General features: G+C 44.0%; 4 protein-coding genes across 5 annotated transcripts in view; 2 read left to right on the top strand and 2 right to left on the bottom strand.

Annotated features, from left to right (window-relative positions):
* Positions 1-1,517: 1,517 nt before the first annotated feature.
* On the bottom strand, positions 1,518-62,533 carry LOC129704915 (uncharacterized). Its single transcript, XM_055648325.1, has 25 exons — positions 62,341-62,533; positions 50,595-50,662; positions 46,612-46,710; positions 45,700-45,775; positions 43,409-43,538; positions 42,345-42,405; positions 41,635-41,759; positions 41,246-41,308; positions 39,912-39,991; positions 38,077-38,169; positions 36,384-36,489; positions 34,684-34,791; positions 32,877-33,014; positions 31,113-31,143; positions 23,889-23,993; positions 21,380-21,458; positions 19,765-19,894; positions 17,770-17,830; positions 16,024-16,148; positions 13,065-13,127; positions 11,101-11,186; positions 10,005-10,097; positions 7,014-7,119; positions 5,433-5,540; positions 1,518-2,437 (listed from the first exon to the last, which is right to left on the bottom strand). Exons 1-25 carry the CDS (start codon positions 62,361-62,363, stop codon positions 2,300-2,302), a joined length of 2,295 nt encoding a protein of 764 aa, XP_055504300.1. The 5' UTR covers positions 62,364-62,533; the 3' UTR covers positions 1,518-2,299.
* A 2,802-nt stretch (positions 62,534-65,335) lies between these two features.
* Positions 65,336-79,585, top strand: cav4a (caveolin 4a). Its single transcript, XM_055647765.1, has 3 exons — positions 65,336-65,639; positions 74,985-75,172; positions 79,114-79,585. The coding sequence occupies exons 1-3, from the start codon at positions 65,496-65,498 to the stop codon at positions 79,262-79,264; spliced, it is 483 nt and encodes a 160-aa protein (XP_055503740.1). The 5' UTR covers positions 65,336-65,495; the 3' UTR covers positions 79,265-79,585.
* A 17,926-nt stretch (positions 79,586-97,511) lies between these two features.
* Positions 97,512-106,204, top strand: cav3 (caveolin 3). Its single transcript, XM_055647764.1, has 2 exons — positions 97,512-97,967; positions 105,664-106,204. The coding sequence occupies exons 1-2, from the start codon at positions 97,857-97,859 to the stop codon at positions 106,003-106,005; spliced, it is 453 nt and encodes a 150-aa protein (XP_055503739.1). The 5' UTR covers positions 97,512-97,856; the 3' UTR covers positions 106,006-106,204.
* Positions 106,205-115,319: 9,115 nt separating this feature from the next.
* The window catches only part of oxtra (oxytocin receptor a), an 18,818-nt gene continuing 12,241 nt past the window's right edge, over positions 115,320-121,896 (bottom strand). For both annotated transcript variants that reach the window (XM_055647762.1, XM_055647763.1), the window contains one exon: positions 115,320-115,706. In XM_055647762.1, coding sequence (XP_055503737.1) covers positions 115,444-115,706 — 263 coding nt within the window. In that variant the 3' untranslated portion in view covers positions 115,320-115,443. The remainder of the gene's footprint in view (positions 115,707-121,896) is intronic.

The following is a 121,896-nucleotide window of genomic DNA, read 5'->3' as shown; positions in this document are numbered from 1 at the left end:
TCTGAAGATATATCATTGATCCATGTTCTTCAGATATGCTGCCTGTGACCCACTGAGTTACTTCAGCACTTATGATTTTGACCCCTTGTTTGGTAATGATTGCCCCTTTCTGTTTATAACAAGACCCCCCCCCCCAATCTTCTAAATTCTAGTGAGTACAAGCCCCCAGTCTTTCCCCTGACATCCCAGGAATCTCATGACCAATCTACTTCACTTTAGTACATAGAAGAATAGAAACATAGAAACATAGAAATTAGGTGCAGGAGTAGGCCATTCGGCCCTTCGAGCCTGCACCGCCATTCAATATGATCATGGCTGATCATCCAACTCAGTATCCCGTACCTGCCTTCTCTCCATACCCCCTGATCCCTTTAGCTACAAGGGCCACATCTAACTCCCTCTTAAATATAGCCAATGAACTGGCCTTGACTACCTTCTGTGGCAGAAAATTCCAGAGATTCACCACTCTCTGTGTGAAAAATGTTTTCCTCATCTCGGTCCTAAAAGATTTCCCCCTTATCCTTAAACTGTGACCCCTTGTTCTGGACTTTCCCAACATTGTCACTTTCCCAACATCGGGAACAATCTTCCTGCATGTCCAACCCCTTAAGAATTTTGTAAGTTTCTATAAGATCCCACCTCAATCTTCTAAATTCTAGCGAGTACAAGCCGAGTCTATCCAGTCTTTCTTCATATGAAAGTCCTGACATCCCAGGAATCAGTCTGGTACTCTGGTCTCTGTACTCCCTCTATGACAAGTCTTAACCTAAGTCATCTAGTTATTCCATGCTACTATAGAAACAACTAGATCTTCAGATTGCTGTTGAGGCCGTGGATTGCTGGGCAATGTGGTAAGAGGAGATGATTCTATTCTCACCACAATCAGATTGTGAGTTGTTTTGCTTTCAGTTTGCTCTTTGAGACCTTGAGTCTTAATAAAACAATTTAACTTTGTAATTCATCATTGTATTTTGTGAAGCTGAGAAGATGTTACATGGACTATTGTTCTTATCTCATGCTGGTTGAGTTCACCATGCAATAAATACATGCTGCACATTCATTTCTACAATTAAGAAGATACAAGCAAGGAACGACACAAAGTGCTGAGTAACTCAGCAAGGCAGACAGCATCTCTGTAGAACATGTACAGGTGACATTTTGGGCGTGGGCCCTAAGATAGACTGGAGAGGGACCCGACCCAAAGTACTTCTTGCACTTTCGACATTCCATAAAACTAAGTGTGAACATTAATTAAATAGTTGGCTCGATGCATTTCTCACTTTACCAGACATCCATAACCTGCTGTCATAGGAAAATATATTCCATTCATCCTTGGCTGGGTATCATGGCCCTTCCCATGGATAAAGTAAGGATCTTCTTTCTTTTCTGCAGGAAGTTATGATATAGTGGTGCAGGATATAATTTCTAATCACTTGTTCCTGCAATACGATACATGCTTAACTTATTACAATCAGCATATCGCCAATGTACACAACAAACATAATTCAGAATGAAAAAAATATATTTTATTGATTAGTATCAAAAAAGGTACTTGCTCATTGAATAACTAAAAACAATAATGAAGAAAATTTATACAGAGATTGTACTATTAATCATAGAACTACATGCATTTAGAGTGAGGTTAAGGAATATTGAAAATAAAGCTAATAAGGCATACAATTGATTGGAAACAAAATTACAGAATAACCCACGTCAATAAAAATTAAAAGCTGTTTACATGGTTCAAAACAAGTTAGTTTGATTATTTGTCTTATTCCCATGACATATTTTAGCTGACGCCTAAACATATGCTTTTTGTCTGCCTCCATCAGTACATAGTTTATTATAAAGTCATGTGATAGGAGCTGAATTAGGCCATTCAGCCCATCAAGTCTGCTCCACAATTCAATCATGGCTAATCTACCTCTCCTTCCTAATCCCATTCTCCTGCCTTCTCCCCACAACACCTGACACCCCTACTAAGAATCAAGAATCTATCTATCTCTGCCATATTTTTTGTTTCAATTTCTACATATTCAATTGCTGAAATTACATGTGTGAAATAATGAAAGATTGCTAGAAAAGAGGAAAAATGTAATTCCTTAATAAAGGCCAATCTCTTTGCCAACCGTGCCTAGTGCCAGGGCTGGCCTTAGGAGGTGCGGGGCCCAATTGGGAGCAACGGTCCAATCGTCTTAAGGCCGGCCCTGCCTAGTACTTCCAACAACTTTCGCTTTTATTTCAAATCTAATTTCAATTGCAGTGTTTTTGCATCTGGAGGACTCTCAGATGAATGACTTCACATTATGGTGCATTTCTTGCCAGGATACTCTGGAGCATGCACTTTACTTTCGGTGCCAAACACAAAGTAGCTGTTCTCTTTGTTTTTCCACTGGAAATGCACTTTGGTGACTGGGATGAGCTCAACTGTATGGCGCTGCCAAGACAGGGAGGGAAAAAAGCAACATAGTTAGAGAGGGATGCGGTGCGCACAAAATGGCCACAATGGAGATTGATAGTTAATCAAGACAAAAAAGAGACTCGATCCATTTAAACAAATCAGCAAAATCACCAGGAGAAAGTGAATTCTCTGAATAATTCTCTGAACCGCCTCTGACACTGAACAATACGCCGATACAAATTAGTTATGAGGAAATCATTACATTAACTCTCAACGTTCTGGTGCTTCGATACAGGACTTAATACAGCAGTGAACCACTAAAAGGAATTGTATTTAGAATGGCAACTTTATAACACCAAGGTGTTCCAAAGTTCGTTACAGATCATATTATTACAACATGGCCCCTTTGTCCAACTGGTCCATGCCAAGAAAACCCCATTTGATATCCTTCGAAACATTCTCTGTCTGATACATGTCTGAATATAGCCAATTAAATGGGTTTGAAGTGTAATTAAGGACAAATGGCAGGCTATTTGCATGAGGTTTAACAATGATACACTATTCATGTTACCTTAATTGAGGGATCAGTATTAAGCCCAATACTTACTGCTGTTCTTAAAAATACTTGTAATTGGAAGAGCAGGTAAGGCCACAGTTGAATGTCTCAACTGAAGGACAGGACGGCACACCCAGAATGGCAATGTTCATTCAGTGTTATAGTGTCCACATTTTTCCAACCAAGGCTTTGGTGTGGAATTTAAACCCACAAATGCACCTGTAAAGCTGCAGCAAGTAAGACTTGATCCACCTACATTTCATGCTGCCTCGGGAGAGTGGACAACGTAATCAAAGACCTTTCCCATCAGGAACATTGCGCGTGTCGGAAGGAACTGCAGATGCTGGTTTACACCGGAGATATAGACACAAAACGCTGGAGTAACTCAGCGGGTCAGACAACATCTCTGGAGAAAAGGAAGAGGTGACGTTTCGGGTCGAGATCCTTCTTCAGACTGAGACCAATTCCTTTTCTCCAGAGATGCTGCCTGATCCGCTGTGTTATTCCAGCATTTTGTGTCTATCTGAGGAACATTGTGAGTTCTGTCTGAACCTGTCTGGCAATGCATCAGCTACACTCAAATAGAGCAGCAAAAGGAATTTCAAAATCAACATCGTTCAAGGAAAGAAATGGGAGTGCAGTAGGTGGTGCAGAGGTAAAAATAAAACGATTCTCTGCTCGCATGGGAAATATATCCCGCGAAGATCCTCGGGGAATTGTGTTTTGTTGAATAATGAAAACATCTAAAGTAAATGGATTACACAGACAACATTTGAGCCTTTGCCAATATTATAAGCTCCATATAACAAAATTGACTTGTGGAATTATTCCATAGCATGTCAGTGATCTAAGAGGAGCAACAAGGAGATAGGAAAATCAATAGAAGGAAATGAGTTCCATAATGAGATACTTCCCAATCACATTGAGAGCAGGCTTTTCAGAAATATGAGGAGATCCATGAGCTTGGTACTGATGGGAGGCAATGTTGAACCAAGCTATTAATCCAGATTCAAATTATACTTTGAGTAGGAGTCATTTAATCAACCTTTTTCTTGTGTGGGAAGAAACTGCAGATGCTGGTTTAAACCGAAGATAGACACAAAATGCTGGAGTAACTCAGCGGGAGAGACATCGCTGGAGAGAAGGACTGGGAAATATCACGCATTCCTTCTCACCAGAGATGCTGCCCGTCCCGCTGAGTTACTCCAGCATTTTGTGTCAACCTTTTTCTTGTGCTGATTTTGTGGACACTAAGGGCACAGTTACTTCAATTTTACCAACCCCCCTCCTTTACCCTACCCCCAATGGGTGGGAGAAAGGAGAAGGAGTGGGGACAGTTGGGGACTGATTAGCTTAATCCTATTTACAGGCACCAGTATAGTAATGAATCAGGTGAGCCTTATATTGAAGGAGGTGGTTTTAGAGGATGGGGAAGGGCAAACAGAATGCACAGAACTCTTGATCGGATGTCTTTGGCACTGCATTTTCAATGTAACCAGAGAGCGAGAACAGGAAGCATCAGTACAATGATGAATCAGGTGATGACCGGCAGCAGAGGCAGGTGGTTGGTCTGTGGACTGTGTTGATTAATTTAACTCAAGCTGTGGTATTCAGACCAGTAAATGTTCCACACCCCGAGAGCATACTTTGTTCATGGCCTGCCTCTCGGCTCAGCATTCAGCAATTGTACTTCAAAAGCTGCTGATGGCTCTGCTGTATGTTTACAAAAAATAATATTGCTTTGTAACCTGATCAAGGTTCATTGGGATTTTAATCAGAAGATGCAATGCATCAGTTCTTGGCAATGTAGATTAGAATTATGATATAGGACAAGAACTGCATTATTTCTACATAAATAGCAAAACATCTGTTGGTGGCCAGGCTGCCAATGATACCTTTATGTGTTTATGAAAACCCCCTGCCACGGCATTCATTCTAGCTTCATGTAGTGATGCCATTACTACATATGCATATTGGTTAAAATGTCATGGTTGGTCTACATATATTGATAGATGGCAAGGTGCAACCTATACCTTTAGAACCACCGACTGCACTGGCCACAGCCAAGTGCATGAGAGTGACATTGTTTGCTTGCTCTACCAAGACTGAAGCTGTGATGCCAAATATTTTTGACTTTAAACTTTAGAGATACAGCACAGAAACAAGCCTTTGGCCCATCGGGTCCACACTAAACAGCGATCACCCTATGCATTAACACCATCTTACACACTAGGGACAATTTACAATTTTACTGAAGCCAATTAACCTACAAACCTGTGGTCTTTGGAATGTGGGTGCAAACCGGAGCACCTGGAGAAAACCCACGCGGTCACAGGGAGAATATACAAACGCCGTACAGACAGCATCCGTAGTCAGAATTGAAACCGGGTATCTGGTGCTGAAAGGTGGCAACTCTACTTCTGCACCACGGCGTTGCCCCAGCACACTGGCTGGGTAATTCCGTTTCATTCTCACCTGTTGAATTATACGAGAGGTTTTTCCAAACTGAGTCCAATGCTCCTGGAGCCCCTGCTGGGAGACCTGGTTAATCCTGGGTTCTGGGAAGCCCACAATAGGGTACACCTAAGAAGGAGGAAATAACTGACACTGAGATGTGACATGAACCCCAGAATGTAAGCATTCAGTTGCATCTTCAGAAGCAAGTAAAATTGCTGAAGGAATGTGAAGGGTTCTACAAACTATGCAGATAATTACAGACGCTCATCGACTTACTACGCGTCGGAAATGGAAGTTCTACTCTGACGAGGGGGACCACGTGAGAGCTCCTAAGCAGAGACCACAGGGGAGCTCTGATGTGGGGCAGCACGGGGGGAGCTCTGATACAGAGACCATGAGGCTCTACCACACAGGTGCTCTGACACGGGGCAGCTCCGACACAGGGGGACCATGGTGGAGCTCCAATGCGGAGACCATGAAGGAGCTCTACCACAGGAGAGTTCTGACGCGGGGCACCACGGGGGGAGCTCTGATGCAGAGGGGACCATGGGGGGAGCTCCGATGCGGAGACCAGGGTGGAGCTCTGACATGGGGCACCATGAGGCTGCTCTGACGTGGGACACCATGGAGCAGCTCCGATGTTGGGGAGCATGAACGAGAACAGCTGACTGGTTTGTGGAAACAACCGCATGCATTGGCAGTAGCGCACTGGTACTGAGACAAACAACTCAAAAATAAAGCAGTGGGCTAAAAGAATTGCTTATGCAAGTCACCTATTACTTTAGTCGGGGAGTGCTTGTAAAGGTTTGATAACAAAATTTTTCAATGTAACATGTATAGGACGGAACTGCAGATACTTGTTTAAACCAAAGAAAGGCACAAAATGCTGGAGTGACTCAGCGGGACAGGCAGCATCTTTGGAGAGACGGAATGGGCCTGTCCCTCTAAGGTACTCCAGCAATTTGTGCCAATTGTCAATGTAACAAATTTATATCAATGGATAGATTATAAATGGGTCCATTCCAACGGAAAAAGTCCAGGACACAGTACGGTGTCTGACAGGGGTTGGCAGAAGGGGAAGAGACCCTTAGATTTATGGGTGAATTGTCTGTTTCCACACCAAAGTAGTCCTCCTGTTCTGAGGCTGGGGCCTGTAGACTGGCTGAGAAGCCACAAAGTGTCTGACGCACATCCTGCAGAAGGTCACTGGTTTAACTGCTTCAGCTCAAGCCAAGGCATGCGTTGGAGGGTTACCCTGTTATCCTGGATGGTAACATTATTTTTGTAAGCCTCAGTGGAGTAGTTACACTCTCCAGGTCACAGAAGTATTTAATTCCATGATCACTTAATCAAGAGCTGGGCCAGTATGATAAGCACAGGATTGGACCAGACTTGACCTAAATTGCCAACTACCTCAATTATGTCAGATGACTCCAATATCCACATCTTACCCAAAGCAAGCAGGGTATACTGACATGAACCAAGTCCTTCAGTGGTAAGTATACCAACAACGTTTTGTGGCTGTTAACCCTCAAAGGCAAAGGTAATGAAAATCAACCCTCTACCTTGTTCCTCAGTCTCGATACCCAATCTCTTTACCTGAAAACGTTGATCACTGAAGAGCTCTTTCCCAGTAACTTTATTAAGTTTCTGAATGGGAAAATCACACTGTTGATCAATAACCTGTTCAAATTTGTTGTTTTCCCTATTAATAAATGAGAAAGAAATGATAAACCATCAATAGTTTGTAGCACGTTTAAAGAGAAACAAAGAACTGCAGATACTGCTTAATCTACAAAAGGGCACAAAGTGCTGGAGTAACTCAGCAGGTCAGGCAGCATTCCTGGAGAACATGGATAGGTAACGTTTTGGGTCGAGATCCTTCTTAAGTCTGTTTCTAGGGGACATGCAGGACCCACGGCGCAGGTAATAGGTCAACAAAGATGAAGGAGCCCCCCATCCCCCCCCCCCCCCCCCCCTTGCCCCAAATTTCAGGCACATTGTGTAGAATAGATCTTGCCCCTTTTAAATTTCACTTAAAAATATCCACTCCACACCTCAGTAAATTTATTCACAGTATTATTCTAACTAAATAGCTGCCTATTTACAAATTGAAAGCAAAAGTCAATTTCTAACAAGGAATCGGATCCCATTGTGTTAAAAAAAAATTGCCTTGTATTTCTGTAGAATGGCTGCATTTTGGAAGTTAAGTCTTGCAATACAATCTTATAAATGTCTATTAAATCAAACTCAGTTTAAAGTGTCACACAAAGATAATGTGTCATGTTTTCACCTGAATGGCTGCTAATTTGTGGAATAACTTGACCAATCCCTAACCAAAGGGCGCAGAGAAGATTTACAAGGATGTGTAGGAAGGAACTGCAGATGCTGGTTTACACTGAAGATAGACGTAAAATGCTGGAATAACTCGGCATCATCTCTGGGTCTCGACCCGAAATGTTACCCACTCCTTCTCTCCAGATTTACAAGGTGTTGTCTTCTCTATCTTCTGCCCGACAGGAGCAGGGAGTAGGAGGAATGACCGGGGTGGGGAAGGTATTTGATTATGCTGGCTGTTTGTAATGTTGAAGTATAAAAGAGTCAATGGTGGGGAGTCTGGTCTGTGTGATGGACTGGCCCACATTCACCTCTCTGCAATTTCCTGGTCTTCGGCAGAGCTGCTCCCAAACTAAATAGTGATGCAATCCAACTGTAGGCTTTCTCTAGTCCAATTGTAGTTGTTTGTGAGAGTCTTTGGAGACATGGCACATTTTCTCAGTTTCCTGAAGAAGTCAAGGCGTTGGTGAGCCTTCTTGGCTGCCGCTTCAATGTGGATGGTCACGACAGATCATTGGTAATAGTTACACAAGGAACTTGAGAGCTTCCATTTCCACTTGATGTTGATTGGGGCATGTACTCCACAATGCTTCCTGATAACAGCACCTGTACCTTGCTGATATCGAGGGAGATGTTGTAGTCCTGACACCATGTTACTAAATTCTCTATCTTCTTCCAGTACTCTCATGTCCTTGTTCCAGGCCATTGTCCATGTTCCAGGCCACCACAGTGCCATCTGCAAACTTGTAGATGGTGTTAGAGCCGAATTTGGCCACACGTTCATGAATGTTCATGGAATAGTATAGTGGACTGGGAACACATCCTGGCAAGACACTGATATTGAGAATTAGTGGAGGAGATCTTGTCACCTATCCTCACTAACTGTGGTCAGAAAATTACACAAATCTCATTGTATATTCCCCTCATACCTAACAATCCCACCAGATTCTATGACTCGCGTACAGGAGGGGCAATTTACAATGGCCTATTAACCTACCAACACTCACATCCTTGGGATGATGGACAGAATTGAAGAATATGGAGGAAACCTATATGGTCACTGGGAGAATATGCAGACTCCACATACACATCAAGGTCAGGACTGAAGTTAGATGCTGGAGTTGTTAAGAAACAGCTCTACTAGTTGTGCCTGCAATCAGAATAAGCCCTGTCCCATTTATACTTCCCAAGAAGATATTATGATCCATGTGCATCCATCACAATTCTAAACGTCCAAGTACTTTCAAAACATTTAAGTAGTATCTGGATGAGCAGTTAAATTGTATTGTATTGTATTGTATTGTATTGTATTCAAATTTATTGTCATTGTCTCATTTGAGACAACGAAATGAATTTTCCTTACAGGCAGTATCATTAAAAAATCACAAAGAAATAATAAAAATAAATAATAAATAAATAATAAAACATATTAAAAATAAAATTGAAATTGAATTAAAATTTAAAAAAAAACACAAACACAGAAAGTCCACAACACAACATAACATATATGGCACCAAGGTGAGGAAGGCACCATAGTCCAGCCAGCCTCCCCTCCATGTTCATCCGTGGTCGGGGCCTTCAATGCCAAAGCATTGAAAGCTCAAGGAACAAGTGCTGTTAAGTGGGAGGGAGACACAAAATGTTAGAGTAACACAGTGGGTCAGGCAGCATCTCAGAAGAAAAGGAATAGGTGACGTTTCAGGTAGGAACCATTCTTCAGACTAAAAGGTGGGGGAGGGGGATGACTGGAGGCAAAAAGAGGCCAGAGCAAGGCAGGGTCAGCAACATATGACCTCTGGAAGGGCGGAGTCAATTATGGCTCATTGTTGGCTGGGGAAGATGTGCTAACGACTGGGATAACAAGGATGCTAACAATAGATCTAGTAGGACCTCTAGGGTGGGGGAGGGGTTGGAGAGGGGGGGGGCGGAGGGGTGGTAAATGGGATTAAGTTAGATGGCTATTTTATGGTTGGCATGGACAAAGTGGGGTCGAAGGGTCTGTTCCTGTATTGTATGTTTCCATGTGTTTTACTTGATCAGCTGTTTATCACATGGTAATTCCAAGGAAAACAACATAGGTTTTATGTAACATTACAAATACACACGCAGTTTCATTTACTTCTGGATAAAATCCTGTCAAACTTAATCGGGTAAAACTATTTAAACCTGAAGTGACATTTTGCAAATGTAGCCGACTATCCCCTTATCCAAATAATTCAGCCGACTTCACTTGTAGGTGAAAACAAAACTCACCATTTTACTGTCAACTGAATGTAGAAAAACAATTGACATTTGCCTTGACACACATTGCACTTCTGCTGCCCATATCCACTGCACGATTTACAACTGTGGGGAAACGGGAAAAGTGATATACAGTAGTCTGTAGAAAGGTTTAAAATGAGGGTGATTATGCCATCTAGTGGACAATATCTCTAAAAAAACATGCAACGATGAATTCGTATTTAATCCTTCATAAAAACATAAATCAAGTGAATAATTTCTGGTACAGTGTTATATCGCGTTATATCCAATTAGTATTATGGAAATGTGTTATAGCTGAATTACCTGCACTTTCCAACTTATGGCTCAGCGTCCCACACAGTTAATGTGCAGCACAATAAAACCTAATTCTTGGGGGACTCACAGACTGATTTCAATCAGGTCCTTGCACCAAGTTTGCGCTTAAGAGTGAAGTGCACGTGGTAGATGTTATTCTCTGGTTTAGAAATACTGCAGGCTATTACTTGCAGGGTCAAGGACATCCCCGCATTTGTAAAATGGGTGTATGAATGCACAGATAGGGTGATTAACGAGGTCCTCAAAACGTCTGAGCTGTTAGTGGCCAAACTGAAAACCAGATCATCTGGGCCTTCACCCGAGTACGTGCAAATTGTCACAAGACAAACGGAAGGTTAATTGTGTGGTCGATAGAACGGTGGCCAGTGGTAGCACTGGTACCTGTTCAGAGGAAGTTGAGAGCGATTTATTTGGGACAGCGGGGCCTGTATCCTGGTGAATCCAACAAGTGGAATGGTGGATGGAGCATTGAAACAACTGTGAGGAAGATGGGAGAATTCAAAAACATTTTTTAAAGTATTCAAGACTGTACGGCAGAGTAACAATTTAGGTGAATGGAATCTGAGTTGGTCCGGCAGGGACAGTGATAGGAAATCATCCCATGTTTCTGATGGTCCCAGGGGAAATCATCCCATGTTTCTGATTGTCCCAGGGTAAACAGCAGAGTTAGCAATCAAGAGCACAGTACATACATAAGTGAAGTATTCACAGCTACTTTGACTCCTTCATGAGGAGGTGGGTAATTCAGGCCTCAGTCACAAGCTCACCTTACCTTTCTATCCCATTACCCATACAATGATTGCATCTGCTGTCATCGCCAAACAGAGATCCTTTCCCATCACACATCCTGCATTTCACCTGTAGGTGGAAATTATTCAATGTCACCTCAACATATTTCACAAAATCACTGCCCTTTATGACAACTGTTGGTGGATGGCTTAGTGACTTAGCTTCAGTGCATCTCTTTCTCTTTTGTGAGGAGAATGTTAGCCCTTGCACTGAATTCAATGGAGTCAGTTGTGACCACGTGCCCTGGAAGAGATTGAGGTGGCCAGCCATCCATTCCTCGACCAGCCCAAGAATCTCAGCTTGTACTTGCCGCATGGCTTTGGCATCAAACATGAGCCAAAGCCAGATTAGCTGGGAATGTGGGTCACAAAGAAATATGCTGGGTTCACGTCCTAATTTCAATACTTAGAGGACCCTATTGAAATAGATACTTTTAATGAGCGGCTTTGATACCAACCCTGTTTTGAAATTGTTCCTGTTCCATTGGGTATGGCCTTTTTAGGGAGAATTGATGGGGTCAGGTTATTAAAAAAGGTTGTAACTGCTGGAGAACATGTCTGCTAAACACAGTGACAAAGAGTAGCTGTGAGCTCAAGGTTGGCACTGCTAAGGTGCTTGGTACATCCTAATCACCCTATGTAGATAAGGAAGCATGTTTTTCAGCAGTGTGCTCTGTGTGGAAGTGTTAGTTGAATATATTGTGTCTTTTGTTGTTAGTCATGTTCAGTCTTTAGTCTTTCAGCTGCAATTCCATAGTTTCTTTGTTTTGTTAGTTATGATATCATCAGTTTTTAGTTAAGGTCTGCAGATATTTGAATGCTTTGCTCTGATGCCATATAACCATGAATGAATGAATGAATGAATCTCTTTATTGTCATTGCAAATGGTACAACAAAATTTAAAAGTCAATCCCACGGTGCGATTCACAAGAGCAATTTTAAATATATAAGAAAAGGTAAAAATATATACATATAAAAGAAATAAAAAAATTACAGATAAATAACAATAGCAGCTGAGGTAGAACCATTCAGTTGAATGTGAGTGTTATTTCTTATTTTGCATTGTTAAGTTCACGTATGGCTATGGGGTAGCTGTCTCTGAGTCTGTTTGTGGGAGTTTTGAAAGACCCTGTACCGTCTGCCAGAGGGCAGCAGGTGGAACAGGTTGTGTCCAGGGTGGGAAACATAGAAACATAGAAAATAGGTGCAGGAGTAGGCCATTCGGCCCTTCGAGCCTGCACCGCCATTCAATATGATCATGGCTGATCATCCAACTTAGTATCCTGTACCTGCCTTCTCTCCATACCCCCTGATCCCTTTAGCCACAGGGCCACATCTAACTCCCTCTTAAATATAGCCAATGAACTGGCCTCAACTACCTTCTGCGGGAGAGAATTCCAGAGATTCACCACTCTCTGTGTGAAAAAGTTTTCCTCATCTCGGTCCTAAAAGATTTCCCCCTCATCCTTAAACTGTGACCCCTTGTTCTGGACTTCCCCAACATCGGGAACAATCTTCCTGCATCTAGTCTGTCCAACCCCTTAAGAATTTTGTAAGTTTCTATAAGATCCCCCCTCAATCTTCTAAATTCTAGGAAGGGTCCTTCAGGATGTTGGCTGCCCTGCCAAGGCAGCGAGAGCTGAAGATTGCACCCGAATCAAAGGTTTTAAACGCTACTACTGGAGTCGGCAAATCATTGAGAATTCAGTGATGCTCTAGAGATGTTGAACAGCCTGATCCAACCGTAGTGGCCAAAAATTTCTCATCGCACTTCTTCAAGATGCCTTTGAGATTTCTGGGGTTGGCAGGGATGAAATAGAAGCCTGCGTTTATCTACACAATGGTGACCACATTTCATAAGGTAATTCCTTGCCCGTGAAGGGCATCGACAGTCCCGGAGAAGTTACAAGGTTCTTTATAACTGAGAGAGTATTCTCTGTTAACTTACCCTCCCTGTTTGAAGGCATTTATCACAAGGGATTTTACCCATTGCCATACATCTGTGGCACCCCTGCAAATAGAGCAGATGGAACACATAAAGTCAGTACTGCCTCCCAGATCGCCACCTGGTCAGGATACTTTCAAATATTAATGCAATGCAATGGGATAACTGTATTCTTAAAATGTTTTAACCTTTGCCTTCAGCAACTGAAAGCATTTGTTATATGCATTGGTTTATTATTGTCACGTGTACCGAGATATAGTGAAAAACGTTGATAGGCACGTTATCCAGGCAAATCACACTATACACGAGTACAATCACATTATACACAAGTACACAGTTTGTGCAAAAAGAGAAAGAAAACAGAGGGTGGGATATAGTGCTAAAAGAGAAAGTGTTGTTAAAGAAAAGAGCCACAACAGGGTAGATTGGGAGATCGGGAATACATCCTTGGCTTGTGAAACATCTGGCCAATAATCTGATAACAGTGGGGAAGAAGGTGTCCTTGAATCTGGTAGTATGAGTTTTCAAACTGTGGTATCTACCCGACAGGAGAGGGGAGATGAGGGACTGACTGATGTGTGAATAGCCCTTCATTATGTTTGCCAATTTCTCATGGTCATGCGAAGGGTACGCACAAATGGGATCTTCATTCCTCATCATGTGGATATGGAGAAGCATTGTTACTGGTGCTCATGAAAGCCCTGCATGAGTCAGTACCAAGGAGTGAGGACTGGAGGTGGAGGAATAAAAGGAAAAGCTGGCTAGAAGTAATATAAAGCACTGAACAGAATCTCCAAATAAGGAATGTGTAGGAAGGAACTGCAGATGCTGGTTTAAACCGAAGATAGACACAAAATGCTGGAGTAACTCAGTGGGACAGGCAGCATCTCTGAAGCGAAGGAATGGGTGACGTTTCGGGTTGAGACCCTTCTTCAGACTTCTTCATACATATATGCACACACGCACACACACATATATATATATTATATATACTGTATATATATGAAGAAGAGTCTCAACCCGAAATGTCACTCAGAGATGGTACCTGTCCCGCTGAATGACTCCAGCATTTTGTGTCTATCTCCAAATAAGGGAGTGATTAACTACTTGACTTTACCCCCAGTCCAGGTGGGTGGGAGAATTGGGGGCATTGATGGACAAGTGAGAGAGAATGGATTGCAGGGAGATCATTTCAATGGGGGGTGAATAGAATCGCTTGGAGGCCTGGCATTGACTCAAAGGGCTGACTGGTCTTCTATGTTGTAACATAATATGTGAAATGAAAACTTTGGCAACAGTGATAAAGATTGGAATGCAATTTTAAAAACAGCACAATGGGCTTTTGATTCAGACTCTGGTCTTGGTTGTAACTATGATTATGTGGAAAATGAATTCAGTTGTTTTGCAAGCACAGATCTAAGCCAGCAATCTGTAATCATTCTAAAACGTCGGCCAGCTGACTCAAAATAAGCACAGTTAGACTGAGAGGGAAATGGAAAATTGTCCCACTGTTGCTGTAGAACTACACTGCTGGTGTCTTGTTGGAGCAGTATAAGGGGGTGATTTATTCTCTATGTAACAGCACTGGATATAATATGGAGAGCTTCATGCTCACCCAGGTCACCGGAAATATGAAATTATCTCTTCTCCATTATTAACACTTATCAGATCGAACGTAATCAAGGACCTTTTTCATCCCAGTTATTCTCTTCTCCCGTCTCCATTGGGAGAAGACACTAAAGCTTGAAAGCATGTCAACCTTGATTCAGGAACAGCTTCTATTCCCCCTGTTATTGGACTAGTTAAGGAACCTCCCATAAACTAGGGTGCAATCCCGATCTTCCAACCAACCCGATTGGAGACTTTGGTCTTCATCTCTATAACTATGACTTTTTAACTCTGCAACACTATATTTATTCTGCAATGTTTATTTTTCTCTTTACGCTACCTGTTGTGCTGGTGAATGGCTTGCTTGTTCTGGTGTATGGAATGATTTGATTCGACAGCATGCAAACAAAGCTTTTCACTAAATCTCGGGACATGTGACAATACTAAACCAATAACAATAAATGTGACCTTGAACACACTTCAAACCCTTTAAAATAAGGCCAGCCCCACCTCTAGGGGTTGCAGCTCCTAGCTGACTGTAACAATCACTATGCCAACCTGGTAACTGTTCTGATCAATTTGCGTGTGGTCTCACTCTGACAATGGAGGAGGTCCAGGACAGAAAGCTCGGCATGGGAATGGGAAGGGAATTTAAAATGCTTGGCAACCAAACGCAAATTGGAGGAACAGCACCTCGTATTTTGCTTGGACAGCTTACAATCCAGTGGTATGAATATTGATTTCTCTCACTTCAAGTAACCCATGCATCCCCTCTCTCTCTGTCCCTCTCCCACCCGTCCTGTTGCATTTCACTGTCTGTATAACTTGTTATCCCCTGGCACACAGGCAACAATGGACCATTCTGGGCTCCACCTTTTCTTGATCATTGTTACTTTCTGCATATATTTTGTTCATTTCTTCTATATCACTGTCTATATTTCTCATTTCCCTTTCCCCTGACTCTGAGTCTGAAGAAAGGTCTCAACCCAAAACGTCACCTATTCCTTTTTTTCCAGAGTTGCTGTCAGACCCGTTGAGTTACTCCCAGCTTTTTGTGTCTACCTTCATTTGAAACCAGCCTCTGCAATTCCTTCCTACACATTTTGTGAATGTCCCCCGGCAGTTCATTCCATATACCTACCACCCTTAGTGTAAAAAGTTGCCCCTCAGGTTCCTATTAAATCTTTCCCCCCTCACCTTAAACCTATGTCCACTGTTTTGATTCCTCTACTCTGCATAAAAGACTGTGCATTTGTCCTGGGTATTCCTCAATGATCGTATACACCTCATTAAGATCATCCTAATTCTCCTGTCTGCCATTAGTTGGCTCTGACCTTGGGTCTGGTCGCCATACCTTGACAGATGCAGTATTAGGCACCTGGACCCTTTTCTTATTTTTCTCAAACATTTCCGGAACATCTACTGGCACTTCCCAAGGTGGGGGAGGGGCACCAAAGCCAGAGCTCTCGATCGTCTGACCTGAGGGGAAAGGCAGAATGAGAAAAATCTGTTAAATTTATATTCCACTGATAATTAATGAAAATCTGTTCTCATGAAGAGTCTTTGACCTGAAACATTGACCTGGTTTCTCTTCCCGCAGATTCGGCCTGACCTGTTCTGTGTTTCCAGCATTTTCTGTATATAAAGAGCTGTTGCCTATTGTCTTCATATTCCGTTGCTTCCGTTTCGGGTTCATGAGACCGGCTCACTGCTGTCAACTCCCTGTACTAAACCTAGCTTTCTTTTGAAGTGGTAAATTGTAGCCAATTTACTGTTATTTTATACATAAGAATTACAGAAACACAATCATGGCATGTGGATGCTGCAAGTTCTCTAACGGACATTAGATTCCAGGAATCTAATTTATTTGTTATATAACTTTTGGTGTCTGTGCATCGCTGGCATTTGGTGACATTACCGGTCGAGACCCTTCTTCGAAGAAGGGTCTCAACCCAAAATGTCACCCATTCCTTCTACCTGTCCCGCTGTGTTACTCCAGCATTTTGTGTCTATCTTCCATTTAAACCAGCATCTAACCTCGTTAGACCTCATTTAGACTACGCAGTTGCAGCATGGGACTCGTACAAAAATAAAAACATTTCTTCCATCGAATGTGTCCAATGACAGGCAGCTCGATTTGTTACTAACACCTATGAGAGAGAAGCGAGTGTCACCAAACTTCTGAATTCGCTGGGGTGGAACCCTCTCCAAGACAGACATGAAGCTCACCGTTTGACCTGTTTTTACAAAATGTTAAATGGTCAGCTCGACATAGACTACAAGACCTACACCAAACCCAAACCAATTAGGAGCAGACGAGGGCATTCGATCCAATTTGTGATCCCAGCTACAAAGGCAGATGTATACAGCAATTCGTTCTTCCCCCGCACAATTAAAGCATGGAATAATCTCCACCCAACTATAGTTAACCAACCAGATGCAATTGAATTTAAAGTAGCTCTTTCTTCCCAATAACCCTTTCTGGCTTAAGCCCTCCCTTCACCACCTCCAGTTTAAATTCCATTTGGAATATTTCGGAGGACCAAGAAACCAAGAACCAAGAATCTGCAGTTCTTCCAACACGTGAATACACTTGAGCATGTTATGATGAGAACTCAACAGTATGCTCACCGCCACTTGAATATGCAGCATTAAGTAAGTAAATCTGAGGTATGCATAAGTTTCCCTCTCAAGTCTTTTTCGACTTTGGATGCTCACCGTTACTTTATTCAGACGTCCATCATTTATGATATTGAAGCTCTTTCAGGAAAACAGTTCACTGGCATGTTGATAATCAACAACACGAGGCGACATGACCAGAGCGGACTCCTCCATCAACTTTCCGCTCTTGACACAGGTGCTTGATCGAACACAACACTCCAATTACATGAACCAATTCCGAAAATGCTGAAGATTCTGTCCAAGATTGAGATCCTCATTGAGTAAACGTTAAAGTACCCAAGTGGTAACTTAATATAAGGCTGAATTGGATTCCAGCTACATTTACAAAAGTTCTGGATTGTGTTGTTGTGGATGGAGTTCACTGTTGCTGCAAATATCCAGTTTAAGTAGAGATTAGAATTGAATGTGACAAACTCACCATAATAAGGTTCACTTTTCCATTCAGGCGACCGGGACTCGGTGAAGCTCTGAAGGCGATACTGGAATATAAAGTTAAATGAAGCATCAAATCCTTTCTCTGCATTTATAATCTTTGTTACATCAGAGAGTGCTGTGTGTCGAGAGTCAAGAAATATGGCAAGTTAGTGCTTTTAATATTTTGTTCTGGGATTGTAGAGGGCCTCACCTACAATCTCGATAAAAAAGCCTGGAACAAAATAGAGAATGCTGGAAATATTCAGTAGTTCAGGCAGCACTGATGGTGAAAGAAACGCCGTAATGGCCTACAAAGAAAATTGACTGACCTGTAGTGATAACAGTGTTTTGCTCCAGATACTTCCTTACTTGCTGTCTATTCCAACACTTTCTGTGATACAGTATATTCCTTTTTCATATTCTGCAGTAGTTTGCTTTTTAACATCCCCCCAACCCCCCAAAGAAAGCGAGGTTGGTAAATTCAATAGTAACTCGGCTCTGAGTCATAAAGGGACACAGCAACAGCACTGAAACAGGCCCTTCAGTGACTGAGTCCGCACTGTCCAACAACGACCCATTTATACTAATCCCATTTGTTATTTTCCCCACATTATCATCAACTCCCCCACCCCCCTCCACATGATTTGCTCGGCTTTGTCCCATCCCCTCCTCTTTTCCAACTATTCCAATTATCACCCCCCGCTACAATTAGTCTGGACATGGGTCCTGACTCAAAACGTCATCTAACCATATCTTACAGAGATGCTGCCTGACCCGATGCTTCAGCATTTCCCCCAGCACTTTGTTTTGTTTTTGTAAACCAGCATCTGCAGTTCCTTGCGTCTTTAGGATGTGCAGGGCAACTTGATCATCCAGTAAAAACCCATGTGATGGAATGTGGAAACTCCACACAGACAGCACCAGAGATTAGGATTGAACTCAGATTAGTTTAGGAAATGGAAACAAGTCATTTTGAACCACACTGACCACAGGTTACCCACTCACACTAATTATATGTTACCCCACTTTTGCATTCTCTACCTACACACGAGGGGCAATTTACAGAGGTGAATTAATTTACAAACCCGCAGATCTTTGCGATGTGGGAAGGAACCGGTGCACCTGGAGGAAACCCATGTGGTCCCAGGGAGATGGTGCAAACTCAGCACAGACGTGCAGCACCCGAGGTGAGGATCAAACCCCAGTGTCTGGCGCTGTGAGGCAGTGGCTCTACCATCCGCACTATCCTGCCACCTATCAAAGTTTGAGTTAATAACCATTTAGGCAAAGACAAAGCTGAACAATGAGGTCTCAGACGCTTTCAGAATTTTCTTTCTTCTACCATCTATTATTTTACTTCATTCAGCACAAAAAATCCACCTCCTGCTAAAACTCTCCTTCAAATTGGTACACTCGCCATGAAGTAAAGGCAGTTGGTGCAATGACTCCATCGCCTAGTCACGTCTACCTAGACTGGGCAACATCTTCCTTCAATGGTATTTGATTTCAAGGGTTTCATTTCCCATAAGCAATGACTGTAAGCTCTGCAATAGTTTAGTTTAGTTTAGAGATACAATGCAGAAACAGGTCCTTCGGCCCACCGAGTCTGTGCCGACCAGCGAAACCCGCACACTATCCTACACACCTGTATGTCGTTGGAGTGTGAGAGGAAACCGGAGCACCTGGGGAAAACCCACGCGGTCACAGGGAGAACGTACAAACACCTTACAGACTGCACCCGTAGTCAGGATCAAACCCGGGTCTCTGGCACTGTAAGGCAGCAGCTCTACCGCTGCGCCACCGTGCTGCCCTGGTTCAAGAAGATCGCTCACGACTATCTTTTTCATGTGCTATGAGTGATGGACAATAAATACTAACCTTTCAGGAGATGCCTGCACCCATCTCTCCCACAAAGCTAAAGGAAAAAAGACGCTAAGTGGAACAAACAAACAAAAAGCCGAGAGAAATCTCAAACCCACATAAGGAGATGAGCACATACCCGATACATGTTGTAGGGTATTAGCTCCTTGAAGACCATTTCCTCAGCAGGACGTTTGCTGTAGGTGACATGTTCGGCTGCGTACTTGATCAATGCTCGTCTCGCTGCATCCTCACTGATGGAAGGGATGCTGGGAGAGGGGAAACAAACAGCACTATCCTTTATTTCTTTCATTTGCCGATGTCTTAGTGACCCATGCAAATAATCATTGACCAAATGGGAACATACGGACACCATGCAATAGAGTGGGGTTTAAAATAGAGTGGAGTTTAATGGGAAGATTTAAAAAAAAAAGTCGAATGAAGCATTTCTGTTACACTCCTGTACAAAGGAACATAGGAGCATCCTCACAACATATTTGATTTTTAAACCCCTTACAAATAGTATGATAATAGTAGAAGTAAAACTGAAACAGTTCTTGTGAGGAAGGCGCACCATTGAAAGTGAAAATAGGAAAGAAAGGCAGGTCTGGATTTTCCCTTTTGATAAAAACCACAGCCAATAGTTTGTTCTAAGGGCTTTCATGCAGTTCAATGTAAGATCAGCTGATGCCCATATCTTGATGGTCACACAAAACGTTTGGTAGATCTTCAGCATGAAATGTGGCAGGTCACTGTCCAATCTGTATATAATGTCGTGGAAGGCACTATTGGTGGTACTGTCTAGCGACACTTATTCACTATGGTCCTGCTCACTGAAGCCTAGTTTGAATCTCATCAGGGAACTCCATAGCATACCGCTCGAGAACCTTGGACCCAGTAACCATACAAAATTATTGCTCGTGACATCTTTCTAGCATTTAAGTGGGTGCAGCACGATGGAGCCCTGGTGAAACTGAAGTCAATGAGCGTCATAGGGAAACACTCCAGTAGTCAGAGTGTGTACAAAGAAAAATGTTTGTGCTTGTGGAGGTCAAACATCACAGCCCAGGTCATCACTGCAGTGGCTTCTCAGTGTGCCAGGCCCAACCATCTTTAGCTGGTTCATTAATGATCTCTTTATCACAAGGTCAGATGTAGGGACCACGGGAGTATCTTCAACAGAAGGTTCACCAGCAACTTCTCAAGAGTAATTAACAGCAGCCAAAAGATGCTGGCCTTGCCCCTTGACGTGGTTGAAGTGAATCAATGAGATTCTCAATGAATTCTCAATCATCCTTCTCAATGAAAGGTGGCCTGTTGTGGAAGGATATACTAATGAAAGCGAGAGGGGAAGGCTTGGGTAGGACATACCTATGTAACCCATTTAGGTTTAGTCTGCAAATTCTATGTGAGCTACCTCTAAAGCACAAACACACTCTGATTGACCTGAACTGCTGAGGATGATCTTCCGCTGGCTCAGTGACCGCCAGGGTGCCTTGGACCAACCAGTTTCCAGTGTAGTGGTGCTTCAATGCAGACCAGTGCAACTTTGGGCTTCTCCCAGATAAAGTGACAGGTGCACTCCTAGGATGGTTTTGACAAGGTCCTCTACCCAGCACATTGGTGAACTGTCATATGTGCTGCAATGAGGAAACTTTGCCCCATCAGCTGTTTCCATCTGCATACCTGCTGCCTGACTTGCTACGTATTGCAAGCATTGTCTGCCTTTAGTTACATAGATGTACAGATCTCACCTCCATTGCTGGTTAGGCTGTGGTTGGCTACCCTCTGCGTTGTATGGTGGTTGAACCGGGGGAGGTAGATATCTTTCCTCTGAGAAAAAGAGGAACATTTCCACTTTTAAATTATATCACCACTTGCTAACTTTACAATCAGTGAACATGCAGGCAATGTTAAAGTAAAACTACTCTGAGAAGCCCTGATGAATCATTTCAGAACTTTGTTTGCAATGAAACGAGATTCCTGTTCACATTGATTCATAGATTTACCCTTCACTGTCAAAAACACATAATATGGACCAGAGGAAATGGCTCATCCAAAGCTTTCTCAAAGAAAAGCCTTTCTCAGAGAAGACCAACGACAGTTTAAAAAAATCAAGCTTCTGGAGTAACTCAGCAGGTTGGGCAGCATTTGTAAAAGGAAGAGACAGATGATGATTTGGATCGGAACCCTACCTCAGACCCTCCTTCTTCTTTTTTACTAATGGTGATGTCCTTTGGACTTCTCTTTAAAAGAAGTGAGAATTTGTTTCTGTTTTGTTTAGAGCAGTGTACAATGTTTCATTTTTATGCTGGGCAAGGATCGATTGCAATGATGTTGCAAGATGTTAATTAATTGCTAGGCAACAATTTAATGGAGCGAGATCTCTGGATAGGGAAGGGAAGGTTTAGAGGGATATGGGTCAAATGCGGGTAGATGGGATGAGCACAGATGTAGATCTTGGTTAGCATGGACAAGTTGGGCTGAAGGGCCCGTTTCTCTGCTATACTACGACAATTAATCAGGTGTTGACTTTATAAATCACATCCCAGGACTCTCTCATCTCATAATCAGGAAAGTCATTTGACTAATGTGTTGCAGGTCTTGCATGAAGTATCTAATAGAGTGGAAAAGGGGCACTTAAGGGGTTGGACAGGCTAGATGCAGGAAGATTGTTCCCGATGTTGGGGAAGTCCAGGACAAGGGGTCACAGCTTAAGGATAAGGGGGAAATCCTTTAAAACCGAGATGAGAAGAACTTTTTTCACACAGAGAGTGGTGAATCTCTGGAACTCTCTGCCACAGAGGGTAGTTGAGGCCAGTTCATTGGCTATATTTAAGAGGGAGTTAGATGTGGCCCTTGTGGCTAAGGGGATCAGGGGGTATGGGGAGAAGGCAGGTACGGGATACTGAGTTGGATGATCAGCCATGATCATATTGAATGGGGGTGCAGGCTCGAAGGGCCGAATGGCCTACTCCTGCACCTATTTTCTATGTTTCTATTTTTCTATGTGCTAAAGTGGGGGTTGGTTGGCCAATGGTTGTTCAAAGGCCAGAGATGAAAAGTGTGAGAAAGGATAGAAGTTGTGATAAATATGAAGTCAGAGGAAGGAATATAGGTGGAAAGACATTAGACAATACGTGCAGGAGTAGGTCATTCGGCCCTTCAAGTCAGCACCGCCATTCAATGTGATCATGGCTGATCATCCCCAATCAGTACCCCGTTCCTGCCTTCTCCCCATATCCCCTGACTCTGCTATATTTAAGAGCCCTATCTAACTCCCTCTTGAAAGTATCCAGAAAACCGGCCTCCACCGCCCTCTGAGGCAGAGAATTCCATGGACTCACACAGAGACATAGGGGAAGGAGAAAGGGAAAAATGAGAGCACATACGGGCAGGGCACAGGGAAGAGAGGGTGAGGGGCAAGGAGGGTCTTTGTTGTTAGTTACCTAAAATTGGAGAATTCAATGTTCGTACCCTTAGGTTGTAAGCTGCCTGTGGAATATGAGGTGATTTTCCTTCAGTTTGTGTTTGACCTCATTCTGCCTATGGAGGAGGCCCAGGTCAGAAAAGTCAGTAAGAGAATGGGAAGGGGAGTTAAAATAGGTAGCAACCGGGAGATCCAGCAGGCCTTGACAGACCGTGCGCACGAGTTTGGTAAATGGTGACCTAGTCTACATCTGGTCTCGCCGATGGAAAGGAGGTCACATCATGAGCACCAAATGTAGTGGATGAGGTTTGAGAAGAAGGACTGTCTCACCTGGAAGGACCGCTGGATCCCTGGGTGTATAACGACAAGTGTTACATCTCCAGCAGTTGCAAGGAAAAGTTTACCATTTCTCTGGAGATTCTGTCTGATCCACTGAGTCACACCAGCACTTTGTGTCCTTTTGTAAACTACGATCTGAAGTTTGTTGTGCCTACTCTTCCCTTTAACACCCTCTATTTTGTTTCCCCAGATTCCCTCTAAACTTACCAGCAGCTAATGTCTTGTGCTCCCTCTAAACTTTCCAGCCTAACTGGAAAAAATATTATAGCATCATGTTACATCTTTAAACAAAAAGTGAATGAGTAGTGTGTTGGTGTATGAATAACACTCAATAATCTAGCAACTCTGCCAGTCTGACACCGAAGTCTCGAGTGTGCCAGATGAGTTGTCAGTACAGAGAAACCATGTGGATGTGAATTGATACAATACTCCAGGCTTACATTACAGCACATAACTGATCTCCATTCATGCTTCACCAGCTGCTGCTCACTTACCTCCACCTGCGTCTATAGATTCGTAGCCAGCCAGTTTATCCAGCATGTTTGCCGGCGGTACAGTTTGACCCGCAGAAACCATTGGAAGATCTCCAGATGCTCCATCTGTGAAGAGTAGATCAACTTTATCTTAAAGTCATTGAAGTTGTACGTTCCAAATCATGCTTGATATGGCGTGTGATGAGGCAGCCAATTTAAACAGAGCATCTTACCCTCGGGAACCTGTTCAAAATGCAATATAACAAGGGATGGAGATAAACTTTGATCCTGCTGGTGGACAACCAATCACACTACCCTCCCTTCACTCAGCCACTGCCATTTAAAGTATTGGGACAGCTCCAAGGGAACTAATTAATGGTGCCTAAGAAATACATAAAATGCTGGAGTAACTCAGCGGGTCAGGCAGCATCTCTGGAGAAAAGGAATAGGTGACATTTTGGATGACTGAGTCAGTCTGAAGAAGGGTCTCAAACCAAAATGCCACCTATTCCTTTTCTCCAGACTGAAGAAGGGGCTCTATTCGTTTTCTCCAACGATGCTGCCTGACTCGCTGAGTTACTCCAGTATTTTGTGTCTATTTTCGATGTAAACCAGCATCTTCAGTTCCTTCCTGCATAATTACCAGTGTCTATTGTTCAAGACTCTGAATTCGTACTGAATTCGTACTGGTGCCATCCAATCTGATGCCATCTCCATTTGGAAAGAGGAGCTAATGCTCACACTAATCCTCTGTGAAGGTGTCCAAAGCATTCCTCCATCTGTATCTGCAGGTATGAGGGATCTCATGGGAGGATTCAGCACCAATACATACAGTGATTGTGACGAAGATGACAGAGGAACATTTACCACAAACTCTGTACTGGACTGATAATCAAGGGTCAATCAATCAAATAAAACCCTGCACGCACTGGGAATCTGAACTAAAAACAGAAAATACTGGAAACCTTAGCAGGTCAGGCAGCATCAATGGAATGACGAGCAGTTAATATTTCACGGCTGAGATTCTTCACCTGTGAAGAAACTTAACGTCTGAGAACTCTGACCTCCACAGATATTGTCTGATCTGCTGAGTGTGGCAAACATTTTCTAGTTTTATTCATGATGATCTAGGAGATAAAAATTTAGATTGCAATGTAACAAATCCTTTAATTAATTAATCTGCAATAGATAGAAATATTAGTAATGATTACCATAAAGGTACTAGTTTATGTCAAAAACAAACCTGTTCTTTGGAGATTGGATATAACCATAGCCCATGCATTCAAAAAGCAGCATCATTGCAGAAGCAGTGGAAGAACGACTACCTAACATCTAAGTAAAAGGGAATTGATGAATAGAGTTGAGAGTCTATACTTGAGAGGCCTGGATGGAGAACCCTGAGTCTACAGTTTAAATCATACCATAGCAGCTGTAGAATTTAACCCTTAATTTAAAAAAAATTAGCAACAATGAGCACAAAACGACCGCAATTGTTCCCTGGTAATTAGTATTTATTATCACAGTAAAAGAAAATGGGAGTGGACGACATCCTGGCTGTAGCATTGAAGGCGTGGGAGTAGTCTCACCACTACGTAGCTTATTCCTGTACAGATACAGCACTGGCATTCCATGCGACAATGTGGAGAATATTGCAGGCATGTCCTGTTTACAACAAGCAGGAACAACCCAAGGTTACACAAAAAAAAAAGCTGGAGAAACTCAGCGGGTGCAGCAGCATCTATGGAGCGAAGGAAATAGGCAACGTTTCGGGCCGAAACCCTTCTTCAGACTGATCGGGGGCGGGGGTGGGTGGGGACAAGAAAGGGAAAAGGAGGAGTAGCCAGAAGGCTGGGGGATGGGAGGAGACAGCAGGGGGGCTGAGGAAGGGGAGGAGACAGCAAGGACTAACAAAATTGGGAGAATTCGATGTTCATGCCCCCGGGGTGCAGACTCCCCAAACGGAATATGAGGTGCTGTTCCTCCAATTTCCGGTGCTGCTCGCTGTGGCCATGGAGGAGACCCAGGACAGAGAGGTCGGCGACGGAGTGGCAGGGAGTTGAAGTGCTGAGCCACCGGGAGGTCAGCTTGGTTATTGCGGACCGAGCGGAGGTGTTCGGCGAAACGATCGCCCAACCTCCGCTTGGTCTCACCGATATAGATCTGCTGACATCTAGAGCAGCGGACGCAATAGATGAGGTTGGAAGAGATGCAGGTAAACCTCTGTCGCACCAGGAACAACCAATCTGGCTAATTACACATCGGCCTACTCTCAATGATCAGCACAGTGAGAGAAGATGCATCAAGTCTCACTTCCTCCCCATAATCACTCAGCTCCACACCTCATCACAATCATGGATAAAACAGTTGACAGAGGGAAGGTGAGAGTCACAGCTCTTAAAATCAATCAGCATTTGGACAGCAGGACCGGTAGTAAATCTAAAGTTGATGGGCAGCGAGAGGAAAAGACTCTAGTAAAGGAAACAAAGCCTGCATAAAGACTTTCAGTGCTTCTTACAAACAATTCAAACGATTAAAGTTTTTAATTTATTTAAAAAAATGATTGATGAAAATCGTCCCCTTAAACTTGCACTGGTATTTTTCCCCATGATCAATATAATCTCTTTCCATCATCTATAGAGTTCGTAAAGCAAGTCCGAACTTGATTAGTTCTGACATTTCACATGGAAAACAATGATAAATCGTTACTTTGCAAGTGGGAAGTTTACCAGTCCCACAACAGGAACTATAACCACCAAACAATAGTAGAATATTGTAGTAATTCAGAACTAGCCATTAAAAGGGAAAGGGAAAAGATTTAAAGCATTGTGCCTCAAAAATGACTAAATTAAAACGGAAAATTTAGAACGAATACATTGGTAAGCTCAGATCTGTTACTGCTCTTGGTCCTCTGGTCGGAATTCTCACAGGTACACACTACCTGTTACTTTATTAAGCATGTCCACTCAGTCCAGGCTAACTGTGAGAGTGGATCAGGGTGGGTGGGCAGCTGCTCAGTGGTAAGATGTGCGGGCTGGAGCTTCACCCTGACAGGCCCGATGGGTGTAGCCATTTTCGGGGATTGGTAGCACCAGCTCTATGTACAGTTGGAGTGCCCGGTCTCTCTCTTCACCAGTGGAGGAAGGAACTGGAGATGCTGGTTTACACCGAAGATAGACACAAGATGCTGGAGTAACTCAGCAGGTCAGGCAGCATCTCTGGATAGAAGGAATGGGTGACGTTTCGGGTTGAGACCCTTCTTCAGACCCAAAACACCACTCATTCTTTCTATCCAGAGAGGCTGCCTGACCCGCTGAGTTACTCCCGTATTTTGTAACTCTCACTCATCACCTCCTGTTAGTGTAAACTGCCATCCCTCCTCTATCTAATAGGGTAATATTAATGGGATATTCTAACCTCCCTTACATTGACTGGGTCTCTCATAGTGTAAAGAGCTTGGACGGGGTGAGAGGTATTAAATGTGTCCACAAAATCTTCTTTAAATCGATAAACAGCGACCCCTACTCGAGAGGGTGCAACACTGGACCTATTTTTAGAGAATGAGGTTGGACAAGTGACTGAAGTGTCAGAGGGGGAGCACTTTTGGACCAGTGACCATAATTCTATTAGTTTCAAGTAGATATGAAGAGGACCTAAATTTGGGCAGGGTGTTTTTGTAGACATTAGGCAGGAACTTGCAGAGAGGTTAATTGTTGGCAGGAAGGGATGGCTGGCATGTGGCAGGCTTCGAAAAGTAAGTTTGCAAAAGTATAGGGCCAGCCTATTCCTATTAAGGTGAAGAGCAAGGCTGGCAAGTTTAGGGAACCCTTGTTGACGAGATGTTGAGGATCTGGACAGGAAAAAAGAACAGCACACACAGACAACCCCTCTACATGGTGATTCATTGTCAGATTTTCACCATTTCCCAACACAGAGGTGCTATGGGTAATGCGTCAATATATAATGACTGAGCACTGATCCCATTAGCACCCCAGGTAACGTACACGGGTACTCGAATACATTATTTCTGTATCTTCTCTAGTCCTCAGCAGGTATCCATCCATCTATCTCATTTTGGTTCAAAATAAACCAATCGTCTTAATATTGCCGTTGCTTTGTTTTTCAGTTTTGTGTTTAAGGTTTGTTTACTTTCAGCTTGTGATCCAAGTTTATTAGCATACCAAGCTGCAGGGAAACACAAGCTGCTGCTTCAGGCTCGGGACCTGCTAGTGATTATTACTGTTTTGCACTAAAGCTGAACAATGATTGGAGATGGTTGAGCTCCTTATTGACGTGAGCCAGATGGTCAGCATTAACTCGAAACACATGTGCGAGTCTGGCTGAGGAGAATTCAAACATTCTGCAAGGCACAAATGCACAATTGGATGTTTTTTTTTAACTTCTAGATTGATACTAGAAGAGATTTAAGAGAACATTCCCTTTTCAGAGCTTCCATGATCAATAATTCTTTACAAGTAGATCTCCCCATCACTGCCTTTTACAGGGAATTCCAATGATGGTGCTTTCTTACAGATTCACCGTATCGCTACATCTCCATGGAATGTGGAACAATCAATTCTCCCTTCCAGAGAACTAGTTTAGTTTAGTTCTGTTTATTATTGTCACATGAACCGAGGTGTGGTGAAAAGCTTTTGTTTGCATGCTATCCAGTTAGAGAAAAGACTATACAGGATTACAATCAAGCCGTCCACAATGCACAGATGAAAGTTCAAGTTCAAGTTTACATTTATTGTCACTGTACCAATTGGGTACAGTGAGATTTGGGTTGCCATACAGCCATACAAATAAAAAGAACACAACACACGATAGGATTTAACATGAACAGTGGAATCAATGTTCCCCACTGTGAGGGAAGGCAATAAAAGTTCAGTCATCTTCCTCTATGTTCACCCGTTTAGTGTAAGATAAAATCTGATTAAAGGTAGTTCAAAGGTCTCCAATGAGGTAGATGGGAGGTCAGGACAGCATTCTAGCTGATGCGAGGCCGTTGCCTGATAACTGCTGGGAAGAGGAGAGGAGAGGAGAGGAGAGGAGAGGAGAGGAGAGGGAGAGGAGAAGAAGAGGGATTGACCGGCATAAGACTGGTCCTTGATTATGCTGGTGGACTTGCCTATGCAGCTTGAAGTGTTGATAAATTCAATAGAAGGCAGGTTGGTTTACGTGAGGGTCTGGGCTATGTCTGCAATTTCTTGCGGTCTCTGATGGAGCTGTTCCTAAACCAGGCTGTGATGCATCCTGATAATATGCTTTCTACGACTCATCTATAGGAGTTGATGAGGGTTGTTGGGGACATGCTGAACTTCCTAAGCCTTCTAAGGGAGTAGAGACTTTGGTTTGCTTTCATGGCCAAAGCTCGCTGTGGCTGGTCCAGGACAAATTGCTGGCGATATTTATTCCTAAGAACTTAAAGCTTTCGACCATATCTCTACATCGGCACCATCAATGTATGCCCTGCTTCGCTTCCTGAAGTCAATCACAATCTCCTTTGTCTTGTTGATGTTAAGGGAGAGGATGCTGTCTTTGCACAGTTACAACCTTCTCAATCTCTTTCCTGCACTCTGTCTCGACATTATTTGATATCCAACTTCTACAGGAGCACAGTAGAGAGCATGCTGGCCGGTTGCATCATGGCTTGGTTCGGCAATTTGAGCGCCCTGGAGAGGAAAAGACTACAAAAAGTAGTAAACACTGCCCAGTCCATCATCAGCTCTGACTTTCCTTCCATCGAGGGGATTTATCGCAGTCGCTGCCTCAAAAAGGCTGGCAGTATCATCAAAGACCCACACCATCCCAGCCACACACTCATCTCCCTGCTACCTTCAGGTAGAAGGTACAGGAGCCTGAAGACTACAACAACCAGGTTCAGGAATAGCTACTTCCCCACAGCCATCAGGCTATTAAACTTGGCTCGGACAAAACTCTGATTATTAATAACCCATTATCTGTTATTTGCACTTTATCAGTTTATTTATTCATGTGTGTATATATTTATATTATGGTATATGGACACACTTATCTGTTTTGTAGTAAATGCCTACTATGTCCTGTATGCTGAAGCAAAGCAAGAATTGCATTGTCCTATACAGGGACACATGACAATAAATTCACTTGAACTTGAACTATGATCTGGACTGTGCGGTCTGTGAACTTGTAGATTGTGTTGGATTGTTATTTGGCTGCACAGTCATGAGTGTACAAGGAGTGTAGAAGCGGGCTGAGACCACATCCTTGTGGCGCACCAGTGTTGGGAATGTCTGTGGGTCAGAAAATGAAGGGTGCAAATGGGAGTACTGACTCCGGGTTCCATGAATACAGCAACCTATTACCCCAAGGTAGAGAAACTCAGCGGGTGCAGCAGCATCTATGGAGTGAAGGAAATAGGCAACGTTTCGGGCCGAAACCCTTCTTCAGACTGTCTACCTTCGATTTTCCAGCGTCTGCAGTTCCTTCTTAACCAATTAACCCAACGCCTTCGGGATGTGGGAGGAAACTGGAGCGCCGGGGGACACACAACACACACACACACACACACAGATACAGGGAGAAGGTGCAAACTGCACACATACATCACCCCGATGTCGGCATCGAACTTCGGAGAGGCAGTGAGGCTAAACTAACCAGCTACCGTGTCTTCACTGGAATAGCCCCCACCCCCTCATCCACCTTTGAAGGTTGTGAAGATTTGTATTTTGGTGACATTTCGGGTCGAGACCCTTCTTCAGACTCAGCGGGAGAGGGAGACACAGAAATAAGGGAAGTTTAAGCAAGGAACTGCAGATGTTGGTTTAAATCGAAGATGGACACAAAATGCTGGAGTAACTCAGCGCAACAGACATCATCGATGCTGCCTGAACCTCTGAGTTACTCCGGTATTATGTGTGTATAAGGGAGGTTTATGTTTCGTTTAGTTCATAGTCACGATATTCCCGTTGTATTCATACCTTAGGGGCAGGGCAGGGAACATACCCTGACCCGCTCGTCCCCGGGCTGGTACCGCAGCCCTGTGCCAATTGATCGGTCTAAAGAAGGGTCTCGACCCGAAGCATCGCCTGCCCGTTCCCTGCACCGCTCCGCTGCCTCCCTCCTCCAGCCCCCATCCCGCTGTGCCTTGTCCCGACAGCGCTGCCATTACTTCCCCACCCGCCTGCTCCTCCCGAACAGTCCCAATCATCCCACACGCTTCCCGACCCAAATTGCACATTTATCAAAGCGCCACCCCAAACTTACAGTACGGTTGTGTTTGCTGTGGCTCCATTGTTTACAGCTCAGAACTTCAACTCCTCGCAACCAGCCGCCCAGCCCCGCATACACGACCAACGCCTCTCCCGCTTCCTGTTCCGCACAACACAGAGGGATGGTCGCGCCGGGATCGACTCTCCGTTAGAAACAACATTGGCCAGGTGCTCGCTGCAGTGCACACGAACGCATCGCGGAGCCCCCGTTACATAGACAGGCAAATATAAAGGTGAGGGGTGCCAGGTTCCGAGTCTCCAACCCATCCCTCTATCCCCAGCTCCATTCACATTCCCCTCTATCCCGCGTCCTCTCTAGTCAGATTGGGGGCTACGGGTAGGGAACGGGTGCGTTGGGGGAGCAGCACTTGGTCTAGTATAACATAAAAGTGAGTTTGTGTCAAGTTTGAATTTTGAAATAATCAATAGAAAAGAATCGATCCACGATTTCTCTGTACACATGACGTCTGCATAGGATTGACTCCCACAAACGAATGGAAGTGTGCACATGCACAAGAAGATAACTGACTGATCATCTATTGTATTCATAAGTAAGCCTACAAGTTAAGCCTATAAGCTGATTATTATTGTTTTTTTTTGTTTGAGTTGTGAGTTGGGCTGAAGGGCTTGTTCTGGTGCTGTATGATGCTTTGACGCTATGGGGGAAGTTACATTAGAATGCTGATTAAGCTGCAGAAACCAGAGATGTGAAAAACATGGTAGCGATGATTATGATTCCAAAAACAGTCAGAAACAATATCAGAAAACTATTTTAATAAAGTTGATCCCTCTCACCAATTATCAGATACATAAATCTGGGTAAATTGAAACAAAAGTGATAATTCTTTAAAAAGATGCACCAATAAACGTTTGTTTAAAAACAGTGTCTCATATTAGAAAATATAAAGTCAATCTGACCCATTCTTTACAATTACAAAAGAACCCCATCAATTATAACAATGCGTCCGAGATAACATGGAGTAAATAAAATCCTGTTTATAAGCTCAAAGGATTTATACCAATTACATTATTACTGATGATCTTTTGGGGATATTGGTATCAAAAGGCTACTTTAAAGAGTTGACCAGTCAATCTGCTTCTCAGTACATTGATTTCCAATCCTACCATTGCCCCCTGTAGGGCCGTTAAAAGTCTTCACTCCCAGTCAACTTGAACAGTACAGGGGGATTGAAAATCAATGTACTGAGAAGCACATTTACTGGTCAACTCTTTAAAGTGGTCTTTTGATACCAATATCCCCAAAAAACCACCAGTAATGTTAGTGGACAGTACAGGTTGAACATGTTGAAAGATTTAGAGGGATATGAATGCGGGAAATAGGACTCACTGAGTGGCCTCTTAAATGGCGTAGACAGTTGGGCCAAAGGGCCTGTTTCTCGGGTTGTCTGCTGGTGTCTCTCTTTCAATCTCTTTGTTCATGTGTGTTTCTCCGCCTCTCCCTCTGCCCATGTCAGTCTCTCCCCTCTGCCATATCCCAGTCACTCCCTATCCCTTTACCCTAACCTCATTGTGGTGTCCATTCCATCAGTGGCTGATCAAGGATTGAACCAGGACTAATCCTAATCTAGAACTCAATCGAGTGGGTAATCAATGTGATAATTGTTGGCATTTTCTTATCCTTTGATAAGGGACAGCTGAGCCAATTTTAGTGGCGTTAACTCAACAGGAAAGTGCAGAGTTGGGCTAAGATGGTGCATCATGGACCTTGGGTGAGCAGAGTTGATGGAATGACAGCTTATAGAATGGTGCAGCAACACTTGGCGGGGTAGTCCGGAGCATGCACGTTGTTGTCAATGCCGCATGTGAAGTAATGGTATTCTTTTCCTTTCCACTCGTAGTATACCTGAGTGACTGGAATGAACTCAATTGTTTGACGCTGCCAGAAAAGAAAGAAAATTCAATTTAGTCAAACTTTAAGGCAATATTTAGTCTGGGTTTGGTTTATTATTCTTCAGACAGTCTGACGAAGCATCCGACCCAGACAGTCCATGTTGTCCAGAGATGCTGCCTGATCTGCTACGTTACTCCAGCACAGTATTTTATTTTGTAACCCAGCATTTATTGTCCCTTGTGTCTCTACTGAACAGAATCAAGGTGCATTTAACAGCAACTTACTCATGCAGGGCCTTTAATATTGCAAAATATCCCGTTGTGTCAGCAGGTACAGTAAACAATATTAACACCCTGAACGGCAACATGAGGACAGTGGAAAGTGGACCAATTTTAAGGGTAGCTTCAAGGGAGAGGGTGGTGGTGAGATTTAGAGCGGGACTGTCTGTGTTTAGGGCCTGGTTGCATCGACTATTATTGCAACAATTAAAACTGCTTGTAAGGACTTTGTTCAGTACAAATCATGGATAACATACTTATTGTACTGAGCCAAAGAAAAGGTGAAGGTTCCAGAGAGGGTGCAGAAATGATTCACTTGAATTGCTTCAGAGTTGGGCGGCACAGTGGCGCAACGGTAGAGCTAGAGTGCTAGAGACACAGGTTTGATCCTGACAGCGGATGCTTGTCTGTACGGAGTTTACACATACTCATCGTGACCCGCATGGGTTTTCTCCGAGATCTTCGGTTTCCTCCCACACTCCAAAGACTTACAGGTTTGGAGGTTAATTGGCTTGATATAAAATGTAAAATTATCCCTTGTGTGTGTAAAGTAGTGGTAATGTGCAGGAATCGCTGGTCGGTGAAAACTCGGTGGGCCGAAGGGCCTGTTTCCATGCTGTCTCTCTAAACTCAACTAAATGAGGGACCTTCTGCTGCAAGGTTAGACTGGAGAAGCTGAGGCCACCATTCTTGGAGCAAGGAAAGCCCAGAGGAGATATGACAGAGATGTGATTAAGATAGGGTCAGTAGAGGGGAATTGTTACCATATAAATTTGTTTCAAAGATCAGGGAACAGAGATTTAAGACAAAAGAGGGATGTTTTAATGCAGTGACTGTGATTTGGTGCTCTCTGGCTGTAAGGGGGGAAGAAATGAAATATTTTTAGGCTTTGAAAGGGGAACTGGCAGTGCCTTACAACACTTGCAGCGCCGGAGACCCGGGTTCGATCCTGGCCACGGGTGCTGTCTGTACGGAGTTTGTACATTCTCCCTGTGACTGCGTGGGTTTTCTCTGAGATCTTCGGTTTCCTCCCACACTCCAAAAATGTCCAGGTTTGAGGGTTAATTGGGTTGGGTTTATATACTTGGTATAAGTATAAATTGTCCCTAGTTGCGTGTAGGCTTGTGTTAATGTTTGGGGATAGCTGGTCTTGTGCGGACTTGGTGGGCCGAAGGGCCTGTTTTCGCACTGTATTTCTAAACTAAACTAAACTGAGCAGATGCTTGATGTGTAGGACTACAGAGAAAGGGCAGAGACGGCAAATGGCTGGATTGAAGAGCTATAAATTATTCCATGAAGCTTTGAAGCTATGGCAGATTACCGAAAACTGGGCAACTCATCATAAAACTCAAATGCCATCTTCAGATCTGCAAACAAATGTGCCCGTCGAACATACGAAGAGTTACTGCAGGTTCCAGTCCTGACCAGACACTCACCTGCTGGATGATGAGGGAAGTTCTTGTCAGCTGCTGTCGGTGCTCCTGGATGATCTTGTGGGAGGCCTGACTGATCTGAATTTCTGGAAACGCCAAGATAGGCCAGACCTATGGCACAATCACAAAGCATTAAAACCCATGTCAGTGCAGAATGTGAAACATAATTCAAAATCAGAATGTGTAGTCTACCACGGACACATTCACTGCCCAATTGTGAACTTAACTCCCTCAAGATTTGACCCAATTTTACAATGATCAAATTCACTTTGATGATCTATCAGTTTTGCTTTGAAAACAAGTCCCCCTTAAGAAAAAAGAGATATGAAATGTCAAAAGGTAAGGAAACATTTATCTGTCTCCCTCCCCCCGCCCGTGAGTTTAGACTTTAGATATACAGTGCACAGTCCCTTTGGCCCACCGAGTCCGCACCAACCAGCAAACCAGTACACTACCAGCACTATCCTACACACTAGGAACAATTTACAATTTTACCGAAGCCAATTAACCTACAAACCTGTATGTCTTTCGAGTGGGCGAGGAAAACCGAACACCTGGCGAAAACCCACACAGACACAGAGAGAAGGTACAAATTCTGTACAGATAGAACCCATAGTCAGAATTGAACCTGGGTTTCTGGCGCTGTAAGGCAGCAACTCGACCGTTGTACCACTGTGCCGCCCACTGTGATCCACAGATTATTTTTTACATTTTCTTTTTATACACAATGGCTTGTAGATATGTGGAATGAGCTGCCGGAGAAAGTAGTTGAGGCAGGTACTATCACAATGTTTAAATAGGCTGCCCAAGCGAAATATGAGGTGCTGTTTCTCCAATCTGTCAGAGTGAGGCTAAACTCAAATTGGAGGAACAGCACCTCATATTTCGCTGTTCCAAAAGGTCTCTCCATTAATCTGCCCCCCCCCCCCCCATGGCCTTCAGTCGCAGGTCCACTAACTGATGCATTGTTACGCATGGATCACCCAATCCATGTTTCAAAGTAGTTTTAAAGAAGACTAGATCAAGTGGGACCCATTGGATCCCGTACCCTCAACGCGCGGTTGCCGGGGGAGGTGGTGGCCTGCGGCGTCACACTAACCATCCCCCCCACACACTAACCACCCCCATTGATATTATATTAATATTATTCATTCACTCCTTTTACCCCACCCCCGCCCTATCCACTCACGCATAGCCCCCAACTCGCAGGCGCGGCTAGAGAGGGAGGGGGATAGAGAGAGAAGGACACAGCGGCACAGAGAGGGAAGGGACACAGAGGGGGACACAGAGGCACAGAGGGGGGCAGAGGCACAGAGGGTGACACAGAGAGGGAGGGGGGAGGGGGGAGAGGGAAGGAGGCAGGGAGGATTTTGGGGGGGGGCGAGGGGAGCGTGAGGGGGACAGAGAGAGAGCGGGGGAGGGGGGTGGGGTTGAGGGGGCGTCGTCAGAGATAAGGGCTGGTTCCTGAATAATCCCTAGCTTCCGGCTGCAAAACACACCCGTCCCTTACCCGTTGCGGGGGTGTGGGGGGGAACAGAGAGGGAGCGCGAGGGGATTTTTGACTTCACCGGATAAATCTCTATAGGAATATGTAAACATTTTATCGTTAGGGCGTCGTTTTTTCGAGCAGTATGATTATACACATACACACACACACACATCCAAGATCAGAGTTTTAAAAGTATAGAGATTCTCTTTCTTACCATGGGCTGTTCATCGGTAAAGATGTTCTGCCCAGTCATTTTCTTATACAGTTCTAAAGAAAGTCCGATATGTCGGTCAGCAACGTATTCATTAACGTTATTTTTCCTGATCAAGGAAGAGAGAAAAAAATCAAATTACAAATTCTTTTGATGCATAATTGGGTAAGCTCCGTTTTTACAAATCGATTTGAAATGGAGCTCACAACACACCGAGTGCTTAATGCACCAATAATAAATCCTATCCTTAAACGAGCCTGCATTACAATAGAGTTATACTCCTGTATATCATCAAGCCATGACAGGATGTTAAACTCATATCAAGGTTCAATGTTTGTGTACAAAAGGCAAACTGCTGAAGAAATGTAGCGAGTTTTTTTGTTTTAAGTTTTCACAACTTTTTTTTCCTTTCCAGAAGGAATGGCCGAGAAGTATGAGCATATTCTGCAAACCGAATCACAGGAGCCAGAACATAAAGTGTAGGTTCCATTGTATTGCAGAATACAAAATGATTAGAAAGGTGAAAGTTTTTCAAGTGCATATGGAACGTAGAACTGTGCAGCACAAGAACAGACCCTTCAGCCCACAATGTCTGTGCCAAACATGATGCCACAAACATCCCTTATCTACCTGAACACAAACTACATCCCTCCATTCCTTGTGTATCCATATGCTTATCTAAACGATTCTTAAATGCCACTATTGATCTGCCTCAACCACCACGCCCCACACATCTTCTTTAAACTTTGCCCCTCTCTCCTTAAAGCTATGCCTCTAGTATTTGATTTTTCTACGCTGGGAAAAAGGTTATGACTGTCTATCCTATCTATGCCTCTCAGAGTTTCATATACTTTTATCTGCTCTCCCATCAACCTCTGGCCTCATTCCATCCTCATTCCCATCAACTCCCCCGAGATTCTACCACTCACCAACACAGTATATGGTACAAGTTGCCCGAGGAGGTGATTGTGCCAAGCACTATAACGGCATTCAAAAGACATTTGGACATGGATTGGAGAGGTTTAGAGGGATATGGGCCAAATGGGACTAGCTCAGATCGGGGCATCTTGGTTGTGATGGATGAGTTGGGGCAAAGGGCCTGTTTTCGTGCTGCATTACTCTATGAACGTTCGAGAGATAAGCTACAGTGGCTAATTAACCAGCCAACCCGTACGTCTATGGGATGTGGGGGGGGGGAGGGGGACTGAAACGTTTCTATTACAAGGAGAACATGCAAATTCCACACAGACAGCATTGGAAATCAGAATTGTACCTGGGACTCTGCAGCCAAGGGGCAGTGGCTGTACTCGCTGTAGTACTCTTCCATTTGATCTCTTTTAAGTTTCAAACATTTCTATGGCAACCATTGCCCACCCCACTCTACTCGATGATTTCACCAGACATACCACCAACAAACTCCTCTCTCTATACCTCCCATCTTTCACATTAACTTTTTTCTCCACAATCCTCTCCCCATCTCCTCGATTACCTAAATTCTCACCATGATTATCACTACCATGGTGGGAAAGTATATTGAACAATTGTGCACACATGGACAATTCTGTCACAAACCATGGTCTGGGCACTGTGTATGGAGAGATACAGCATCCACATGGCAGAAACAGCAGTAAGTGTCCCAGGCTCCCATCCAATATTACCATCTAACTGCGCAGTACATTATGAAGGCTGAGCTTACCACTTGACTGTTAGCTGGATGTACATCATGAGCTGTCCGCTTTGTTCACATGTCTCACAGGGTTTTGTACCACATCCGGAACACGAAGTACAGCTGAGGACCAACAAGAGCCAGCATCAAAACGGAAACAAAGGAGACTGAAGATGCTGGAGTGAATAGTAATCTGCTGCGAGAACTCAAGAAGTCAGGCAGCATCTGTGGAGGGAAATGGATAGATCACATTTTGGGTTTGGGCCCTTCTTTGGACTGATGGAAAGTGGAGATAGCTGGGAGAGGGAGGTGACAGGAAGGGACGGGGGAAAGAACTATCGTGGTAGTTGGAACCAGGCGAGGAGAGGTTCATTGGCAGATGAATCAGGCGGGAGGGATTGGTGAAGATTATAACCAAGGCAGGAGATGACAAATGAAGGAGACAAGAGATCTCCTCCCCTCTACTCCAGTGTGATGAAGGGTCACAACCCAAAAGTGTTACCTTCCATTTCCTTCCACAGATTCTGCCTGAATAACTGTGTTCTTCCAGCAGTTTCCTTTTTAGTCAAGAAGCCAGGATCAATTACACTGCATCCATCAATAACTCCTGTTCATTTCCCAGTGAATGCTGTGTAAATACATTAAGGCAGGACCAACATAGTCACCGACATTCACCAGAACGGGTCACACCGTGATTAAAAGAATGTTAATGAAGGTGATTCAGCTTCACAGCCTTAAACTTTAACTGAAGTGAAAGTAAATTGGACCAAATTCTCAAAAGGAAAAAGAAATATCCCACAACTGTCTATTAAAAAATGCTCTCATTGAAGAGCTGGGAAAACGGGTTCATGGCACATCCATCAGGCCTATAACTCCAACTTGTTATGCATTGCCCAGAACAATAACTACAATGGAGTAGGTAATTTAACAATAATTAACTTTGCCAGCGTCCTACTTGCGTGCATGGGCTGACGTTAACTCTTCAGGTCACTACTCATTTCCAAATACAATCACCACCATTGAGTGTTTTCTGTTTCTGAGTGTGAAAGACCCTATGAGTACAAGTAACCCACTTTGCTGCTCGAGGGCACTGCATTGAAGACATCCCGGCATTCACCACTGATATGTGATGAATGAGTTACTTGAACACAAATGTATTAATGGCGAGCTATAGGGACTGAGCTACAAGGAGAGGTTGAGTAGGCTAGGACTCTATTCCTTGGAGTGTAAGAGGTTAAGGGATGATCTTACAGAGGTGAACAAAATCATGAGTGGTATAGATCAGGTAGACGCCCAGAGTAGGGAAGTCGAGAACTAGATCCTTGTGATTACGGTGAGGGGGATAGATTTAATGGGAACCCGAGGGGTAACCTTTTCCACACAAAGCGTGGTGGAACGAGCTGCCGGAGGAGATAGTCGAGGCAGATACTACTGCAATGGAAACATTTTGTGAATGGATGGAACAGGTTTAGAGGGATAACGGCCAAATGCAGGCAGATGGGACTGGTGTAAATGGGATATGTTGGTTGGTGTGTTCAAGTTGGGCTGAAGGTTCTGTTTCCACGCTGTATGACTATCAAACTACTGGAGATAGGGGGGGAGGTGGTGGCGTAGAGAAATAACATGGTTCCTGGTCTCGGCATCCTTTTAATGTTGCTCGCACTGCTTCCCCAACCACCAAATACAATTATCTCAGATACCCCACACTGAGGCAGATTATACTGTGTTTTATGGATATGATTCTGATGATGGGTCTTCAAATCTGTTTCTCTTTCCTCAGAAGCTTCCTTGACTTGCCAAGTGTTTCCATCATTTACGGTTTCGATCTCCTTGATTCAGCACCGCATCTGATCAAATATGCTTACCCTCTAAGCCCAGTACCGTGGCAGGGATGGCATCTGTCATCAAGTATGTATCCACGACCGCTGCAAATATGGCATCTCACCTGCATTCACAAAACAGTGTCAGTCTCAAATGCAGCAATCTATTGAACAAGAGACGGTAGCCCATCACAGGTCCCCTACAGATGGTAAGGTATATCACTGGTATGTCGACAAACAAGCAACAGAAGCACCATAGCTTATCCCTTTATAGACCAAACCTTCCATTTCTCTAACTTTCAATCTCTTCCCCACGAGGTCATACAGGTTAGAGCATCTCCTGTTTTTTTTTTCCCCCGCAGGTCTGTTTTGAGCAATCAAAATATGGAAGTGGAATAAGGGGAGCAACTTCTCAGAGGCTTTTCCTGGCGTAATGAAATAACTTTGACAAGAGTTTGTAATATTTTTAATGCCATTGAAGTGGTGGAGCAAGAGGAGGCCCAACAGGAGATGTCCACCATAGACAGTGCATCCAACAGTTACATCAAGGGTAGAGGAGTCAGTAAGGTGTGTACACATCCATCCACACACAGGCATGGCATACAATCATGCCTCTTCAGTTTTGGGACTAGAATTTTGGAAACTTTGTACTGCAATACAGTCGCCAATAATGTCAACTTTGGTTGCATTCCTACTTCCAATACCCCTCAGCTCCAGACACCAAATTCCAAGATGTTCTGGGACGAAGGCGGTGAAAGTGGGGGTGAGAAACGTAAGAGGGGATTAAGCAGGTTATCATTTTGCCTCCATGCTTTGCCCTTAATGTTTCTATGATTTGATAATCTGAAAAACCCCTTCATGGAACAGAGACATACAAATACAAGCTCAGGAAGTCTTATTCAAACACAGTGCACGAACAAATGATAATATGGGTGGCAGGTATGGTTTTAACGCTTAAGAATCTAGGACCCATGCTTCCAATGAGTGAAGCACAACTTAAAGTCTTGTCAAATTTACAGTCACCTGGCATGGATACAGGCCCTTCGTGCTGGCTACTAAGCAATCAGCTATACCAATACCATTTCATTCACTTAAACTAGCGTCCTTGCCCACCACTCCCCGTCGCCCACCCTCCGATTCCACTACCCACCGACACAAAAGGGGCAATTTACAGTGACCAATTCTCCCAGGCTACCAAGTCTTTGGGATGGGGGTGGATACTGGAGCACTCGGAGGAATCCCACACAGGATAAATGTTCAAACACCACCCAGTCAGCATTGGAGGCAAGGATTGAACCCAAGTCACTGGAGCTGTAAGGTGGAAACTCTATTAACCCAATGGGGGATGTATAATTGAAAAACTGGTGTTTATTGCTCACCCGTCCAGTTGCAGTGCATTTGGTACATGCCACTTTACCCATCGCCATGCATGCGTGACATCCCTGAGAAAAGAGAAACATGATTACTCTTCACTCTATCCCACATCTCACAAAGTCAGGAGGCTCTCGGTATTTTGATTTATGGAAGAGATTGGATTTATGGTTAGATTTCAACTTCAACAATAGCCCTCTGTTTCAAGCAGGCATTCCCAATGATATATTTGATAAGGCCACCAAAATTATCATCATGGTGGTCTAACACATCAACTCCAAACATGTTACAATCTTCATTTTTGGGGAAATTGGAATGTTCCATGGCAAAATGAGGGAGTTGTGAAGTTGGTGACCGAGCATATGTTTTTCCAGCATGTAGTTTAGAGGAAACATACCTTAATGGATGAAGTGTGTGGCACTGGGACATTCTTGATGTCGTCCTGAAACATTTGTGGTATTTCCATTAAAATATCCCAGGGAAGGGGGGCGGGCCCATAAGTGCAGCTGTCCACAAACTGACCTAGAACAGCAAGAGACAGTTGACAGGCTCCAAACGACTTAAACAAACTGCTGGCAAAAGAAACATTCACCTGTATCCACCTATCACTTACTTGCCGTATGTGTAGAAACTGCAGATGCTGGTTTACACCAAAGACACAAAGTCAAGTGATAGACACAAAATGCTGGAGTAACTCAGCGGGTCAGGCAGCATCTCTGAAGAAAAGGAATAGACGATGTTTCCGGATGAGGCCCTTCTTCAGACCCTGGTCGCAAGAAGGGTTTCGACCCGGAACGTCAATTATTCCTTTTCTCCAGTGATGCTGCCTGACCTGCTGAGTTTACTCCAGCATTTTGTATCTATCACTTGACTGGTTTAGTCCTGCCCCCACCTCTCTCCCCCTACATGTAAAATCAGTCTAAAGAAGTCCTAACCCAATGCATCATCTGTCCATTCCCTCCACAGATGCTGCCTGACCCGCTGAGGTCCTACAACACATCGTGTTTTGTTCATTGCAATAATATATCTAATAGCATTTACAGTCCGTGCCAGTTGTTCCTGGTGTAATTCTTTGTCTTCTGCTCAATTTGTTTGTCTCATGCTCACCTTTATAAGGCATTGATGTCCACTCAGTCGATCTGGATTCAGTGAAGCTTTCCAGGCGATACTGAAGTAAAATGAACTTTGTTTAGCGATGGTGCACAGCTTGCAAGATCATGGTATATAACTAATTGCTATGGCATTTGCAGAGCTTGACATCCGAGCACATTACTTGGTTTTATCTGCATTGGGTTAAAGATGTCATTGCTAAGGTTGCTTCCCCCATTTCTTTTTACTCTGACCATTGTCATTCAGGTTCAGATTTACAAATCCCTTGTCGCACTCTTTGTGATCTTTCTCATTCACTTCCTCACGTTCTTTAGCTCTCTCATGCTCTCCCCTACAAAGGTCGATGGAAGGCTGCCCTAGCTGAGGTATTCTCAGTCTTCACTTGCCCCAAGATGAAGCCACCTGACAGAGGTCTGGCTGTTGAGACACACTTGGTCTCGCACTCTACAGCACGATGGGCATTAATATAAATTCAGAATTGTCGTCCAACCTTTCCATCGACTTGGAAGTTCCATTCAGCGCAAGTTAACATGTAATTACAAATTACTTTTATAAAGCACCTTTACAGCAACATAGATTCCGTGCACATGTTAACTGTTGCTCAGTTCCTATTTGGAAATGGATCTGGAAGGACTGAAGGTTTAAGTCATACCATATATCTTTAAAAAGTAGAGCTATTTGCACAAAGAGCAGATGGAACTGATGAAAGAGGTTCTCAAAATAAAACTGACTTCAAATTATCAGCTAAGTAATGTATGAACCCAGTGGGCATTCAAACGGAAATTTGACAGACCACTAGACGTTGGCTGTCCAATTATGTTGCTGACAAACTTTAATCTAATGCTTCACTGGTGGTACAACCATTGATAATCTTTACATCGGTGTCAAGATATATATTGGAAGTTATTTTACATTCATATGAGGAACCAGGCTTAATAAAAAGCACTGAGAACTGCACAAGAAAATGAACTTATCTGTAGCCCTGGAGATCTTTCTTGGAAATGCAATAAGACATTAAATTAATGCAGTTGATTTTTTTCTCCAAAAAGGTCATCACTTACTCTAAAGGCGTTACACGGTTTTAAATCTAGAAAGACCATTTCTTTGGCAGGCTTGGAACTGTAGCAACAGGCGCTGGATGCATACTGAATAAACGCCTCTCTGGCCGTCTCCTCAGTGATGGATGGAATACTGCGGAGAAAGGAATGAGGTGATATGGACATGGAGCCAAGCGAGTTGCTGGAGATATAGAATCAGCCATGAGTCAATTGACAGGTCGAACGGTTTCAAGATGTAGAGCATTCTCTGATTCCTCGTATTTAATGCTGTCATCACCCCCCCCCCCCCCCCCCCCCCCCCTGTAAGTGTAACAACAGGCCTTCATAGTCAGGCCAAAAACCCTACACTCACAACAACTGGGACTTGAAAAAGGGGCCAAAAAGCTGGCAACTCTGTATACTGTCACAGTGTACTACTGCTGTACACATGTACTGTATTGGAGATGCTTATCTAAAAGCTACCTGGGTGCTTATGTATAGTGGTACTTGTACTGTACTATATACAAATTTCACTGTACCTCAGCACATGTAACAATAAAGTACCCTTGAACCATTGACCACGTCCAACCAGCAGAAATTGTTTCATTTCATCCATCCTACATATTCCTTCATTTATTTTAAAACAAATCAACCCTTTATCTAAGTCGCAGGGCATGTAATTGTAATTTAATAATTGAGCACCTAAAGTTCAGGTTATTAGTCTGATAAACCTAGACTACACTCGTACCCAGGACAATATCCTCCCAAGGCATTGAATTGCACACAGTACTTTAGGTCTGGTGGGAGGATTTGTTACACCTAAAATATACCACGTCAAATACAGACATATTATCAGTATTAAATATCCGCATTAGTATTTTGCCCCATTCCACAGATTAAATAACATAATTCAATCCAGTGCTAAGTGCTGCGGGTCAGTATCACGATCATGCAAATAGCCATTGTATCAAGGCCTTATTTGCCTGCTCAGGTGAACACAGAAGTTCCCTCCATGCTTTTCCAAGAACAAGTGAGATCTCTGGCCAATGTTTATCACCTTCAATTTCCTCTGAATCCATGCTTGTGCCAACCCTTAAAACCAACTCTCTAATGTTCTCTAAATATGGCACAGATTGTATTTTAGTCACAAAAGTTTGGGTAGCTGTTCATAAATGCCTCAATGCTTCCCCCTGGTGGAAGGGAGGAGGCCTGCAAGTAAAATTGTTGCTTCTCTGTTCGATCTACTTTCCCTTGGTTATCAGACTTCTGAATGGTCCTACAATAAAGTAAGTTACTGTCCGATTCACCTCTACCCCATGGTGGACATTGGACATTGTCAACGGAACTGATACACTACAATGCTGATAACTATATTCTGCACTCTGTATCTTCCCCTTTATCTATTGTATTGGAGTATGACTTGATTGTACTTGTGTATGGTATATCTGATCTGTTTGGATAGTATGTAAAACAAAGCTTTTCACTGTACCTCAGTACATATGACAATAATAAATCTAAGTCGACTAAAGATAATGTTGTCATTTTCTACTTGTGAGATCTCGCCGCATGCAATTTGGCAGCTGAGTTTATCAGACGACACTTTAAAACAATTGCTGCAGTGGCTGAGATGCTTTTGGGAATGTGAAAGGTGCCTCTCTCACTCGTTCCTAACGTGTGACATCGATGACACCGGGCCAAGCAGAGAGAAGCCGGTGCATTTACCAGACACTAACTAACATGATCTGGCCGCATGGCAGATGCTGGCAAATGGCAGCTGTGTGGCTGAAGCAAAGTTCCGTGCTTTGGAGATTCAGCGTGGAAACAAGCCCTTCAGCCCACTGAGTCCGTGCAAACCAGTGATCACCCTTATGCTACCACTATCCTTTACACCAGGAATGATTCACAATTTTTATTAAAGCTAAGTAACCTACAAACCTATACGAGTGTGGGAGGAACCCGAAGCACCCAGAGAAAGCCGGCACATGGAGAACGTATAAACTCCATACACTCAGCACCCAGAGTCAGGATCGAACCTGGGTCTCTGCCGCTGTGAGGCGGCAACTCTACCACTAGGCCACCGTGTCGACACACCACTGTCCTCCTGCTCATTGGTTTGCCCTGCCTGAAAACCGAACAGCACATTGAATTGCTCAAGGCTCCCATTTGCACAACACAGATTTCTCAACAGTCGTATTTGTCATGTTTCATTTCCCATTGCTCCAGGAGTGCTCTCAGATTCCGGAATTCCCGCATGGTAGTGGGGTCCAGCCCAGAATCTGGACTCAGGTGCTGCAGGACTGAGTGTGGTAGCTCACCTCCACGCCCTCTGTGGATGAGGCTCATCTCTCCTTGCTGCTGCCTCCGAGAAAACAGGCGGGGGAACAAACCTCTCTGTGGATTACAAACACTTTGTTAGATTTTCCACTGGAGGATTCCATCTTTCCCCCTCCCCTGTCGTCATCAGGGTGAGACAGTGAATAACTATCCACCATCAGCTATCACTATCTGCCATCAGCATTAAGACCCCCTTATTAGTCCTCTCTGTTCTTCACAGCAGGAGTACCAGAAGTCGATTCCATGTCTCTGGGCTTTGTGGAAAGGGGAGAGGGGTGTAGAGGGGATGAATGAGAGTGGCTTGGGCCCCACTTGCTTATATCAGGTAGTTGGATTATTGGATGTGAAAGGAATACGTTTCAGAGGCCGTTCACTCCAACCGAGATTGAGTGGTGCCATCTGCATTGTGCAGTTTTGCTCAAGGGCAAGCTGGGCTGATGAGCAATGTTTTTGCGTGTTAAAGTGAAAGTTAGAATGATTTTGCAATTACATAAAAATATGCCCATTTACTGCAAGGTTAGCAATTTTGTTGTCAGAGTGTGCCCGCAAAATGCAAATCATTGCTCTGCTCTTCCCCCCTACTCCATGCTCTCTTCCCCATTCGATGCCCTTCCCCCACTCGACGCTCTCCCACCACTCGATGCCCTTCCGCCACTTCCCCAAACGAGCAGTGCACCTGCAGTGATTCAGCCGAGGCTCGTGGTTCTGCTGCCGTTTAATCTTCAACACGACACAAGTGCCAGGAGGCAGGAATGAGAACGCTGCAGTTTGTGGGACTGGGATGGAGACACGGGGGGCGGGGGGTTGTCAAACCTGTTGTGTTTGGGATGGTGTACGTGCTGCCACGCTCTGCACTGACCCACAAAGCCACTGAGCCAACACCTCGTACTCACCCCCGTCTGCTGTGGTCCCCTCGTATCCAGTCACGTTATCCAGCAGGTGAACTGACGGAGCGGAGGCAAATCCCTCGGCTCCTGAAGCTTCGGGGTAAGCTGCAACAAAAACGATACATGCTTCCATTGACAAACCATTCCAACACATGTGCTAACCTTTAAAACTAATTTGTTAAGTTTAGACATACAGCACGGAAACAGGCCTTCAGCCTACGGTGTCCATGCCAACCATTAATCACACGTGAACATTAGTTCTATCTTATTCCACTTTCTCATCCAATCCCTGCATAATAGGAGTAATTTTACAGAGGTCAATTAATCTACAAACCTGTATGAATGTGGGTGGAAACGGGGCCACCCAGAGGAAACAGATGAACCACTGTCTCTGTTAGATAGGTTGATGAGGAAGTAGTCAGGTAGTTGTCCTTGGGTTGGTCTTCTCACTATGTCCCGCAGATCCATTTTTGCAGTAATGTCCTTCAAGTCCCCCACCCTGAGTACATTCGGTGCCCTTGCTACTTCCAATGCTTCTTCCTGCAGTGGGTCAACCTGGTGGATTCATCAGCTGAAAGGCGGGTGGTAAACAGGGACTCATCATTGACCACAAGCTCAACTGTCCTGCCTCAAAAACACGTGACTACCAAAAGCAGGTTGGAGGTGGGTATGCGGTAACTTCTGACATACAGAGCCGTTCCATCATCTACACAGCACAGGCCGAGAAAACAATGGAATACTATCCACTTGTGGAGGGAAATGGACAGATGACATTTTAGATCAGGATCTTTCTTAAGGAACTCAGCTGCCTGTTTTTTTTTGTAGAAGATGGATACAAAGTGCAGGAGTAACTCATCAGGTCAGGCAGCGTCTCTGGAGAAAAAGGATGGGTGACGTTTTGGGTCGGGACCTTTCTTCCAAGTCTGAAGGTTCTCGACCCGAAACGTCACCCATCCTTTTCCTCCAGAGACGCTGCCTGACCCGCTGAGTTATTCCAGCACTTTGTGTCTATCTTTGGTATATACCAGCATCTGCAGTTCCTCGTTTCTACACAGCCTGTTTTTTTTGTTCAGGGTTCCAGCATTTGCAGTTTTGTGGCTCCAGATTTCAGAAGATTCAAATCTTAAGCCGGGTGGAGAAGTGGGGCAATGATATCAGTACCCTCTATCTGGCTCTGGTCACCATGAGCAGGAAGAGTTAGTTTGCAGTGTTTCCCCCACATTTCTTTGACATCCAGGGCCCGCCCTGAGGGAGAAACACGGTCAACAAACTGCTTGCTCGAGGGATTGTGATGAACATGATTCACCATCACGCTAATGAAACACTTCCTGGCTCAGTAGCTGGTTCTTCACATACACAACCAAACGGGAAACTCCGTTTGCCAACAACCATGAAATGCAACCTGCTGAAGTCTGGGCTGCGAGCTTGGTTCGTATTTACTTAAAACAGTTTCCTGGGTTTATCTGAATCACCGAAATTCTGGAAACAGGCATTGCCTAAAATCCATTACTCTTGCTGTGCCGTAGAACGTATTGTAATGCAAGTTGGATCTTCCTGTCTCTGAAATTAACAGAAGACACTTTCTATATTTTAGGGATTCCTGAACTATTTTTTCAAAAAGTCCAAGATAAAACGAGTAATGGACTAAAGGAAGTCAGAGAGGGACAAGTGCATTCTGTTATGTGCTGCTCCTCAAATAGTCGCAACCTTTGGGAACATGTTGATGCAGGTGGCAGAGTTTAGCAGCTGCCTTTGAGCCAATCTTTCCATTTTATTCTGTGCCAAAACTATGTACCAAAGGTCAGCGCAGCTTTACAAAACTACCCACACATTGCAACTTCGTTCCAGCACATTACTGGGTTTGCTGAAGGGATCTCAGGCAACTAAATGAGATGAGCTCACTTGGTTCATGGCTATCTTTCCCACTAATGTTTCACAAGGATGAGGATCTTGTTGACTTAGCACATCAGGGAGAACTAGTTCTGCCAAATCACTAATCAACGTGAACACATACAGCTACACATTGAAACATGACTTATCATCACTTGTGGTGGGCAATAGTGCAATTAAATTATTGGAATGTCTCTACAGATGCTTGGACTGCAATCCATTGCTCTGTTCAAAACCACTCAGAGTAGTTCTGATAAGTAAGACAAGTTATTAGGAATGGCTAAAAAAAAAAACCTCATTGGATTAGCCTTAACATCCCATCTCATATACTAATTGTCCACAGGGAAGGTAATCTATCTTAACCCACCCAGTCTGGACCCCTGATCAAGGTGGGTGACTCCTAAGTGCCCTCTGAAATGGCTGAGAAAGGCATTCAATTCATGGGCAATTAGGGAATCAAGCAATAAAAGAGGTCCATGCAAACAAAAGCTTGATCCTGAATATGAACATATTTGTTTCTTATAAAGCTATGGGATTATTTAGGGAAAATACAGGCAGTTCTGCTTTCTCAGCAGTAAACAGCCGACTTCATGTTTGTCCAACACTGGCACTGAGACAAGCCCATAGCCCATCTTGGTTTAGCTCCTTTTGAAGGAGCTAAACTATCCACCCAATTACACCGAGATATCTTCCTCCAGCCTCCAATGAAGCCCAACATAAGCTCAAGAAGCAGTTTGTCATATTTTCTCCAGGCACACTATCGCTCTCGGGATCCATCACTGCATTAAGCATTTTCAGAAAACAATCTTTCTACGTCAGAAACGGTCAGTTCTGATGAAGGGTCATCAACTGCAACATTAATTCATTTTTCTCACTCCATTGTCACTTGCTGGTTGGCTGAATATTTTCAACAGTTCCAGGTCCAAATCTCTGCTTACACCTCCCCCATATAAATCAGAATGGAACTACGAAGCCTCCAACACCCTCACTGAGAAAGGGCCAGCGGCATGTGTCACCCAAGGTCCCTTGGTCTCCACTATATTAGACATTCCATTTGTTCTCTTCAGCCCTTCCACCTTCTGTCGCTTAAAACAAACTTAATTTCCCACTTTTTCCTACTCTGATGAAGGTCGTCGACCTGAAATATTAAGTCTGTCTCCTCAGATGCCGCCTGACCTGCTGAGTATCTCCAGCACTTTCTCTTTTCATTGCATCATTGTGCTATTTCTGTGTTATTTCATGATATAATGTGTGGGTTGTGTTTAGTTATCATAAACAAACATTGCCTGTTAACTTTTTGAGTTCTGTCTGCCTAAATGTGCATGATTTTGCTGTAAATGTTTATAGAAATGTAAACTTTATGAGAATGAAGGGTGTTCTTATTGAAACATGCATGATCTTTGGAGGGCATAACAGGGGAGATGTTGAGATGTTTTCAGTTTGTGGGAGAGTCTCCAAAGAAGGGACTTCAATTCAAGATACGGTCCTGTACTTTGTGGCTTTCTCTTGATGACGATGTTCTTCTAAGTCAGGCTCGCAATTGAAACACAAGAGACTGCAGATGTTGCAATCTTGTGTAACAAAAACCAAGTGCCAGAGGAACTCAATGGGCCAGGCAGAAGGTGTGGAGGAAGATGGGCAGACGACATTTGGATTGGGGCCAGCTGTTTTTGTACTGTACTAACTGGGGTGATTGTGCTTAATTACAGGGATAGTCTTAATGAGCTGTATGCAAAAAAAGGTTTTTCACTGAACCTGGTAAACAATAAATAAACCATCGACCAATAACCGATTGAGATGCTGCCTGACCCACTGAGTTTCTCCAGCATGTAGATTTTTTAGGCAGTCAGCTGCTGAACTGGTTATGTTCATGCCCCAACATGCTGAAGCAGCATGTCTGTCGCAATCCCCTGCAGTAAACTGGGTTAAGTAGTAACTGGAAGTACCCTTGCATTCTGAGTTGTCAGGCAATGTACAGAGATGAGTTGCACAATCCAGGAGTTTCAGCAATGAGCGGCAGGCACAGGAAGTGACACATGATCTCCAAAGATGGGTTTCTAACCAGCACCACTTCCACTTATCACTCGTCTAGGTTTTACCTTGAGCTGCAGCCACAGCTAATAGCTTGGGATCCAGGGGCTGACATGGTTGGTCGGCTTCAAGGTTTCTGTAACAAAAATACATGCTATGATCTTGTGAGTTGAAAGCAATTATTACACACATAACATGTAGATGCACTGGTTTTCATGTACTGGGAATATCCAAATGAGAGCAGGTCCATTATCATAAATACACTATCACCTATTAATACAAAAGGTAAATAACAATAACAGGACAGCAGGGGAAGGAGGAAAATCACTCATTGTGGCCCCAACATATAGCCCAACAATGACATTCACTTCTTTGATACTAGTTCGAGCTTGCTTTGAACAAAATGGCTGCCACATCACCTACATTAGACCAGCAAATCCATTTTAAAAATTGTGACTTGTATCTTCAAATGGCCTAGACAATATAAAATAGTTATCATAAAGGGGTCTTATCAACTTGATGAGTTACAGCGATCAGTACAGGAATCTCAACTTGTTACAATTTTCATAAATTACATGGATGATTTGGTATGGCAGGTAAAGTTGTTGATATCACATAAGTAGTAGGAAAATAGGCTGTGAAGAGAACTGATCAAGGATACATCAGGGACCCTTGCGTTCCCTCTCTCTCCATCCCTCCCCCACACAAGTCGTAGCAGCTGCAGTCGTCTTGCTGAGTCTCACTGTCTGTAACTTGTTCTCACCTAGCACACAGCTAACAATGGCCTGCTTCCTTTATCATGTTACTATTTTGCACATCTTTCATTCATTTGTGCTATATCTCTCTACATCACTGTCTATATCTCTTCTTTTTCCTTTCCCCTGACTCTCAGTCGGAAGAAGGGTCTCGACCCGAAACGTCACCTATTCCTTTTCCCCAGAGATGCTGTCTGACCTGCTGAGTTATTCCAGCTTTTTGTGTCTATCTTCAGTTTCATAATCATAATAATTATGATCATATTTTATTAGCCAAGTATGTTTTGTAACATGCCATACCAATAAAAAGCAACAGAACGCTAAAAATACATTTTAACATAAACATCCACCACAGTGACTCCTCCGCATTCCTCACTGTGATGGAAGGCGCGAAAAAGTTCAATCTCTCTCTTCTTTGTCCTCCAGCGTTCGTGGACCTCTAACCTCATGTTGATGGGGCAATCTTGGTTCCCGTAGCCTGTTGTGGGCCTCCTCGTCAGGGCGATCAAGCTCCTGCATCGGGGGGGAATCTCAGCTCCTTCGTGCCGGGCGATCTACCCCGGGTCAGGGCTAGTCGCACGTCATTCGGCTTTTGGAGCTTCCCGACGTCGGTCTCAACCCAAGACTGCGAGCTCCTTGATGTGATGGTAAGTCCACGCCCCGTGGTGGGGCTCAAAGTCAGTGCCGAGCAAGGCCTCCAGCTCCACGATGTTAGGCCGCAGAGCGACCGGAGATACGACACGGAAAACAATCGCATCTCCGGCAAGGTAAGAGATTGAAATTTTTTTACCCCCCCACCCCCCCCACATAAAACAAACCAGGGTATATTAACATATACTTTTTAAACACACTAAAAATAACACAAAATAAGACGGCACAGACTGTAGGCGAGGCTGCCATCAAAGCGCCATCCGGTGGAATTATGAATTTAAAGCAACATCTGCAGTTCCTTCCTACACAGATCAAGGATACATGGTGATTGCAGGTTAGGTGAGGGGTAGACGATAAGACAAATTAGTAGAATGAGAGATAGTGTTAATTTTTTTTTTTTTGCTGTCAAAATGGACCATTTACTAAATTGCGAGAGAAATTATGGCACATATAAATGCAGGATCTATAGAGGACAAGAATGTTTGAAGAATTATACTTAATCTCAATAGCCTTTTCAAAGCCAGTCCACAAAGTAGCCTTTAGTGCAGCATTTCTCAACCTTTTTACCCTCGCGGAACACTTGAAATAATTTTCATGTCTCAGGCAACCCCTACATAAAAGTAAATATATATCTTTATTAATCAGTTTCTTTCTCTTCCATAAACTTCAAGTTCATCAGGCAAAACAAGTTCACATATATACAAAACAAGTTCACATTAGACATATAGCGCCATATAGACATTGCTAAATATATTTTGCATAAGCATTCAGAGTGGCGAGTTCCTGGAATACACTGCCAGAGAGTGTGATGGAAGCAGATGCTGACAACATTTAGGAAGTGTCTGGACAAACACTGTATGCCAAGTTATAGAGGGCTTATGTACAACGTGCTAAAATATGAGATTAACACAGATGGATGGTCACTGATCGGTATGGACATGGTAGGGCCAGAAAGAGTTTGGCACCACTCAGTTACATGTCCCAGGACCAGACGGAATGCATCTTAGATTGTGAGAAAAAAGTAGAGTTAAAGGCAATTCTGGCACAGGTTTTCAATTATTCTTGAATGTAAGAATGGAATTAGGGAAGCATGGATTAATAAGAGCCTGCCAACTTGGATGTGTTCAACGCAAATAGAAACCTGTTGAAAACTCACTAACAAAGTAAGAGAGGTACTTGCAGATAATGCAGTGGATGCGATTTACAGTGGCTTGCAAAAGTATTCATACCCCTTGAACTTTTCCACATTTTGTCACGTTACAACCACAAACGTAAATGTATTTTATTGGGATTTTATGTGATAGACCAACACAAAATGGCGCATAATTGTGAAGTGGAAGGAAAATGATACATGGTTTTCAAATAATTATTACAAATAAAAAACTGAAAAGTGTGGCGTGCAAAAGTATTCAGCCCCCTTTACTCTGATACCCCTAAATAAAATCCAGTGTAACCAATTGCCTTCAGAACTCACCTAATTAGTAAATAGAGTCCACTTGTGTGTAATCTAATCTCAGTATAAATGCAGCTGTTCTGTGAAGGCCTCAGAGGTTTGTTAGAGAACATTCGTGAACAAACAGCATCATGAAGCCCAAGGAACACACCAGACAGGTCAGGGATAAAGTTGTGGAGCAGTTTAAAGCAGGGTTAGGTTATAAAAAATATCCCAAGCTTTGAACATCTCATGGAGCACTTCAATCCATCATCCGAAAACAATGAGGGATTATGTGAAGAGCCCGCTCAGCACGCATGCGTGACATCCTTCAAAGCAGCGATGTGGAATCATAGATAGACACAGTTATTGAAATAAACATAGTAAAGAAAAGGAGACCTCAGTTATCAGTTTGACCCATATTATTGAGGGTGGGAGTGGAGGGCACGTAATCCCTCATCGTAACTCCTCATAAAATACAAATCAAACTTCAAACTGGTAAGTTCTCATTTAATCTTACTATTTTACTTCGGAGTCACATGAGTGACTACGTGAAGATTTTAAAGCTCTGTGATTTCAAACCGTGTAACAGTTCTTACTTCACTCACTGCTGAAGTCCTTGAGGGAGGAAGTGTGTTATCGTAATCAACCAATGAATCTGTAGGTAAAAACAACAACGGTATTTATTAACAATAACCACAAATAAATTAAATTGCTCCCCTGGGCTTAAATTAAATATTTGCAGACTGTAAAATTTTCTCTGCAAATAAAGCAGGTTTTGCCAACGGCTTATTATAGAAAGTTCGTAACGTTCTTTCCCCCGACCACCCTGCTGTAGCCAGGATGTGGTCTATAGGCACGTCCATTCTTTTAGCCGTCGACGTGGATGCTGCCCTGGTGGAGTGAGATTTGTACATGTTAGTGTTTATACCAGCAGCTTTTAGCACCTGCTTGAGCCATCTTGAAATGGTTTGTCTCGTCACCCGACCATAAGGTTTTTTGTGACTGACCCATAAGGCTTTTTCACTCCCTTGAATTATTTTGGTAGGACAGTTGGTGGGTCATGGCACATAACCGTGGTTCTGGCGGGTAAGCCCGGAATTCCACGACTGGGTTGGGTGTTCCTGGTCTGCTCTGTTTGATCAGTCCCTGGATAACGAAAGAGACCTGGTCTGGAGCTATGATCATGTTGTCCTGTCGCAAAGGTGTAGTGACTGGACCCTCTGTGCAGATACAAGTGCCATCAGCATGATAGTCTTGAGCGTAGATTGTTCCAGGGTGAGGGACCTGGCTGGTGGCCATCCCCTGAGGTATGTCAGGACCACACTGACATCCCATATATGGGTGTACCTAGGTCTGGGGGGGTTAGAGTTGTAAATTCCCTTCATTAGTTTAACCACCAGCGGGTTAGACCCCATGGCCTGATGTCCTGGTGCCCGAGTTAAATAGGCAGACAGAGCACTTCTAGCTGTGTTGATGGCACTGTAGCTGAGTCCTTCATCGTGGTGAAGGGCTGCCAGGAACTCCAGTACGTTGGTAACTGTTGCGGTTGAGTAGGTGGTCCCTGTATCCAAGCAGTACTTCTCCCACTTTTTGATGCTGGACAAGTACTGTTTTCTTGTGGATGTTCGGTGGGATGCTGACATGGTGTTGACGGTTTTTTCTGACAATCCCAGTCCCAGTAATGGTCTTTTCAAAATCTGCAACCCAGGAGTTTGATTTTATCATGGCATGGGTGGCTTATGCCAGATACTGGGTGGGTTAATAATTCTGGGTTACTGGGAAATATCATTGGGGTTTCAACAACCATGTTGTGGAGTAATGGGAACCATGGCTGTGTAGGCCAGTCGAGTACTATCAAAATACCTGAAGCAGAGTCCATTTGTATTTTGCGAAGTACCCAGCTGATGAGGCAGAAGGGAGGAAATGCATAGAAGAAGAAATTTCCCCAATCCAGCGCGAACGCATCTACCGCTGCTGCCTCAGGGTCTGGTTCCCAAGTGACATACATAGGTACTTGGCGATTTAGCCTTGACGCAAATAGGTCGATATCTGGCGTGCCATATTGCTTGATAATTTTAGCAGACACTTTGGGGTTTAACATCCATTCGGTATTGTCATTAAATTTGCGTGACCTGGTGTCTGCCACTGTATTTAGCTTACCTGGCAGGTAAGTTGCTGATAGCCAAATATGTCTTTCGACACACCATTGCCAGATTGTGTTGACCAATTTGTCGCACGATATCGATTTTATGCCGCCCATATGGTTAATATAGGCCACCACCGTAGTATAGTCTATTTGTAACCGTACATGCAAGTAATGCATATTTGATGCATATGCTTTTAAACCGTAAAAGGCACCCAACATCTCTAGATAGTTAATGCCCAGTGTAAGTAGTAATGATGACTCTGGGATAGTCCATCTACCACCTGTGCTGGATATGGAATTAGTTGTTCCCCAGCCTTGAGCACTGGCGTCTGTTTGGATAACCAAAGTAGGGTTAACGATGATGATAGGGCTGGAACTATGCCAAACGTTTTCTGCCCACCACTATAGCCCTGATATTGCTTCAGTGGGTAATTTCATGATACGATCATAATGACCTGCATGTTGTTTTAGTGCCTGTATCTTTGCTCTTTGTAAGTTTTGATAGTGCAAAGGTCCAAATTGTGTAGCCGGAAATGCTGCTACCATTTTCCCAATTACTCTTGCCACTTATTGAATAGTTGGTCGCTCGTTGACCATTAAATTGTTACATGCTTGTGCCAATTCAGTTGTTTTCTTTTGGCAAAGTTACAGACATGTGGACTGAGTTAATAGTGAAGCCCAAGTAGTCCATGGTTGTGGATGGCTTCAACTTCGATTTATCTGGATGTAAGACAAATCCCAAGGTTTCAAACAATTGTTTGGTAGCTGACACAGCTGATATAGCCAATTCCATGGTTTTGCCTACTATTAAGATACCATCAAGATATGCCATGACAATATGTTTTTGTCTCCTTAATATTGCCATGGCTGGTTTTAGTATCTTGGTGAATAATCTTGGGGCTGATGTTAACCCGAAGGGTAACGCTTTAAACTGCCATAGCTGCCCATCCAGGTAAATTTCAGGTATCTGCGTTGATCCTTATGAATGGGTACTGAATAGTAAGCATCTTTGAGGTCAATGCCTGCCATGAAGTATCCTTTGGAAATCAGTTGTTTGGCAGTAACAAACGTTTCCATTTTGAAATGTACATACTTAACAAACATATTTAGTGAAGTTAAGTCAATGATGATGCGACATCCACCATCTTTTTTAGTTTTAGTAAATATAGTAAATTTAGACACAAATTCCAAGGGTTCATGTTTTGTTTTTTCAATGATAACCTTAGTGATTAGTCTCACCAGTTCAGCTTGTCCCTCTCGTTTTTCTTTAACTGAGAGGGAAAAACCCCTCTGGGGTGAATGCTGAACTGGTGGCAATTTTTCTAGTGCAAACTGTATTTTGTATCCACGAATACTATTGAGTATATACTTGTCACTCATGATAGACTCCCATGCTTCCTTAAACAGGTGTAATCTCCCCCCTGTTAGTATAGCGCCCCTACTTTCTATATGCTGGTAGGAACCAGACCCACCTACCTCCATGGTTATGGGTGTTTCTGCTGCTTCTTCGCAGGATGACGAGTCTTGTGCGTTGTCTGACGTGTTGGTGAGGTTTGGGGTTGGCGCATTTTCCATGGGGTCCGCTCTGGGCCTTGGCCTAAAAAAGGCTTCCGGTGGTGATATGCGGACCCCGAGCTTTCACCAGTCCCATAGGGTAGACGTCGACTGGTGGACTGCCGCTTGGGTTTTGTGGTTTTGGTTTTGCTCATCCCGGGGCCTGCCTCGTGAGGCCAAAAGTTTTGGAAGCCTCCTCCATGTCTTTGACTTCTTTGGTGAGGTCTTTGCCAAAGAGCAGTGTATCTGACTCAATGGTTGGAGTTTTGCACAACCCCGCGAATTTCGGGTTGAGGGCAGGTCTTATAATCTCCTTGTGGAGGTTATTTATCTCAAATTGAGTATTGCACAGCAGTGCGAGGGTGTCCTGCTGGTTTGTGGTCATTTCTCTACCATCCACAGAACGAGCAAATGAGGGGATGGCTGACGTCAGGAGCCTGAGGATCCGCTGAAGTTTTAGTTCCTGATTTCGAATATTTGACCCAACGTGCCCCCAGAATTGGCTGTTGACAGCCGGTACTTTGAGCGATTCACAATTTTCAGGAGCCGTCTATTGTTCTAAGACCTCATTAACCACCTGCTCCTGTAAGGGCCTGTTGGATAGGTGGTTAATGCTGGCCGCTAGTTTTGGCTCTAATGGCCGTCCTTCACGTGGGGCTGCCACGTAGCGGTCCACCACACCCAGCAGCTCTTCCTGTTCCTGTACCCCTGGCATACTCCCGACTTCTTCAGCCATTAACCCCTCTTCTTGACCAGCCCAGCCCTGGTCGCCACATCTGTCCTCGGATGAGGAGGAAGCGATGGCCAGTGCACGAGGCACTGTGGAGGGAGTGCCTGAACTCCCTCTGCGAAACTGCTCCTCACGAAGCACGACTCGCTGGAGCATACGCTCCACGAGCCGCTCCATGCGGCTCAGGCGGCTGTCTCTGCCCCGAGCGGGAGGTGAGATGTCCCCGTCCGACGAATCGGAAACCACCGGCCGGATGGTCTTCTTAGTGGCTTTACAACCAGTCCGCTGCTCAGGCGCTAGCGAGACTGGGCTCGGCTCGGTGTCAGGGATGGCAGAGCGCTGTGTTGGAACAGGTTGGACAATTAAAAAATTTATGGACGATTCAAAACTTGTCAATATAGTAAATATTAATTGGAACTATAGAGTCTGAAGAAGGGTCTCGACCCGAAATGTCACCCATTCCTTCTATGCAGAGATGCTGCCCGTCCCGCTGAGTTACTCCAGCATTTTGTGTCTATTGTCGAAACTATAGAGATTTCTGGTGATGGGCACACTCAGAGAAGATTTCACAGTGTGGGTAAACGTTCAGTGATTATTTTGGGGAGAAACATTGTGGAGAGGAGGTATAAGTTATTCCCAGGGGGACTGGGAGAGACACAAGCACACACTGCGGCAATTAATATTGTGGTCAAGAAAACACTGAAAACTGCTCTGCATGTGGAGTTACAGACTGTAAAATTAAGACAGCATTATACCTCCACTGTCATATTAAGTATAGTTCTATCATCACACTTAAAAAAAAGATAAACCACAGTTTGAGTTCAATTATGTGAAAATACTCCAGAAGCTGGGATTGGTTCCCAACAAGCAGGGAATATAAAGATAAGAACTAATAGGTATATTCAAAATATTACAATATTTAAAATATACCTATTATTAAGGTACAGGGTAGAATAGTGGTAAAGCTGCTGCCTCAGACGCAAGGGACCTGGTTTGATCCTGACCTCAGATGCTGTCTGTTTGGAGTTTCAACATTCTCCCTGGGTCCATGTGGGATTCCTCGAGGAGATCCGGTCTCCCCTCGCATCCCAAAGACATACGTGTTTGTAGGTTAATTGGCCCCTGTACAATTGCCTCTCATGTGTAGCTTGTAGATGAAGATGAGAGATTGGGATAACACAGAAATGGTGAATGGGTGATCGATGGTTGTCACAGGCTTGGTGAGTCGAAAGGCCTGATTCCATGCTGTAACTTTAAACTAAGCTTCAACTAAACTAAAACAGTGAGGCTTTGATAAGACACTATCTCTTTCAGCAAGTAGGTCAGTAGCAAAAGTTACAGATTTAACATAACCAACAAAATAACTAGAAGAAAAACTGGACTGTTTCTTTGTAACCTCAAGAGCAATTAGCATTTAAACACAGAAAAATAAGTGATAGGAGTAGAATTAGGCCATTTGGCCCATCAAGTCTACTCCGTTAATCTATCTCTCACTCCTAATCCCATTCTTCTGTCTTCTCCCCATAACCTCTGACACCTGCTACAGCCTTCTGTGGCAAAGTACAGAATTTTGAAAGTACATTCTTGAGAACTTTCAAAAGGCAATTAAACACGAGAAAACCACTTTATAAGCTTTTGAGATTAAACCAGGAGTTGTTGGGTATATATTCTATTTTTTTCAAAAGAACCGGCACATTCACAGCAGGTTAGAAGACATCAGTAGGCCAGGCAGCATCTCTGGTGAACATGGAAAGGCAATACCTTCCTGTTTCTTTGACTATCTTATTCACTGTGTGATTACTTTGTTCATGCTTTGAAACATCATCTGCTGACTGGTCAAAATGAAACTTAAACCAAGCAATATAAAAAACACAATTTCCACACATGAACAGCTGCATTCTCTCTTGTGACCAAGCCAATAAAAAAGATGCTGGTTAGACACGAGGTATTGGAGTAACTTAAGAGGTTCAGGCAGCATCTCTGTAGAAAAAGAATGGGAAGAAGGGTTCTGACCCAAAACAACACACATCCTTTTTCTCCAGAGATGTTGCCTGACCCGCTGAGTTACTGCAGTACTTTGTCTATTTTCGGCATTGACCAGCATCTGCAGTTCCAGTCTTGACTTAACTTCAGTGCAGTATTGAGGGGCTGCTGCACATTGTTACAAGTGTTGCCTTTCAAATGAGAGCATAACCCCCTGCGACTTAACGCAGAACTTTACAAGGAAATTGTCATGTATCTATTTTTGACAGGTTTTGCAAAAAAAGAACTTTTAATGACTTTGCTTTCCACTGATTCAATTATCTATCAGTAAATAAATGATTCTGGGAATTGCCAATAAGCAGAATAGTGTAAATATTTCATAGAGGTATACAGCATTGAAACTAGCCCCACAGCCCAAGTTATTCCTGCTGACTGTGGCTTAACTGAGCCAGTCCCACTTTCCTGGTCCATATCTCTACAAACAGTTCCTACTAAGTGCTTCCACCACTTCCTCTGGCAGCTCATTCCATGTATGCACCACCCTCTGTGTAAAATAGTTGCCCATCTGATCTATTTTAAATCTTTCCCCTCTCATTTTAAACCTATGCTTTCTAGTTTTTCACTTCTCTACCCTCAGGAAAAAGGTTACTTCAACTTATCTGCGCCCCTCGTGATTTTACAAACCTCCATAAATCATCCCTCTGCCTCCTACACTCCAAAGAACAGCCTCTCTTTATAACTCAGAACTTTATAACTCATGTGTCCTCCATACCCAAATCTATTTGTGCACCCTTTCCAGTTTACTTGCATCCAAGAGCTTTACACAGTACTCCAAATTAGGCCTTACCAATGTCTTGCATGGCTATAACATGATGTCCCAACTCCTCTGCTCAATACCATGACAAATGAAGGCAAGTGTGCCAAATGCCTTCATCTCCACATTGTCCACCTATGTTGATAACTTCAAGGGACTATGTACCTGTGCTCCATTGTCTCTCTGGTCTACAACACACCTCCGTTTACTGTATGTCCTAGCATAGTTTGTCCTAGCATAGTTTGTCCTACCAAAGAGCAACACCAGACATGTGTTTGAATTAACCTCCATTCACCATTCCTTTTCTCATTAGCATAGTTAATCAGAATCCTCTCCAATAGCTTCCCTGCCACTGATGTGAAACTCACCACCCTATAATTTCCTGGAATATCCTGTTCCCTTCTTAAACAGAGGAATAACATTGGGTACTCTCCAGTCTTCCAAAACCTCACCCACTGTGAAGGAAGGTAAAAAGATCTTCGTCAAAACTGCTGCAATCTCCTCTCTTAATAAGCTGGGATAGATCACATCAGGCAATGGGGATTTATCCACCTTCCAACCTGTCAAGAGCCCTAACACCATCTCCTTCCTGATCTCAAATTGCCGTCGCAGACTAGTATTCTCCACACTCAACTCACTGTTCTCTATGTCCTTCTCGTTGGTGAATAGATGCAAAGTACTCATTTAGTTCCTTGCCTACATCCTCTGATTCCAAGCACAAATTCCCCTCTTTATCCTACCTTCTCCCTGGTCATCCTCGTTTTTAAACATTCATATAAAAAAATATAATTTAAAAAAATCCAACACCAGTCATTCATGGCCCTTTTTGGCCTTTCTAATCGCCCACTTGAGTTTTTTCCTACTTGCTATATATTCCTCAAAAACCCTATCTGCTAATTTTCTTAAATTTAATACATTTCCTTTTACTTTTGACCAAATTTACAACCCCTTTGATCATCCAAGGTTCAGTTACCTTGCCATCCTTATCCCTCCTTCCTACTGGAACATGTTATTCTTGAGCCTATATCAGCAGACTTGCAAAGGACCCCCACTTTGAACTCTTGTTGCCCTTCAAGCCAGCACCACCATTCAATGTGATCATGGTTGATCATCCAAAATCAGTACCCCGTTCCTGCTTTTTCCCCATATCCCTTGATTCCATTATCCCAAAGAGCTATATCCAACTCTCTCTTGAATACAACGGAGAATTGGCCTCCACTGCTTTCTGTGGCAGAGAATTCCACAGATTCACAACTCTTTGGGTGATACCCCCCCAGTCCTACATGGCCTACCCCTTATTCTTAAACTGTGACCCCTGATTCTGGACTCCCCCAGATATTTATTGCTTAAGCGATGGATTAATTTCCAGACTCAGGGTTCAGAACTGTGAGGAGAGTTTAGCAACAATGGCACATCTATCAAAGAGGCAGTTGAGGTGGGTGAAGGCAGGGGGAGAGGGGAGGGGGGGGGGGAGGGGTAAATGTAAAGATCATGCTGTTAAATAAAGCCAGTCTTACTGCAGAGGACATAAATAAATAATTAACAACAACTCCTCCCGCGGCCCCTGCTACCTGTGGCCTTTGCTGCCACCGCGAGCTTTGAAGGGCTCCCCTCTGGTGGTCGCAGGCGACCAAGTTGGGCGATGGGCTACTGATTGCACCCACGCACCAGAACTGCAATCGTTCCGGACCAGAGTCTTTACAGCGGGGGATCAGCGAGCGCGGTGGGTGCAGCGGGGCCGAATACCTGAGCAGCGGCTGCCTGTCCATCGGCCGAGCAGTGCGGGGCTCGGAAGCGCACGGGAGTCCTGTGTCCACAGCCGGAACTCACTTGTACCTTCTCCCTCCCCGTCCGAGCGCTTTAAGTTTCGTTTTCCTAGCCCTTGTTTTCCACTTTAAAAAACACACACAAACTCCGCCTTTCAAATGGGAGCGAGATACGCAGAAGAGACCGTCACATTAGTCCCGTCCCACACGGTAGCGGAAATGACTTTATTGTCAATAGCTAAAGAGTTGCCACCCCAAATGCCGCAGTTTAATCCAAAGATCTTATAGCGGAGATCTTTGGTTTAATCTTTGGCAGCGTTGATTGAACTGCAACTTGCCGTTGTACATCTCCCAAGCATGGCTATTTGACAGGGGAGGCATGACAATCGAGTTGGATCCAGATCCAAACTAGGTCAAAGAATCATAGATGTGCAGCACACAGAAACAGGCCAATTGCCCCATTGTGACTAGATCACAATCAACAGCAAGATGTACAGGAAGGAGATAGATAGCTTGGTAACACGTTGGCAAGACAACAATCTCTCCCTCAGTAAAATGAGGGAGCTAGTCATTGACTTCTGGAAATGAATTAGCATACACGCCAAATATCCCCAACAATGTATCCGTGACCAATCACATTGAAGCTATGGCCAAGAAAGCACCTTTACATCTCTTCTTAATCGGAAGACTTTAAGGAATTTGGGCTAGTCTTCCAACAACTCTTACGAACTTCTACAGATGTACCTTAGAACGCTGGCGGTTTTATACAGTGTACTCGGCATCAATTACTGGGGATGAATGACTAGGTGAGCCTTTATGCCAGAGGGGTAGTTTGTCCTTCTCATTGGCAGGTATAGCGATTTTTGTGCTGTAACAAACGGTTCTGAGCTCAGTAGCGCAGAGTAATTAGCGGGGCAAGCTGGGTATATACATTGAACCAGAGGGAGACGCAGCAAGCTTTGCTGATGAGGTTCAATGAAGTTGGACAGAAGTCTACTGAGCATCCTAAGCCTTGGCTCAGTCAGCCTGTCTCCAGGCTGCAGGTACCATGCAATATGATTCTCCTTCCCTATCACCTGCTGGAGAAGGTGTTCAGTGCTGGCAATGGGCCCCACTGTCGTTGGCAATCATTCCAACGTCCTTTCTTCACATTGGCAACACCAATGGCAGGGCCAGGCACCATCTCCACCAGATGAGGGAGGAGGAGGACCTGAACCTTGTGAATAGAAGCTCGGATATTCAGCCCAACAGTACCCTGTCGGTACTGCCAATTGTTCTGTATTGTGTACTACACTCTGGAATTCATTCCCTCACCCTCGAAGAAAGAATTTCAGAACCAGAGGACAACTAATGCTATCATATCTCATATCTTACATTACCCTTGGGATGAATTAATAGACGGGCTTTTCTATTAATGAGAGTGCAACTTTACCAGAGGTGCTGTTTTAAATGATGTTTCAAATGCCACTTTGAAACCAATGCTCCTTAAAGTTCCTCACCCTGGTCTGTAACAATAATGCTGAAGTGGAGATGATTGAACTTCAAGTTCCTTGGCGTAAATATCACCAACATTTTGACCCTGTTCAACAAATCAACATTGCAACCATTAAAGCACACTGACACCTCTACTTCTTCAGAAGACAAAGGAAATTTGGCAAGTCTCAATTGACTCTTATCAGTGTCTACAAATGCACTGTAAAAAGCATCCTGTCCAGATGCACAACAGCTTGGTTTGGCTGCTGCTCTGCCCCACAACGCAAGAAATTGCAGAGAATTCTAAACGCAGCTTAGTGTATCACACAAACCAGCTCATCCTCCATCAACTCCATCTATACTTCATGCGGCCTTGGGAAAACGGCCAACATAATCAAAGGCACCTCAAACCCAGTCATTCTCTCTTCAACCCTCTCCTCCTGGGCTTGAAAACACGGGACAGCTTCTTTCCCACTGTCATTAGACTCTTAAAGGGACTTCTCATTTGCTATAGATGAATTCCTGGCTCTTAGCCTGTATTCGTTGAAGTTTGGTGTGATGAGGGGGAGCTCATGGAAACATCCTGGATAATGAAAGACCTAGGTAGCGTGGACGTGGAAAGGACGTTTTCAGGATTGGGAGGGCCTAGAATCAAGCAGCACAGCTTCAGAATAAAAGGATGTACTTTTAGAATGGAGATGGGAGGAATTTCTTTAGCCAGAGGGTGGTGAATCTGTGAAATTAATTGCTGTGGAGGCCAATATTTAAAGCAGATTTTGATTGTTTTTTGATTAGTAAGGGTGTCAAAGATTACAGGGAGATGGCAGGAGAATGAGACAGAGGGGAAAAAAGATCAGCCATGATTGTATGGCGGAGCAGACTCAATGGGCCTAATGGCCTAATTCTGCTCTTATGCCTTGTGGGTTTATGGTCTAATTCCTGATTTTCCAATCCACCTTGTAGTAAACCTTACATTTTATGTTCTACATAAACTTCCTCTGTGGCTGTAACACTATCTACTGCGCTCTGTTTATTTTTTCTTTTGCACTACTCGCAGACTCATGCATGGTAAGATTTGCTGGGGTTACATGCAAAACAAAGTTCTTCGCTGCATTGAGGTATACGTGACCATAATAAACTATTACCAATATCTTCAAAATCACCAGTTACCATTGGGGTAAGAGCAGATTTGGTGATTGAGAAGAAGGTGGGCTGGTGGAGTAGCAATTAATATGGATGCAGGCTAGTTTAATTGTTGGAATACTGCAGCCTCTCATGAAATGCTTCCACTTTCATTAGCACTCGGACGACAAAGTGTATATTTAGTAAGAAAAATCTGCAGCCCAAGGTCCAAACAATCTGTATTTATTCAGCATTAGGCTGAAAACGCCGAAGCCGGCTGCCATTGGCACACAGCGTTGCAATCAAGCATTCCTTTCCCCGATATGTCAGATGCAGAATATTCTCTGGTGCTGCGGGAACAGCTGATGCCAGTGAACAGGCTGATCACATAGCAAGGGCCGTCCAACACAGCTATAGGTTTACATGGGCTGGGTCTGCAGCCTCTGCAACTCTGTGCAGAGCTCCGGCACGAGCCCCTGCTACGGCTGCTGTCCGTCCCGCCTGCCCCAGCACTGACGCCCCACAGTCGGATGTGCAAACATGCTCACTGACGAGCACTTGAACGAAACCAAAATTGACCTTGGCGACGAACAAGGGCAACCAGATCAACATGCTCCAGCAGACAAAGGGCAGATCACGTCTGTAGAAGAACGGGACCCCAGAGGTATCAATGCCCATTTAAAGGTGAGTTCTGCTTGGCCTTTACCAGGGCCTGTGCAAGCAAGGCTGCATGCAGTGGGATAGGGATAGCGCAGTGCAATCAGAGAGCTGGCCCTAACCTTAAGCTGGTAAGTCAGACTCCCCTTTAAGGCCGACAGCTGAAAAATACAAAGGGAATATTTTTGGTAGTTCCACTCTTGCTGGGGAGCTTCAGTTCAAGAGAGTTTGGGTTAAAGGATTAGTCAAGAGTCAAGAGAGTCATGAGTGTTTACTTGTCACGTGAACTGGGACTGGAATAATGACACTATTACTTGGTGCCACTTTAAAGGCACATTAAATGCAACGATGCCACAAATAAATGTGCAATAAATTCTCAGTTATATTAGTATTATACCAGACTATAATAGTGAAAGTGTGTAAGAAGGAACTGCAGATGCTGGTTTACACAGAAGATAGACTCTGGAGAAAAAGGATGGGTGAGGAAGGGTCACAACCCGAAACATCACCCATCCTTTTTCTCCAGAGATACTGCCTAACCCGCTGAGTTACTCCAGCACTTTGTGTCTATCTTCGATATAAACTAACATCTGCCGTTCCTTTCTAAATATCATTTATCCAGGGATGTTGCCTGACCCACTGAGTTACAGTACCAGCACTTTCTGCCTTTTTGAGTGGTGCATAGTCTCTCTGAGCTATTTCATTGCACTATAAATGCATTCTATCTTTTGATAATTTAGCACCTAAAATATGAATGTTTACGGTGGGCGTGCTATTGAAAGGGAAGACAAGTAGTCTAGAAATTAATGGTATCAATCACGTTTGTTAGAGGTTACAGGACCTAATTTGTTGTTACCCAGAGTAGACTGGTGGAAATTATTTTCAGATGAAATAGCGCAGATGTGGAATTAGACTGGACATCCCTATGCAATGTCTATTTTAGCATGGCTGATATTTTCCTGGTGCCACACATGCACCAATTGATGCTATTATTTGTGTAACCCGCTTGTGCTTGTATAGACTGACATCAGAATAGGAAGCATGCTACAACCATTGACGATCAGACTCTGTAATACAAGGAACGCATTACGCCAGTATATTCGTTTTTTCATTATATTAGGGTATTCTCTGCTGATGTTGGGTGACCTAATTAAACACCTTCAGAGCAGGCTGCAAGCTGCTCAGACACCTTTAAGGTCTACAGAGTGCACTACCACTCAAGAGGCAGTGCTTTTTCCAGCATTAAGGTGCTGAGACACTTGTTCTGTGGGTGCTTCAAGTGGTGGCACTGTTGGTGACACATCATTACTAAAAGCATCTTACACCCAGGGCCAGGTGGGAAAGGATCCTGAGGGCAGTAGGCAAATATGTGGCTATATCAGAGCACTTATGCCACGTCCTATCTGGATCTCTCCCATGAACAATATAATTGCAGGGCTAAAAAAGAAACAGTTGTAGGAAATTGTGGAGGGAAATGGAGAGACATCACATTTGCAGGCCCAGGTTCGATCCTGACTGCAGGTGTTGTCTGCGCAGAATTTGTACATTCTCCCCGTGGCCGCGTGGGTTTTCTTTGGGTGCTCCAGTTTCCTCCCACACTCCAAAGATGTGCAGGTTTGTAGGTTAATTGGCTTCCATACATTGCCCCTAGTGTGTGGCATGCAAAACTGGGATAACATTGAACTAGTGCACGGGCAATCGAAGGTTGCTGTGGACTTGGTGGGCCACAGGGCATATTTCCACTCTGTATCTTTAAACTAAACTGAACTAAACTGAACCTGCATCCTGATGTAGTCTTTACTGATGGATAATGGAGAATCTCAAAAGCTGGTACTACCTGGACACATAGAACCTGAAGAACAATTGCTATCCTTGCAAAATACAATTTCCTAATGCATTCAGGTGAACCACTCCATACAACAATCTGTAACACCATCCCTATGAACCAATAAATACGTTAGACAGCCCAGTTGATGCACAAAATATCATCACATCATGATTTGATTGTCTAGCTGCACTGATTATAGCGTGTGAATGAATGAATCCATGCTCCAATTAGTTTCATGATTTGCCACAATTCACTGGCAGCACAGACCTAGAGAGAGTGGATGTGGAGAGGATGTTTCCAGTAGTGAAAGTACATTGGACAAGAGGTGCGCAGCCTCAGGATGAAAGGGTATATTTTTAGAATGGAGATGAGGAGGAATTTCTTTGGCCAGAGGGTGGCGAATCAGTGGAATTCATTTTTTTGTTTGGTGACCCATTTCGACTTATGTCAGTTCATGTGATAAAAATTAGAAAAATCTCTTGTAAAACCACTCCACCATCCTCCGCCGGAACAAGCATTTTATGTTTTAACAATTTCAGAAAACCCCTCATTCTGTACTGAAGCCTTAGTGCCATTCAGTTTTGGAGATGGTACACACTGCAGCCACTGCATGGCATTAATGGAGGGAACAAGCATTTTATGTTTTAACAATTTCAGAAAACCAGCCTTTCCACTTTGGATAAGCAATGGCCAACACTGATTTTGTTTTCCCTCTATCATAATTCATCTCCTTGGCTCCTCCAGCCAAATCATCAGCAATTAATAACGTTTTACCACTCTGTCTTAGCCAACAACATCGAGATTTGCACCAACAGAAATTTTGATTGCTACCCTTTTATTTATTCCACCCTCTACCCCTTCTCTGCAACGTAAATCTGGTTTGGTTTCTAAATGTTTTCAGTTCTGATGAAATTCACTTGAAACCTTAACTTGGTTTCTTGCTGAAGAGATACTGCCTGGCGAGCTAAGTGCTTTCTGTATCCATTGCTCCAATGTTTTTCAATACTGTATGGTAAACTTTGTCCGAAATAGTGTTGAATTTCTTAACCGTGGTTGGTCCTGGGCTAATCCAGGCAAGTGGAAAGCATTCCATCTCACTCCTGACGTGCCTTGTAGGTGGTGGGAAACTTTTAGTAGCAACCTGTGTAATTCCAAATCTTTTGTCGGATCTTACTTTTTCCCCAGCATTTAATGCCCAATCTTAATTTCCCTTTCCCTGCAAACAGTCTCTCACGAAGGTTGTGATGAGACATCTTCTTGAGCCATTGTAGCTATTGTTGTAGTCTTTCTTCCATAGTGCTTTTAAAGAAGAGGTTCCACAATTTTGACTTGGTGTTGAGTTTAGAAGAAAGAGGGGCAACCTCATTGAAACATACAGAATAGTGAAAGGCTTAGATAGAGTGAATGTGGAGAGGATGTTTACACTAATGGGAGGGTCGAGGACTAGAGGTCATAGCCTCAGAATTAAACGATGTTATTTTAGGAAGGAGATGAGGATAAATGTATTCAGTCAAAGAGTGGTGAATCTGTGAAATTCTTTGCGACAGAAGGCTGTAGAGGCCGTCAGTGGATATTTTTAAGGCAGAGATAGATAAATTCTTGATTAGTACAGGTGTCAGAGGTTATGGGAAGAAAGCAGGATAAGGGGTTAGGAGGGAGAGATAGATCAGCCATGATTGAATGGCGGAGTTGACTTGATGGGTCGAATCGCCTAATTCTACTCCTATCACTTATGACCCAATGAGTAATGATGGGAATGGTCTGTGACTTGGGGAATTTGGAAGTGAGCATTGACATCAAAGAAGACTTGGCAAGTTTCCGAAGATGTTCAAGACTACAGCCATGACACGGTGCTGGTGGAGATAGTGAATGGGATGCCAGTCAAGCAGGGTGCCTTGTGTTGCCAGATGCTGTACTCCTTGAGCATTGTGAGGTCTGCAGTCATCAATTCTAGCACAATTCACATTGATTGTAGTATTAGTAACTTGTCCTTAACATGTAGGTAAGTGGTAGAATTTGAGGTGGAGGGCAGAAGATATGAAGGTGGGGTGAATGGTGGCACCACCTTCATATAGTGGCAACTTCCCTAATGGTGACTAGGTCTCCTGTAGCGTAAAAGGCCTGGACAGGGTGGAAATTGTTAAATGTGCCAAAAGAGTTTCCTTAAACAATATATGGAGGGCCCCTCTAGAAGGTGTACAACATCACACCTCCTATTGGAATGAGGCAGGGCAAGTGACTGAAGTGTCAGTGGGGGGAGCACATTGGAACCAGTGACCAGGGAATTCTACTTGTTTTAAAGTAGTTGCAGTAGTTATAGAGAAGGATAGGACTGGCCCACAAGTTAAGGTCCTAAAGTGGGGCAAGGCTGATTTTAGAGTTATTAGGCAGGAAATTGCAGAGGGCGATTGGGAGACTCTGTTTGCAGGTAAAGGGTCGGCTGGCAAGTAGGAGACTTTTAGAAGTGAGAGTGGATCAAGAGTACACAGGGAACATGTTCCTCTCAGGGTGAAAGAAAAGGCTAGCAAGTTTATGGAACCCTGGTTGACGAGAGTTGTTAAGGCTCTGATCAGGTTGTTTGAACTTCATTTGAGGTTCAAATGACAATAAATAATTGTATTGTATTGTCAAAATGAAGCATATGTCAGATTTAGGCAGTTGAAATCAAGCAAATCGCTCTGCGAGAATGTTGGAGGAGACTTAAAAAGGCAATCCGGAGGGTAAAATTGAGAAATTGAGCTGGCAGGCAAGGTAAAAGAAAATCCCAAGGGATTCTACAGGTGTTTTGATACTAAAAGGGGAAAAGAATAGGTCCCCTCAATGATCAGCATGGCTGCCTCTGTGGGGCAACCACGTGATGTGGGAGATATTAACTGAATATTTCTCATCTGTTTTTACTGAGGAATAGATCATGGAAGTTAAGGAAAGGAGGTATAGGAATTGCAATGTCTTTGAATTACATAATTATAATTACGAAAGATAATTTATTGGTTGTTTTATATCAAAGTCACGTGAGTGACTACATGAAGAGCCCACAGCAGCCCGCTGAACACAAAATTAACTTACCCGCCGGAGCAGTTTCAAACTGCTCCGACTCGCGCGCCATGTGTCGACGTATTGACGCGCATGCGGCTGGCGAGCTCTTTACGTAGTCACTCACGTGGATGGGCTGCGACGTTTTCCTTTGGAGTGTAGGAGACTGAGGTGTGATCCGTTGAGGTGTCTAAGATCATGAGGGGCATGGATAAAGTGAATGTTCACTGTTTCTTTCCCCAAGGTAAATGATTCTTAAACATAGATTTAAGGTGAGTGGGAAGAGATATAAGAGGGAGCTCGGGGGCAATGTTTTCACTCAGAAGATAGTTCATATCTGGAATGAGGTGTCAGAAGAAGCTATAGAAACGGATACAATTATGACTTTTACCATTTGGACAAATATATGGATAGGAAGGATTTAGAGGCTTGTGGGCCAAATGCAGGCAAATGGGACAGCCCAGTGTGGCTACTTGATTGGCATGGACAGCATTCAGAGCATTATAGCTTCGTGATTCGGTGATTTTAATAACATGGGATTAGTGTAAATGGCTGTTTGATGGTTGGCACAGTTTTGATAGGCTGAATAACCTCCTCCTGCAATCTGTGACAATGTTGCTGGTTCTCTTGTCAATGGTGGACTCATGGGTGTAGATGGCATGGGTTTGGACACTGGTAATACCACGAAATGTAGGGAGAAATGGTCAGATTTTCTCTTGCCTTTCTCTTTGGTAACACAAACGTTACTCAACATTGCCAGCAAATGCTTGAATGTTGTCCAGATTTTACTCCATGTCACCGAACTGTTTTGTTATCTGAGGAGTTGTGAATGGAACTAAACGCTGCAACCGTTTGTGACGAGTCTCATTTCCAACTACATTGATGACCCCGTGTCAGGACGGCCCCCTGCAGTGATATCCTGGGTCTAAATTGTTTGTTCTCAACTAGCACAGCCATCTTCCTTTGGATGCTACACTCGCAGTCAATGGAACATTTCCCCCTAATTTACAATTTTAATGCACAATTTAATGTTATTGGCATTCCTTAATAAATAATAGAACAGTACAGACGATAGACACAAATGCTGGAGTAACTCAGCGGGTTAGGCAGCATCTCTGGAGAAAAGGAACAGGTGACATTTCAGGTCGAGACCCTTCTTTAGACTCTTCTTTAGACTCGTCCTGAAACATTACCTATTCCTTTTCTCCAGATCTGCCTGATCTGCTGAGTTACTCCAGCATTTTGTGTCTATCTTTGGTGTGCACCAGCATCCGCAGTTGTTTCCTACACATGCAGAAAAATACATACCAGGAACAGGCCCTTTGTCCCTCAATGTTTGTGTTGAACGATGCCAAGTTAAACTGTTCACATCTGCCTGTACATGATCTATAGCCCTCCATTCCCTGCACTTCTGTGTGCCTATCTAAAAGCCTCTTAAACGCCACTATCGTATCTGCCTCCATCACCACCTTCCCGGCCCTCACTACTCTGTGACAAAAAAACCTACTTAATGCCATAATTTTTTTAAAGCTGCCTTGATGTCACTGTTTCATCTCTGTCGAAGGCCATGATGATTTTAGAGTCAACAAGTGGATTACAACAGCACTGGTGAGCAGATTATTGGTATGTAAGTGCTACTTGATATTTTCATTTGCACCACATTCCAATCTTTGCCAGTGCTTGCAAATGGATTGATGAGATTTGTATATTTCTGAACAAGATATACCTGACCTAACTGGGCAAATCTTCACTGTTGGGGGATGAATACCAGGTGTGTACTGGTGCAGTAGCTTGGCCAGAGCTGTTGTTTGTCTGTCTTCAGCAACATAGCTAGGATTCTTTTGTGGCCGTTATTTGATGTACAGGGTGTGCAGTCTATTTCTGCTTCTGCTGTTGTGGACCTAGGCTGTTTCCACAGTTAGCACCTCATTTTTTAAGTAAACTGGGGTTACCTTTTACACTTACATTGAGGCCGGGCTGGTAATTGTAGAGTAATGGACATGTCAGGGCAGCAGGTTACAGATTGTGGGGCAGTTCACTTGGGCAGCTACCGTGTGTGTGGTTTTTAGCTCTTGAATTGTTTCTCACAGTCTGTGAATGAATGTAGACATTATCATAAATCCTTTCCAGCTCTCTCCTCTGTCCCTCACTCTCTCTCTCTCCTTTTCCCTCCCCTCTCTCTCTTTCCCTCCTCTCTCTTTTGCTGTCTTCCTCTCATATTTTTCCCCCTCTCTTCCCGTCCCTCTCCTTCGTTCTCCCACTTCTCTCTCTCCTTCTGTCCCTCCCTCACCCATCCCTACCCTCTCCCCTCTCCCCTCTCTCTCTCTCCCTCTTTCACCCACCCCCTCACCCACATCTCCCTCTCTATTTTGCTCTCTCACTCTCTCATTCTCTCTCTCCTTTCTTATAGATTATCCATAAAACTTACTGCTTTCACAAAGCTTGTGCTCACCAGCTTGCTAAATTCCTACTAGTTCAGTGCCAACTTCTTTGTTCTAAAATACTTCTGTGACATGCCTGGGGGATGCTTCAGTACATTTGAGCTTCTAATATAAATGGCTGTTTTAAAAACTTTCATTTGTACCATCTAGGTGCTGAGTTGGAGTTTCTATTTGGCCCTCTCCTCTCCTCTCCCCACCACCCACTGCCTCTCCATGTGTCGCTGCTTAACAGCAAGTATTTCATTCTGGAAGATAAAAATACCAGCACAGCTGTTGCAGGAACCATCAACCCTGATCATATCAAGCCCTTCCAGTGAGACCAGAGCAGCACTTAACCCATGGTTGTATGTGTAATATTCAACATTTGCAGTTAGAAAAATGAAGAAAGCTGAATATGTGCAAGCAGTTGGCATTGACAGTAATGCACTGCAAACATGTATCTGATACATGACGTTTCCTGATGTTGTTTTGATTTAGCCCAAAAGTCATTTATTTTGAATAGGATAAAGTCTCCACTAAAATAGCAGGCACAGGAATGATATCTGAGTATTTTAATCATCTACCAGGGAATGATAATTTATGTGCTGCACTTAATACATTCCGCAGTGTTAACATAAACTGGGCAGGTTCAGGAATCAATACCGCAGCTCTTGCCGCACACTATATGGCGCTGTGGCGTCTCCTCGCAATATAGCACCAGTTTGTGTTCATGAGCCAAATGGCTGAAGGGATAAGAACATAAGAAAACAAGAAAATAGGAGCAAGGATCGAATAGGCCCCGATTCCTCAAGCCTGCCTCCCTATTCCATATGGTCATGGATGATCTACACTGGCCTCATTTCTTCATCTGTGCCAGATCCCCATAGCCCTCAATTCTTTGATCTTTCAATAATTTGTCTGCTTTCTCTTTAATACTTCCATTATCTCCATAATCCTGGGGCAAAAAAAATCAAGAGATTCACCATCCTCTTTAAGAAGAAGTTCCAATGCACCTTGGTTTTAAATGTCTCCTGCAACAAAATCCCCTCATTCAACTTTCTTCACTCGTGGAGACATCTCAACATCTCCCTCAGGATCTTATATGATTCAATAGGATTATTTTCATTCTCCTCTAAAGCAAATGCATCCAATTTTCTGAGCATGATAGGACAACCCGCTCATTCCAGGAATTAACTCAGTCCACTGGGAATTAGCCTAGTCATCCCAGCATTTAACCTGTGGTAAGTCAAGGCAGGGTGGGGATTGGAGTAGTTCAACACAGAGGTTAGAGGGTTTGTTTGAATGATGTAGGCACTGGATTAGTTAAGGATTAAGACTTGAAAGGATTCAAGCACAATCATTAAAATGTTAAATGTTGGGACAGGAACCCATTGAAGATCTAATATTGTGTTGACCAGAACTGTACACAATACTCTATGAACAGTCTGACTAGCATTTTGTAAAGTTGCAACATAACATCTCAACTCTTATATTCTATGTTATGACTTATGAAAGCAAGCATGTCAAATGTCTTCTTCACCACCCTTTCAACTTTCAGGGCCACTTGCAGGAAACAACGGAATTTGTCCCTTCGGTCTCCCTGTTCTTCAACATTCCTTAGAGCACTGCCATTTACTTTATGTCTCCTGCCACTATTTGACTTTCCAAAATGCATCAGCTCACACGTTTCAGGATTAACTTCCATCGGCGATTGCTGTCATCAATTGCCCATCTTGTTGTAGCCTCAGACAACGTTTCTCTCCACTAATTTTCGTGTCTTCAGGAAGCGTATGCATCAGAGTTCCTGCACTCACTTCCAAGTTGTTAATATATGTGACAAACAACAAGGGTCCCAACACCGCTTCTGATAGGAAGTCACAGAAATTGGGAGGAGCATCCTAACGCCACTCCAGTCTGCCTCCAATGACCAAACCAATTTTGGATCCAATATGTATTTGCCAGCCCAAATGAGCTTTAACTTTTATATTGGGGTACCTTGCCAAATGGCTACTAAAGTCCATATAGACAACATCTACTAGCCGGCCTTCATCAATTTATTTTGTTAACTTTGTTGTATTTTTCTCTATTAAGGTAAACTTTGAAGATGTGATCGCAGAGCCTGATTCGATGCACAGTTTTGACAAAATCTGGATTTGGAGCGACGCCTTATTCGAAGTATCCAAATTATGGTGCTATAGAATCATCTCTCTTATTTTTGCTGTACCTGTGTCTTTATTCTCTGGAATTATCTTTGCTATTTTGAGTTGTCTGCATATCTGGTGAGTTTAACATATGCAGAGTCCATTGATTAGTGTCAATGGTTTCTGTTAAGTAACTGGTGAAGTTTCCGAATATACATTATGGACCTTTAATGTTTTATTTTGACTAACATTGTCGCACTTTCTTCCCTCCTGCTCTAAAGTCCTCCCTCCCTAGAGTAGGCGGAGAGCTCCCTTTACCTGAGCTGAGGCCATTCTTCATAGTATAACCATGCTCTGGGCCTTGAGAGGAGTATCATCAGATACCCGCACATATGTTTTGGAGCGAAAGCTTCCTGGCGGTTTGAGAATCTTGGCTGGGGTGAATTTTTGGAGAGGCTTCTAAGTATTCTTGTGCATAAATTGTATAAAGTTAGCAGGCAGGTGCAGCGTGTAGTTAGGAAGACATGGCATATTGACCGTTTAACACGAGGGGGGTTGAGCATGCAGGAACATGAACTGTTGTTGATTTTGTACAGTGTGTTGGTGGGGCCAGACCTGAGTGTAGCTAAAGTCCCCTAATTTCAGAAAGGATATGCTAGCTTTGATGGCAGTCCAAAAGAGATTCATTAGACAAATTCCTGGAATGAGAGGGTTGTTCAGTCCTGAGAGACTAAAATTGTTGGATCGCAAGACTAGAATGATGTGGGATGTTAGATTCTCGAGGGGCATTACAGTGTGACTTTCTTTCTGAGATCCCCACACTCTCTGAAACCAATTCTGTTTGTGCCACATGATATCATGAAACGAGAGCAATGTGTATTTTAAAGGATTGGAAAACATCTTGGCTGCTGTTAAAGAGGGAACTGCAGATGCTGGAGAATCGAAGGTTACACAGAAAAGCTGGAGAAACTCAGCGGGTGCAGCAGCATCTATGGAGCGAAGGAAATAGGCAACGTTTCGGGCCGAAACCCTTCTTCAGACTGATCAGGGGTGGGGGTGGGTGGGGACAAGAAAGGGAAAAGGAGGAGTAGCCGGAAGGCTGGAGGGTGGGAGGAGACAGCAGGGGAGCTGAGGAAGGGGAGGAGACAGCAAGGACTAACAGAATTGGGAGAAGTCGATGTTCATGCCCCCGGGATGCAGACTCCCCAAACGGAATATGAGGGTGCTGTTCCTCCAATTTCCGGTGCTGCTCGCTGTGGCCATGGAGGAGACCCAGGACAGAGAGGTCGGAGATGGAGTGGGAGGGGGAGTTGAAGTGCTGAGCCACCGGGAGGTCAGCTTGGTTATTGCGGACCGAGCGGAGGTGTTCGGCGAAACGATCTTGGCTGCTGTACTGAGTACTTGTGTGAAACAAGTACTCAGTACAGTAATTCACATGGCCCTTTAAGTCACACGACCCTTTCTATTGTATTATGAATGGTATGATCTTAACTTCAGTTCAGTAACCTGTCACTCTCTTGGTTATCAAGTAGCCTTCTACCTCTGCCTTAAAAATATTCAAAGACTTTGCTTCCACTATCTTTAAGGAAGATACAGTAGTTCCAAAGACTGGAGAACCTCTGACTGCAAATATTTTCCACAGCTCGGCCTAAAATTATTTTAAACCAATTAGGGCGGCATGGTGGTGCAATGGTAGAATTACTGGTTTACAGCGCCAGAGACCCAGGTTTGATTCTGACTACAGGTACTGTCTGTACGGAGTTTGTATGTTCTCCCCGTAACCTGCATGGATTTTCTCTGGGTGCTCCGGTTTCCTTCCACAATCCAAAGACGTACAGGTTTGTAGGCTAATTGGTTTCGGTAAAATTGTAAATTGTCCTTTGAGTTAGTGTGCGGGGATCACAGGTTGGTGTGGACTCGGTGGGCTGGAGGACCTGACTCCACGCTGTATCTCCAAACTAAACTAAACTAAACAATAGCAATTAGTTTCTTCTGCAAGACAACACGGCTTCTCCACAACCACTCTGCCAAGATCCCTCAGCGGTTATATGTTTCAATCAAATCTCCTCTCACTCTTCTAAATACCCTCACCCACAAGCCTAGGCAGCCCAACCTTTCCTCCTCAGACAACAGGTGTGGAGATACTGCTCCAATATTTGCCGTGCTATAGCTTATTTGGACACAGCCATGCATCACACAATGCATTGTAATTCTTACCCAGATCACGTGTTTTTGTGACATTGGTTAAAGGGTATAATGGTCAGGACCAGGTATAAGTCCCAGCTCTTTGGAATAGTACCAAGTGAGTGTTTACATCCACTTGGTCGGGCATTTAGTCTGGCTTTAATATCTGGTGCAAAAGATAGAACTGAAAGTAGCGCAACGTTCCCTCAGTACTGCTCTGGATCCAGTCCCAGCTTTGTTTTCAGTGCAAGGGCATCAAATCATAATATACCTGTCTCAGAATCGGATGATCAGAGTCTCGTGGATCCACATCTTCTGATTTCTTAGGCAAGGGTGTTGTTACTAAACTATGCCTGACTCCCTGAATTCGGCGAACACCGCCACTCGGTCCGCATTAACCAACCTGATCTCCCGGTGGCTCAGCACTTCAACTCCCCCTCCCATTCCGAATCCGACCTCTCTGTCGTGGGCCTCCTCCATGGCCAGAGTGAGCACCACCGGAAATTGGAGGAACAGCACCTCATATTCAGCTTGGGCAGTTTGCACCCTAGTGGCATAAACATTGAATCCACCAATTTCCCGTAGCCCTTGCTGTCTCCTCTCCTTCTTAGCTCTCCCTCACCCCTCGGGCTCCTCCTCTTCCCTTTTCCTTTTTCCTTTCTTCTCCCCCCCCCACCCTACATCAGTCTGAAGAAAGGTTTTGGTCCTGAAACGTTGCCCATTTCCTTCGCTCCTTAGATGCTGCTGCACCTGCTGAGTTTCTCCAGCACTTCAATTTTCCAGCATCTGCAGTTCCTTCTTAAACAAATTACATTGGAGTAACATCTGTAGATCAAACGCACAGTGATTGGAACCTGGTCTTTCTTTTGGAAATGACAGAATCAATTCCTGGGATGAGAGATTTGGTGTAAGAGGTGAAATTAAGCAGACTGGATCACTACTCTATGGAGTTTAGAGGAAGGCTGAGTGAATGTACTAACAAACTCCCATGTGGCATGACAGGTTTGACAAACAGACAGGGACACAAGAAAATAAGAGCAGGAATTGGATACCTGCTCTTCAAGCCTGCCTCACCATTCAATGTGATCACATCTGATCTACTCCAGGCCTCATCTCTTCTGCGCCAGATCCCCAGTACCCTCAATCCCCCGAAACGTTCAAAAATGTCAATAACATAACCTCTCTGGGGCAGAGAATTCCAAGAGATTTACCGCCCTTTGTGATGTTAGACGCAGGACTGATGTTCCAACCAACTGGGGCAACTACAATCAGTGTCACATCTCCAGGGTAATCTCCACAACCCTATAATATATGAAACGCTCTGCGCACTCCTCCACCCTTTCACCTCTCTCTGACCAATGAATCTCCTTAAAACTTACATCTTATGCCAAGTTTTTGGTAGCCTATCTTCCGTTTATGTAGTGTATTATCTTATCCTGTTTGACAAGAAGTCAGTGAACCAGAGGATCCAGAGCTGTAGAATTCTATGTGTCAGAAGGCAGTGCAGATACTGGTTTACACTGAAGATAGACACAAAATGTTGGAGTGACTCAGCTGGACAGGCAGCATCCTGGGAGAGAAGGAATGGGTGAAGTTTTGGGTCGAGACCCTTCTGAAGAGGAAGGGTCTCATCCAGAAACTTTTCTCCAGAGATGCTGCCTGTCCAGCTGAGTTACTCCAGCATTTTCTGTACAACTTTATGACTCAAAAGTCAAGAGTCAAGAATGTTTTATTGTCATATGTCCCAGATCGAACAATTACATTCTTAGTTGCAGCAGCGCCACAGAATATGTAAACATGTAAATATGTAAGTTGTTCTTATTGTTGCAAAGTCTACTGTGTGACATCATGATATTAGTTTTAATAACTTGTTTCCATCGTTACCCTTTATACAGGTGTGTCATGCCCTGCATCAAGAACTGCTTGATGAACATGCCTTCCATTCAGGCCATCTGGGGAACAATTGTGGACGTGGTCATTTCTCCTTGCTGCGAAAGTATGGGCAAATGTTTCAGTGGCATCAACCTGCATATTGCACGGGATTAAAATTCCTCGCTGTGGCAAGTGGTCGATCTGATTGACCTGACAGACTGGATTTTGCGTTGTTTTGCTGCCCAGGGTGCGTCACTGTACAGAACTCGTACAAAGCTGTAGATTCTAACACCTTTGCTCCTTTCAATTCATACCCTATGCTGGGCATTTTCAAAATACTCCATTTCAGTGGCAGCTTCTGAATTATCTTTTTTGTATTAAATAAATTCTGCAAACCGATGCAACAGAGCTGGAAAAAAAATCAAGTAAAGACAAAGCAATGTATGCAATTATGTAAGACCTTGTACATTCTGAAATAAACTTACAGTATGCTTATTGGTGATTTTTTAATTTGTGAGCTAACAGTGTTACTGCTCCCAATTCAGTTCTATTAATGTCCTTTTGATACATTGTTGTTTTAGCTTAAGTGACCAGCTGAACCATTTGAAGTCATGAAGGTTTTTTAGGGAGTAAACTCCAACTCATTGGTTGCTTTAAATATGGTAACGTTACACCAGTTACCAGGTGCCTGGCTGTTTATGGAAACATCCGCCAGCACTTTTTATAATCCATTTCAACTCTGTACATCCTGAAAAAGAGCCATGCAGTATTTTACACTCGACAACAAATGGGCTGAATGGCCTCTCCATTTCACAGGATTTTTCAATGACCCCCATTTATTTTCATGAACAATGGCTGCTGCTCTAACTAGCCTGAAGCATTTTACCGTATTCTTCACTGGAGCTTCCATTTATTGACCCCCGATATTAATTGTTAAAAAAAGTGATTCTGTTTGCCTTTTGTCTCTTAAAATCATCCATTTATAACATTTTTATGTTGCCATGCATACAATTATTGAAATAAGGGTGGAAAATACTGGGAAAGGTCAGGCAGCATCTAAGGATGAGGAAAGAGCTAATGTTTCGGATGAATGATCTTTGCCTGAGGAAGAGTCTTTAACCTGAAATGATAACTCCATTTCTTTCTCTCAGTTCAGACTTTCCTTTAGACTTTAGACATACAGCACGGAAAACAGGACCTTTGGCACTGAGTCGACCAGCGATCATCCCATACACCAGCACTATCCTACACACTAGGTACAATTTACAATTTTACCAAAGCCAAACCTACAATACAATACGGTTTTATTCGTCACATTGCACATAAAGTGCAAGTGAAATGAATTTGCCAGCAGCGGTACAATGATAAAGAACACACAAATACACAATTAAAAAATGTAACACAAACATCCACCACGGCATTCATCACTGTGGTGGAAGGCACAAAGATTGGCCAGTCCTCCTCCATGTTCCCCCGTGGTCGGGACCTCAACCCTCCGCAGCCGTCGCAGACAAGGTAAAAAGTCCAGGTAAGTCCAGAATCGGTGCCTCCCCACCGGAGACCGCGGCTTCAGGTTGGTGAAGGCCGCAGATTGGCGGTCGCAGATTTAAAGTTCCCGCCGTGCCGCAGCCAGATGCACCGCAGACTGCAGGGCCGGAGGTCTGGAGCTCCTCTCCAGGGATCCCTGGCGAGGGACCCCGCTCCTGATGGTAAGTAAGTCCTGATGGTAAGAAAGTCCCCGCTGTACGTCTTTGTAGAATGGGAGAAAACCAGAGAAAACCCACGAGGTCACAGGGAGAATGTACAAACTCCATACAGACAGCGCCCATAGTCAGAATCGAAACCGGGTCTCTGGCACAGTGAGGCAGCAATTCTACCATTGTGCCCCTGTGCCGCCAATAAGTTGTTTCCTGGCCTGTTGAATATCTCCAGCATTTTTTGTTCTAATTTAGATTTCCAGCAGTCTTTTCCTTTTTAATTATAATAAAATCCCTGCGACTTGCTGCTTTCACAAATTTATAAAGCTTGGGGATATTGCATAACATACAAAAGTAATGCCTGATTCTATTTGAAAGACTTACATAAAGGACATTTATCATCTCAGGATGTCTCAAAGCATTTTACAGCCAATACAATACTCCTGAAGTGGAGTTACTATTCTAGTGTAGGAAACATGTCAGCCAGTTTGTAAATCTCCATTACTGGAACTATGATAATGGCAGTTATCAGTTTTACAACGGATGTTGTTAATGGGATGAGTTTTTCAGATAGTGCCATCGTTAATTTTATTTTACCAACAGAAAAGTTTAATGGGGTCCGAGTTTGATGTCTCATCTTGACACCACTGGTCTTCAATGATGCAGCAGTCCCTCGGTACTGCACCAGAAAATCTGTCTTGATCTTTGTGCTCAAATATCTAGAGTGAGGCATGAAGAAAATGTGCGGATGAAGAGATGAGAGTGCTCATAATAACATGAGATCATAGAACCATGGAAATAGGCCCTTCAGCCCATCAAATCTGTGCCGACCATCGAGCATCTATTTATACTAACTTTAATTTCGACACATTCTCATCAGATTTTAGTCCTCCTCTAGTCTACACCTACCTGCTTATTAGTGGCAATTTACAGTAAGTATTTAACCTACCAAGCTGCACATTTTGAGGAAACTGGAGCACCCAGTAGAATCCATCTGATCACAGGGAGAACGTGCAAACTCCATAAAGGCAGCGTTGAAGATCAGGATCAAACCTGGGTTATTAGAGGTTTGAGGCAGCAGCTCCGCTAGCTGCACCTCTGTGCTGCCCTGCACCACCTTTAGTAGACCGTGCTTGGAATGACGCACGCTCCCCCCCCAACAGTATTAGCGTTGTGGTGCAAGGAGCCGACAAGGAGCCTTAATTTTTTTCCCCCTCTTTCCTCCTTCATCTCCCTAGTCAACACCTCCCATAGATAGGTCATTGTAATTAACAAACCTTCATCCCAGTCCCTCAGCCAGCAACACCACCACGTGCGACATCTGGGCACTCTTGGTCCCCAAGCCATTTCAGTCATTCCCTTTGTTTCCTCCATCATTTGGCCCTCCCTACTCACAACTCACTTGCCTTCGCACTTTACTCAGTTCTGATGGATGGTCTTCAGTTTTCTGCCTCCAAGGATGCTGCCTGTTGAACACTTTCAGCTTTTTCTGCTATTATTCCCTCATTGCTGTTTGGAGTGTGAGCCTGGTTTATGTGCTTGTCTCTGGAAAGGAATTTGAGCTCTCAACACACAGGCTCAGAGACCAAAGTCTTACCAATATAGTTATGTCTGACACTGCCATTTGATTTATTGTGCACTGGAGATCCAGTAGTAAAAATAAATGATGTACATGGATCTTATGAAGAAGCGTTATGAATATTAGGATCAGCGAGACACTCTAGTTTATCCATCTTGCAATCCTGACTTAATTAGTACTCAATACTTATTGTATTATTAAAAATAATTCAATTCCAGTTGAAATTACTGACAAATCTAATTTTATTGGCTTTCTCTGGGGTTTATTCTGTACATTCACCATCACGGACTGCAGACCCTTGTCAGTTAATTATGAATGGGCTTTAGTTTCCGTATATCTCTTAAAAATTAAATTTCCTGAACTATCCATATTCCCAGATAAACATCCTCAGTTTGGTCATTCTTTCCTCATGGCTGAGACCTAATCCTGATTCAGGTGTCCTTTATTTTACCATTGGAAAGCTAACTTTGATACAGTTCTACCTTTCTCATGTCCTCGTTCCCCTGTTTACAGTGAGATTATCAATTATTTTTAAAATATGGTGAAATTGGTCATAAAGATCTTTGAAACAGTTATAGGAAGGGCACAATCCAGAAAAATGTGCTATGTGGGACTTCTGTGATTTTGAAAAGGAACTCGCACTTCTTTTGTACAGTGAACAGAGAAGGGCAATAACCTTGGCCTAAACCTAGCACTTTGATGCAATCGTAAAGGCCATCAACATTTCTACTTTCTTTGAAGATTGAGGATATTCGGTATGTGAACGGTACTGTACACTGACAATGACAATTAAAGTTGACTCTGAATCTGAATGAATATTCTCTTGATTTATTGACTGGTTGCATCACAGCCTGGTTTGGTAACTCGAAGGAGATTGTAAAAAAAGTCACCTATCCATGTTCTCCAGAGATGGTGCCTGACCAGCTGAGTTACTCCAGCACTTTGCTTCCTTTTGTGTACAGAAGGAAATGTTCAGTCCAGTTGGGAAAACTCAATCAAAAGCATTTGCTAATACAATCAACACCAGGTTAAAAAAATCCCAGCTCTGCTTGATTAGTGCTTACAAAATGTGTGCCATGCAATCTGACTTCTAGGCAATTGTCTTTAAAGTAAAACCTTGGTGATTCTCTGCTCTGCAAAGTTATAACTCAATCCAGTTCTAATAACTTGGGCAGACATTGCAGCAATTTGCTTGGCAGAGGATGATTGAGATGACAGCTATATCTCCTGCTTATCAGAAAAATCTCATTGCATGCAGACAAAGCTATTTGTCCATGGTTTCCTACAGCTACATTTACATACAGAAGTAGACATCTGGGCAAAATTCTATTCTTGCTATTCATGACTGTAGTTAATAAATGAATTAGAATGGCCCCCAAATGGTTTTATATTGGAATGTGGCATTTTTCCATGGCAAAAAGTAGTTTTTCATGGCAAGTAGTTTTGTTGGATATGTTGAGTTATAGCGTTCCACCTTCAGATCAGATTTTATACACAGACTATTTGGGTTTGAGACAACATTCTGTTTGCTGCCAGGATTTCATTATGGAAGCCGTGCAGAATATAAATGACTGTGGTCAGTTTGAAAGATAAACCATTTCTTTTGAATAGTGAAGCAAATACCATGCTATTCTTATAAACTTCAGTCAAGGTTGAACATGTTACTCTGGCAGAGTGTTCTCCCTCAGAAGTCTGGACTATATTTTTTTCTGTGATTCTCAGTCAGGAGAAAGAATTCACAATAACACTACAAAAGTTGGCTCGGTTCTTTTGGATGAATTACTGAAAATGCAGCTGGTGACAAACATTTAAACACTGACCATTTTCAGGTGCTATCTGCTGTTGGTATTAGGTTATTATTGTCATGTATACAGTGAAAAGCTTTACAGTGTGCTATCCTTTTAAATGAGATTGTCCTTTGTATGGGTATAATCAAGCCATACAAAAGTAGTGCAAGGAGAAAAAAATACCAGAATGCAGAATATAGTGTTACAGCATTGAAGCATTACAGTTATAGAGAAATATGGAAGATAGACACAGAATGCTGGAGTAACAGTGGGTCAGCCAGCATCTCTGGAGAAAAGAAAAACTACATAGATAAATGTAGTCCAGCGTTTGCAATTAATCGGCAGAAGGGGCTGAATGGCCTTCACCTGCTTCTGCTTCTCATGTTCTTGTGGTTTCATTATACTGCTCTGGGTTGGAGGATCAGGTCAACACTCTAATCTATGGGAGCACAGCCCATTAGTCTGATAACAGAGGGATAGAAGTTGTTCCTGAAACTGATGGTACGTGCTTTCAAACTTTTGTATCTTCTGCCTGATGGGAGAGTGGAGAAGTGGGACCGACTCGGGTGCAAAGGGTCGTTGATTACGTTTTACTGAGGCAGCATGAAATGTAAATGGAGTTGACAGCAGGGAGCCTGGTCTGGGCGATAGACTGGGCTACATCTACACTTGGCTGGAATTTCTTGTGGTCTTGAGCATAACTGTCCCCAGACCAGGCTGCAATGCAACCCGTCAGTATGCTTTCTGCGGTGCATCTGTAGAATTTGCTAAGAGTTATTTGAGACATGCCGAACCTCATTAGACTCCTGAGAAAGTAGAGGCATTTGTTTGTCTTTTTGGCCATAGCTTCAAAGTGGTTGGTTCAATGTGATTGTTGGTGATATTTACACCTAAGAACTTGAGCACCATTGATGTTGATTGGGTGTGTACTCCGCCAAACTTCTTGAAGCCATTAACCATCACACGTCTCAGTCACCCCGGAAATGCTCAAGCACAAGGAATGGTATTTTAAGATAGACACAAAATGCTGAAGTAATTCAGTGAGTTCGTGAGTTACTCCAGCACTTTGTGTCTATCTTGTATATAGGTCTGGTACAGTCTCCCTACATAAGGAAGCATATACTTGTGGTTGAAAGAATGCGGTGAAAACTTATCTGATGTAACCTTGCGATAGAGGGGCCTTCATATGAAGAGAGATTCAACAGACAGGCTCTGTGCTCTCCAGAGTTTAGAAGAATGAGAAGTGATCTCATTGAGATGTAATAGTCTTAAGGGGTTAAACGGTAGATGAAGTGATGATGTGTCTGCTTGGCAGTGATGTCTAAAACCAGGAGTCACAGCCTCAACATAAGGGTAGGTTATTTAGGGCAGAGATGGGAAAAAAATTCTTGATCCAGAGGGTGATGAATATTTGGAATTCTCTGCACAACAGGGCAGAGGACGTTCAATCACCGAGTATATGCAATAAGGAGATCAATGGAGTTCTTGATATTTGGACTATTATGGAGTTAGTGCAGGAACAGGGACACTGAGGTAAAAGATCAGCCATAATATTCATGAATGGGGAAGCTGGCAGTAGGGGCTGAATGGCCTCCCCCTGCTTCTGCTTCTCATGTTCTTGTGCTTTCATTATGCTGCTCTGGTTTGGTTTGGTTTAGTTTAGTTTAGAGATACAGTACAGTCGGCCTACTGAGTCCACACTGACCAGCGATCCCCACACATTAACACAGCCCTAAGTACACTAGGGACAATTTTACATTTACACCAAACCAAATAACCTACAAACCGGTAAGGCTTTGGAATGTGGGAGGAAACAGAAGATCTCGGGAGAAAACCCATGCAGGACACGGGGAGAATGTACAAACTCCGTACAGACAAGCACCCATAGTCAAGATTGAACCTGGGTCTCTGGTGCTGTAAGGCAATAGCTCTACCTCTATGCCACCGTGCTGCCCTGCTGTGGTCTGCTGTGTTGGGTGGTTATATGTTACAAAGCTGTGTCTGTAACGGTGGGGTTAGAGTTATGTATATCATTGTGCTCTGCTCTGGCGAGGTTCTGGTTATATTACATTATGCATGCTGTGCTAATACAATATGAAATAATTTTAAGTTGCAACTTTGGAGTCCAAGAATTTGTACCTGGAAATAAAAGCCTGGTATGAATAAAGTTGATCATGATGATTTTCCAATGGTTTGATTTTCAATTAAATGATCCATTTCTGTAGCAAAAAACAGTGTTGGAGGAGCTCAGGAGACGAGGCAGCATCTGTGAAGAGAAAACGACAGACAACGTTTCAGGTCAGGACCGTTCATCCTTCACATCATTGATGAGGCGAGGCCACACAACTGCTGTGGCAGTGATGCTTGCCAAGACCTTACCATGGATGTGTGGTCAGGCAGCCGAGTGAAGAGTGGCACAGTGGCTCAGTGGTAGAGTTGCTGCCTTACAGCGCCAGAGACCTGGGTTCGATCATGACGATGGGTTGTCGGTACGGAGTTTGTACTTTCTCCCCTTGACCTGCATGGATTTTCTCCGGCTGAATAATTCTCCTCCCACACTCCAAAGCCATACAGGTTTGTAGGTTCATTGGCTTGGTATAATTGTAAATTGTCCTTAGAGTGTGTAGGATAGTGTGAGTGTGTGGGGATCGGTGGTCGGCATGGGTCAAAGGGCCTGTTTTTGTGCCGTGTGTCTCTGATTACCACACTCACATATTGGGCATTCAGTTGTAAAGTCTGTGAGGAAAGACTGGTGAATTAGTGCTTTAGAGCATGGACAGGAAAGAGCTGAGAGAGATTAGCTTTGAAGAGATAGATTTATCTGGAAATATATTACTTTATCTGCAACATGGTCACTCTCCTTCAACTCTCTCATGTGGCTCAGTGGCTGCCACATTATTCATTTGCTTATTTTTTTATCCATGTCTGAAACATATCTCGGGACATATTTTACTCTCACGCAATGATTTTATTTAGAATCTAATATGGGATGGGGGGGGTGGGGGGGGGGGGAAGGGTGCATTTCACAGCTAGATAAAATAAACACTTCGACCATAGTAACTTTCCACGCCCTGATCTATTTCAGTTGAAAGAACAAACTACACAAATCATACCGAGCATATTCTGCGACTAGTCTCTAATATAGCAAGTTGAGCGCATTTTAATTTTTATACTGTTTGATATACCATTGTGTTCCCCTCTGGGAATAAATTGAATTTCATTACTACTTTAAATGGGGTCAAGGAAAGAGCGTTCACGTCGCAGCCCTGTTTCCACCAATCTTTCCACCACCACGCACAGGAAGCACAAGAAGCGCAAGCCGAAGGGTGTGTTCAGCTCTGGCTGAACAACTTCTAATCTTGTGTGTGGACTCGACAAGAAGAAGACTACTTTAATTGGTAGCTAATTTCCAACAATAAATGCTGTAGACAAACATTGCTCAATGAGAAGATTATATCAGATTTGTAAAGCAAACAATTTTTCAAATAAATTAGAAGATAGACACAAAATGCTGGAGTAACTCAGCGGGACGGGCAGCTTCTCTGGAGGGAAGGAATGGGTGACGTTTCGGGTTGAGTCTGAAGAAGGATCTCAAACCGAAACGTCACCCATTCCTTCCCTCCAGAGATGCAGCCTGTCCCGCTGAGTTACTCCAGCATTTTGTGTCTATCTTCAGTTTAAACCAACATCAACAGCTCCTTCCTACACAATGTTTTGAAATTGATGGGAATATTCTGTATTGTGAGTTGTTGAGGAAACAACTTGGATAAGATTTTTCATGGAGAGACACAAAGTGATGGAGTGACACATAAAGCCAGAGAGCATCATTGGAGAATATGGATATGTAAAATTTCAGGTCGGGACCCTTCTTCAGACTCCAGTTCCTTGTTTCTACACCAAGATTTTTCATAATCCATTATTCACATAAAAGATATTGGATATGCTGGTTGGCTCTATTGTGGTTGTGCCTCTATTAGCTGGTGTGCTTCAGGTTTTCTTTAAGATGTGCACATTCACGTTCATACTATTAGTCATGTTGACGGTTATATTGGTGCAGACCTTGGTGTGCCTAGGTACAGTATGTGTGTAGCAATAATTAATCATGTAAGCAAGGAGAGCAGAAATATGGTGATCCCTATGCAATGCTGATTTGCCATCCATGCCGGAAAAGGACTTCAATAATTCAGCTAACACCCAATACCATGGGACCAACAGGATATGTCTGCCTTCATCTTTGTCACCTTGTCCCTGGGAGACCAAAGACAATCACTTACCTCTGATTTTGCTGAGTCCAGCAATGCTTCAGGTACTTTACAGAAGAATCTCAGAGCATGATCCTGGACAAGGCTTGATCTGTACTCCCCATTGTCTTTGATGCCGTGAACATGCTTTTTGGTAATCATAAGGTTGTAAGGAATAGGAGTAGAATTAGGCTATTCAGCCCAACAAGTCTGCCATGCAATCATGGCTGATCTATCTGTAAGGATGTAAGATTTAATTTTGATTATTTTAAGATTTAAGATTGAAAGAATGTAAGATTTAATTTTGATTATTTTACGAGGACCAAGATTTGTAAATCTTTATACTGAGCCATTGACTGAGGCTGAGAATTACTTAGTACACTCCTATGGATTCTCAAAATTACACAACCTGGATTATAGTATCTCAACGAATAGATTTCTAAAATGTTCAATGACCAAATAATGAGTATGAACTACATTTCTGCTAAATGTTCACACCATAGCTTTGGTGGAAACCTCACAGAAACCAAATACGTAAAAGGTATCTTATTCTGATTTATCTACAGATCTTCTGCCCAAAGGAACACAACAGAAATTAAAGCACATGTCTCAATGTGAATTCATTTACATTGTACGCATGTAGCCTCTTAGTCTTGATGAATAGATTCCCATGCTTACTTTAGCTTGAATCAATAAAAAACACTGCAAACTCCTATAACTTTTACTGAAAAGGGATTGAGTCATTGAGTTGAGGAAAATATTAAACAAAGCACTGATTGAGAGCTATTAACATATTATCCACTTTTTATGCTTAGCTCATTGAAATTAATTCTGCAATTCAAATGTTTATCATGTAAATCAATAATATTAGATTTTTGCCAATATGATCCCTAGATTAAACTCAGAAGTGCCCATGAGTGTGTTTGTGCTGCTCACCTTCGCACCAACAGTAATAATTCCATCAAGGTGCTGACAAGTTTTCTGATTATGACTTCGTCCCTGCAGGTTTCGATGGGAAGGCATATATTCTTAAATATATGCAGGTTTCAATGGGAGGGAATATATATTATACATTCGGCCATCTTTGTAGTGATGCCCTGATGTGAAAACAATATAGATTACATACCTCTGAATGAAACTTAGAGACACAAGTGACTGCAGATGCTGCAATCTTGAACAAAAAAACAAACCGTTTTAGGAACTCAATGGGTCAGGCAGCATCTGTGCAGGCCCCCTTAGCAGGAGCATCCACATCGTGGGGCTGGAAGCTGGAAGTATTCTGAGCTAATACTGCTACAGGTGCACAACCTTTTATCCGACAGCCTTGGGACCAGACACTTTTCGTAATTTGGAATTTGTCGGTCTTCGGAATGGAAATTTTTTAGCGTAGATTTGAATGGCTGGCTCAGTGGTAGAGTGCTCGGCTCATATCCGCAAGGTCGCGAGTTTGCGCCTTGATCCCGGCAGTTCCTCGGTCGCGAGTTTGAGTCTTCAGTGTAGTTTTTCTCTTGCAGAATAAATGTCTGTATGAAATGCAGTGTGTTGAATGAATTCCTGAATTTGTAAATGTGACCGCAGCATTGAATCACCTCCCGCACTCATGTCACCCTAGCGGGGCTACATGCCCTTAGGCGGCCTAAGGCGACATTTTCACACTCTTATGATCCGTGTGCAGCAGAGGCGCCAAACGTGAGCTTTGGTGTGCAGACGACATCCTGATAAAAAATGTCTGGTTTCTTCCAGGTAGGCGATATACCCTCCCGCGCGATATACCCTCCACTTCTCTTTTTAGTTCCCCTTTCTTCCAGGACCGACCCGAGGTTCCGCTGTCACCTCTGCGGGCCACCCTCGGTGAACGCTCAGGGAACTTGGGTCTTGGGATTCCTACTCTCCCACGCAATATACCCTCACCTTCTCTTTTATGTATGGGGCTTTAGTTCCCCTTTCTTCGAGGACCGACCGGAGGTTCCGCTGTCACCTCTGCGGGCCGCCCTCGGTGAACGTCCTGTCTCCCTGTCCCTGGGATAGCAGGGGGCGATCAAACAGCACAATAACCCCCTCCCCACCCCCAACTCCAGAGGACTCCGCTCCCCGATGGGCCGCTACGGCGACAAGTGGCAGTTCGCCCACAGCCCGAGTTGCGCGACCTCAAGAACAAGACGCACCTTGCGCACCATCAGTTTCTGCCCCTCTGGAGTTGGAGCGGGGCTGGGCTGGAGTTGCTGATCTGGGATCTCCGTGCTTGCAGTGGGCCTGGGGGTCGGTGTCCTGTTGGTCCTGACGTCTCTGGTGACTGGCACAGCTCGGGCTGTGGGCGAACTGCCACTTGTCGCCGTAGCGCCCACCGGGGAGCGGCTTCTGGTGGTCCTGATGTCTCCCGCTAGTTTGCAGTATTCCTCTGGAGTTGGAACGGGGCTGGGCTGCTGCTGGCTGTGGGTCTCTGGGATCTCCGTGCTTGCAGTGGGCCTGGGGGTCGGTGTCCCGTTGGTCCTGACGTCTCCGGTGACTGGCATTGCCGACGTGAAGACAGTGCAAAGCCCCCACGCCGGTGCAATGGGCGGGGAGCTGGAGAGGGGAGGGAAGGGGTCACACACATGGCCGGGAAGCAGAGGGGTGTTGGTGGGGTGAAACTGAAGGGAGCGACAATCTGCAGCTCCCTGCCCGCTGAGTTAAAAAAAGTTCCCACGCAAGACTCACGATACACTGTGTATCGTGAGTCTACCGTGGGAACTTTTTTAACTCAGCGGGCAGACAGCAGCATATTGTCAATTATTAACCCTCCCGCGCAATATACCCTCACTTTCTCTTTTATGGATGGGGATTTAGTTCCCCTTTCTTCGAGGACCGACCGGAGGTTCCTCTGTCACCTCTGCGGGCCGCCCTCGGTGAACGTTTTCAAGGACCTTTTTTCAAGGACTGAAAAAATGTCGCTATTCGGAGGTTTTCGTTATTTGGATCTTCAGATAAAAGGTTGTGCACCTGTACCACCATCATCTATTGCGACAAGTGATGGCTTCCACTGATTTTCACCGGGAGCTTGCGTCCTTTTCAGGTGACAGCGAGTTTGTAACAAGATGGACATGAAAAGAAGAAGCATCTGTGCAGGGAAATGGACAGACAATGTTTTAGATCTTTCTTCAGGTTGATGGAGTAGAGGGGGGATAGCCGATAGAAAGAGGGGTGGAGCAAAAGCTGGAAAGTGGATGCAGGTAAGGAGGAAAAAGGGTCTTCTTCTGAAGGGTCTCGATCCAAAACGTCACCCAATCCTTCTCTCCAGAGATGTTGCCTGTCCCGTGGAGTTACTCCAGCATTTTGTGTCTATCTTCAGATAAGGAGGAATTGATTGTCAGAATGAATCATGTGGGAAGTTGGAGATTAAACAAGATAGTGAACAAAAGAGTACAAAAACAGAATAATCTGAAAGAACATGGGTTGGGATGGTGAGTAGAGATGAAAGAGGGGAGGGGGGAATGGGACACCCAGTGTATGGAGTGGGTGGGTTAGTGACAAGGGCGATGAGTGGGAAGAAAGGTGTGCTGGTGGGGATGGGGGTGGGTTGAGGGAGTTGGGTAGATGAGAAGGAGAGGAAGGGTTTACCTGAAGTTGGAAAATTCAGTGTTCATGCTGTTGAGTTGTAGGAGGTGCTGTTCTTCCAGTCTGCGTGTGGCCTCACTCTGATAGTGGACAAGACCAAGGACAGACTGCACGGCATGGGAGTGGTAAGTGGAATTAATGTGGTTCGCAACTGAGTGTTCCTGTTGGCAAGTGTGCATTGGTTGCCCAATCTACACTTGGTCTCACTGAGATCACATCGAGAGTACTGAATGCTTCTCCACCGCACATAGAGACGTTATGATGTAGACACATACCCTACAAAGAGATACAGATAGGCTAAGTAAGTTAGAAAGTTGATGGACTCAAATATGGAAAATGAGAGGTTATCTATTTCAGAAGGAAGACAAGAGAGCAAGTTGTTATTTAACCAGTAGAATGGAGGAGGAATGAGGGGCCTATTGTGCTACAAAGAGATCTGACAGTCTAGTATGTGAAACATAATAGTTAGAAGGCATGTGCAGTAAATAATTGGGAAGCCTGATGGAAAATATTGACCTTTAGTGCAAAGGGCATGATGTATAAAGGTCAGGAATTTTTAAATACAACTTTACAGGATATTGGTGAGACTGTACATGGAGTAATCCATAAGTTTAGGTCTATGTATTTAAGATATGATACACTGCTAAGTTGGAGGCAGTGTGGAGAAGATTCACTCACTTGCGTCTGAAAGGCAGAGAATGTCATATGAAGAAACAGTAACCATTTTGGACCATGCTAGGTGGAGTTTACAAGATTAAGTGTTGAGAAGAATAAGAGTTGAGACCCAAGATTCTGAAAAGGATTGACGGACCTACAATCAGTGGCATCTTTGAAGAGAAGGAATTGGCGATGTTTCGAGTCGAGACACTTCTTCAGACTGATGTCAGGAGAGGGGGCGGGAAAAGGACATAAGGTAGGTGGAGACAGTAAGACTAGTGTGAGAACTGGGAAGGAGGAAGGGATGGAGAGAGAAAGCAAGGTCTACCTGAAGTTAGAGAAGTTAATGTTCATACCATTCGGGTGCAAATTACCCAAGCGAAATATGTTCCTCCAATTTGCTCTGGGCCTCATTCTGACAGTGGAAGAGGCCCAGGACAGAAAGATCAGATTGGGAATGGGAGGGGTAGTTGAAATTGCTGGGCCACCGGGAGATTCACATTCTCTGCAAATGCCATTGTCAGAGTTACCCTGTCTCTACCTGATCCCCCACATATCATAGGAAGCTTGTACTTCTCCACTGACTGCCAATACTATCCCAATAATATCACTGTGGGTGTACCTTCACAAGAAGGATTGTAGCAATTCACAAAGATATCTCACCATTCCCTTCTCAACTAGGGATGGACAATATGTGCTAGTGACATATCTTGAGCCATGAATTTAAAAATAGTAAAATAAATAGAGAACAGGTGCTTCCTGCTGTTATCTTCTGATTTTAATAGCAGTCATTTATTGAAGCATATGATGGATTACGTCCATTGTCGGTGGAGATTACATTTCACCTAAACTAAAGCAATAAGCCTCTCCAGGGTCCCAATATGTATGCAGTACTTCTCTGAATGGGGGAGAGTGGGAGGCAGGAATAGATTTCAATTTTACCCACTTCATGGGCTAGCTACTTCAAACACAGCTTTGCTTTGGTTCCCGGCTTCCCGCTGTTTCACCAGATGCTGCAGAGAGAGGAAAATCAGACTGGGATGGTGCTTTGCCATAGACATTGTTCACCCAAATTCCTGACCATACAAGCAGAGATATATTTAGAGGGGGCGATTAAACATGTCCCCACAGGAATTCCAATATAGCAAGTGTAGGAATAGTGAATACATTGCAGTCTCCACATTACATGAACATTATCTAATGAGCTGCATACAGTAAAACTCCAATAATCCACTCCCCTCTTCCTCCCCTCCCTCTATGCCTCCATGTGCCTTTCCTACACTAAATGTCAGTAAACCAGTTCCATAGTTCACAACGATGAAACCCTCTTGAGATCACACTGTCATTAGCCAACAATCGATTTATCAGAGAATCTCCCTGCCTGAGGTAATGTTGACGGCCCTGATTTGCCCATATCTTTATTGCTTCCAGATTTTACCCATCCCCCCCGCCCTGCACACAATCAGTCTGACGAAGGGTCTTGTCCCGAAATATCAATTTTCTCCAGAGATGCCACCTGACCCATTGAGTTACGCCAGCATTTTGTGAATATCTTTGGTATAAATCAGCATCTGCAGTTCATTTCTATTCTAATAATCTAGCATACTCATTGATGATGTTGGACCGGCAGATTATCCACACTATTGGATGTTATTCTTATACTAGACTAAGTGGGACGGGAGGGTTGGTCCCCCAACGCAATATTCCACCTCTCCATATTGTGGGCCAAATTGATTCTTGGCCTGGCGGCTCAGTCACTCAAGCCTGTTATGCTGGCAGCTCACTCACTCACGGCTTGTGGGCTGGCAGTTGACTCATGGCTATTCCTTGAAATTCCATTTCAAGCAGGGTGCAAGGCCACCAAATTCAAGTGCAGTTTCTTACCACTTCAAGTAGGGTGCAAGGCCACCAAATTCAAGTGTAGCTTCATACCATTTCAAGCAGGGTGCAAAGCCATTAAAGACAGCGAGTCGTGAGTCCTCCTCCATCTTGCAGACACTGAGCTACGCCCACACTTCTGGGTTTTATGGCCCCTACCCCCCTCCCACCAGAAGGGGCATGGCCTTCATGGTGTGATTGACAGGAGAGAGAATCTCAACATTTAAAAAACACTAATAACTCTTTTATTTTTCATCGATGGGAAAAAATCCTTGGCACCTGATGAGTGGAGGGGGACTCTCAGTAAGAGAGCCAAAACTCACAGCCGTACGTGGTAGCGCCTTTTCTAAAATCTGGTATTTTGTTGGCTCGCATGCTTGATCAATGGTGTTTTACCATTAATGTTTTATTATTATTAATGTTTAGTGTTTTCTGAGTCATTCGTAACTGTCACTATATATCATGTTGTTACTTGTGGGTGGAGCACCAAGGCAAATTCCTTGTATGTGAATACTTGGCCAATAAACGTACTTACTTACTTACTTATTGTGTTTGGCATGGACATTCTGGGCTGAAGGGCAGGTTCCTGTGCTGTACTGTTCTATGTCCAATGTAAAATATGTTACACTGTTCCAGTGAACAAGTTAAGTTTAAAAGGGGAGCAGAATCACCTGGTGAGCCAAATGCCGAACCTACAGCATTTTCCAATATTCGGATACTTTATTTTCAGGTTGATTCATCAATGATCCAGGCTACATGAACCTAATGAGCATGTAGGTCAGAATGAAGTGATGGTGGAATGATTACCAATCTTTGCACCAGGCCTTTCCATACCTCTCCTGTCAATGCTGGCCTGAACAACAGACCTCTCACACACAGAAACACAGGGCACAAAAGTCAGCCTCATTGCTTAATAAAATGTTGCAGATATCAAAGGTCCTCATCTTGGCAGTTCTATTTGTTTGCTCACTGCCTACTGTGACCAGTGAGTTAGCCTTGTTTTAGTCTGTAGGATTAAATGTGCAGTAATACACGTTAGGGATTATTTTGTCTGCAGTGTCTATAGAAATATATTTGGCATATTCCAGACAAAAATGGAACCCTTGATCCTCATGAAAGACCGAGCAGATTAATGTTATCAACAAAATGGGAGTCACTACTGGAAATTTTATTGAAACAGGACAGTAATCAAATCTCACTAGGAAGGATTTGACTCTGCTTAAAGTACCAGGGCACGATCAGAAATGAAAACATTAATGCTGGAAACCCTACGGGTCAGGCAGTATCGGTGGAGAGAGTAAAACCATGTTAATTTTCTGAAGCAGAGAAGGTGGGGGGGTTGGGTAGATAAAAGGGAATAGCTCCAATAGGGGGGGGGGGGGGGGGTGCTAAATGATCTAACATTATAGTTAAAAGCCTTTTTGTCTTTGCTATGTTTGTTCTATCACGCCTGCTATGTTTGTACCCTGGAACATTGAGCTGCCAACCTTTCACCAGCCATGTTTTTGTAATATCTTTAGTTTCGTTTAGTTTAGAGATACAGCGTGGAAACATGCCCTTTGACCCACCGAGTATTGCACTGACTAGCGATTCCCGCACACTATCACTATATCGCTTTTCAGGTCAGGTCGGGGGGGAGTTCCCCCCTCCACGGGTACCATGTAATCCCGTGCTACCTGCTCCATGGCCGGATAGTTGGCGACTAAACCATCTCCCCCACCTGGTTTGCCAGGTGAGGAGGGGGGTGTGGACCCCCAGCAGGACCAAAAACAAGACCTGCCAAAGGGTGGATGAGCTCCTAGTGATCCAACGGGCCATCCACACTTCAGTAGAAGTTGCGATCACTGTCGTACATAGCGTTGTAAGGCACCGTGCTCGTTGATGGTTTCAAGGATGATGATGATGAGAAGGGGGGCTGGGGGTGCGGTGCATAGAACAAAGGGAAAGCCATGAAAGGGTGGAGACATCAATGGGAACTGCAATCATAGGGTAGATGGAACAAATGGAATGTCAGTGCTATGGTGAAGATCAGGAGGACGGATTGACACAAGTGTTGATGGTGGTGGATGAAAGAGGGTGGTGAAGGCTTATTAAGCACAACTGATATGTCTGCAGAAGCATAAGTAGAGGAGAGAGAGTAAAAATAAATGCTGAGAGTGTGAGTTGCAAAACCCTGCGGCTACTGAGAATCTGAAAGAAAGTAGAGGCTGATGAAAAGAGAGGAAACCACAGTACACAATACAGTTTGATAACTTTTTCACCTGAAGTAGCCACTACTGACATAAGGCTGGTCCTCTGGAAATTGTTGAATTCAATATTGAGAGTTGACGGTTGGAATCAAGGAGTGTTCAGTCAGAAAATTAGTTGCTGTTCGTTGGGTTTACATTGAGCTTTGCTGGAATAGTGCAGGAATCCAAACCCAGAAAGGTCAGAGGATGAGTGGGAGGGAGATTTATAGTATTCAGCAAGCTGGTCATTCTTGCAGCCCAAAGAGATAAATTCTGAGAAAACCGTCACCCAATCTACATTTGATTTATTCGATGTTTAAGAAGGAACTGCAGATGCTGGAGAATCGAAGGTTACACAAAAAAGCTGGAGAAACTCAGCGGGTGCAGCAGCATCTATGGAGCGAAGGAAATAGGCAACGTTTCGGGCCGAAACCCTTCTTCAGACTGGAGAAGGGTTTTGGTCCGAAACGTTGCCTATTTCCTTCGCTCCATAGATGCTGCTGCACCCGCTGAGTTTCTCTAGCTTTTTTGTGTAACCTTTGATTTATTCGATGTGGAGGAAACTCATTGTGAGCAAGTGAGCTCTAGACTAGATATGTACAAGTGTTGTAGCTGCAAGGACTGCTAGGATACAGACCACTCACCTCTACCATTATAAGTGAGAAAAAAGAAATTCTAAGGATGCTTTTGAGTGTTGTTTTTTTTTTTTTGGTTAATAGCAAAGCAATTCAAACTTGACCAATGTTCTAAACCAAATAGTCCATAACAGTACCCAATATCCCAGGGCCCGGTGTTTCTGCTCCAGTGTAAAGGCAACAAGTGAGGAATTTCTGTCGGTGTTATTATTAAAACAGGGCGCGGGGATGCCCTATAATGGTGCCGGTGGCCGCCTGTCCTCCCGTCTCTTTCGCTGAGGAGTGCCACGGGCTGGTGGGACGGCGGGGCTGCAGGGATCAGAGCTGTTTGCCTTGCAGACTAACATCCCGGGTGTGACCGTGTTGGGGGGGAGTTTGTGGAGGAGCCCGCCGCACAGGCAGACTGCACTCCCCGTCGCTTTGACCGCGACGCTCAGGCCAGTTGAACGGTGGCAAAGGTATCGAGAGTCATGGCCGAGACTAAACCCAACAGCGCCGAGCAGAAGTTCACGGGCGGCATCAACAAGGAAATCGACCTGGTGAACCGCGACCCCAACCACATCAACGAGGACGTGGTCAAGGTATATCTGTCACCCTGTCTTTGTAACCTGCATGTCGTGGGAGTTTGTTTCTTGTAACGCGAAAACCTTTGACTAACAGCTCTCCCATTCATTAACCCCTGCCCTGTCCACATTGTGCACACACACCTGTCATTTAATAACTGCTGCACTAAATACTTAAAACGAGCGCGCACCTTGACGTTCAGTTCAATTTCTAAAGACTAAATTCACCCCATTATTGACAGTTCCTCCGTCTCTTCAATCATTTTTTTTACTGATAGGGAGGGGAAGTGTTGCCGCTTTAAATGCGTTCCTGCTTTAAATATCCCGAGCTTCACAGAGTGTTGACAACCGCGCTATATTTAACCAACGTGCTCTGTTATGAATGTACAGACTCTGGGTTGAGTTGCATTTACTGTAGTACTTACTGCCTGCGATTCGATATTGGACACAGCTGTAAAGCATCATCTTCATTGATTATCCCACATGTGCCGGTGGTCTGGAACTGTATATCTTACCGATCTAACTCTTCAGAACGTTTTGAAAAAGGAAGCAAAAGTTAAAAAATAAATTGGTAAAGACTTTTACATCCATGGGGTAGCTCTTGGCCTTTCACAATTAACACTGTGTTCGCATGATTACAATGTTGCATTTGTCCAAATGTCAATTTTATGAGGAATATTGTTTAGGACATTGTGCAGCTTCTTTATTCATCAAAACAATCTATTGGAACTTTTGATGTGTCTATATGAGGGGATAGGTTTCAAAACGTTTAAAAATACACTTGGATAGATACATGGATAGGATTTAGAGGATTATGGGCCAAATGCAGACAGATAGGACGTGCAGACGGGACAAATTGACCAGCGTGGGCTGGCCTGATACAAAGAAGAGCGACCACTGGTCCATAGGCCGCCTACGTGCAGGTGTGGAACTACGACTTCCAGTAGTAACTTCTACCCTGTCGCTCTGCTCCTAGCCCATCGCCACAGGACTTTGTGTAGAGAAGAGTGCTGCCCAAAAACCTGTATGTGAATGAGTTTAAGGTGGAGAAGCTGTTGCACAGTAACAACCCCACCCTCTTGGCCGCAGAAGTCCAGTGGTGTGAAAAATCATCACGGCTGGAGACTTCTTGGCTGCAGTGGATGGCCATGTTGTCTTTAATGCTCTGACTAGCCCTTCGCAATCCACAGTGCGTTGCTGCGTCACCTTTCCAGCCATTGGTTCATAAAGATCTCTTCCGCCTGGTCCGCCAGAGCAGACTTTCCATGAAGGATGATCATGTCCCACAGATTGAACTGGACTACATGGGTACCAGTTGCAAGGCTATGCCTTGACCTGACAGTATATACACACATACACAAACATAAACATATATACATACATACGTATATCCATACATAATCAACATAAAAACATAAAACATCCAACAACAGTAGGACCAGCGCTTCCCGCTGTGATGGAAGGCACAAAAGTTATATACATGTAACATAGAAGAGTAGATACAGAAAACAGGCCCTTTAACCTACGAAGATAGACACAAAAAGCTGGAGTAACTCAGTGGGACAGGCAGCATCTCTGGAGGAAAGGAATGGGTGACGTTTTGGGTCGAGATCCTTCTTCAGACTGGTTAGGGATATGAGAAACGAGAGATGCAGACGGTGATGTGGAGAACTTTAGCCTACAATATCTATGCAGACCTACAACATGCCCTCTGTGCACAGTATGTTGTGCCCATCTCCACTAGCGCAAGAAGAGCTTTTAAATTGCTAACCCAAGGTGAGTATTGGAAAAGGACCAATGTCTCAAATTGATTCTGATTCAAACAACTGAGGATGAATTGGGAAGCAATGAATGGCATGAAGAATTGCAAATGAGTTCAATAGCTGGTTGTAAAATAGAAAGCTGAGACTGAGTTCTTTGATCTTTACTATATAAAATGGAAATGATCATTAGTACAGTTGATCCAATTACACCACCCAATGACTAGTTGATGAATAGACACATCCTTTCCCATTGGGATAGGCAGAGAACATGACTGGAGTTTAGTTTCTGTGCAGTCAACATCTGGCCTGAGTGATTCAGGCAGCATTTTTTTGTGTTTTCATCAAGAGATATTGGTGAAAGCTTGATAAAAGCTGTCCAGCGTCTGACCTCCCCAGAGGAGCATGGGTGAAGCTCAACAGACTTTGTACTGGAGTTGGGAGTTTCAATGCCAGCATGTGGAGATGGGGGCTCCGTCAAAGCCCAGCCTGTGAATGCGGAGCAGAACAATGGACATCCAACCATGTCATCTCTGGATGCCCGCTCTACCACCCACCAAATGGAGCTCAGGACCTGGCAGACATTAACGCAGAGATGCCAACCTGGCTGCTCAACACCCGGCTTGAGATCTAACTATTCCTTTGGTTTATGTTTAATTCGCAAGAAGAAGAACCGAGAAAATTGATTTGTGCCATTGTTATAACTATGATGGTGTGAATTGTGCCACGGAGCTGCTAAATCTTTCATTTATTTGGTTGCAAACAATTAAAGAACCATGGGGTTGTTTTTAACTCAACCTGCCTAGTGGTTGGTGGTGGATGGGTTACAAATCAGGAATTTATTTAATCTATTCAAAACTCCATTATTTCTCCACATTGCCCATTACCTGCTAGATTCTGTTGGTGGCCAAGGTGGTGAGCATGTACATTAGCGGGAACGCAACTGCATTTCAAGCGAGGCACCAATAGCTTAACTAACCAAAGCAGGTAATTAGAGTTCAGATACTGTTCAGTTGTGATCTGACTGGATAACAGAACAGAATTGAAAAGCTGAATGGCTTGCTTAAGTTACCTATGTCATATCTGGGTCTGGCTGGAGGAAACCCACAGCAAGACTGTGGACAGGATAGGTCCTCTTCCACATCCTCTGACCTTTGAGGATATGGAAGGAGCAGGACTCGATCTCCAGAGGATAGAATTACATCTTCACACCCAATATGAAATGCTATGGGGTTTCCTGTTGCACAATCTCACCTTCCATCTCACACTTCCCTCTTCCCCCATTCTTTCATCTTTGTGCGAATTTTGGAATTCCTCTCCTTGAAAGTAAACTTCTCAACTGCAATTAGTACAAAGGTGGTGGAAGGTCAGTGTGGACACAGAGGGCTGAAGGGCCTGTTTTGGCTCTATGACTACACTTAGAAGGACAATTGTTCAGCTACTTTGTGTTCGGACCGAGATCCAGCTGAAGATGGTAAGCTTCATTTGGTTTTCGTGACCAACTTTACTAGCAAAATAAAACAGGTCACGCAGCATCTCTGGATAAATTGGGTTTTGGGTTGGGACACCGTCTTTAGACCCATTTAGAAATGTCACCTATCCATGTCTTCCAATGATGCTGCCTGACCTGTTGAGTGTTTCTTTTGTAAACCAGCATCTGCTGTTCCTTGTGTCTCCATCTAACATTTACTGACATTGCATTTTAAATTCCAAACAGTTTTCTGAAAGAGAATTCAAATCTACAGATAGGCATGGTGAAACAAAGTTCTTTACAAGCTTCCTGAGCAATTAGTCATGCACTTGATCATGCCCAAACCATACCTACAGTCAAGTGGGGTTTAAAAATATACTTAGACCCCCAGACTTTATATCACAGACAACCTCACTTTTCTCCTCTTGGGGGTTTTTGCATTCCGGTGGGTTAGGGTGGTATTTGCTGAGGTAAATCAATGCCCTGGGACGGGTGGCAGGCAGCTGGCGGTTCTTGCTGTGATGGAATGTCACTTGCGGTGGTGGAATGTCCCACTCACACGCTCTGCACGGCCCAGCACCATTGCAGAGAGTCGAGGGGACCTCTGGTGCCCAGGAGGGCGGGACAGCCTGATTGGCTGAGCTGTAACTTGACCCCAATTAACTTTCTGTTTTTGGAGTGGAGGCTCAGCACTTTTGCTGATGTTTGAGTAGCCTAGCAACAAGCAGCCCTTGAAGTCACTGGCTTTATGCTTACCATGCTGTAGACCCCACTTGCAATTCGGTGTTTGAATTCAGCTAAGGGACAGAATTGGAAGTAAAACATTCAGATCAGTAACTACCGGGCTGCCCATCAACACACCCCTCCCATTCCCCACACCTGGTTCCACCCATCACTTGTGTAGGGAACTACAGAATGCTGGCTTACACCGAAGATAGACACAAAATGCTGGAGTAACTCAGCCGGTCAGTCAGCTTCTCTGGAGAAAAGGAATAGTTGACTTTTCGGGTCGAGACCCTTCTACAGTTCGGTCTGAAACATCACCTATTCCTTTTCTCCAGTGATGCTGCCTGATCTGCTGAGTTGCTCCAGCATTTTGTGTCTATTTTCCAACTATTTGGCAGCCGTTGCCTCACCCCTCTCATTCACCTTTTTAAACTGGCTATCTCCCCTCTAGTTAGTTAGTTTAGTTTAGTTTATTGTCATGTGTACTGAGATACAGTGAAAAAGCTTTTGTTGCTTGCTACCCAGTCAGTGGAAAGCCAATGTACATGGTTACAATCAAGCCGTTCACAGTGTACAAATAAATTATAAAACGTTTAACGCAAGATAGTCCAGTGAAGTCCGATTAAAGATAGTCTGAGGGTCTCCAAAGAGGTAGGTGGTAGCTCAGGACTGCTCTCTAGTTGGTGATAGGATGGTTCAGTTGCCTGATAACAGCTGGGAAGAAACAGTCCCTGAATCTGGAAGTGTGCATTTACACACTGCTGCACCTCTTGCCTGATGGGAGAGGGGAGAAGTGGGAGTGACCGGAGTACTCTCTACTTTATACTCTGAGTCCTGATGCAGGGTCTCGGCCAGAAGCGTAGACCATTCCTTTGCCTCCACAGAAGCTGCCTAACCAGATGCTGCCTGGGTTCCTCCAGAAGTTTGACTTTTGCTCGGGATTGCAACACCTGCAGTTTCTTGTGTCACTGCAAAGCCATTAGTTTAGTTTAGAGATACAGCGTGGAAACAGGCCGTTTCGCCCACCGAGTCCGCGCCGACTTGTGACCCCGCACACGAGCACTATCCTACACACACTAGGGAGAATTTACAATTTTTACTGAAGCCAAAACTTACAAACTTGTACGTCTTTAGAGTATGGGAGGAAACCGGATCATCCAGAGAAAACCCACGCGGTCACAGGGTTAATGTACAAACTCCGTACAGACAGCACCCATAGTCAGGATGGAACCCGGGTCTTTGGCGCTGTAAGGCTGCACCACCGTGCCGTCCGATATTTTCCCTTGTACCATTGTGACATTGTTCCGTTGTAAAAATTAAACTAATTTACCATTCGGGAAGAAAACCTGCTGGACTTAAGTCACGTCAGCGGGAGTCAAGTGATCATTGCACTGAGTGACAGTGCCTGAGATTGGTACAAAGTGTCACCGCTGTGTTACACTGCTGCAACAAATCCAATGGACTTTTATTTAAATGAAGGCGAGGAATTTTCCCACCCACCTTTGCTTGCTAATTTAATATAAAAAACTGGCTCTTGCTGTTGTGAGGCTGTGTCTCAGTTGACAGTGCCAACACCTCTTCGAGGAGCTTCCTACTGATGTGGAACTGCATAGTGCAGGTCTGAGTATGGCATGAAGGATTACATCGCAGTACTTTTGACAGTTGATCAGAGATAGCAGGTGCATTGGAGCAAATCCAGGTTGCACATTACAAGCCACACTTCATCCCAACTAAGTATTAAATCAAAACACAAAGTGCTGGTATAACTCAGTGGGGAAGGCAGTAATTATGGAGAGAATGGATAGGCAACATTTTGGGTCAGAACCCTTCTTCAGACTGATTATAATAGGGGAGAGAAAGTTGGAAAAGAGGTGGGAGCAGGACAAAGACTGGCAAGTGATAGGTGTATATATGTGAGGGGGGGTTAATTGGCAGATGGATGTGGTAAGTGACAAAGGCTAGAGATGAAAAAGAGATAAAGGGCGTTGTATAATGAAAGAAGAGAAGTGAAACGTAAAGCCAAATAGACGGATATAGGTGGAAGGGAACGGAGGAGGGAAAGAGTGGCAGGATAATGAGAACATGGTTACGCACTGGTGTGTAGGGAGTGCAGAATAAAGGCGTAGAGGAAAGTGGGGGTTATACTTAAAATTGGAGAATTCAATGTTCATATTGTTGGGTTGTAGGCTGCCCCGCCAAAATTCACCACCCAAATGGATTCTGAAGACTTAGTCTGCTGAATATGGACTTTGTTTCTGAGTATATTCAGGACCAGGATCGAGAGTGGCTCCGTTGAGTATGGCTGCCCTGCTTGCATCTGTTGGTACTTTCATCCTTTTTTTTATTTTTAGTCCGTCAAAAAGTTTTGTTTTGGAGGTCTTTTAGGCTTTTTATGTGGGGGGGGGGGGGGGGAGGGAGGAAACTGTTTTCTTACTCACTACCTGGTCGAGGAATGCGTCTTTCCTCCGAGCCGCATCTTCGCCCTCTCCTCGCGGCCTACCATCTGGATTGGCACGGCCTTTCCTGCCAGAGACCAGCCAGAGCTTCAGCTTCAGCAGCACTGAAGCACCAACGGGGAGCGATGCCTTACAGGGGTCATCGTGCTGGGACTGCCGACTTCAACACTGTGGAGCTGTGGTCTACTGAGCTTCCAGCCAGCCAAGGGCGGCGCTGACTTTAAAAACGCGGGGCCCTGGGATCCTTCGCCGAGGATTGCAGTGTGGAGCTCCGCCCAGCTCGGCCTGTGGACTTCAGAAGCCGCCGTCTCCGGTAGGCAGCGGCCGATTCGGAACTCCAAGCCGCTGAGAGTGTTCTTCCGACGCCGGAGTTCCATTATCCAGCGAGAGGGCTTGAAACATCGGGCCGCCGTTGGGCTCAATAGGCCCCGTCCACGGGTGAACATAGAGGAAGATGACTGAACTTTAATGCCTTCCCCCACAGTGGGAAACGTTGATTCCGCTGTGTGGGGATGTTCATGTTAAATTCTATCGTGTGTTGTGTTCTTGTTATTTGTATGGCTGTATGGCAACCCAAATCTCACTGTACCCAATTGGTGCAGTGACAATAAATGCAAACTTGAACTCGAACTTGAGAGATTTTTAGATATTAGGTTTATGTTTATTTTTGTCACGTGTACCTACATCACGTACACTGCATTGATGCAGTGAAAAGCTTTGTTTTTCATGCAGTCCAAACAAAGCTTTTCATTATTCGGACCTAAGGATGTAGAGTGTATGAAGGAACTGCAGATGCTGGTTTAAACAGACACAAAACGAAGGGTCTCAACCCGAAACGCCACCCGGTCCTTCTCTCCAGAGATGCTGCCTGTCCTGCTGAGTTACTCCAGCATTTTGTGTCTACCAAAGGATGTAGAGTTAGTGCAAGAAAGTGGCATTGAGGTAAATGATCAACATTGATCTTATTTAATGGCAGAGCATATGTGAGAGCTGAATAACCTTCTCCTGCTTTGATTGTTTATGTAATTATTATCCACCTACTGAACATTTGAAATGTTGAACTCCAAGCAACATAATTTGACTGGCAGATAATTGGAACCAGGTATTCTCTAATTTCCACAAGAAAGTTTCCACTCCTGCAGAATATGCAGATAGTGTTCCCACAAACAATAAATCCAATATTTGAATTGTCACTGAACATCATTAAAATGCTTACAAAACCAACCCAATTTTCAGACAGGGGTGCTTGGTGTTTGATAATACATGGAGAGTTAATGTATGATGTTGGTTATATCCCGCAGGTGGACTTTGAAGATGTGATTGCGGAGCCTGAGGGGACATACAGCCTGGATGGCGTGTGGAAAACCAGCTTCACAGTCTTCACCGTCTCCAAATACTGGTGCTACCGAATACTCTCTGCTATCTTTGGTATCCCTCTATCACTGATCTGGGGCTTCTACTTTGCTTGCCTCTCCTTCTGCCACATTTGGGCTATTATGCCTTGTATCAAGAGCTACTTGATTGAGATCCAGTGCATCAACAGGATCTTCTCCATATGTATTCATACCTTCTGCGACCCCTTCTACGAAGCCCTGGGGAAAGTATTCAGCAACATTCGTGTCAATTTACACAAGGAAGTTTAACTGCTCCCGATGGCTCCAATCAATAAATGCATTCTGACAGAAGGCCTGTCTGCTAAATTGCCAGATTTTATTCAGAACTTTTGCTTCATGTAATTGTACTTCACTTTGACTGTTGATATGATTGTAGCTTTATCTCACTACTGTTTTCCACTTTTGATTATTGTGAAGTTCTAAAAATCTCTGAGAATTCATTGACCAAGAGTTGTCTGAGTCATTTTTTTATTCATGTCCATTTACAATTAATTCTGTCACTATTGTGTCTATATCCAAATTTCATCACTAATGCTTTCCAAGTATACTTCTATTCTCTTTTCAGTTTCCTATTTTGAGTGCATTCAGACTATTAGCAATCTTGACATCCTATGTAATCCAGGGGTGAACTTCCAACTGTGACCTCTCCACCGCACAGACTCTGTACTACCTCACCTATAGTGTTACCAGTTCCTTCTCTACCTCAATCCATTTTCTGCTAAAATCCTTATCCATTATTTCGATCTCTCCATATGTCTAACGCTGGTCATTGGGCAATGATTACCACATTCATCCAGACAATCACCGTGAACCTATGGGTCGCGTCGGCAATGGCTGCCTCGCTAACAGTCTGTCTCGTCCATTCCTTTTTTTGTTGTTTTATAGCATGTGTTAAATGTATGTTTTAGGGTTCTTTAGCTTGTTTTATTTGCCGGCGCCACCCGTAGGTTCACCATTGTGCCAGAGCTACTACACTCCAAACTTTCCGAGTTGACTGTGCCTGAACCTCTCTGTCAGTGGATCACCAACTTCCTGACAGACAGGAAGCAGCATGTGAGGCTGGGAAAGTACATCTCGGACCCGCAAACACTCAGCATAGGAGCACCGCAAGGCTACGTACTCTCACCTTTCCTCTACTCTCTCTACACCAACGACTGCACCTCCACGTACACCTCTGTCAAGCTTCTCAAGTTTGCGGATGACACAGCCCTGATTGGACTGATCCAGGATGGGGAGGAATCTGCCTACAGACTCGAAGTGTCACAGTTGGCGTCCTGGTGCCGTAGCAACAACCTAGAGCTCAATGCGCTTAAGACAGTGGAATTGATTGTAGACTTTAGGAGAGCTCCCCCTCCCCTCACCCCACTCACCATCAACAACATCACAGTCACATCTGTGGAGTTTTTCAAGTTCCTGGGAACCATCATCTCCAAGGACCTTAAGTGGGGGGCTACCATCGACTCCACAGTCAAAAAGGCACAACAGAGGATGTACTTCCTGCGGCAGCTGAGGAAGCACAATCTGCCACAGGCAATGATGGTCCAATTCTACATGTCCATCGTAGAGTCTGTTCTCACCTTCTCCATCATGGTCTGGTTTGGCTCAGCCACCAAGCACGACACCTGGAGGCTGCAGCGAATCGTCCGATCAGAGAAGATTATTGGCTGCAACCTTCCCTCCATTGATGAACTGTACACTGCAAGGGCCAGGAAGCGAGCGGGTAAGATCATCTCTAACCCCTCTCACCCTGGCCACAAACTCTATGAATCACTTCCCTCTGGAAGGCGAATCCGGACTGTCAAAGCTGCCCCAGCCAGACATAAAATGTTTTTATCCACGAGTAGTTGCCCTACTCAATAACCAAAAATCTGTAGCCTCCCTTTGATCTGGTATTTTGTTGGTTCACATACTTGATCAATGGTGTTTTATCATTAATGTTTTATTATTAGTAATGTTTAGTATTTTGTGAGTCATTCGTAACTGTCACTGTATGTCATGTTGTTACTTGTGGGCGGAGCACCAAGGCAAATTCCTTGTATGTGAATACTTGGTCAATAAACTTACTTTATGTGGGGGATGGGGGGAAGGGTTGGGGGGGGGAACTTTTATTTGGTCTCACTGGCCGGCGTGGACTCAGTAGACCGAAGGACCTGCTTCCGTGCTGTATCTCTAAACTAAACTAAATTAAAGCTAGATGGGGAGATTAACTAGTGGGGTGTTACATGGATTCCTACTGGGGTTCAAGCTGTTCACAATCTATATCATGATATTAATCAGGGAATCAAGTGTAATGTAGCCAATCGATGCCAGTCAATGTGGCAGAGTGGGATGTGGGGCAGATTTAGTTAGGCCTCACGGGAAATGGACCAGCCACATGAATGGGCAAGGATGGAGCAGAATCTCCCACACCTCCTGCTCTTCGAACACTGCCTGCTTCCTCCTACTTAAGACACAGACCGCATCCACCATCATGTCTTCCTACTCATCCCTACCTGCATCACATTCTTCCTGTTGTTCAGGCATGACTGACATACTCCACCAGCCCTGCTCCACCTTCTAATTGGGAAGTGCATGAATCCTCCTACTCCGCTGCTCAGACTGCCGGCTTCTCCATCCTCCCCCTGCTGTTCCTCAGACCGCTGCCTGCATCCTCCTCCATTTCTGCCTCCAGCCTGTTCCTCCCCCTCTGCCCGCCTGCGCCTCGCACATTGCCTCCGTCCTCCTCCTCCTCCACATTACTTGCATCAGTCTCCGCCTCTTTCCTCCACCCCCCGATGTCTGGAATCTCCCTGGACCTACTTCTCCTCTCTTGCTACTCCTTGGATTCAGCCCGTATTGTGCTCCCCACACCTCCTACTCCTGACAGTCTACAACCTTTTATTCCTCCTGCTGTCACTCAGGCACTCTCTTCATCCTCTACCTCCTTCTGATCCACACATATTCCTTCATCCTCCTCTTCCTCCTTCTCCTCTTCCTCTTCCTCCTGCTCCACCTCCTCCTGCTCCTCTTCCTCCTGTTCTTTGACACTCCATTCATTCTCCCATTCTTTCTCCTCCTCCACCCAGCCGTCAGATATTCCCCTCTCCCCCTTCTTTACTTTGGCTCTGGCTTGCAGGATAATTACTCAGGTGACAATGGCCCCTTCCTCATCGTGCTTCTCCTCAAAAACTGCCTCCCTCTCTTCATCCTGCTCAGTTCAGAGTCTGCTTTACCTGAGACGCATGTCCAAAATGGCAGGGGGAGCAGTCAGCACCATTGCTAACCACTGCTCTCGCCCTGTGCCTTGGTGTTATTGGTTTATTATTATCACAAGTACCGAGACCCAGTGAAAAACTTTGCTCTGCATGCTATCTGAGAAAATCATCGATGCACTAGTACAATCAATCCACACATGAGGACAACAGGTGGTACAAAAAGGAAACAGAGTGATGAATATACTGTTACAGATAGAAAGAACGAGGCAGAAAAAAAAAAAATTGAAAGCCCACAAGAAGATAGATTGGGATTACATACTTAGTTTATGAGAGGGCCGTTCAAGAGTCTGATAACAGCAGGGAAGGAGCTGTTATCAGACTCCTGAATCTGGAGATACATACACACAAGCGTTTATATCTCTGTCTGACAGAAGAATGAATAAGAGGGAATGACCAGGGTGTGAGTGGTCTTTGAGTTTGTTGGCTGCTTCCCCGAGGCAGCATGAAGTGTAGATGGAGTGATTGAAGGAGAGGCTGGATTGATTGCCTGATGGACTGGGCTACGTCCACAACCCTTGGCACTATACATACACCCTGTTCCCATGCCGAATATTGTGTTGGAATGGAAACCAGGGACGACCCATGTCAAACACACAAGCTCCTGCCTGTCTTTTTCTGTATGTGATGAATATATATATTTCACCTTCTCAAAAGGTTTTTCCAGAATGAAGCCGGACTCTGAAATGTTTCAGGTTTATGTCAGGTTTCAAATCTGCTGATTTAAATCCCTTAACTGGTGCAAAGGCCATGTATTTAGAGTGGTTATTTTGCTCCTGTGTTATCTGAAGAGTGACAGATACACTTCAGACTCACGTCGGACTCATTCATACTCACGCAAACAGAAAGAAGAACTCCTCATATTATGTTTTGGTAGCAGCCAACTGTGTGAACATTGCATTAATCACTTTTAGGTAACTATATAACTCCCTCTCCCTCCTTCCCCATATAATCTGGCATCAGAATTGATTTTCTACTGAGCATCCTAGGCACTCCACCTTCATAAATGAAGAACTTTCCAACTAATATTTCAAAGTACATTCTGCATAAGAGAAGCAAGTGATTTTACAATACCTGGTGCCACTTTTAAATGAAATTAGGTCCATGCATTTCATTGAAGTCCCCGCTCCACACCATCACTGCTGTGTGGCATCCAAACAGCGCACTTGGCACAGTTGATAACCTTTACTGATTCACCCAAGCAGGACAAACTGGTACACAATACCCAATGATAGGCACTGCACTGGTGGAACACAAATATCTTGGAATCATTTCATGCCCGTGTAGGAGCTGAATAGTAGCCACTTATTGAGTGAGAATTGTGAGGCTGGGTGGTGTAATCCTAGTGCTAAGGAGCAGAATAACTGTATAGCTGTTGCCTTCATTTAAAGCAGCATAAGCAAGTGTATTCCTCATGTAGAAACAAAGATGTTGGTTAACACACAAAAGGACACCAAGTGCTGGAATAACTCAGCATGTCTGATAAAGGATCTCAACCTGAAAATGTCACTTATCCATGTTCTCCAGAGATGCTGCCTGACCCTCTGAGTTACTCCAGCACTTTGTGTCTTTTTTAGCATTTCCCATAATCAAACGAGATTGAGGTACGTGTGTTACGGGTAGGGGGTAGTTAACACTTACATTTAATCTCCTTTCTTGCAGATTCTTCGGCACGCCATGCATGAAACTGTGTATAAGGATACGTAAATCTTGTTATCTTTGTGGATCCCTCCCAGCTGAATTAAAATAAGAATCCATTAAACTTGGGTTTATTAAATAATTGTAATAAAACTGATAGAAATGAAATGCAGTGTGAAGCTCCAAATACAGTACTGGATATAAATCTGAGGAAGGTCTTCGAATCCCAAAGAAATTCCAGACAGAACAGCATATTGAGTAAGATGTATTTAATAGTAAACAGGCTCGCAGTACAAATCAGTAAACAATGGCACCTCATCTTTTGTTTTTTACCTCACTGCTTCTCCCTGCGCCACCATTTGCATCTGGCATCGGACACTTTATTTCCCCATCTCTCAAACACCTTTCCATAACTGAAGTTGTCATTATTGGTCCAGCTCACCCCGACGTTCTTGGGAAAGTTTTGGTGATTCACCACATTAGCCCCCGAATTTTAGCAGAGGGCGGAAGCCTCAGTTACAGACCAGCCTGGTGTTGGAATTACAGGCTGGTCTGTAACTGATGCTTCTGCCCTCTGCTAAATTGTGGCTAATTGTGCCTGAACCTTGCTGGAGAATACATCCTATCGGACAAAACCTCAAATCCCCGTTTACTCACCCAGTGGCGTACCTAGGAATGTACAAAGAGAATGGCACGCAGACTAATTCGATGGTCATCATAGACCTTTCACTCTTTTGGAATGGAATTTTAAGTTCCACCTACCTACTCCCTTGTTGTGAATAACATGTTAATGAAGTCACAAGCGATGAGGCGATTTTCGTGTCTGTCAGAGGGTCATGAGTCATTGCAGCTTTCTTCCTCAAAGGGTGATTTTTAAGGCAAACAAAGATAGATTCAAGCAAGATGGTAAAATGTTGCCCTAGGTAAACAGGAACGTGAATTTGAGGCTGCAATCCACTTCAATACTCTTTCCTTATACCTCAATCCTATACCATCTTGTTATTGATACTGCTAACATTGGACAAAAATAACGTTGGCTATTTCTCCTATCTGTCCCTCTCATTATGTTATATGCTTCTAGCAGGTCATCCCTCAGCCACCTTCGTTCCAGGGAAAACCAGCTGAGCCTGTCCAATCTCTCTCTGTAATAAAAGTCCTCCAAACCAGGCAGTATCTTGGTGATTCACCTCTGATTGAACAGGAAGGATCTATTTCCCTTATCAGAGTTAACTTAGAATATACACAGATAATTAGCAGGGGATGAGAAGGCAGTTGAGGAAGGGACTCACACAAAGGATGTAGGACCGATGTTTACACTAAAGATAGACACAAAATGTTGGAGTAACTCAGCGGGACAAGCAGCATCTCTGGATAGAAGGAATGGGTGATGTTTCGGGTCGACACCCTTCTTCCCCGACTCTCAGTCTGAATAAGGATCTCAACCCAAAATGCCACTTATTGCTCCTATCCAGAGATGCTGCCTGTCTCACTGAGTTACTCCAGCATTTTGTGTCTATCTTAGATATGGAAGAAGCAAGACTAGATGCTCAGAGGATAGATTTACATCCTTCACATCTGATAAGTAATGCCAAACAGTTTCCTGCTGCACAATCACACCTTCAGAATCACACTTCCCTCTTCCCACATTCCCTCATCTGTGTGAACATTTTGTAATTCCTCTCCTTGAAGATAAATTTCCAAACTGCAATTGGTACAAAGGGGCTGTATGTAATTGGAACAAGATGTCCTTATTCAGGAAACCAAATCCTCATGAAATAAGGTCAACATATTGCTGCTCTGCCTCAATGCTTTGTCCACCCAATTGTTATCTTTCATTGACAGTGATACTAAGATCCCTCTGAAGATACTTTTCAATCGCTCATCACATTATAAATGCTCCCCCTTTTCATTTTAGATCACCTCATGTTTGTGTCATACAAATATGTGTATGATTTGTGTCAATATTTTGTGTCTATCTTCATACAATGGATGGTGGGCAACAGGAGCTCAGTGCCTGAAAAGGTGAAAGCAGAAACTCTCTTGGCATAGAAACAGCATCTGGATAAGCACTGGAATTGCTGTGAACCTCAGAATTAGGTAGAATGAGCCGGGAAGAGAGATGTTTGGGCAATTTCATAAACTGCTCAAGTTCTTACTTCAGGAAGTGCAGATGTAACAAAAAGATCCCCATGGGATCACCAACTGCTTTGGAATATCTCTGATCAATTTGTGGGGGAAAATATCCACAATAAACATTTGGCTATAATTATGATTCATAGAACTGGGAAAAGTTATAGCAAAATTCACTCCCTGAGTGCGCCTCTTAATCTGTCAGAAACAGTGATGCTGTATCAGGACTAATGATGAAGCCTGGAGCATATTTCGAAGTTTTGCAAAATTAATGTATCTTTCCTCATTTACAGCCTCATTGATGGAGTTGTGGTATAATTGTTTGTTGGTCAAATAGCCACTCATTAGATGCTCATGCCACACTCGCAGGAGAGTGGGAACTACATGCCCTGCCAATTTATGGTTCATACGTAGTTTGTTCTGATACTGATGGTTCTGTTCCCACCTTCCCCTGTAGACTTGCTAACAGAGCTTTTCTGAACAGTTTGGGGGCCATTTCCTCCCCTTGTGTTTCTTTAGGTATTCTTGATTCACGATGGCAATTATTAACCCAGCATATGGATGAATCAGAGCTAAGGCTGCTCTCCCCAACAGTCTGTTGATTCAACTTCTGTTGCCCACTCCTCCCCTGTATGAATAAAAGTGATAATCGATAATTTCCTACAGTTGTAGTCATTCAGCATGGAAACAGGCCCTTTGGCTCACTCATCCATGCTGACCAAGATTGAAGCTAGTACCATTTGCTCACATCTGGCCCATATCTCTCTAAACCTTTGCTATCCATATACCCATCCAAATGTATTTTAAATAGTGTTATTGTTGTCGTCTCAACTACGCAGTTCCTTTAGCAACTCAATCCATATAGCCACCACCTTCTGTGTGAAAAGGTTGCTCCTCGGTTTCCTATTAGACTTTTCCCCTCTCCCCCTCAGCAACTAGCTCATGTAATTGGTTTGGTGAGATGAACACCTGTCAGAACTAGGTTCTGGGATCCGTAAGAACTTGAAATGAAGTTCTTCAAAGATGACACTAAAGTAGGTGGTTTCGTAGATGGAGAAGATGATTATCAGAGATTACAGCTGGATCTGATCAGTTGGGCAAATGGGCTGAGCAATAGTTAATGGAGTTTAATGCAGATAAGTACAAGGTGTTGCGTTTTGGGAAGTTAAATCAGGTCAAGACCTTCACAGTGAATGGCAGGGCTCTGGGGAGTGCTGTACATCAGAGGGATCTAGGAGTGCAGGTACATAGTTAGTTGAAATTGGCATCACAGGTAGATAGGGTCGAAGAAAGCTTTCATCGGTCAGGGTATTATATAAGTTGGGATGTTTTTTTACAGTTGTGCAAGACGTTGGTGAGGCCACAGTTGATGCATTATGTTCAGTTTTGGTCAACGTGGTACTATAGGAAAAATGTTGTTAAGCTGGAAGAGTACAGAGACGATTTACAAGGATGTTGCCAGGACTTGAGGGTCTGAGCTGTAGAGAGAGGTTGGGCAGGCTAGGACTTTATTCCCTAGCTTGCAGGAGGATGAGGTATCATGTTATAGAGGTATATCAGATCACGAGGGTGATAGATAGGATGATTGCACAGAATCTTTTACCCAGAATAAGGAAAAAATAACCAGACATAGGTTTATGGTGAGAGGGGAAAGGTTCACTCGGAACCTTAGTGGAAACTTTTCACACAGAGACTAATGGATATATGGAACCAGCTGCCAGAGGAGGTAGTTGAGGGAAGTACTATAACCACATTTAAAAGACATTTGGACAGGTACATGGATAGGAAAGGTTTAGAGGGATACGTGCCAAATGCAGGCAGGTGGGACTAGTATAGATGGAGCATCTAGATTGGCTTGGGCAAGTTAGGCCAGAGATGTACAACTCTGATTCTATCCCTATCATAAATTGTATTCCTGCCACAAATACAGAAACCCTATTGGAACCTTTGAAGAATCCCTGCAGGCAGTTGGAAGTAAGATGGGTCCAGAATATTGTTAACTTCTGGTCTCAACCACAAATTGATGGAAGCAATAAAATAAATCCAGATAAAGCAATACAATAAATACAGATAAAGATGTAGAACAAATAACACAGATAAATTCCTCAGTAATCATAGCATTTTTACCAGTCAATGTTCGCTTCATACCACTGACGATAAGACAATCAGATGGTAGCAAGGTGCAGACAGAGCTAGGCTTCGGTGATATCTGGACTTCAGTCACATCTCAGCCCACCTCTCAAAGTGATGCGGGCATATCAAGTGGGTGCACACTGCAGGCCTATTTCTCATACCCAACAAGTGGCAACTGATCTTGGGGCATCTTTTCTTGCCAAGTCAGCTTCCTATGATCGACTTTGGCCTCCCTGGAGCGAGATTATGTCTTATTGCCTCCACGCCTCCACCCTCAGTGGCTAGTCCTGCTGAGTTAGGAGCGCAACCCACTGCCCCGTGCCATTTCTCTCCTCAGCTGCCAACCACTAGTAGTGAACATGGCATACCCAAAGGAACTAGCTGCTTTAAGGCCAAGCTCTAGCAGTGCATTAAGGGGGATTTGAGAGGAATTAGAACTGATAGCTGGCACAGCATCGTACAGAGCAGGTAAGAGCACAAGGGGAAGGGTCCCAGGGGAAGGGTCCCCGCAGCACCTGGTTGAGAGCGTTCTGGTTTATTGTTCCTCCGGCTGCTGTTGGACTGAGAGGCTCTTCTGACTGCTTGAGCTCTTGAGACTGACGGCAAAGGTGGAGGAGTTGCTCTTCTTGCTGCAGGTCAGCTCGCTGCTGGGCTGCTCGGTTTTTCTGAGCCGGCTGGAACAGCAGAAGAAGCGCTGGACCAGGTCTTGTAGCAGGCGGCCGGTGAAGAACATGTAGATCCAGGGGTTGCAGCAACTGTTGAGGCTTGCCAGGAGCATCGTGATGACAAAGGCCCAGTCTGGGGGAAGACGGAAACAAACATTCTGATGACTCCCTTAACCAACAATTATTACCTCATAATATCTCACTTTAAGCTGGAGTAATTCAGCGGGCCAGGCAGCATCTCTAGAGAGAAGGAATGGGTGACGTTTCAGGTCGAGACCCATCGTTAGACTGTAGAATATTCAAAAGCTGCCCGAAATGTCATCCATTTCCAGAGATTCCGCCTATACCGCTGAGTTATTCCAGCATTTTGTGTCTGTCTTCGGTTTAAACCAGCATCTGCAGTTCCTTCTTACACATATCTCACTTTAAAGTTTGGTTTGTTCCACAGACTAGACTTCAGAGTCTAGTCTCTGAAATCATATTTGAAACTATCAGTTTAGTTTCCAAATTCCAATTGTTAAGACCAACAATTTGAACCTTGAAGACTGAAAAGGGCGAATTTATTATTGGGAACAAGAAAATGGCAGAAGTGAACAGGTGCTTTGGATCCATCTTCACTAAGGAGGACACAAACAATCTCTCTGATATACTAGTGGCCAGAGGATCTAGGGTTATGGAGGAACTGAAGGAAATTCCCATTAGGCAGGAAATTGGTAGACTGATGGGACTGAAGGCTGATATATCCCCAGGGCCTGGTGGTCTGCATCCCATAGAATGGAGCGGCTAGGCTTGTTTACTCTGGAATTTATAACGATGAGAGGATATCTTATTGAAACATATAAGATTATTAAGGGTTTGGACACGCTAGAGGCAGGAAACATGTTCCCGATGTTGGGGGAGTCCAGAACCAGGGGCCACACTTTAAGAATAAGGGGTAAGCCATTTAGAACAGAGATGAGGAAATACTTTTTCACACAGAGAGTTGTGAGTCTGTGGAATTATCTGCCACAGAGGGCATAGGAGGCCGGTTCTCTGGCTGCTTTCAAGAGAGAGTTAGATAGAGCTCTTAAAGATAGTGGTCAAAGGATATGGGGAGAAGGCAGGAACAGGGTACTGATTGTGGACGATCAGACATGATCACATTGAATGGCGGAACTGGATCGAAGGGCCAAATGGCCTACTCCTGCACCTATTGTCTATCTCTATATATAGATAGATAGATAGATAGCCTTTTATTGTCATTCAGACTTAGTCTGAACGAAATTGCAGCAGTCATACATATAATACAATACAATAAAACAACAATAAACACACATTAACATCCACCACAGTGAGTCCACCCAGCATCTCCTCACTGTGATGGAGGCAAAAGTCTTAGGTCGCAGTCTCTTCCCTCCTCTTCTCCCTCTGCGCTGGGGCGATGTGTGTCTTTATATGTTCGCTAAAACGCTACGCGGTAACGTTAAAACGTTCACATATTCTGACTCACATTTTTCCCCTCTAAGCAGTGATCAGCTTCACTTAAGATTTGATGCTATATTTCACGACTTATTGGTGGCGAAAGTTTAAGAAAAAATACAAAACTGCCTTTTAAGCTTCGACTGAGGTGGGTAGCCACGATGGCTCGGGTCAGGGCCCGTTTTACATGCAGAATATTAAACGAGCTTCGAGTGACATCAGGGGGAAGGCCGCATTTAAATTAATGTTCCGCTTTTACCGACCCGGGCTTCTACCCGCGAAGCCCCGGCTGGGATTTTACGCGGCCATTAAGATGGCGGCGGTGAAGGAGACATCGAGACTGCAGCGGTGAAGTTGCGACCATGGGGTCACGCCAGCGGTGAGGCATCGCTTTGTTTAAATGTTTTAAATGACTTTTAAGCCTTTTATTGATTTTTACCTATTATAAACAACTGTAGTCATATTTTTGTTTTTAGTACAATTTTAGTTATTTCAAAGTAGTGGACAAATAAAATTTCATGAACATTTCTTGAGAGGAGATAAATCTCTGGCCTCAGATTCACCGGATCAAGGGCTACCAGGGGACACCCTGGGGAGAGGACACCGGAACTATATTTCCAGCATCCTAGCTGCTGAATGGACCTTGCCACCCAACCCGAGGGTGCAGTTGCTTTGTGAGATTGGCTCACGGACTCAGGCAAGGAAGGATAGCCATGGTTGAACAATAGACATGTCGGACGGAGTACAGTTCAGTTTATTATTGTCACGTGTACCAAGGTAAAGTGAAAAACTCTTTTGTTGCATTGAATCCAATCATGAAAAGACTATACATTATTACAATCAAGTGGGAGCGGCGAGAAGAGGTGAGACTCATCCTTAATTATGCTGGTGGCCTTGCCGAGGCAGTGTGGTGTAGATGGAGTCAATGGAAGGGAGGATGGTTTGTGTGATGGTCTGGGCTGTGTCCACAACGGTGTTGTATTGTGGAGGTTGAGGGGAGACTTGATAGAAGGACCTGTTCCTGTGCTGTACTATTCTATGCTCTTTGTGGACAATGGTTCTGGGCTATGCAATATAATCATTAAGATGTGGACCACTGGCAAAATCAATGGGGGTATTTTCTGAAGAGCCAGAAGCAAGGAACTATGAACTATCAGAGAGCTTTATTAGTCCCTGTAATGAAATCACAGCGATGAAGATGACAACTGGCATTAGCTCAAGGGAGCTGCAAAACAAAGGAGTGGACAATATGTTTCAGTTCTATAGATCACAAATTCTAACCACGGACTCTAGAATACTAACTTCCATCTTAGGCATGACAACAGTGAAGGATGCATTGGGAGGGGAGAGGCACAGACTCACCAGATCAATAAAAAACAAAGCCACAAATGCAAGAGACAAAAGTGGAAAATGCTGGAAGAAATCAGCCAGTTCTGAAGATGGGTCCCTGATCTGAAATGTCTCTCTTTTCACATATACTCCTTGACTGAGTTCCTCCAGCTTTCTGTGCTTTTGTATCACTGTAGATAAAAGGTCTGACTCATAAGAACTTATTGAACAGACTGGGTGTCACTCACTTGAGTATAGCAGATCAGGGGATGATCTAACAACGTTTTTCAGAATATTGAAGGGTTTTGTAGGCAGGGATAGGGAAGCATTTTCTTGGATGTCAGAGTCCAGAATACTGGACCTGAACTAAAACTTGGACATTAAGGGTTGGCAAAAAGAAAACCTTATCATAGCCAGTGAAGATTTGGGAATATCTAATCTTTGGAACCTTGTATCAATTGAAAACTTCAGAACTAAGATGGACAGATTTCTCAGAGGCAGGAATAGATGAGTCAATTGAATAAAGGCATGGCTCAATCCGTGGAAGTTGCATGGTGATGAATGAAGTATTCTTGTTCTTATGCCCAATTTGTCTTAATTGCTGGGAACTGAGTTTAGAAGTTGGAACATTATGCTACAATTGTATAAGATGTTGATGAGAGAGCAATTTGGAGTATTGTGTTCACATTTGGTTCAAGTTCAGGTTTGCCAGGGATCGACCGCAGAGCTCCAACCGTGGGTGCTTGTGGTCTATCACATCGCGGAGCTCAGGGTCTCTGGTCAGAGTCTGACTTCGGGAACTCCAAGCCGCAGGAGCTTCGACCACCCCGACGAGTGAGTTTTGATTGCCTCGACGCGGGAGCTTCGAGTGCTGGCTGGGGGAGCGCCGATGGATGGTTCGACTGCCCCGACTGCTGGAGAAGAAAGAGGAAGAAGAATGGACTTTTTTGCCTTCCATCACAGTGACGAATGTGGGGAATCCCCTGTGGTGGATGTTTATGTTAACTTTAAAGTAGTCGTGTGTCCTGTTGCTTTTTTTTCCGTATGGCTCTATGGTAATTTGCATATCAATGTGCCTTAATTGGTACATGTGACAATAAAAGACCTTTGAGACCTTGTGAAACCTTTGCTTTGGGGAAGATGCCATTAAGCTGGAAAGAGTGCAGGATGAGGAGAAATTATTTTACTCAGAGAGTTGCAAGTCTTTGGAATTCCCCAATACACGTGGTTGTGGATGGCTGGTCCATCACTTTAATTAGGGCTGTGATATATAGAGTTTGGGTGCAACGGGAAAGCGGACAATTAAAATGTCTGGTGGCAAAGTGGATGAGGTACAGTTTCATCCTGAATTTCTAACTGATGGAGTGGCTGCGATGAGCTACGTGGCCTACTCTAGCTTTTATTTCCTATATTCTGAGTTAAGTGGAACCAATCGTGCAGAGCTGAGTGTAGCCTGCACTTTCCTATGTGTGCATCTTTTACCACTGAAGACAAATGTCCCCACCCCCTCTGTAATCCACTCAGCTTCTAGACCTGGTGTACTGACTGACCGAGATGAGGAAAACTTTTTTCACACAGAGAGTGGTGAATCTCTGGAATTCTCTGCCGCAGAAGGTAGTTGAGGCCAGTTCATTGGCTATATTTAAGAGGGGAGTTGGATGTGGCCCTTGTGGCTAAAGGGATCAGGGGGTATGGAGAGAAGGCAGGTACAGGATACTGAGTTGGATGATCAGCCATGATCATGTTGAATGGCGGTGCAGGCTCGAAGGGCCGAATGGCCTACTCCTGCACCTATTTTCTATGTTTCTATGTAGTCTAGCATTCGTTGATCAATGTCGAAACATAACTGAAAAGGTGATGGTAAATGCCATATTACTGTCAATCTCAGATGGTATAATCCTTGATCTCTGACAATATTTAGAAGTTTGATTGAATTGGAAGAGACAAGATTGAGGGGAGATCTCATGTGGGTTTAACATGATTAAAGTAAAAGACAAAAGACAATAGGTGCAGGAGTAGGCCATTCGAGCCATTCAATGTGATCATGGCTGATCATCCCCAATCAGTACCCCGTTCCTGCCTTCTCCCCAAATCCACTGACTCCGCTATTTTTAAGAGCCCTATCTAGCTCTCTCTTGAAAGCATCCAGAGAACCTGCCTCCACTATGGCAGAGAATTCCACAGACTCACCACTCTCTGTGAGAAAAAGTGTTTCCTCGTCTCCGTTCTAAATGGCTTACTCCTTATTCTTAAACTGTGGCCCCTGGTTCTGGACTCCCCCAACATCGGGAACATGTTTCCTGCCTCTAGCATGTCCAAACCCTTAACAATCTTATAGGATTCAATGAGATTCCCTCTCATCCTTCTAAACTCCAGAGTGTACAAGCCCAGCTGCTCCATTCTCTCAGCATATGACAGTCTGAAAGCATTAGATAAGAAGTAATTATCTCCACTGCCATTGAAGGAGGCAATGTTTGAGACTTAAGAACTGGTCACTTGGGCTAAACCGAGAAGCATTTCTCAAATTACAGTTAGACTGTTGGGAAAGTGGAACTCTTCACCTCCAGTGAACTGGAGTAATGCTGGATGACAGAAGCTGTCAGCATCTGCTGGCTATGCTTGTTAGCTATATAGTGTAGTGCAATTTCTAGGACTGTGAGGCATCTTGCTGTTCTCCACAGTATTCCAAAACCAGGTTTATTCATTGTCTTCCACATGACATAGTCGATCGTGACAATAAACAGTAAGGGGGATAGAAGGCAACCTTGTCTTACCCCTGTGACAATGTCAAAGAATTCTGTGTTTCCTGAATCGACCTTGATGCAGCAACTGGATCCCTCGTAAAGGTTCTTGAAGATGTTTATGAAAGCCTCTGGGATGCCATACACTTTAAGAATTTGCCACAGGGTGTCTCTATGTACACTATCGAATGCCTTTATGAAATCAACAAAGTTTATTAGTATTGGCTTCTGAAATTCCAGGCATTGTTCTACCACATTTCGTAACACAAAGATCTGGTAGGTATAGATATCTGGAAATGTCGAGCAAGACCAAGTAGATGAAGTTGTGATTCACGCCCATCATCATTGAGTGGGGTCAAAAACTGATCTGATTCTGTCCGGGAAACTCCCACTTAGCACCTGCTTTATATTGAACATCTGAACTCATTTTACAACTGAATACCTTCAGAAAAAAAGCAAACTGCTGGAGCAACTCAGCAGGTCAGGCAGCATCTGCGGAGAGAAATGGACAGACAATGTTCAGGTTGGGACCCTTCATCAGTCAGAAGAAGAGTCCTGACCCAAAACATAATCTGTTCAATTCACTTCAGAGATAATGCCTGATCCACGAAATTCCTCCAGCAGTTTGTTTTTTTTACTGAAAATTACAGCATCTGCAGTCTCTTGCAGTTTCAGTTGTTTTAGTAACAAAATGACTGCACTGTAAACTTGCCGGATAATTTCCCCTCCTCACGTCCTTCCCCACCATTAATTTAGCCCAGTTATAAATGTAACTGTCCTAAAGCACTAGCTCTG

The sequence above is a fragment of the Leucoraja erinacea genome, chromosome 16, assembly GCF_028641065.1.
Source record: "Leucoraja erinacea ecotype New England chromosome 16, Leri_hhj_1, whole genome shotgun sequence".
In the NCBI taxonomy this organism is placed as follows: domain Eukaryota; kingdom Metazoa; phylum Chordata; class Chondrichthyes; order Rajiformes; family Rajidae; genus Leucoraja; species Leucoraja erinaceus.
This window is presented reverse-complemented; position numbering and strand designations above follow the sequence as displayed.

Excerpts from the sequence above, each read along its gene's own strand:
- LOC129704915 (XM_055648325.1), bottom strand. The coding sequence starts at position 62,363 with ATGGACAGGCAGCCGCTGCTCAG. Across the intron at positions 46,711-50,594 it reads AGCTGTGGCTGCAGCTCAAG|CTTACCCCGAAGCTTCAGGA; the intron begins GTAAAACCTAGA and ends TTTTTGTTGCAG. Across the intron at positions 36,490-38,076 it reads ATCCAGCTAACAGTCAAGTG|GAAAAATAACGTTAATGAAT; the intron begins GTAAGCTCAGCC and ends TTCCTTGATCAG.
- cav4a (XM_055647765.1), top strand. The coding sequence starts at position 65,496 with ATGCTCACTGACGAGCACTTGAACGAAACCAAAATTGACCTTGGCGAC. Across the intron at positions 65,640-74,984 it reads GTATCAATGCCCATTTAAAG|GTAAACTTTGAAGATGTGAT; the intron begins GTGAGTTCTGCT and ends TTCTCTATTAAG. Across the intron at positions 75,173-79,113 it reads TTGAGTTGTCTGCATATCTG|GTGTGTCATGCCCTGCATCA; the intron begins GTGAGTTTAACA and ends CCCTTTATACAG.
- cav3 (XM_055647764.1), top strand. The coding sequence starts at position 97,857 with ATGGCCGAGACTAAACCCAACAGCGCCGAGCAGAAGTTCACGGGCGGC. Across the intron at positions 97,968-105,663 it reads TCAACGAGGACGTGGTCAAG|GTGGACTTTGAAGATGTGAT; the intron begins GTATATCTGTCA and ends TATATCCCGCAG.